Source organism: Podarcis erhardii, assembly GCF_964252035.2.
Source record: "Podarcis erhardii genome assembly, chromosome: 7".
NCBI classification, from domain to species: Eukaryota; Metazoa; Chordata; class Lepidosauria; order Squamata; family Lacertidae; genus Podarcis; species Podarcis erhardii.
This window is the reverse complement of record NC_138511.1, coordinates 68,393,113-68,519,981: the sequence shown is the minus strand read 5'-3', so window position 1 is coordinate 68,519,981 and position 126,869 is coordinate 68,393,113. Positions and strand designations below refer to the sequence as shown.

General features: G+C 45.2%; 3 protein-coding genes across 6 annotated transcripts in view; 1 reads left to right on the top strand and 2 right to left on the bottom strand.

Moving 5' to 3' along the window:
* CD164L2 (CD164 molecule like 2) overlaps positions 1–29,284 on the bottom strand; it is a 33,370-nt gene extending 4,086 nt beyond the window's left edge. The window contains exons 1-6 of one of the 2 annotated variants that reach the window (XM_081869806.1): positions 29,015–29,284; positions 13,923–14,030; positions 9,732–9,809; positions 8,666–8,755; positions 5,076–5,238; positions 7–184 (exon numbers count right to left, since the gene is read on the bottom strand). In XM_081869806.1, coding sequence (XP_081725932.1) covers positions 166–184; positions 5,076–5,238; positions 8,666–8,755; positions 9,732–9,809; positions 13,923–14,030; positions 29,015–29,105 — 549 coding nt within the window. In that variant the 5' untranslated portion in view covers positions 29,106–29,284 and the 3' untranslated portion in view covers positions 7–165. Of the gene's footprint in view, positions 1–6; positions 185–5,075; positions 5,239–8,665; positions 8,756–9,731; positions 9,810–13,922; positions 14,031–29,014 lie in introns of those variants that run through there. The other variant, XM_081869807.1, reaches the window with a different exon arrangement.
* Positions 29,285–55,640: 26,356 nt separating this feature from the next.
* GPR3 (G protein-coupled receptor 3) lies at positions 55,641–59,717 on the top strand. 2 transcript variants are annotated; one of them, XM_081869427.1, is made up of 2 exons: positions 55,641–56,021; positions 57,364–59,717. In XM_081869427.1, exon 2 carries the CDS (start codon positions 57,380–57,382, stop codon positions 58,367–58,369), a length of 990 nt encoding a protein of 329 aa, XP_081725553.1. In that variant the 5' UTR covers positions 55,641–56,021; positions 57,364–57,379; the 3' UTR covers positions 58,370–59,717. The 2 variants fall into 2 exon arrangements, with proteins under 2 accessions (XP_081725553.1, XP_081725554.1); XM_081869428.1 differs by lacking the exon at positions 55,641–56,021 and adding an exon at positions 56,034–56,126.
* Positions 59,718–78,799: 19,082 nt separating this feature from the next.
* WASF2 (WASP family member 2) lies at positions 78,800–126,647 on the bottom strand. Of its 2 annotated transcripts, none has more exons than XM_081872506.1 (9): positions 126,532–126,647; positions 99,968–100,121; positions 95,734–95,868; positions 94,723–94,876; positions 91,739–91,856; positions 90,335–90,465; positions 86,346–86,495; positions 84,613–85,118; positions 78,800–83,731 (listed from the first exon to the last, which is right to left on the bottom strand). In XM_081872506.1, the coding sequence occupies exons 2-9, from the start codon at positions 100,095–100,097 to the stop codon at positions 83,574–83,576; spliced, it is 1,482 nt and encodes a 493-aa protein (XP_081728632.1). In that variant the 5' UTR covers positions 100,098–100,121; positions 126,532–126,647; the 3' UTR covers positions 78,800–83,573. The 2 variants fall into 2 exon arrangements, with proteins under 2 accessions (XP_081728632.1, XP_081728633.1); XM_081872507.1 differs by lacking the exon at positions 126,532–126,647 and adding an exon at positions 125,585–125,703.
* Between the last annotated feature and the right edge of the window lie 222 nt (positions 126,648–126,869).

Sequence of the window (126,869 nt, the reverse complement as noted above, 5' to 3'; positions counted from 1 at the left end):
GATCATTTGATGCTGCTGAATGCATAAAAACAGGCCCATAATAGCCTTTCTTGGCTCTGAGGAAAGAGCCCCACGAAGGGAGTGGGTCTAAGAGAAGGTTGATAGGTTTTCCTGGTTCCAGAGACAGACCATTACTTCCCACTGTTCTTTCACACACAGCTACACCTACTGCTGGTTGTCCTCTCTGACGACAGGCAGGCAGCGTGCAAGGGAGATACAAAAAAAAAGGGGGTGGGGAGATGGCAATTGGGGACATGACGTTAGAGACAATATCAAAGCACAATGCCCCTTTAAACACGCCCAATACACACATTTCTGGTAGAGAGTCACTGATACGCCAAATAAATAGAAGGTTCCCCTTGGGTAGCATTAGTGCTCAGGTTAACGGGGTCTGGAGAGGAATGGACATAATAGAGCTACGGCAAAATTATAAGCTTTAGTTTGGAGCTAAGGACAGGGGTACAGTTAAGAACAGAGAAGCAGCATGGACCAAGTTAAGAGAGAATAAGGTGTTAAGAGATTTGTACTTTATGCTCCAGATTAAGATCAGGGTTACCCCCAGAAGGGCAGAGCTTCTGTTCCCTTTAAAAAACTCTGAATTTTCAGCAAGGGCAGTCCTCCTCATAAATGCACCACTATTTGTTTTTTTTGTCGGGAGGGGAGATGCACCTGCCTTTCAGAGAGTTCTGAAAAATGACAGGAGCAATGGGTTCATCCAAACTACCTTTTGTGCTGTGTTACTAGGCACGGTTCTGGGCTTTACAGCCCCATGTCTGAACGTTTGTTTGCTTGTTTGTTTGTCCCAGTGCTTTCCTTGTAAAAAACTGCATTTCAACACTGAATAGCTCGGTTTTCTGCCAATTGCCATTTGCTCTGATTCAGTGGTAAAACGTGGTTTTTCCTGGGGAAAGCGACAGGAAACCGCCCCCCCCCCCCCCGGACACAAAGCTTTAAAGCGCAGGCCTGTGCCTGGTAAGTATGGGGCAAAAGATAGCCTGAATGAGCCCAATGTTCTGTTGGGAATAGACTCAAGCTAGGGCTAAGCAATTTGTTAAACAAACAGAAATAAGAGAGTGAGAGGGATGCTGCAAACAAAAAACAGCAGCAATCACTGTCTGGTTGACATCCCAGCCACCCCCAATAGCAGCAGCTTTCCCCAGTGCTAGAATGCCAAACAAACCCCTCTCTCAAGGTGCCTGAACAATTAGGATTTAGGGCAGGAATCAGCATGAGCAAACGCACCCACAGTCAAAATTTGGGGATCACGCATGGCTGCAATCATCAAGGAAGTTAAGCCCTCAATAGCAAGGCTTCTGGAGTGATTTTGCCAAACTGGCTTTGGAAGGGAGCCAGCTGCCCAAGGATGTTTTAAAAGCTGGAAAGGAACATTGGCAGGCTTTGGCTCGCACAGCTTTTTTTTATTATTTATTTAAAAAGCTGAAAATACGGTCCAAGGCTTTGGGCAAAGGGATACAACTGTCTTATCTTGCCTCAAATTCTTCCTCCATGGCCCCCAATAATGTGTTCCTAGCTGGCCCACTGTTTAAACTGAGCTTTGATTGAGAAGAGATCCAACAATGGGGCAAAAAGATTTAACTAAGACCCAGCCAAGTTTCCTGAGGGAAGTTTGAGCACCCTTTCCCACACAGAGGTATTTTTCTTTACATATATCCAACTTCAAGGCTGAAGACACTGGCTGTGTACACACCATACATTTAAAGCACACTGCTTCCCACAAAGAATCCTGGGGACTGTTGTTTACCCCTCACTGAGCTGCACTTCCCAGCACCCCTAACAAACTACAGTCCCCAGGATTACTGGGGGGGGGAGTCATGTGCTTTAAGCGTATGGTGTGTGTGCAGTCATAGCTTCCCCCTGAGGCAAAGACCAAAATGGTACCACCACCCTCATTCCGTGTTCAGAAGCCAACTGGACTTTCAACTGAATTTTACTTGAACACTGGTGACTTGTCCAGCTTACTGCAGGACAGCAGGCTAGCTGGGCGTGCAGGCCAGGCTGCGCTGCAGACACAGCTCTGGCCTCTCAACCTGTCATCACCCACTGCCAGCCCCCAAGCACCTGCCACCTGAGGCAGTCACTTCACTCCATAACAGGCCCTGCCCAACTGGCTTCCTAACACACACAACTGAAGCAAAAGATGATGCTCATAGTAATGTGGTTTTAGCAGAAATGATACAAAGGATTAGGTTAAAATTGATTTTTTAATTGGTGAAAGATGAGAATTACAGCATATTAAGATAAATTATTAGGATAAAAACAAAGCTGGAAAGGATTTGCTGAAACATCTAATTGAACTAGAATACAAAAAAGGGAGGTGTCAGGAGGTCAAGGAAATAAGCAAAGGAAAGAAAGTTATGTAAAGGTTGGATCTGTTTTATTTTGTTAATTTTTTTCTGGTTTTTTTTTTGTCTTGTCCTTTTATTTTTTTATCTTTGTAATCTTTAAAATTTGAATAAATACTATTTAAAAACAAAAACAAAAACAAAAGATGATGCTCATGCCATAATCCACACATGACTATGTCAGTGGAGTACCTGTGCAGGAGAAAGCATCATTGTGTGAAGCAGGCTTAAAGACATCTTTTGATCCCACACTCTCCTATGAGAGGTGGGTGGGAGGAAAGAAAGAAAGAAAGAGAATCAAGGGCAGATTGAGAGGAGGAGAACCCAGCTGGTGATTCTCTGAAAGGATCTGTCAGAGACAGAGATGGCAGCAGAAGATACAGATGAGAAACCCAGAAATATTGTCGGGTGCATGCGAGGAGGAGAGTCCCTCACAGAACATTTGAAATTTCCTTTAACACTGACCAAAGGTTACACACAGCAGGGATGTAGAGCTATTTGGCTAGGATTTTGTTCACCACCTGCCGACAAAAGTATAACCCACTTTGAGTAGGGCAAACCACAAGTTATAGCTTTCGCAATTTAGCAAAGTATGCTCAAACTGGCCTCTCGTTATATGGATAAAACATCAGTCCCAAAGTCTGGGGTTGGTTTGCCACAGACAACACTTTCACTCTCTCCCCCTCCAGCTATTTGCCCTCTGAAAGTGCTGCTTACAGTAAACAGCACCAATTTCACAGGGAAATATCAGCTTGTGGGAAGGTGTCACTAGGAAAATGGCACAAGGCCCCATTCTGGTGTGAGGCCTTGATGTGGATTAGGAGAGTTCTAGATTGGAGGGCCATGCTATTACTATACTTATTTCCTTTATTTTTATTGTATAATTAAATTTTCTCTGTGTGTTTTGCTTTTTTGTAGTTGGTTTTTATACCAATTTTTGAAGCCTGCCCTTCCTTCCAAAGGAGCCCAGCTCAAGCATGCTTTTCAAAAATTGTTGTACCTCCACTGGTGGAGGCAGCATGCCTCCGATTACCAGCGGCTGGTAACCACAAGTGGGGAGGGCTCTGTTGCACTCAGGCCCTGTTTGCAGACTTCCTTGAGGCTTCTGGTTGGCCACAGTGAGAACAGAATGCTGGACTAGATGGGCCACTGGTGTAATCCAGCAGAGCTATTCTTATGGTCAGAGAGAAACCGTTCCCTGCTGCAGACAGTTGGCTTCCATAAATTGGAGGACAATGAAAATAGCAACCCAGGGGAATGAGAAAGATAATAAAAACAGGGACCCTAGGTGTGTGAAAGTAGCCACTGATGTCACACGCACATCAGTGTTTTAAGGCATGTTCACACATTACACTAAACACAAGTACAAGCTGTTTCTACACAGGCACATGTGTTTGTGTAAAACAGCTCAGCTCCTGCGTACATAGACTGTACACTCGTCGAATGTTACATGTGAATAACTGTACGAGTGTGCAGCTGACTTATTTGTGTTCACAGGTATGCTGACATTGAATGTAACATGTGAACGCCACTACCTGCTGCCATCTAAGTGGGACATCTAAAGAGAGCTGTAATCACAACACAGCCACAATGAATGTGAGAAAGATTTTTAAATAATAATTAAACTTTCAAAGCTTTGCTTTGTTGCCCTTCTTAAAGATCCAGAGTCCTCATTTAAAGTGAGTCACACTTAAAGACCAGCCCCTTCCTCAGCACAAAGAGTACTGAGCTCAGTGGCATGTTGAACTGCCAGTCCTTGAACACAGTCAGTAGCATGTATGTGAGAATTGCACAGCAGCAACGGAGAGAAAAACTGAGTGCAAGGACACAGGAATAATGCAAAGGTGGGGAAGAGGGGAGGAGGGTTGTCAAGCGTAAGATCCCTCTATTTCTGTGTTTAGAGGGATATAAGAGCTGATCTGCCGTGCTTTATCCCCCTAAAACGCCCAGAAGACAAACTGGAGGGTGAGGTGGAGAAATGAAGACAGCAGGCTTTGCATCCCACTGGATGCTCTCGGTCTTCATGTGTGAATAGTCAGTTCCAGTAACTTTCCCACTAACAACACCCCATTGTCTTTTTTTTATGAATATAGTTTCTTAACTGCCCTGAGCCACATCCACACCATAATTTAAAACACCAGTACACCACTTTTACAGTCATGGTTCCTCCATGTCTCAAAGCATCCTGGGAACGGTCATTTGTTAAAAGTGCTTAGAGGTAGGAGCTCTAATTTCCTAAGTTCTCTAACAAGAGCGGTTAACAGTAAAACCACTCAAAAATTGAGTTCTGTTAGTTCCTAGCAACTCTTAGCACCCTTAATAAACTACACTTCCCAGGATTCTTTGGGGGAAGCCATGACAAAGGAGTATAATAGCACTTTAAATGTACAGTGTTGATGTGACCCTGGTCTAAACTATTATAGCTTGGGCACCAAATGAAAAACAACAAAAGGCCCTGAGGCATCTTAAAGACCATCAAACATATTAGGGCAGGCGCTTTTGTGCGCCAAGCTCATGCCATAATAAAGCTGTCAGTCTTTGAAGATGCCACAGATTAAACAAAGCAATTGCTTTGGAAACTACCCCAAAATGAAGATCAGAATGTTCTTACGCACAGACCATCTCCCTCTCTGCTTCTCAGAGGACAGCACATTTCCCCACCACCACCACCAAACCCCCCCCCCTGCTCCCAGCTGCTTGTAGGGAACTTACAGTGTCTGATAGGTGCTGTCCTTTGCCTTGAGGAATTTCACCACGAAAAATACAACGGCTTGGAGGCTGAGCACCAGGATGATTCCCCCGATGAAGCTGGCAGAGTCAAATCCTGGCGGGTGGAACTCCGGGGAGTCAGTTAGCGGAGGGCTGGCCGTTGTACCTAGGGGGAGACAGAGCAAGGGGGTTGTGAAGGTACTTGGCAAAAAGGGAAAAGGCTGTAGCTCAATGTGGGAAGAGTATATGCTTCGTATGCAGAAGAAAACCCCTGCACAAAAATACTAGAGAGCCACTGCCAATCAGTGAAGACAATGCTGGTTTGACTTGCATGTTCTTAAAAGAGTTTACAACTGAGAGATCATATTCTTTACTTTCCTACCAGTCCATTAACTAACTATTACTGGCCCCTCCAGATTGAGTGGGGGATTTTTTTGGGGGGGGGAGGGGGAAGCGTGTTGTCAGAGCTGCCCCAAGGTCCCAGCTCACAGAGGACCAACGCTAGGCTGTCGTAACGTACAAAAGTCTTTATTGAAGTTCAGTTTCCATTTCAAAGCCGCAGCGTGCAGCCCTACGTCTTAAACCCTAGATTGGCGAAGTCCCGTCTGAGTCTCCTCCCCTCTGACACCAGTTTAAGATCCTAGCCCTGCTCCACCTTTTCCGCTGCTCTCTCCTCCTCTGGGTCCTCCTGCCCGCTGGGGCATTGCCCTTTCTGGACTCTTCCGACACTGAGTCGCTTAGCTCCTCCCCCTGCCTCCGGCGGGCTTTAGGACCCGGTTCCCAATCCTCATTCTCTGCTGTCCCGCGCTCCTGTACATTTGAACTTGCCTCTCGCGCCAACCCCGTGACCTTTCTCCTAACCGTTACACTACTTCTGTCACTGCTTCCCTCTTCCGGGATACTGGCCGGATCTGACCTCCCCTCCGTTGTCCGACTCTCCGATGGAGGCGTGGTCAGTCCTGCCTCGTCTTCTCTCCCTGGTGGGGAATGTACTGGCCCCGACACTTGGGACTCTTCCCCCCCACTCTGCTCTGGTGGGGAAGCTGGTCCTGATTTCCAACTACTGCTCTGGGAGTCCCTGCTGCCCCCTTGCTCCTGGGGCGTTCCCCTTGGGAACCCCCTACCCCTGGCCACTGGCGCCCCCTTCTGTGAATCTTCCAATTCGCTGGAGAGGCTCATGGAATCCCTCGGGCCACTGTCCTCTTCTCCTACGCTCCCCTCGGATTCTTCCCCTTCGCTCTCCATTTCCTCTCTTCCCTGTGCCTCTGCTCCTGAGCCCCTGACACGTGTATTTTGTATTGAATCGCTTATACAATAATATTTAAGCATTTATAGGCTGCACTTTTCATAAAAATGCCACAAGGCTGTATACAATACACAAAATGACAACAAGATTTTGTTTTCATATACAGGTTCCAAAGATGGAGTAACGATTAGTTCCGTCATAAAACCCCCCCAGCTAACAACTTATTCAAAAATTTAGCCACCTCTGAGCAGTCCCACATTTGCTTCTATGTACCAACTACACAGCAGCCCCTCCAACACAGTGAAGATGGACCTGTGTGCACAATGGAGAGCAGTCCCAGAGTAAGATTATCAGTACTGTACTAACTTTAAAGAGAGCTCTTGAGTTTGAACTGACGAAGACCTGTATGGAGGCTTGGCCACAGACCATATAACACCTCTGCTCAGAGATCTGTACTAGTTGTTGATTTGCCAAGCTCAAAGTGTTATTATTACTGCCTGGAGGCAGTTGGAGGATGGATGGTGGCTAATGGATTGAGGCTGAATCCTGACAAGAAAGAAGTACTTTTGGGGGGGGGGCAGGAGGATGGCAGGTATGGGGGACTCCCTGGTCCTGAATGGAGTAACTGTGCTCCTGAAGGACCAGGTGCGCAGCCTGGGAGTCATTTTGGACTCACAGCTGTCCATGGAGGTGCAGGTTAATTCTGTATCCATGGTGGCTGTCTACCAGCTCCTATGCCGGCTGAGAATCTACCTGCCTGCACACTGTCTTGCCAGAGTGGTACATACTCTTGGTTATCTCCAGAATTTCCTGCAGCGTACAGGGGGTACCAAGTCCCCTGCAAGTCTTATGATTATCTGTCGCACAGAAATTCCAACAGCCTCTGCAGCCTATATTTCCTGCTTTTGCCAAAAACTCCCCCTAGCAATGTTAATGGCTCACAGTCAAAAATCCCCTTAAGAAACAGTTCAAGCTTTCCTGATGGTGAAAGAGATTAGGTGGCTGGGGCGGGCAGTGTCTGAAATGGCACCTCCTGGCCAACCTTACCCCTCACTTTACAAGATGTAAGGATCAAAAAGCATCATTTTGTTGCAAGCTTCTTCTTCTTGTCTTCCACCATGCCACGCTAGTCAGCTCATGTACAGGTCCTATTGCAAAGACTTAGCTGCTAGAACTTAAACCTTCGTTCCGTGAACTGTGCATTCACCACCCAGCCAAGTGTTCTCCATCACAAAAGCAGCCACGCAATGCTGCAGCATTGCTACTGAAGGGGTGCACTTTGCAAGGAAACAGAGGACGCAGTTAAACACAGTGTGGGCAAGACTGGTGTGGAAGCCGAAAAACAGGAGCCTTTGCTCACGCAGAGATAAATGAGCACATACAACTTCCCGTCGGGAGCCTGCGCTGGATCAATAATTCACAAGGATTCAGGATAGAGTTACTCACTTTAATTAGCCCAAAGCTCTTCAATTCTTGCTCTTCTTTTCGGCAGGAAGATTCATTCTCCCTGAGAACACATCCATCCATCTCTCCTTCACTTCTTTATTAGCTAGCTTTTCCCTTTCCGTTCCTTTGGCCTGCCTTGTTAAGCTCTCTCATCCAAACCAGCGACGGTGTACAGAAGAGTTGCCAGGCCTCTTGGCAGTAGCAAAGGGATCTGTTTTATTTTATTAAAGCCCCTTAATTTCCACCTGAAATAGTGGTGGGAAGTCTTGCTCTCTTCTAAATTGCTGCTAAAAGCACAGTCATTTTTCAAAGGTGAGGTCTGAATGAGCCTCCGTGTAGGATTGGGAACATGTTGTGGGCTTGTAGGTGGGAAGATTTGGAGCTAAATTCTAAGCAGAATCTGAACTGAATCCTAATAATAATAATAATAATAATAATAATAATAATAATAATAATAGTTTCGCCAGCCACTCTGGGCGGCTTCTAACAAAGTATTAAAATACAATAATTAATCAAATACTAAAACCTTTCCTAAACAGGGCTGCCTTCAGATGTCTTCTAAAAGTCCAAATTGTTGGAGAAGCCCACTTTACCCTGGATACAATCACACTGAGACTCTGGGTTTAGGAAAATAGGAAGGATCCTAGTTCTACTTAGGTAAGGTGGCGATGCAATCAACCATGTTTGCTCTCACGTCTCAAGGTAAGCTTTGGTCCTGTTCCCCGAGTGACAAGTGTTTACCACAACAGAAGGGCTTGCTAAGGAAAACAGCGCCTGGAGCACATATGACCACCAAGAAGCCGCTCTGCATTCCCCACTTGGAGATGCTCTAGCACTAGCTCACCAACATTCAAACCCTCCCCTTCTCCAATGCGCAAAAGATAAGGGGACTCACACTTACCAAGTGTGATGATCTCATGCTCCTTAGTGGCTGGCTTTGGAGGCTCTTTGGTGGTTGGCTGTGGAGGTTGCTTGGTGGTTGTTTCGGATGCTAAGAAAAGAACCATCATTAGCGGGGGGGGGGGGGAGGTCAACCCACACCTCTTTCCTACAAGAAAATTTCCCTACCACACATTGCATTATCCAAGCAGATCATCACATTAGAGAAGCACACTCAGGGTTCTACACAGTCGGTGACAAGAAAAGCCACGCTACATTTATATAAAGTAGAATAATTAGAGCAAACTAATAAAAAAGTAGTCATTCAAATACCTGAAGGGAAGAAGACAAAGATTTGTTATCAACTGCCCCCACAGGACAGACCTAGATCTTAATGGAAACCATCTTGCCTGTGTCAAGATACAAACAGCTCCCAATGTCTGCACTTTCTGGAAACTACCGAACATGGTAGGACAAGCTTTCATAGCTGGATAAATGGATATTTGCCACGAGCAAATATTTTGTATTGTTTCAGTTTTGTTTTAAATGCATCTGCTTTTTGTGATTTAACTATTTATTTATTTATTTATTTATTTATTTAGTGCTGTTTTTATTTAGACAGCTGTAGAACATGAATAAATAGACATAAACAGCTGTTAACATCAATAGCTAGGAATGAACCCTTATGTACCTTATAGCAAGAAATTCCATAAAGATGCCTGATAAGATGTCAGTAAGGGCAGCCTATATTGGATCAGATGGGCAAATGGTTTGAAGAGGACTCCTCCAGCTGGTCATGTGAAAGTGTCCTATATGTCAGAGATAAAGAACCTGTGGCCCTCCAGATCAGGGAGTCTCCCCACTAGCTACTTTTCTGATCCTTCAGGGAGGAAGTGCCACCCCACCCAGAACAGGACGTCTCCCTAGTTCTTTCTTGCTTCTGTATCAAGAGTCAGAAGAGACAAAAATGTTTGAGGAGGTCCTGGTGATCAGGTTCCAGAATGAACAGGCAGAGGCAAAGGTCCTGAGGCAGATGATGAGGCCTAACGGACAGCATGGTGATCAGTGGTTGGGCAGAAAAGCATTACCTTCACACCTGGAAGTGACATTGTAAAAGTGACACTTCTCCTTGGCTGGCTCTCCCTTCACAACACAGCTACCGGAACCTGAGGATAGAGGAGAGAAACCAAGTCACATTGAAAATCCTGCATGTCTCCCCTCGGCCCCAAACACACATTTCCCCCACTGTTTTATACAGGGCTACGCAACCAGAAACAAAGTGAAAGACAAGCCCTATTCTGGGGTTCACATCACGTGACTGGCATCATGTGCCATGTCTGCTGTCTCCTCTCCCACCCCTGAATGTTGGGTGAAGGTCTCGAGAGAGTAGTCACACATAGATCACTAGCCAATGAGAAGTCCTCCAGATGTTGCTGAACTACAACTCCCATCATCCCTGAACACTGGCCATGCTGGCTGGGGCTGATGGGAGTTGCAGTCCAACAACGCTTGGAAGCTGCCATGTTGGCTACCCTCCATGGTCACACCCACACCGTATGGCTTCCTCCAAAGAATCCCAGGAACTGCAGCTTGTTACAAGTCCTGGCCACATAGACCTACAATTCTAAGCACTCTTAACATAACACCAGGACTGTTAAATTGGTCTAAGAATGCTTCAAATGCATGGTGCAGATGGGACCTTAGGCTCCGGGTGCGATTTAGAATCCTGCTTGCGTAGAGCAGGCTCAGGTCATCTGATCTTCCCCCTCCCCAACGTGTGTGGAAGACGGGGCTGATGCAGATGCAAGAGACGGTGAGGGGAGCTAAGTAGGCATCACCCTGCTGCCATCCTCACCACACAATTGTGATGGCAAGAGGGAAGCATTCCTGGAAAGGGATGCTGCAGTCAACAGCAAGCATGATTTAACACAGTAGTGACTGAGTGAGTGAGTGAGTGAGTGAGTAAATACTACTACAACAACAAGAACAACATCTTGCCCAGCTGACTGGATTGCTCCAGCTACTCTGGGCAGCTTTCAACAAATATAAAAGTATAATAAAACATCAAACATTAAAAACTTCCCTATACAGGGATACGGTGGTACCTCGCAAGACGAATGCCTCGAAAGACGAAAAACTCGCAAAACGAAAGAGTTTTTTGAGCTGCTTCGCAAGACGGATTTCCCTATGGGCTTGCTTTGCAAGAAGGAAACGTCTTGCGAATTTGTTTTCTTTGTCTTGCAAGTTTGTTTCCTTTTTCTTAAAACCGTGCATTCACTTCGAGGAGCAACTCATAGCACGTGGTGTGGTAGCCTTTTTTGAAGACTTTGGTGATTTTTGAAGCTTTCCCAAAGTCCATGCTTCACAAGACAAAAAAATCGCAAGACGAAAAAACTCGCGGAACGAATTAATTTCGTCTTGCGAGGCACCACTGTACACAGTTGTATTAACTAGTAGCACCTTAGAGATGAACTAAGTTTGTTATTGGTATGAGTTTTCGTGTGCATGCACACTTCTTCAGATTCACGAAAGCTCATACCGATAACAAACTTAGTTGGTCTCTAAGGTGCTACTGGAAGGAATTTTTTTATTTTGTTTCGACTACAGCAGACCAATACAGCTACCTACCTGTAACTTGTATTAACTATATAGTAAAGAATGTGGAGTAGGGAATTAGCACCAGAGGAAACCTGACAACCCAAACCTTCCCTGAAAGAAGGATCCACTCTAGAGTTTGCTGGGTGGGAGATGGAACTGCTGTCCAAAACCCCTTCACCTGAGATCAGGGGTGGGGAACCTTTGGCCCTCCAGACAGGGCCGAAGGAAGGCTAACCAGCACCCAGTGGGGGGTGCGGGGCAAACAGCCTGGAGGCACATGTGCTTGCGGCGTACGTGTGACACATGCGCGCCGCTGCTACATACTGCGCATGTGCGTGCCCCGTACGTAGCATGCACAGTATATAGCGGTAATGTGCATGCACTGTGGGGCAGTTTGCCGACAGCACTGCTCAAGCGCCATATGGACAGCGGTGGGATCCCTCCACCGCTGTTGCAGTCACAAGTGGAGGATCCTCCACACACGATGGCTGCGTGATTTTGGCAGCTTGCAGGGTGCCTTCTTGCCATCCCCCTTAGAGATGGCACCCAGGGGGCACCGCCCCCGCCCACCATTGGCTATACTTCCTGGGACTGTTTGAGCTACACGGACCAAAGGTCTGACTCAGTATAAGGCAGCTTATACAGTATTGGGAAGCAGCCGTAGCTCAATGGCTGAGCATCTGTTCTGCATGCAGAAGGCCCTGGGATTCCTTCCTTAGCATCTCAGTCTGGGAAAGAACACAGTCTGGGATCCCGGAGAACAGCTGCCAGTCAGTGTGGACAATTTTGAGGTGGATGGACCAATGGTCTGACTGAGCATAAGGCAGGTTCCTACGTTCCTAACCCAATCTCTCCCATCCCAGTTCACATCTTTCACCTTGCCTTTCTTCCACCTGCTGTAGCAAGTAGGGCTCTAGGTAGTCTGCACACCTGATGAAGTGGACAAAAGGGCCAGGTAGCAGCGAGGAAATGGGCAGGACACCACCCCCTGTTCCTTCTCCGTATGAAGATAAGCACTTCGGCAGGAGCTTCCAGGACAACGTTGTGAGATAGGAGTTTGTTTCTGAACCAGCAGAGAGCAGAAGGCTGTATCTTTGTGGCTCCCATCTATCTATCCCCCTGGGGATGGCAGTCATGGCAACGAACGAAGTACACAAACCAACACAGATGCAGAGCTTGAGGTGATTCCACTCAGAGGGGTAGCCACAAACTCCCAGCAAAATGGAAGGAGGGATTTCCAAGTATCAGCCAGGGCATAGACCTTAAAGTAGCAAGGTCCTTTGCTTTTTGCTTTCAAGCAAGACAAGCAGAAGGCAGAAGGCCATGTAAAGGATGCCGGATCAGGCCTAAGGCATCCTGTCCCTACTTGTGACTCCCAGTGACTTTTATTCAGAGGCATATTGCCTCTTGCACATGCAGCAAGTCAGGGACTGAGTGGTCCTTGGAGAAGGTGGCAACTGACGAAGTGCAAGGCATATGCGCCAGAGATTCTGGCACCTTCAGTGAGAAGGGGCTGGTGGCCCCATTGGAGAGCCAGAACCAGCCAGAGAAGACAGTAAAGGGCTGGATGCACCATTTTGTGGCTTCCTCACATCTTGGTAATGTGTAAGGTGGGGTGGCCCTTGCAGACTGCTCAGAGGAACAAAGGGAAGCGGTCAGGCTATTGGTCAGGCTATTTCTCCATCTAGTCCAGTATTGTCTATCCAAGTCTCAGAAGAGGGTCTTTCCCATCATCTGGTTGGTGCCGAATCCTTTTAACAAGAGATGGTAGGGATTGAAGCTTGAGACCTTCTGCATGCAAGGCCTGGTCCTAGGGTATGGTCTGAAGGTCCATAAAGCCACCAGCTAAGCAGGTTTGGGTCTGGTCAGTGCCTGGATGGGTGACTACCTGGAAATTACATTGTCTTGGTTTCAGTGATGCATGAGATGTACATATTTAGGGCTGCCAGACGTCTGGGTTCTCCCAGACACGTCCGGGAATCACTCTGCAAAATGGCGTCCAGGCGGATTTTTGCTGAATTGGCAAAATGTTATGGAAAACCCGGATGTATGGCAAGTTGGGCTAGTTAAAAAAAAATCTTTAAAAATCAAAGAAAAGTCCCAAAATGATTTGGGGGGCACTCAACAACTTCAATTTTCACTTTTGGAGATGTACACAGCATTTCCACTCCATGGATGAAGAGACGTTCAGGTGCTGGAAGAGCTTGACGCACTTCCTGCTCTCCTTGATGACCTCCACCCATCCTCTCTAGCTCTCCCACTGCCTGCCCCTTACTCCCAAACCATTTCTTCTCTTCCATGCTGCCAGTCAGAGTAGACAATACTGAGCTGAAGAAGTAACCACAGCACAATGGCAGAGCACACGCATCATCCACTGAAAAGAAGTGGCAGGTGATGATAAGTCAGAGCAGACAATACTGAGCTAGGTGAGCAAATCATTGGACCTGGCAGCATTATGTAGCACACACACCACAATGGAATTCTTCAACCATCTGGGGGAGAAGAGGGAAGCCATTACAAAAACTCAAAGCACTGGGAGGATAAGGCAGGGAAATGGAATTACTTTAGGCAAATATGTTCCACTTTGCAGAGAACGTGTAGAATCAGGCCATTCTTTGCAAGGCGTATGAACTGAGTTTTTGGCAAGCATCCCCCCCCCCCGCCCACCTGCCGCAGCTCACCTGGCTTCTCCTCAGACTCTCGGCAGTGCATCCACACGCAGTTTGTGATGTTCAGAGTAGCATCTCCTTCAAGGCACTTGTCACATGACTCCAATTCTTTGCATTCTCCTGCAAAACAGCAAAAAAGGAACAGGCTGAGTTTTCAGGCAAGTATGAATCCTGCATTGCCACTTTGGAGCAGGCTGCAAGAGAAAACAAAAAACAGGAAGTGGAGCACTATGTGGTCTGGGGTTGTATAGATACCCAACGGCCTGCTGATTTCTGGAGTCTTTGCCTCCACATTTTGCCTGTGGTCCTGTATGCTACAGCCCCCACCATTAGAAAAACTGTAAAAACACACACACACACAAATATACGCAAGCCTAGATATATCAAATCCTCTGGTATCTGACACTCACTGTGCTATACTGCCTCTGAACATGGAAGTTTTATTTAGCTATCATGGTTTGATTTGATTTCATGTCAGTGGTACCTCTTGTTATGTACTTAATTTGTTCTGGAGGTCCGTTCTTAACCTGAAACCGTTCTTAATCTGAGGTACCACTTTAGCTAATGGGGCCTCCCACTACCGCTGTGCCACCGCTGCACAATTTCTGTTCTCATCCTGTGGTAAAGTTCTTAACCCAAGGTACTACTTCAGGGTTAGCAGAGTCTGTAACCTGAGGTGTTTGTAACCCAAGGTACCATTGTATTCATAAAATGCATATGCCACTTAATGGAAAAAATAATAATAATATCTCTTAACTGAGGCCCAAACCATCAGCCCATCAGGCACTAACTGCTGTTTGGTCAGCAGCCATTCCAGCCAGCCATGGGAAAAACAATCACATAACTTTTTGGAACTTTAGAGCTTGAATTTTTGCTTGCTTTCCCCCTTTAGTATCCGGTCTATCCGACTAGGAGCCCCCAGGCAGGCAGGGACTGCAGTAGTCTGGAAAACATCTGTGCCATGTTTCTAAAATGCTAGGTGCTGTACAAATCACCACCACTGCCATCAGTTTTGTTATCAAGACACTGTGAATTATATTATCATCTATAAATATAGAAATATTTTTAAAGCTGCTTTCTATTACAGCTGTGGCAACATGCTAGAAGAGTACCTAGCTGTCTGGAGGAGATTGCACTGAATGTACCGTACCTAGAAGAGCTGCCTGCATGCACAACACATGCGGAATGAGCTCTCACCAAACTCGCCTGTTTTATGTATCGATGCTGACCTGCCAGTAGCGGAACTGCCAAGAGTCTCTGCATGCTGGAGCACAGATAAGGCTGCAGCGCATGAAAGCTTATTCAACTTTTATTAAACCCATAAATGTTGGATTACATTTCTGCCACTGCACTCCATGCTCAATAAGTCAGCAGGCCTTCGGGAGACGAAGGCTTTCGGTTGAACATGAGAAGATCAGACTTTCCTTACATCAGGAGTAGGGAGCCATTTGCAGACCAAGGGCCCCATTCCCTCCTGGGGCAGCCTCTCAGGGGCCACGTGCAAGTGTTGGGCAGGGCCAAAGGCAAAAGGGGGTGGAGCAATGAATGCACACCCCCCTCTCTACCCTCCCTCCAGGCAAGCAAGGGGTGTTATCAGAGTTCAAGGACACATTCCAGACAAGCAAAAGCACTCAAAGAGGCTGGGAAGCAGGGCCAGTGAGGGGCATGGCCTGGGACAGTTCCAAGGGCCGGACAGAGTGGTGTGTAGGGCCACCCAAAAGCTGGCAACCTCTATTGCAAAAAAGAAGAAAAGGATTCAAAACACTTCAAAGTGTGGAAACTTCCCATCACTGAAAACTAGATGGGTCTCTAATACAATTTGCAAACTTTTGAAAAGTTATCTGCTTCACACAGGCTAAGTCATATAGACCTGCTTTTATTTTATCTATTGCTCTATTACTACACCAATATCCCAACTTTCCTCCAGGGAGATGCCAGTCCCAGGCATAGTTCTCTTTCCCAGCCCCTTGTATCTTAGTGGGTTGTTTTGTTTCGATTATGCATTTTGTGTTTTTATATTGTGATTTTATGTTGTAACTGCCCTGAGACCTTTGAGTATAGGGCAGTATAGAAATTTTAACAACAACAACCCTTGCAGGCTAGACTAGGCTAAGAGAGGGAAGCCAAAAAAGTGCCCTCCAGATATTGATGGACTCCCAGCTCCCATCAGTCTCCGACAGCATAACCAACGGGGAGAGATGATGGGAACTGTTGTCCAACAATGTTTAGAAGACATCATATTGGCCCAGCCCAACATGCTGCCTAATACCGAGTGAGACCATTGGTCCATCTAGCTCAGTATTGGCTAAACTGAGTGGTAGAAGCTCTCCAGGATTTGAGACTGGGGACATTCTCCGCCCTACCTGAGATGCCAGGGGTTCAACCTGGGACTTTCTGCAACACTGCAGATGCTCTACCACTGAGTGGCAGCCCTCATAACTGTCCCAAGATCACTCGGTGAGCTTTGTAGCTAAGAGGGGATTTAAACCCTGATTTGCCAAGTGCAACACTCTTAACTGCTAAACCACACTGTCTCTCTTTTTTGACAGCTGTTTCCTTTAAGTTGACCATGATAAGCAGCAGCAGTGAATTATGGGGCAAAGCAGTTATACAGCCAAGAGCAAACTATTTCTATTACCCTTCCTTAAAAGGGCCCACTTGTAATATTTAAAACAATTTTCAAAATGCTTCCAAGCAAGAAACACACACACACAGCCACAAATGCAGCTTAGCTGCAAGAGGAACTATGATCCCAGCTACCTTCCCTTCCAAGTGTGGCCAAAAGTTGCTGTAGCCTTTGGTGAAACCCAATACGACTTCACATCAAGCATGACCGAATCTAATTAAAGCCCACACAACACTTCTCCATTTCAGCTTAGGGCTGGTGCAATCTGCAGGCTCAGGCTTTTCATGTCTGCTTCCAAACCCTTCTCGGTCTTCCACTCTGTACGCATTTTTAATTATAATCCTAAATTATATTTTTTGACCACCCTTCAACCCAGGTTCTCATTCAAAGAATCCTGCGAAAAGCAACACGTAAACAATGAAATCATTTTTAAGATAACCAACTCATAGTTCGGTTACAAACACTTCATTTATTTCATTTATATCCCACCTTTTCTCCAAAGAGCTCAAGGTGGCATATGTGGTTCTCCCCTTGCTTTCAGAGTTACAGATTTCTTGCTTAACATCTAGCCTCCTAACAATGGTTTCCTTTAGTTAAAACTTGCGACTCCTCTTCTAGAATAGATGGGGGATGATGGGAAAGAACGAATGGTTAAACTCCCCCACCCACATTCCTTCCATCTACCATGACATACATTAATCCTAAATCCTATTACCATGGAATGCCATCTCTTTATGGCAGCCCCCTCCCTCGCCCCACATCCACTTGCTGACACTCAATTTTTTAAAAAGAAAAAAAACAAGCTAGAAAAAAAAACATGAGTCACAGCTTATTAATAGCAAATCCGTAGCTTTGTTTTATGAAATCTACCTAGAGAATTCTTTTCACTTCCCCATCAGAGATTATGCTTCAGCATGCCAATAGAACGAGATTCAAAAGAGGATTTATACTGGCAAGTTTCTCTCCCAGTCATAAAAATATGCCATGATAATTTTGCATACGAAAGAAAGCAAGGTTTGGAACTAGTTTGGGGAAGGCAATAAAAGAGGTCAGTTTCTGAGGATGCTGCATTTTTGTTAGGGCCCTCCAGTTGTTGTTGGATTCTTACTCCCATCATTCCCAACCACCATGCTGACGGGGGCTGATGGGAGTTGGAGTTTGACAACTAGGGCACAAGTCCTTGTTCTATTCAAACCTCAGGTGCCTGAGGGTTTGGTTTTTTTAGCCATATGTTAAAGAGCGTTTTACCAGGACCAGGGAGACCAGGGCCAAAATCCCCACTTAGCCATGAAGCTCACTGGGTGATTTGGGACCAGCCATTGCCTCTCAGCCTAACAGGTTTTAAAAGGGGGCAAGATAAATTCAGGGACGCGGGTGGTGCTGTGGGTTAAGCCACAGAGCCTAGGACTTGCCGATCAGAAGGTCAGTGGTTCGGATCCCCGTGACGGGGTGAGCTCCCGTTGCTCGGTCCCTGCTCCTGCCAACCTAGCAGTTCGAAAGCACGTCAAAGTGCAAGTAGATAAATAGGTACCACTCCAGCGGGAAGGCAAACGGCATTTCCGTGCGCTGCTCTGTTTTGCCAGAAGCGGTTTAGTCATGCTGGCCACATGACCCGGAAGCTGTACGCCGGCTCCCTCGGCCAATAAAGCGAGATGAGCGCCGCAACCCCAGAGTCGGCCACGACTGGACCTAATGCTCAGGGGTCCCTTTAAGATAAATTAAGGCCACTTTAAGGAGATTAAGGCCACTGGTCACCATGGCTGTATGAAGTCTCTACCACCTGAGGCTCCATCTCTCTAAATACCAGTTGCCAGGGAACAACACAGCCTTTGTGTGTTCTCCTCTCCAAGACCCTGCTGCTTTTCTTCTCTGTTTGATGAATAGTTTTGTTGATATGTGGAAATTTACACATCAGCCACACAGCAGTTAGTTAAAAGATATTCTGGGCATAGGGTTAAATATGAGAGAATGTATTGCCTATCCTTGAATGCAACCACATTTTATTTCTTTATTACATTTATATTCCCTCCCCATTTAATCCCCACAACAACCCTACAAGGCGAGGCAGAGACTGGACGACTGGCCCAAGGCCACCCAGTGACAGCTTCGTGACCGAGCGGGGATTTGAGCCCAGATGAGCTCTTGCTCTGAGCTGAAAATGTGGCAGTTCTGTGCGAGCAGGAGGGGTCTGAAGAGGTCTAACTGTGCTGCCCCCAACCCTCCAAATATCCTTTAAAAAATCACACTGGTGAGATGTATCTAAGAAATCTGCCAATCAGCCTGCTCCCACAGGGCTTACTTCCAAGTCGGCACACACAGGACAGGAAAGAATTTGGAACTGGGAGGCAACGGTAAGCAGGTGACACCCACTCACTTGGAGCTGATTTGTCAACAAGCAATGGATAGGTGTCCAAGTCAGCGTGAGTCTTTTCTGCTCATGCGAATATACAAGTTAACCAATTACCTTTCCACGGTGGAAAAGTTCAAAAGCTGACGGGGCCTATTGCCATGGATACGGGATTCTGACTACAGAGCTTTGCCTAGCAGTGAGGGACTGGTACTGTAGCCAATCAGGAAGCGGGACTTTGCTCTCCAGATTTCTGGCAGGTTTCGACAAGTCGAGTTATTTTTATCGTGGCAAAAGGAAAGATGCTCACAAATCAGATGCTTTACTTGACTCCTCTGAATCCTGGCATGCTTTATCGGACAGCAAGAGGCATGGGGGGGGTGGAGTGTGTGTGTGCGTGCGCGCGCGCGTATGTAGAGAGCGCACCGGCTGTTTCAAAATCTCTCTCAATCTGTTTCAGCCACACTACAGATGGGGCCTCAAACAGTAACCCCCAGAATAAGCAAATCACTGCGAGGGAAAGCGTTAACAAAAGTTATTCCCAGTTTCCCATCTGCAGGACCGTGGGCAGTTATGGGCATCCACGAGGCTGCAATTCCATGCAGGCACTTGGAAGCAAACCCCATTCAAATCAGAGTGAGGTAAAACGGGCATCAGAGAGAGCTGCAGGACTTCTTTGCAAGCATGGGGGAAGGGCCATAGCTCAGTGGAAGAACATCTGACTTGCATGCAGAAGGTCCCAAGTTCAATCCCTGGCATCTCCAGGTAGGGATAGGGATGTCCCCTTCCTGAAACTCTGAAGTCACTGCTCAGTAGACAAAACCAAGCTAGACGGACCAATGGTCTCACTTGGTATAAGAGGACAAGGCCCTTGTACCTTTGAAAGGTGTGCAGAAGAATTTTGGTTAGGGCAGCTTCTCATCACCCTGCAGGGCAAACTGCCCACACGCTGAAATTTCCTCTTCTTGCACAGCTGGTAAAAAAGAGAAAACCATGCAAGAACCCCAGCACCTTCCTTGGTCGCCTGGTCTTTGCACCTCTTGCAAAACTTTCAGCAAACGCCACCATTCATCTATAGAGTTGGATGACACCCTGTGCTATCCACAGATTGCCTCCAAGCCATTTTCAGAAAGAGCAAAGACCAAAGGAATGCAAGAGTCTACAGAATGTGCTCCAGTTAAGGTGAGTTGCACCTTCCAATTTCCCATGATGATCACTCTCAAGGTAGCCAAGGTAGTGCCCTCCATCCGTTGTTGGGAACTACAACTCCCATCAGCCACCTGCACCCCCACAACGTGGCTAATAGCAAGAAATGATGGGAGTTTTATTTATTTGGAATGCACCATGTTGACTGCCCTGGATCCTTGCTGTGCCCTGCCCTGAGATCTGCAAACGAAAGGTAGTATACAAATTTAATAAATAATAGTAATAATAATGATGCTGAGACACCTCCAAGATATTCAGGGGTGCCCACTGGGACAGGTAAGCCAGAAGGCACAGAGAACAGCAGCAGGTGGCACCAGAGCCATTGAGAAGTCTTTCTCACACCCTCCTCCCTCCTGAGTTTACAAGGCCAACACAGAGTGCCACCCCCCATGGAATGGTTGTAAGGAAGAAGGCAGGCAGGGAGGCTGGCTGAAGGGAGAATATGTTGATGAAGCAGTGCCTTGTTGACCCTAATGGACTAGCCTCCATTGAAGAGACATTGACTTGCGTCCTACCATCAATGAAAACTCACATCATCACGGCTCCGTTGGGGCAACTGGAATTATCCCACAATTGTTTCCTCCCACTACCAGAAACTCAAAGAGGCATATCACTAACTGTGAGCATTGAAACAGCTCTTAAGGGGCAGGCAGGTCAGCGTTGGCTCCAGTCTTTCAGACATGATGCCTTCAAGGGAGCTACCTCTTCCTCTTTGCTGCTACTGCTGCTGCTGCCACCCACACCTTTGCTCTCCTCTCCCTCTCTGCTTCCAAAGGAGAGGGTGAGGCAAGCAGAACCTGGTACTCCTTTCCTTTGTCCCTGCTGCCACTCCCTCAAATGGAGAGGGAAAGAGGTAACACAGAGAGGTTGCTGCACTCCCAACTCACACCAGCATATAGCCAAGGGTCAGGTAGGCGAGAGATGGAGTCCCAACAACATTTGGATGGATGGTCAAGCATGCTCCATCCCTGCAAGGAGTTCACTTGCAGAATTGCCTTACCCCATGTATGCCGACCGCGATCTGTGAAACTGCTACTCTTACAGGTGCCATACTCCTTCTGCACTTGTGAGAAGTTGATTTTTTAGCATGGCATCACCGACACATTGGGACTCCCTGCCTATTGTCATCAGGCAGGTACGTTTGCTGGCCTCTTTTCAGCACTTGCTTGTGTTTGCTTAGGCAAGCCTATCCAGATATCTAGGGTGGTGACATGTGTTTTAATCTATTTTTGCTTGATTCAAATCGGCTTTGCAATGTCCTTAAATACATGTTTTGATCATCTTGATGTTTTTAATTTATTTTTGCAAACCGCTTGGAGGTTTTATTACAGTCAAGCAGCGTGTAAATGTTGCAAAGTAAATAAATTTTATTAAGGAGAACACGGTTAGGGGGCTTTGGGAGTTAGCAGTGGGTGGTCTGCAAGGAAGGAGCATGGGAGATGCTCAAAGAAGTTGATCCCTGATGCTGATTGACCATACATGCATGCTTGCAGCTGAAAGTTAAAATAGCCCTGTGCTGTGCTAGTCTCTCCTATGCAGCTACTTATAAAACCAAGGAGGGAAAAGGAGACTTGTGAGTCGGCAGTGAGACAAGGGTCTCAGCAGTGTCACAGATCTCCACTCAATTAAATGCCAGTTCACAGCAGAGCCTTGCTTTCTGCATGGAACATTCAGATACCCTGAGAGAACAAGTGACTAGATGCATTATTAAGGGAGAACCAGTTCTGGCAGTTTTAATACCTGCATAGAAGGGGGACATCCAGGGAGTGCAGTTTTTCACCTGAGTTGCGCTTGGGTCATTAGCAACCTGCACTTGCCACAATCTCCTGCAGTTCCCCGCAGGAGCTGGGCTCTTGGCTCAGAAACCCGACTACATTAGTTCAGGCACTGACAACCTCAAGGCTGAATTACCACAATGTGTTCTGTGTGGGGCTGCCCTCGGATCTGGTCTGGAGATGGGAAGAGACTACAGCCGATGTATGACACCTGTGCTAAAAGACCTGCACTGGCTTCCCGTCTTCTACTGAGCAAGGTTCAAGGTTCTTGAAGAAGTGCAAGCCCTGAACAGCTTAGGCTCAGGATACCTTTAGGACTGTCTTGCCCAGTATGTCCCAGGCCAATCACCAATATCATCTGGGGCAGCACTATTAGTGGCTCCCAATGGTGCAGAAGCATGACGCATGTCAACATGAGCCTTCAGGACAGTGGGCCCAAATCTCTGGATCACCGTCCCAGTAGAAACCAGGCAGGCACTCCCCTGGCGAAGTTTCAGATGCTAAAATGGTTTTATTTCAGGAGTGCAGCTCTGATGTTCTCCCCTCCTACAGATGTTTCAATCTATGCTTTATATTTTGTACGTTGTATTTTGTCTTCTTTGTAAGTCATTTTAAGGCACCTGTGAAAAGCAGGTTGCACATTTTAAAAACAAACTGTAACAGTTTGCTGCTTTCTAACCAAGTCAAGCACAGAGGAATGACACATATGTAAGGAAGTAAAGTCGAATAGCAAAAGATCCAGGAGAGGCCACCCTTTTTGCTGTAGTTGTTAAATGACTTGTGCTTACCCTAGCTGCTGAACAGAGACACCCCACTTCTATACAGGTGTTAAAAATGCCAGACAGGTGTGCCATGCAGTATAGTGGGAAAAGGACTGAACTAGGAAACTTGCACCCCAATCTATCCTTGCTTACTAAAGTCAGCCTGATAACTGAATGGAACTCACTGGGGCAAAAGAACACACAGAATTGTAGACTTGGGTTTCCCTGGGTGACCTGGGACAAACCATTTTCTATGGGTCCCCTCTGCAAAACGGGAACAGCAGCACCTTCCTTGAAGGGGCCCTGAAAAGATGGGTGAAAAGGATTGTACAGATCTTAGCACGTTAAAAAGAGCTTTTGGGGGGAAATTAGGGCAAAGGCATTGTCAACTCAAACATCAAGGCATTCCAAAAGGAATATACAGTAGTTTGCTGCCTTATACGGAGTCATCAGACCAGTTGTTCATTTAGTACAGTCCTGTCTACACGTAAATGGCAATGGCTCCCCAGGTTTACAGGGAGGGAGATGGCAGGGATCAAATCTGGGACCTTCTGCATGCAAAGCAGATGCTCTACCACTGAGACGAGGCCCACCCCTTGAAGAATCAGGGAGCCTTTTGTTTTTATGGGGCAATTTTCTTGGGATGAGCCCAAGGGATCTTGGGAGGGGGGCATTTTTAAAACACTTGTACAACACTTGTCGTCCTTTGCTTTAAAGCCTTTTCTGCTTCTTTGAGAGGTCACTTATTTACCGTCTCTCCTTTCCCGTCCCAACCCCAAGGACTCAGATTACACTTACAATGCATCCAACTGTCACTGGCACCCTAACAACAACTTCACAACATTAATTAGGCAACAGCAACTTGGCAAAGGCTCGGTGCCAAGGTTACACCTAGGGCTCAGTGGTACAGATCCATAGTGAGAGAGGACACATATATAAAGTGTTGATTCACTTCCTCAGCCAACAGGCATCCTGGAAAACCTTAAGTAACAGGTTTGCAGAGCACATGTCAACCAGAGAGGCCACTGCATGTTAGGTTGTTCATACAAACAAAGGAACATAGGAGGTTGCCATATACCCAGCCAAACCATTGGCATAGCCAACTTAGTATTGCCTACACTGACTAGAAGCACCTCTCCAGGCTTTCAGATGAAGGACAGTCTTAGCCCTATCTTGAGATGCTAAGGATTGAACTTGGGACCTTCTGCATGCAAAGCAGACTGAAAACCCACCCAGAGTTGGAGAAAAGCAACTGTTTGAGCTCTTTTTTCTCAGGTTACAACATTACTAAAAAGCAATAAATGCCCTAGATTGAACACTGAGAGGGATGAGAGCTAAATAATGCTAACATGCATCTTCAGTGGAGGAAACTCTGAACTCTGAAGAGGGCCTACTTAGTGGTGGCTCCCCGGTTGTGTAACACACTCTGCAAGGAAGTTGGCCTAGAACATACCTTATGGTCTATTTTATCAACAGGCAAAGTTATTTCTATTTCTCAGAGCTTTCTAGATTCAGTCTGCTGCATAAAGATTAACAGAGACAGTACTGGAAAGGTTTCCCTGGGTAGAACATTCCACAGGCAGGGGCCACCACTGAAAAGACCACCTTGTACACCTCCCTCAGGTGCAGCACCCAGAGAAAGGCCTCCGATGAAAACGTTGATTTCTCTCCATTAGTCTGCTTTTGGAAGCAGTTCAAACACGCACAGCTGCATTGCCCTACACAAAGGTAAGAGCAGGCTGTTTCATGCAAATGTGTTCCGCTTATTACCAGGTTAAGTGAGTATAGATGCAAATCAGACATTCATATGTACAAATGAATGCTTGACGTTCCCCGTAACCCTTTCCCTCCAAAGAGGAACATGGCTGGATGGCAGATCTTAGCTGAATTAGGAACACAGGAAATTATCTTATTACTGATTCCTTCTTATTACCTTGTTCAGGACCTACTATGCTGGCTGGCAATGTGCGGCTCCTCCAGGGTTTCAGGCAGGGGTGTGGCATTCCCAGCCCTACCTGGAGATGCTGGGGATTGAACATGGCACCTTCTACAGCCACTCCCTTAAATTACACACCAGTGGCTGGGCTTACATACAGTTTTCTGTGTGGCGGCATGCCTTCACAGAGTGTCCAAGTGCAAAGGTGGATAGGGCTTGTGAACTTTTAATAAGCAGAAGATGACATTTCTGCAAGTGCAACCTGTATGACAAAGCTCAGATTTCCTCTTCTACACAACTACTAAAGGAGCAGAAGGCCTGTCCTGTTTTTCATTCGGACAGCCTACTAATTCCCAAGGCTTGGGCCCACTCAGTATCCCAGGCAGCATCCCAGCCTGCACCTAAATTAGCACTGGGGTGACCAGAAGAATAATGTGCAAATTTAAGAAGCCCTGCATCAACATAAGAAGAGTCAGTTGGCTCAAGCCATTGGCCCACATGGCTCAGCGGCTAACCAGGAGCTTATGGGAAGCCCACAAACAAAACCTGAGCACAGGAGAAATCTCTGCCCCCACTCAGTGGTTTCTAGCAACATCCAGAAGCATTACTAACTTCAACCATGGAGGCAGAACATAGCAAATATGTGTAGTAGCCATGAATAGCCTTGTTGTTGTTGTTGTTTAGTCGTTTAGTCGTGTCCGACTCTTCGTGACCCCATGGACCAGAGCACGCCAGGCACTCCTGTCTTCCACTGCCTCCCGCAGTTTGGTCAGACTCATGTTTGTAGCTTCGAGAACGCTGTCTAACCATCTTGTCCTCTGTCGTCCCCTTCTCCTTCTGCCCTCCATCTTTCCCAACATCAGGGTCTTTTCCAGGGAGTCTTCTCTTCTCATGAGGTGGCCAAAGTATTGGAGCCTCAGCTTCACGATCTGTCCTTCCAGTGAGCACTCAGGGCTGATTTCCTTAAGAATTGATACGTTTGATCTTCTTGCAGTCCATGGGACTCTCAAGAGTCTCCTCCAGCACCACAGTTCAAAAGCATCAATTCTTCGGCAATCAGCCTTCTTTATGGTCCAGCTCTCACTTCCATACATCACTACTGGGAAAACCATGGCTTTTACTATACGGACCTTTGTTGGCAAGGTGATGTCTCTGCTTTTTTGATGTTGAGCTTCATACCATATTTTGCACTCTCCTCTTTCACCCTCATTAAAAGGTTCTTTAATTCCTCCTCACTTTCTGCCATCAAGGTTGTGTCATCTGCATATCTGAGGTTGTTGATATTTCTTCCGGCAATCTTAATTCCGGCTTGGGATTCATCCAGCCCAGCCTTTCGCATGATGAATTCTGCATATAAGTTAAATAAGCAGGGAGACAATATACAGCCTTGTCGTACTCCTTTCCTAATTTTGAACCAATCAGTTGTTCCATATCCAGTTCTAACTGTAGCTTCTTGTCCCACATAGAGATTTCTCAGGAGACAGATGAGGTGATCAGGCACTCCCATTTCTTTAAGAACTTGCCATAGTTTGTTGTAGTCGACACAGTCAAAGGCTTTTGCATAGTCAATGAAGCAGAAGTAGATGTCTTTCTGGAACTCTCTAGCTTTCTCCATAATCCAGCGCATGTTTGCAATTTGTTCTCTGGTTCCTCTGCCCCTTCGAAATCCAGCTTGCACTTCTGGGAGTTCTCGGTCCACATACTGCTTAAGCCTGCCTTGTAGAATTTTAAGCATAAGCTTGCTAGCGTGTGAAAGGAGTGCAATTGTGCGGTAGTTGGAGCATTCTTTGGCACTTCCCTTCTTTGGGATTGGGATGTAGACTGATCTTCTCCAATCCTCTGGCCACTGCTGAGTTTTCCAAATTTGCTGGCATATTGAGTGTAGCACTTTAACAGCATCATCTTTTAAAATTTTAAATAGTTCAGCTGGAATACCATCACTTCCACTGGCCTTGTTATTAGCAGTGCTTTCTAAGGCCCATTTGACTTCACCCTCCAGGATGTCTGGCTCAAGGTTAGCAACCACACTACCTGGGGTATACGAGACATCCATTTCTTTCTGGTATAGTTCCTCTGTGTATTCTTGCCACCTCTTCTTGATTTCTTCTGCTTCTGTTAGGTCCTTTCCACTTTTGTCTTTTATTATGGAAATCTTTGTACGAAATGTTCCTTTCATATCTCCAATTTTCTTGAACAGATCTCTGGTTTTTCCCATTCTATTGTTTTCCTCTATTTCTTTGCATTGCTTGTTTAAGAAGGCCTTCTTGTTTCTCCTTGGGTATAAGGATACGTGGATTGTAGAGGGTTCTTAATTCTAAGACCCTTGGGTATAATAACAGACATAAATCAGACATCAGGAATCACAAGACAGAGAAACCAGTAGGAGAACACTTCAATCTCCCAGGACATTCTATACAAGATCTCAAAGTAGCTGTTTTACTACAAAGGAATTTCAGAAATAGACTGGAAAGAGAAGCTGCTGAATTACAACTTATCACCAAACTCAAAACAATGGAGAAACCTGGTCTGAACAAAGACCTTGGATTCTTATCTCATTATACATGACAAAGCCATTTTTCACCTTTTCACCCCTTGCTTTTTCCTGTAAGACCTATTGCAGTCGTTAAGAGTCGTCAACAGGCTCATCACAGCTATCTGCCAATCACCCATTCCCACCACCCTTCTGAGTAATACCCCTCCCCACCTTCTCACTATATAGAAGGGTCTGGAAACTTCTGTTTCAGTGTATCTGAAGAAGTGTGCATGCACACGAAAGCTCATACCAAGAACTGACTTAGTTGGTCTTTAAGGTGCTACTGGAAGGAATTTGTTTTGTTTCTCCTTGCTATTTTTTGGAAATCTGCATTCAATTTCCTGTATCTTTAACTATCTCCCTCGCATTTTGCTTGCCTTCTCTCCCCCACTATTTGTAAGGCCTTGTTGGACAGCCACTTTGCTTTCTTGCATTTCCTTTTCATTGGGATGGTTTTCATTGCTGCCTCCTGTATAATGTTACGAATAGCCTTATCCCCCATTTATTTGTATAATCCTCTTTTAAAGCCATCTAAGTTGGTGGCCATAATTGCCCCCTGTGGGAACAAACTCCATAGTTTAACTATTCACTTTGTGTAGCATTTTCTTTTATCTGTCCTGTATCTTCCAACATTCAGCTTCATTGGATGTCTACAGATTCACAAGTTATAAAGGGGCGGAGCTTTTCCCTACCTACCTTCTCCACGCCATGTCTAATTTTATACATTCCTATTATGTTGCCTCTTACTTGCCTTTTCTCAAAACTCAAAAACACGCAAACGCTGCAATCTCTCTTCATAGGGGAGTTGCTTGAGCATTTTGGTTGCCCTTTCCTAAACATTTCCCAACTCTACAATATCATTTTTGAGGCGAGAAGTGGCAAGAACTGTACCCAGCATTTGCATTACGCTACCTGCTTATTAATTTTCAATTCTTTCGGGAATGATCTCTAGTGTGGAATTTGCCTGTTTCCACACCTGCCACACAGCAGGTCTATATTTTCATTCCAACATGACAGAAAGGGATATCTATGCTATGAATTATCCAGGACTGTGGATGGGCCATTCCTGTGTGCCAAGCTTCTCTTAAATCAAATGCCAAACATCAATTTGCACACTGGCTATACATGTGGCCTATCAAGCATCAAACTTTGAGAAGAGAAAGCTGGTTCCACTCAGTGCCCTTGCGTCCCTCTCTCTCTCTCTCCCCGAGACACACACATATAGTAGTTGAACCCACCTCACAGGAGGGTTGTGAGGATTAATGATGACAAGGCAGGAATGTTGCTCTGAATTCCTCCGAAGTTCAAGAATACAGCCAAAATGATGGCCTATATGCACAGCATGAACGCCAACATGAGAGTGACTTCTTCTAAAAGCAGAGATGAAAAACTTGTGGCCCTCAAACTGTTGCTGGACTCTTAAGTCCCACTATTCCGGCCGTACTGGGGCTGCTGGGAGTTGGAGTCCAACAAACACGCGTGCAATGGCAATTCAGAAGAGCAGGCGCTGCTCTTTGGTTAAGAAAGGAACCAAGGAGAGAACTTCCTTTCCCGGAGAGGCTCCTCGTGGATCCAAGTAACGCCTTATTACCCACTAAAGAGCCGCAAGTAACGCCGAGTCTCTCCCGCGGAGCGAAGGTCGGGTTGGACCAACCCTGTCCCAGGAAGCAAACTCGCCCGCCCACCGCTAGGTCCTCTAGTGACTGGCTCGGCGGAACCGGCCGTTGGCCCACGATCCAGCCCACCTCGGGGAAAGCGAGTGCTCCAAAACTTCCCGCGCCCACGCCGCCCCCCTTTCCGAGAGCGAGAGAGACCTCCCCCAGTGGAAGAGGGGGTGGGGTGGAATGGAATGGGGCTTAGGAAGGGCGGGGGGGGGAGAGAGAGAGACAGACAGACAAACCCACGCCGGATCTCACCCACCTGCCTGGCTGGGGACACCGCCGTGCGCGCAAATCAGGGCGCAGAGGAGCGCCGCCAGCAGGTGCCAGGCGCGGGCCGCAGCAGGAGGCATGTCTGGGTCCTCTCCGGAGCAAGCAGTAGCGCCAGCAGCGAGCGCCCAGCTCAGAGTGGCGCTTGTTTTTCACTTTGGGAACAATGATCGCCTGTAAAGTGATCAGGGCTCCCGGGGACGCAACCCAGCAGCAGCAGGAGGAGGAGGAGGAGGAGGCGAGTCAGCGAGGAGAGGCGCGCGCGCGCGCGCGCGGGCGGGGACCGGGGGAGGAATTCAAGGGGGTGGGGCAGGCAGGTGCGCCGGCGGGGCTCTAGCAGCTCCGCCCCCGCCGGAGAGGGGCGGGTCCTCGCCTCCCTCGCACGCCGCGGCGCGCGTCCGTTTCTTATGCTGAGGAGCCGCCGTGCGTAAGCGGAACCCAAAGAACCTTCGCCAAAACAAAGAGCTCACCCGCTTAATTTGAGCTGCTGCAATTAAGAAGCAGGCTCCATCCTGGAAGTTTTGTACGGTGATGATGAATAAAAAGGTGTCCGTGCGTGCGTGCGTGCAGTGTGTTTTTCTCCCGCACCCACTCTGCACACGACCACAGGCCTGCCTTGCAGGTTTTGCTACCTGCAGTAATTAGGGGAAATGTCATTATATTTTTTGTCCTGCCTTTTAAACCCAAAGAGTGCTACAGAAAAGCATTCGTGAGATACACACATCGATGCAAAGGTGATAAAAGCAACAATGTAAATAAAATAAGAATAGTGAAAGTTAAAATTACTGTATAAAAATCAGAAAGGATCCAGTGGCTGGCTTCCGGAAGTAATCTTGGCATGTAAGTGGTATATATTAATTAATAACGCTGTGGGTTTTGCATCACCCATCTTCATATTATTATTATATTTATATACTGCTTGATGCCAAAATAGGCTTCTATGCAATTCACAAAGCATAAGAATAAAATTTCACGATACTGAAATATAAAAATCCATACTGGAGATATGCAGTAAAGCAGTATCATAAAACACTGAAATATAGACACCCATAATTAAAGTATGAAATAAATCAATCCAACTGAAACAACACAGCAATTAAAACAAGAGACTGAGTGATCAGGAGAATGACTGTGTCAATAGAGATGCCTTCAAAAGCCAGTACAGATGAGGCTATAACACTGGTGCCACACTGTAAACATATAAATGTTTTTAAAAAGAACCTCCATGTCACCAGAAGCATCAGGTCAGGCCTCCAGAAACAACTGTGTCTTGATCCAGCACATAACACAGCTAATGTTTAAGACAGCTGCATTCCTGTGGGGAGGGGATTCCACACTTGGGGTGCAGCAACTTAAAAGGCCCTGCTGCATGTAGTCGCACCGTGGACTGTAGCTGTAGGTGGAACTATGAGCAGGGTCTCCTCCATAGATCTTACAGCATGGGTCAGCCAGAAGGAACGGATGCAATCCTTCAAGTACTTGGGGCCAAAGCAGTATAGAGCATGGGTAGGCAAACCTAGGGATTTCCATTCCTCCACCTTATTCAGTTTTATTTGGGAGAATGCCATGCGTTGTGTGCAATCACAATAAGTAAACATACAACTGCCTGAAGAAATAAACTCTCTCTTCTAATCATGCATGCTGGCCTATAAGCCTTTCCTGGCAACTTTAACGCACATACCTGCAAAGTGAATGGATAAAATAGCACCAGACAAATGCTTAAATTGGGAAAACCTGTAAGAATGCAAGTTGAGAATAACATTAGCTAAAATCGCCCCCTAGTGGATTACTAGGACAAAGTCAGCAGGCAAGCTAGTACATACAGTACTGGCCTACCTTACAGAGTTCTTGTCTGGTGTGAGAAGTGCTTTGAGCAATTGGGAAAAGAGCCACGGATGAAGTTTTAGCCCAGATCCAACTCACAGGCAAGTAGTCATGCACATCCAATCAGCCTACCCCAACCTGGTAGTTAAAAACAGCTGGAGGGCAAAGGCTGGAGGAGGCACTAACAGGAATGCTGGAGAATGGCCATTGAAGTAGATAAAGTTTCCTTCTGCATGACCATGAGAGGCACACACTGAATTTCTGAATGATCCCTGGGATGCATGAAAGCCGGAGCTGGTGGAATAAACCCTGTTCTTTGAAACTATTCTATTCAGTTGCTGAAAATTCCATGCTATGAAGATTGCTCATAGATGGTTCCTCACACCTGTGCAAACAGCACATATTCAAAACTCAAGGAGTAAGTCCTCTTGGAGGCACTGAGGAGCCATAGGGAATTATTGGCACATATAGTGGAGGGGCCTGTGGGCACATACTTTCTGGACTCCAGGTATGGGGGCGGGAATTAGCAACATTATTGGAAACTTAGTCCAGCCGGATCCAACTCTGTGTCTCGTCTCTATGCCTGGAGAGCTGCTTTGCAAAATTCACTTAAGTACAAATTTCAAAGGACGGCTGTGTTTTGGTCGTCATATTTGGTTGTCGTATTGTTTTGGAAAGTACAGATGAGATAGGTTTGCCATTTAAATAACTGAATGCCCCCCACACCTAGTATTCTCTTGCTGTGGCCTGTTGGATCGTCTCAGCCTGCCTTTGGTTGGCCTGCTATATCCAAAACATTTCGCAGGGGAGCCATAAATCACTCAAGAGACCGTTACTATGGCAACACGACTTCCAGAATTGGGGAAGCACTTTTGAAAATCCAGGCCAAAATAATGCTTGGGAAGAGTGTGTGTGCAAGTGTTGAGTTTTCTGGAGATTTTATTTGTTTTATAGTTCTGGGTTAAGGGGAGCAGGGTTTTAACTCTCCTATTAAAATATTATTTCAACACATAAAGAAATAAATGACAGCAGAGTTGTTTTCCAGTTATCTCCAGAAGTGTGTGATCAGGTGAGCTTAGGTTACCTCAGCGGTGGGAAACGTTTCCCCAGGCCTTCTGGGTAATCTCCCAAGGGGCCCGTGGCAGTGGTGGGCGGGGCCAGAAGCAAAAGTGGGCGGAGAGATGGACGTCAATTCTACATATGCACAGTAGCCTAGTTTCTACCATACACCCCTCTCTTTCCCCCATCCAGACAAGGAAGAGGTATTATCAGAATTCAAAGACCAGTTAAGCAAACACACCAAGAAGAGCAGATGAGGGTATGGCTTGGAAGAGGGGCCTGGAGAGACCTCCGAGAACCATATAAGCTGGGAAAGACCATGGTTCAGTGCCCTGCATACATAAAGTCTGTGGTTCGACCCCCAGCAACCTCCTTATCGGGGAAGAAAGAGAGAGAAGGAAAATCATTAAAAAAAAAAAAAAAATCAAGACCAGGTCTCTCCATAGTTTTCATTTTAGTAATAAGTTGTGACAAGTCTATTTCTGAAATTCTAGACTTGAAAGAGAAGTTGCTGAATTACAACTTATTACTAAACTGAAAACTATGGAGAGACCTGGTCTGAATAGTGATATTGGATTCTTGTCTCATTACATATGTTAAAGCTATTTTTGGTCATCTGCATACTATCCTTTGCTTTTTCCTGTAGGACTAGTTGCAGTCCTTCACAGTCATCAACAGGTTTACGACACCCATTGAGTCAATTACCCATCTCCTTCTACCCTTCTGAGAAAAACTCCACCCCACCCTCCCACTTTACATAAGGATCTGGTGACTTCTGTTTCAATGTATCTGAAGAAGTGTGCATGCACACAAAAGCTTATACCCAGAACAAAATTAGATGGTCTCTAAGGTGCTACTGGGCAATTCCTTAATTTTTTTATTTATTTTGACTGCGTCAGACCAACTCGGCTACCTACCTGAAAGGAAAATCAAGTAGGGGTGGTACAAGAAATATTTCTGTGCTTAACACCCTGGAGAGCCACTGCCAGCCAGTGTAGACCAAGGGTGGGGAATCTTTTTTTGGCTTCACAGACAAGATCCTTATCCAGATCAGCCTGAAGGGCCAAAATTGGCAGCTACCTGTCAAAATCCCTTAGGGAATGAAGCTGAGAAAGATTTCTCTGCTTGTGGCTCTCCTGCCCTGGAGGAGGAAGAGAAGAAAGCCTGTGTTTTAAAAATCCAGGCTTTCTTCTCTTGTTTACACCAGGAGCAGGAGCGGTAGCTGCGGGGGGGGGGGGGCAGGGAGAAAGAGGAGAAAGAATTATTCCCTTTATCTCCCCCTTCCCCTGGTGGTATATAAGCAGACTGGGAGAGAGAAGCAGTTCCATCAAACCACTTCCTTCTCCTTGTGCAAAGTGTGCACCTACCGCACCATCAGCTTCCAATGGGTAGTTGAAAGCACACTTTGTTCCAGGGTAAAGGATCCTTTGGGAGCCCAGCTCCTGGTGGTTCCATTGCAGGCCCTGCTTCACCCTTCATCATCTCACATCTGATATCAAATGGGGAGGCCTGGCAGGCCGAAGGTTTCCAACCCCTGGCATAGACAATACTTAGCTAGTCCGACTTGGCATAAAGCCACTTCCCATGATTCCTGTGGTATGTGGGAACCAGAGAAAGGACTATATCTCAGTGGCAGAGCATCTGATTTGAATGCAGAAAGTCACCGGTTCAATCCCTGGCATCTCCAGCGAGGGCTGGAAAAAACTTCTATCCAAAACTCTGGAGAGATGTTGCCAGTCAGTGTGGATAATACTGAGATAGATGGACCAATAGCCTGACTTGGTACAAGGCAGCTTCTTAGGTTCACATGTCACAGGGTGGATCTGAAGTGGCCATCAAACATGAGTACATATAGGCCCCAACTGCAAAGAGGGAATCCACTGAAGTAACATTTAAGCACATTTAGATACCTGCATTTATTATTTGGTTGTTCTGCAGTAACACCCCTCCTGTAAGGGCAATGGTCGCTCTGGGATAGAGCATCTGCCTTGCATGCAGAACGCCCCAAGCCCAAGCCCCAGCACCTCCAGGCAGGGCCTGCCAGAAACCCTAGAGAGCTCAGTCAGTGTAGACAATATTGAGCGAGATGGACCAATGGTCTGATTCGGTATAAGGCAGCTTCCTATTTTCCCTGGGTTAATAACAGGTTACTTGTGGCACAGCTGGCACTGCCTTGAAGTTGCTCCCTGGGGGCCTTTTTCCAGTGCTGCATTGACAGCTTCTGTTTTGATTGCATGGGTATTTCCATGCATGATCTGACAAATGGGGGGGGGGGGAGGAAAGTGTGCTGGCATGGAAGTGGATGCACCAACTAGGGCAGCCTTTTCCAACTTTGCACCCTCCAGCTGGGGCTGATGGGAGCTGTTGTTCCAAAGCACCAGGCTGGCAAAGGCTGGACGATGCAGGGCTGTTTGTGTTGATTCAGTATCTTTTATCTATTTTGTAGTGTTATTTATTAAACTTGTTTGTAGCTTGTCACCTAACTGGTCTCCAAGAGACTTGCATGGAAGAACATACACATATAGTATATAATATGTGATGTATTTTAAAATCCAAAGGAAAGGGAAAAGAGATAATATAAGTATCAACATGCCATGCAGAAAAAGAGCAGAATTCAATGGAGATCCAGATGGATTGTTACAGGGGCTTAAGGTATTTCACGAAGAAGGCTGCCACATGCAGTTCAGTGGTTCACCACATAGGGGTGCTGCACACCAATCCATCAGCTCCTAATATGGTCCGGCAAATCTCAGGCTCATCACCTGATCAGTCCAAGTTGCCACTCAACTTTTTATTTTTCTGTATTATGATGACATCTACTTCACAGCTTCCCTCCAAGCAGCTTGAGGTGGCATGTATGGCTCTCTCCCAATTTTATCACCACAACAGTCCTGCGAGGTGGGTTAGGCTGAGAGATGGTGGCTGGCCCAAGGTGAGCTTCCTGGCTGAGTGGGGTTTGGAACTCTGGTCTCCCAGGTCCTAGTCCAGCATTCTAACCATTATACCACAATGGCTCTCTACAGAATCTGGCGATTCCTTCCCTTCTACTCAGTCCCCACCCCAGGATAAAATATAGTTGAATGAGTTAACAAGTGTTATCTGGTCCAACCTCCTGCAATTCAGGAATCACAGCTAAAGAATCCAGGACAGAGGAGCATCCAACCTGTATTACAAAAACCTGCAAGGAAGGAGAGTCCACCACCTTCTGAGGATGGGAATCTCCTGAGCAGATTATCATGGCTCACAATGGAAGATTCAGCAACTGAGTCAGGACGCTAGAAATGGGAGGAAGAGCACCTTTGTGGGAATAACCATAATGAACATGTGAAGCAAATGAACTGGAGTAATCACGCTGTAAACATATAAGGTCCAGTGCCGAGGGCCTTCTGGCAGTTCCCTCACTGCGAGAAGCCAAGTTACAGGAAACCAGGCAGAGGGCCTTCTCGGTAGTGGCACCCGCCCTGTGGAACACCCTCCCACCAGATGTCAAAGAGAAGAACAACTATCAGACTTTTAGAAGACATCTGAAGGCAGCCCTCTTTAGGGAAGCTTTTAATGTTTAACAGACCACTGTATTTTAATACTTTGTGGGAAGCCGCCCAGAGTGGCTGGGGAAAACCAGCCAGATGGGCGGGGTATAAATAATATGTTGTTGTTGTTGTTGTTTCTGCTTCAGCTAAGTAAAACCTGCAGGAGAAATTTCCTTTCCAAGTTTAACCTCTGAGCTCCAAATTTATGGAAAACCAGCATGTCCTTTCTTATTTAGACTGGCTACAGGTGTCCTGCTTGAACAAATGCCTATTTGGAAACAGGATTCTCTCTCCCCCCCCCCCGCCCTTCCTCAAAATGGTATGAGACAGCTGCATATTCCCGCATTGCAGGGGGCTGGACTAGATAGTCCACAGGATCCCAACTCAACAATTCTATGATCTCCAGGTAGGGTTGGGCGTGAACCCTGCCCCCAACCCTGCAGTTGCTGCCAGTTAGTGCCAACAGCCCTGAGCTGAAAAGGGCAAGCGGTCTGGCTGAGTATAAGACATTGCTAGCAAAGCTTTTGGGTTTGAATGGGGGAGCTACCTGGCTCCTGGCGACTGCAGCAGCAGCGGAGCTGAGTTGGTAGGCCTAATGAGTGGGCTGTTACTGCTGGGTTAGGAATCGGTGCGAGAGCCAAAACAGCAAGGAGGGATGCTGTGACGGGGTCGCCACACCCTCGCTTGGTGACGTTCATCCCCGGGAAAGGAAAAATCCACTGCTGCAGCGGCAGCAACAACAGCAATGCCACCACAGTGATGCTTCCCCGCTGCCAACTCTGCTCTGACAGCTCATCAGAGGTGGAGAAAGGGAGGCGGTGCGTAGAATCCTAATCAAAGGCGGCAGCTGACTGGGCCCTGGAGAATGAGCCAGGTCTAATTTTGCTTTGCAGTCTGACTCAAGGAGAAGAGGCGGGGGAGGGGGGAGAGCGGGTGGTCTTTGGAAGGCCAGGCATGGGGTGAGCGTGACCTAAGGGGGTTTCCATTCAAGCTAAGCCCCTCTGTGAAGTGTGCTTGGAAACACTAGGGCTCAGCACCGGGAAGACGGGCCGTCGTAAATTATAAAAAGAGTCCCTCTGAGCATGTGCTGATAAACACTGCCACACATCTGGGATGGGGTAGAAGGGATCCATGTGACCGTAAGTCACCAGGGGGAGTCTTTCAGGCACACGAGTGCCTTTTTCTAAGCAAAGCACCACAATTGAGTGGCCAGCACTTTGTCAAGGAAGGGATAGATGAAAGAACAACTCAGTGAAGGTCCTACCCATTGCAGCAATCCTTGCTTCACCCAGCAGGGGGTGCCCTATGGAACAAGGGAAGAGCACCCACACTGTACCCTGAAAACAAACCCAACACACATTTAAAGCTGTAGTTTAGTAAGGGTGCTGGGAACTGTAGCGCTATGCGGGTGGTAAACTAAAGTTCCCAGAGGGTACTTTCGGGAAGCCATGTGGTCTAAATGTGTGGTGTAGGTGTGATGAGAGAGATCCCTTCTCAGATGTTTAAGAAATTCATTAGTAAGTTTTGGGTAAAACCCTTCATGTTTAGAACTGGGCATGCATAGAACTCTACAGGCATATCTGTCTTCAAGGAGCTACAAGATGGCATCTGGTATTTCCAGTTAAAAGACCCCTGGTACCACAGGATGGGAAAGAACTCCTGCCCGGAGAATTGCTGCCGGTCAGAGTAAACTATGCAACCAGGCAACATGGAAAGTTGGACCTGCTTCAAGGGAGTTTCCTATGGCTGCATCCACACTGTGCATTTAAACTATATCTATATGACTTTAACAGCAGTAGCTTCCCCTCAAAGAATAACAAGAACTTGAGTTTACCCCCTCACAGAATTATAATTCCCAGCACTCTTCACGAACTATAACTCCCAGGATTCTTTGGGGGAAGCCATGTGCTTTAAACGTAAGGTGCGGCTGTCACACAAGTTGTTCCTAATGCTGGTTTCATCCGGCGAGGTAGGGGAGGGAATTCCTAAGCACTGCATTCCACACCTTTATCCATTGTTTGGACTGTAGAGCCTGGTCTCAACCTGAATTTTTCTTTACAGTTGTATATAAATTTGGAGTGCTGGGTTTTTTTTTTTTTTTTTTAAGAAATCTGAACAACCTGTGCAATCCAAAGGACTCACCTCTCTTTATCTTTCCTGGCATGGAGGTGAGCAGCTCCACAACTGGTAAGATGCTGCTTTGAAAGTGCACTTCACTTGCTGAGTGCCTACCTGTTTTGCAAGCTGCTAATGGCACAGGAACCCAGGCAGGTGAGGGGGAAAAGCAATGTCCCTAGCATGCGTGATAGATGCTAGAACGATGATCTCTGGGTCTACCAGGTTTGGGGAGAGAGGGGACAATTAAAATGCCTACAGAATGCCTACAGAAGTTGCAGTGTTCAAAGACGACAGTATTGATTCCTTTTTGCTGCAGTTCTGAATGAAACATTTGTGCGTCTGAGGGGATGAATTGTAAGCCTAGCAGTGCAGAACCTTTGGAGACCACAACACCCTCCTGCGCTGTGTAGCTGACACCTCATCCTGCGCCGAGGGATCGCAGCGTAAACACTCTGCAGCTTCTCTGCATAGGTGCCTGGAATATTAATAATCACTTTAATGGGTTTCCTCCTCTCCCCCCCCCCCATCACCCACACACTTTCTTTTTTACTCCTTGTTTTATGAGCTCTGGAAATTACCACGGCTAATGACGACTCCCTCAAGGATGGAAGCCTTTCAAGGCTAATGGCAAGAAGGTTCCTTGAGAAGCAGAGGACCTGTCTCTGGGCACACACACAATTGTGAGCATTCGTGAGCGGCACATGCATCAGCATCTTTTGACCTGGGGGTCACCTGCAAGAATCAAGGACAGCAGGACGGGAGGCAGTGGTGGTGGAGAGGGGCTCCCTCGCTTTTGCTGAAGCTCAGAAAATAACCCACTGTGGAATCTGGTAAGAACTGTTCGATCATGGAACTGTCTCCATCCTTGGAGGTTTTTAAGCAGAGGTTGGGTGGCCACCTGTCATGGATGCTTTAGCTGAGATTCCTGCATTGCAGGGGGTTGGACTAGATGACCCTCAGAGTCCCCTCCAACTATACAATTCTATGCTTCTATGACCTGCTACAGGGATGCGGGTGGCGCTGTGGGTTAAACCACAGAGTCTAGGACTTGCCAGTCAGAAGGTCGGCGGTTCGAATCCCCTTGACGGGGTGAGCTCCCGTTGCTCGGTCCCTGCCCCTGCCAACCTAGCAGTTCAAAAGCACGTCAAGGTGCAAGTAGATAAATAGGTACCACTCTGGCGGGAAGCTAAACGGCATTTCCGTGCGCTGCTCTGGTTCGCCAGAAGTGGCTTAGTCATGCTGGCCACATGACCCAGAAGCTGTATGCCGGATCCCTCGGCCAATAAAGCCAGATGAGCGCCGCAACCCCAGAGTTGGCCACGACTGGACCTAATGGTCAGGGGTCCCTTTACCTATGACCTGCTACAAATACTGAGAAAAGATCCACACTATATAGTATCAGAATTGTAGGGTTGGAATGACCCCGAGGGTCATTAGTCCAACCCGCTGCAATGAAGGAATGACAGCTAATTTTTGGTATAGCCATGTGCTTTAAATGGATATGGATGGGAGCTGTGTGTGGAGGCTCCTGTTCAAGGTGCCAGCCAGCAAGCCGTGCCCTTTCCCTGAGCTTTCCATTCCACCACCCGAGGCAAACAGTATTCTGTGGTTGCCAAGCATGCTCAGTCCTCATTGGGCTGCTTGCACTTCCATAAACCTTTCCCTGAGCCAGCCAACATTTTTCTCTCATGTCTGGATGGTGCTGCTTTGGCTACATGAAGGACCAACACTACGCAAGCTCAATATTGCAAGAGAGACGGTTTTCTCCCCCATAGTACACATATAATAACTGGTCTGAGGACAGAGCTCACGCAGAAGCAAATCTGAACAAGGGGAAAGGTCAGAAGCTCAGTGGCAGAACATCTGCTTGGCATGCAGAAGGTCCCAGACTCAACTCCCAGCATCTGCAGGTGCGACTGGAGCAGAAGTCTTATATACTGGAGAACCTTTGCCACTCAGTGTAAACCAGATGCTGGGGATTTTGGGGTGGGGTGGAGGGCAGGATCCTTCTCTAGCCCCACTCCCACTAGACAACTGACAGGGGGTGGGACAATGTACCTGCCAATCACCTAATGTCATCATGATGTCAGGTGGGTTGTTCAGGGAAGTTTTTAATGTGTGACATTTTGATGTATTTTTAATCTTTGTTGGAAGCTGCCCAGAGTGGCTGGGGAAACCCAGCCAGATGGGCAGGGTACAAATAAATTATTATTAATAATTATTATTATTATTATTATTATTATTATTATTATTATTATTACCCCTTTTACCTGTTGAAACCTGTTTTGCAGCACTTCCCAAGTGCCCAAGTGCTAGCTGGCTGTCAGGGGTTTGGGAGCTGCAGTGTCAAGGGGCTTTGGTGCTCCAATAGCACAAAGCATTTCCATTGAAACCGCTTCTAAAATGGAGCCTTTTCATCCCCATCAACTGATGAGCAGGGGGACCACGCTTTGCTCCAGCAAAGGAACAATCAGGGACTGGGTTTAAACTCCCAACTGCTGCTTTCTAGCTGCACTGGGCTTAGGTGAAATGGCCTTAGAATCACAGAATCACAGAGTTGGGAACATGAGGATCATCTCGTTCAGCCCCCCCTGCAATGCAGGAATCTTTTGCCGAACATGGGGATCGAACCCACAACCCTGAGATTAAGAGTCTCATGCTCAATGACTGAGCTACCCCTCAGGTTGTAGACCAATTGTGGAGGCTGGGTGGGCAGTTTTGACCTTGCATCAAGAAGCAGGTCTTAAGCACCCAAACAGCCTGGTCTGCTCCCACATGCCAAGCTGTTGCTCCAGAGCAAAGATGGGGAGCCTGCAACCTTCCCCATGTTGTTGGACATCATCTCCCATCAGCAAGGCCATTGGCAAGAGATGATGGGGAGCTGTACTCCAACCCAACCTGAAAGGTCACTCAGGTAGACCCTCAGGTGGTGCAATGGGTCGGTGCATCTGTCTGTTAACCAGAAGGCTGTTGGCAGGATTCCTGCATTGCAGGGGGTTGGGCTAGATGACCCTCGGGGTCCCTTCCAACTTACAGTTCTGTGATTCAGGAGGCCACGACTAGAAGCAATGGCTAGAGGCAAGCAGTTTTCACTGGAACTTTATCCTAAAAATACGAGATGTTCCACAGAAGGACCGGCTGCCCTTGGAGGTAGTCTACTCTCCTTCACTGGAGGGATTTAGTCCAAGGCTGGGACACCATCTGCCATGGATGCTGTTTCCTTCAGTGGTTGCCAAGCACCTGAGGCCATTCGTCAGTGAGTGTCATGGACACCACCTTCTCTGGTCAGTTGTCTTCAGTTTGTCACTTAGGGGTTAATACAGTTGTCAGTAAATCCACTGGCCAAGCAGGTGGCAGCAGTGTTGCTTAGCAACCAAAGAGTGGCAAGATCCTCAAAGAGGCAGCATATGCTCTGTTTCGTTTTGCAGCTCAGAGGCAGCTTTCCTCTGGAAGTTTGGTTGAACTTTTCTCAACAAGGCCTTTCCCAAATAGGCAAAGCGCCTCTGCTTCTTTCTCCCCAAGTTATATATGCTGTTGTGTTCCCTTTGTTCAGTGAAGGGCTTTTGTTCAGGATTTTCCCTCTGGTCTCCGCTTGCTTTATTTAAGTGATAATAATAATAATAATAATAATAATAATAATAATAATAATAATATACCCCACCCATCTGGCCGGGCCTCCCCAGCCACTCTGGGCAGCTTCCAACAGGATATTAAAAACACAATAAAACATCAAACTTAAAAGCTTCCCTAAACAGGGCTGCCTTCAGATGTCTTCTAAAAGTCAGATAGTGGTTTAATTCCTTGACGTCTGATAGGAGAGCATTCCACAGGGCGGGCACCACTACAGAGAAGGCCCTCTGCCTGGTTCCCTGTAACCTCACTTCTCACAGTGAGGGAACCGCCAGAAGGCCCTCGGAGCTGGACCTCAGTGTCCGGGCTGAACGAACAGAGTATTTTAGTGCACACAGATACATTCTTCCACCATAGAGCATTCCTAGTTTCCACCTGACTCCCCTCATTATCATAACCCCGGGGCTATCCACTGAAGCTGAATGGTGGAAGACTCAGCACAGACCAAAGAAAGAACTTTTTCAAACAGATTACAGTAAACATGGAACTCGCTGCCACAAGATGCTGTGAGGACCACAAATTGAGATGGCTTTAAAAGAGGAGCAGACCAATCTGGGAAAGATAAGGCTACTAGCCATGACAGTGATGTTCTTCCTCTACTGTCAGAGGCCTTGAGTCTCTTATATATAGCGGTTTCTGGGAATCACAAGTGAGAAGAGTTGCTGTTGCATTCATGCTCTGCTTGCAGGCATCCCAGGTTGGATTTTTTAGCAGGATTCAAAACTTAAATCAAACACATCACTGACAATAATTCCAGGCAGCCCCCTCTGACCCTCTCTCTGTCTCTCACATACGCACGCCAGCCTCTCCACAGCTATTTCCCTCTGTTGCTATGAAACCGCACATAACTCTCCAGGCCGATCAGACCTCGGCAAAGCAGCCTTTCGATAAACCATGCAGGACCCCAAGGTCTCAAGGGCTCACGGAGGTTGACAGACAGACCGGCTCACGCAATCTCCTCCAGAATCAAGTCAGATCAGATCAATGCCAAAACAGGCCACAAGGAAAAGTGGGGGGATTAGCCAAGCAATTAAAAGGGGAAAATGCACAGGTGAAAAACAAAGAGCCCACAGTGAAGGCAGTAGGGCTGAGAGGTTATCAGCCTGTCCATCCTTCTCAGTAGCCCACACAGCAGTTTAATTAAGCACGTAGGATTTATTGGCTGGCTGGCTGGCTGGCTGGCTGGCTGGCTGAGACTTAAAAGCCCAGCTAGATGAATCTCTATCCAAAAGCAGCCAACTTGATGCCTATGGGTACTCTCAAACAGAGCATGATGAAGATGGTGGTCTTCTCCTACTCTGTCCCTGCAATCTGGCATTTAGAGGTATACTGCTTCCATACATGGAGGTTCTATTTTATTATTAGTAGTAGTAGTAAAGGCAAAGGCAAAGGACCCCTGGACGGTTAAGTCCAGCCAAAGGTGACTATGGGGTGTGGCGTTCATCTCGCTTTCAGGCGGAGGGAGCCGGCATTTGTTTACAGACAGCTTTCTGGGTCATGTGGCCAGCAGGATTAAACTGCTTCTGGTGCAACGGGACACTGAGATAGAAACCAGTAGTAGTAGTCATCAAATTAAATTGCAGTTAACAGACCTGTTCCCCTTGAATTATTCCAGGGGTCACATAGGCTCCCTCAAAGTTATGTGGTGAAGAAGAAGAAGAAGAAGAAGAGGAGGAGGAGTTTGGATTTGATATCCCGCTTTATCACTACCCAAAGGAGTCTCAAAGCGGCTAACATTCTCCTTTCCCTTCCTCCCCCACAACAAACACTCTGTGAGGTGAGTGAGACTGAGAGACTTCAGAAAAGTGTGACTGGCCCAAGGTCACCCAGCAGCTGCATGTGGAGGAGCGGAGACGCGAACCCGGTTCACCAGATCACGAGTCTACCGCTCTTAACCACTACACCACACTGGCTCACTACACTGAACATTTTAGCATGAGTTTGTTACTGCAGAGAGGGGCATATTATCTACACCCGAGATGTCAACTGGTTAAATCAGGACTAAGAACCTAAGAAGAACTCTGCTGGATCAGGCCAGTGGCCCATCTAGTCCAGCATCCTGCTCTCACAGTGGCCAACCAGGTGCCTGTGGAGAAGCACACAGGCAGGAATTGAGCCCAAGAGCCCTCTCCTCTCCTGTGGTTCCCAGCAGCTGGCATTCAGAAGCATTACTGCCTCTGACCATGGAGGCAGAGTGTGGTCATCATGGCTAGCAGCTTGTCTGGTGCCTTCCAGATGTTGTTGAACTACGACTCCCATCCTTGGCCCAGTCAGCAAGGCCAACAGTTAGGGAAAATGAGAGTTATAGCCCAGCAATGCATGGTAGGCACGGCATTGACTATTCCATGATTAAATAGTTATTCCTTCTGCCTTTGAGGTTGGGTCACTAGGAATCCCCCATCTAAAATTTCCAGCACCTTCACATTATATTTCAGGGATGGGAAACTTGTGACCCTGCAAATGATGCTGGACTACACTTGCTATTAGCCCATCCGTCCAGCATGGCCAGTGGTCAGGGGTGATGGAAGCTGCAGCCCAGGAGAGGCACAGGTTACTCATACCTGACAAAGACCAACACTGAACACTGCTGCCGAGGTATGATTACTAGGTCACCAGACTATGACTGTAATCAGGACTGTGTCACCAGAACTGGGCTACGGAGAAAAAAAGAGGGTGCTATTAGCAATGATTCAGGGAAAGCCAGGTTTTGCACATGTGGGTGGGGGTGGCACAGTCTCCCCCATGTTCTCGGAGCCAAAAGCTGTTGCAATCCAGCAAGGCCCCTGTGACTGGAAGAAGTTGCTCCTAACAGACTAAGCTGAGGCTCTGCTTGAGTTTCTATGTGGTGGAAGCACGATTCAAACCGGCTTGTGAGACTGAGCAACATACGAAGCTCTATCCAGTGTGCTACCTATAACTTGAGCTTTGGTTTTTGCCATCCTGGGAACTAGCACTTTACTTTGCCTAAATGGAAACTGAACTTTGCCTTGCTTCGCTTGGTCAACATGTCATCTAAGAACCAAGATGCAGGTGCCTCAAAATCATATGGTACTGATTTCCATGGGCTGGATGGTACAACATCTGCAGGAGAAGGTAAAGCATGCTTCCCTGGGAAGCAGAGGAAAATTCCCAGAACAAAGGAAACCAGCATGTCAGGGATTTCATAGGCTGGCTTTCATCCTGACAGGCTAGCATTTTCTCCATAGGAAGGGCTCCCCACCACCCCATGGGGAGAATTCAAAAGCATGGCACATACAGGTGCACCTGCTTGCTGCCTGAAGCAACACAGTCCAAAACAGTCTGTATTGCATGAATGATTCTGCTGCTTACATAAGGAAATTTGCTTGACCACCTTAGGAATCATCCTGGTATCATACAGGGAGCCTACCTTGAAATAAAGCAGGCAATTCTGTAGCAGAAGCAGCTGCCCCCCCCCCAGGAGAAAATTCAGCTCTCACCTTGTATCTTAAATGACACATCTGAGGTTATGGAGGAGGGGAAGAATTCTCACTGACTATTGAAAACATCAACTTCAATGCCTTCCTGCCTTCCTCCCTTCTTCTGAGGGAGGGAAATATGCCCAATTGCATCCAGGAAAGGTTAAGACAGGTAATGAACCAAAAGTACCAGGAATTGACGGTGTCCAAAAGCTATTGTGCTCTCAAGAACATTGGGGGGGGGGAGGAGAAAGAGAAGAGAAGCGAATGTATCTGCAGTGCGCTGAGTCACCAATTCAGCACAGCCTACACATGTTGATTCATAAAATGGCACATCAGCCCCACTGTCATAAGCCCTGAGTGCTTCCCTGAGCATTTAGGCACTCTCTTAGACTTGCCTCTGTGCATGCATTTGTGCTCACATATACAGCCTGTTGCTTTCTCCCCCCAGACATCCACTCACAGGTCATTAGGTCCAAGACAGATTTCCCCAGCAGCACTAACAAGCTGCAAGCAGCCTCTGCTCTGCTCTGCTGCTGGCCAGCGGATGTGTGGAGTAATGTGGGTGGGAAAAACTCATTCATTTGGAGAGAGGTGCAATCAAAATGAGGGAAGCCAAGGCCAGTGCAATGCCTTATGTACACCCACACGATCTTAATCCAGTTCCTGCTGTCAATCCTTCTCCAGCATTGCATTGTGCTGGTTAAGGATGTTTCTGCACAGCTAAAGCAGCATATGCTAAATGTTGCTGCTGATCCCTGGTGTACATTTCACGTGAGATGCACAGCTTGGCACCAGCAACCCTATCTCCCTTCCACATGCAAAGAAGGGAGCCCAGTCTTATTGTGGTGTCAGGGATTCCCGCTGAAGATCAGGGATGGAGAGCCTATGACTTTGCTAGACTACAATTCCCATCATCCCCAACCACAGGCCATGCTGACAGAGGGCTCATTCACATTTCCTCTTGTCCCTCTGCTTTTCTCCAGGGAAAATTACTCTATAGTGCTCAATCGGAGCATATGGCAATTTGGGTTTTCTCTGGATTGACGTTTGCTCCAATTCAGCACTAAAGAGTGGGTTTTCCCTGGGACAGGAGCGAGGCAAGTGGAAAACCACTCAAACCCATGCTCGCTAGGTATGGGATAAGAGCAGGCATAGGCAAGCTCAGCCCTCCAGCTGTTTTGGGACTACAACTCCCATCAACCTTAGCTAACAGGACCAGTGGTCAGGGATGGTGGGAATTGTAGTCCCAAAACATCTGGAGGGCCGAGGTTGCCTATGCCTAGAGGCTGATCAAAGCTGGAATCCAACAACATTTGGAAGGTCACAGGTTCCCCGTCCCTGATTTATAACTATTAAAGGAATGATCCAGTTTACAGTTTTCTTTATTCTATGATATCTGGTGTGATTGATTGATTTCAGTTTATACCCACCTTCTGACACAAAGCACCCAAGGCAATTAATCACAGCAAGGACAGTCAACAATAAAGCAATTTTTAATATCAAGACCAATGTGGTTGGCAGAGTGTTGCGTTTGGATTAGGGAGACCAGGGTTCAAATCCTCTCTCGGACATAAAGCTCTCTGTGTGGCCTTCTGCAAGTCTCTCTCAGACAAGCATCCCACATAATATTAGCAGAGGTTTCCCCATTAAGCTCTGATGTTGTTGAATACAGGGCATCCCTCATGAGAAAGAAAATGGAAAGGAAGAAACATGAACACCTGGAAAGTTTCAGCAATTAGTATCAGCTGCCTGGCTCAAAAAGGGAAGCAACTTAATTACAGGTGCAAGTTGGCATTACTATTTTAAGAAGCAAAACACTTGTTAAGAGATGTAAAGGGAAAAAATAAAGCACCAGATTCTCTTCGCTCAAGAGTCTTTAATTAATCTGGCTTGGTGGTAGGTTGAGAGTTATAGAAACGGGCAACTGTTTCCCGCATAGGAATAGAATGCGTCGTCCTGCAAAGGCTTGAAACAATGGGTAAAGCTCCACTTTTGAAACTGAATATATTATGCAGATGAAGCACATTTACCTGTACTTTTCTGTTTTGCATGAGCAGCACCAGGTTGGTAAAGGCTGATCTACAGCTCACCTTGTCAGTGGCAGCACAAGGGACTTCCGTGGTGCGGCTTGCCTATTTCCAGTTATGACTGTTCCTGGACAAGGCCACAGCAATCCACGCTCTAGTTACTGCCTGTTTGAACAATTGCAGTGGTAGCCAACATGGTGCCCTCCATATGCTGTCAGAGCCTGCTCTCACCAGCCATAGCCAGCATGGCCAATGGTCAGGGACAACAGGAGATGAAGTTCAACAACACTGGCTTCAAAAGAAGATCATGGAGAACAAGAGTATCGACTGCTACTAGCCATAATGACTATGCTCTGCCTCCATGCTTGCAGCATTGGTGCAGAAACACCTGCTGAAGATTTTGCAGTTAACTCCCTGCCCTTTCCCCATAATTTGTGATTTGTGTCAAAGCTCACACACACACATGACAGCCCTAGTGATGGCGGGATGGTCTGAGATGCAGCCGTCACCAAAAGGCTTTGATTCAGCTTCATGCAGATTAATGAGATGGTGTTTGCAGAGCCAGCTCTCTCCACTGGTTCCCTACAAGGCACTGCTGTGCTTGCCTGCTTCGTACATGCTGTGTAGATTCCAGACACTCAGCCAAGTCTGTGCAAAGAGCGTATTGTGACTTGAGCTCAATAGCACCATGACAATGCACAAAGAGGGTCAAGGACACCCTGAACCAGAGCACTCTCTGTTCTTTTATAATGTGTGTGTATGTGTGTGTGAGAGAGAGAGTGAGCGAGGGCGTTCAGCAGCATCACCATACAAATCAGTCTGGAGGAGAGCTGCTCGGCTATCCATTGAGGGTGTCGGACTGACAGTTACATAGCGTTGCCCTGTGTGCCAGCATGAGAGCTAGCGTGACGCAGTTTGTTTGTTTTTAAAATACTATTTATTAAGAATTTAAAGATTACAAAAAGAAAGAAAGAAAATTAAAACAAATCAATCTAATACAATACAAAGACAAAAACAAAAACACTACGTAAAACATTGAATTAACAAAACAAAACAAAAACAATTAAAAACACTTCCAATATTTTCAATCTTAGCTTTCATTCACTTGTTTCATTGACTTCCTCACGCCTCCCTTTTTGTATTCCACTTCAATTAACTGTTTCAGCAATTCCTTTCCATCTTCCTCTGTTTTCTGTCCTGTAATTAATCTTAACATATTCTAACCTTATTTTTTCCCCTTTAATACATTAACAATCTATCTGTACCTAGTTCCTTATAACATTTCTGCCAAAGCCATATAACTTCATTCCACCATTTTTCTAAAGCTCATTAATTTTACAATATTTCTGTAAATAATCTTTAAATTTTTTCCAATCTTCTTCCACCGACTCTTCTCCCTGGTCTCGGATTCTGCCAGTCATTTCCGCCAATTCCATATAGTCCATCAGCTTCATCTGCCATTCTTCCCAGGTGGGTAAATCTTGTGTCTTCCAATACTTTGCGATGAGTATTCTTGCTGCTGTTGTTGCATACATAAAGTAGCGTGACGCAGTTTAGAAAATACCAATGTTGGACTCAGACCAGGAAGATCTGGGTCCAAGTCACCAGTGTGTGTTGGATTACTTCAGCCCCCTTGTCATATCTGGGGCCCAGAGCATGTTAAACATGAGCACATGATTCTGGCCCAGCCTTGTGCCCTCCAGGTGTTTTGGACTCCCATTCCCATAAGCTCCTGCAAGCTGTTCTTTTTCATTATTGAGAGTCAGTGTGATGTCATGGTTAGCTTCCATTGACCTTTTTCCAAAGAAAGCCATGAGACACTCCACAGTCAGTCTTCATTTTATATAATGCATTTATTTTATTCTTTTAAGATTGTAAACCGCCTTGAGTGCCTTGACAGAAAGGTGGCCTATACATCCAGTGAATGAATGAATGATTAATGTGCAAATGTAATTTGAAATGCAGAGGAGTGGGGGGACATGGACACATGACCTTGCTCAATTTTAGGCTGGTGATATGTGCACAGCCTTTATCTGGAGGAATCGATGAGGCAATGCTTTCATTTATTAACCTTCAGAGGCCCCTTACAACCATCCTTCCTTGGTTCCTTCCTTGATTTCTTTTGCTGTATTTCCTTTAATTGTTTTGACCTGGCTTCACCCTGTATCCTCAACTCACCTTGTATCAGAAAAGGCTGTTTTTGCTGTTTTTCTGGCATTGTTGCTCTAAAGAAAATTAAAAGGGGGGGGGGTCAGAAGGGCACAGTGACTGATGAAGTGAATCCCTGCAGCATCACTCACCTTCTTAATTTCCTTTTTGCGAAAAATTGAGAACGGCATCTTCTACGACTTCTGTCCTCCACTCTTTCCCTCTATGGCAACCTTTGCCTGGGATAGCTCAGTAGGCAGAGCATGAGACTCTTCATCTCAGGGTTGTGGGTTCAAGTACCATGTTGTGCAAAATATTCCTGCATTGCAGGGGTTGGACTAGATGACCCTTGTGGTCCCTTCCAACTCTACAGTTATATGAAACAAGAGAACAGAGAAGGCAACAGTGAGGTGGAGGAAGACCAGAGGGGAAGAAGGCTCTTCAGTCAGTGGTAGAATATCCATTTTGCATGCAGAAGGTTCCAGGCTCAATCCCCAGCATCTCCAGGTATAGCTGGGAAGACTCCCATTTGACATCCCAGAAAAGCCACTTCCAGCCAGTGTATACAGTGCACAGCTAGATGGACTAGTGTTCTGACTCACCATAAGGCAGACCCCTATGTTCCTGACGCATTAGCATTTTCTATTATTAATGTATGTGTTCAAAGGCACCTTGGGAGGGCTTTATCCCAAAAGGCAGACTACAAATATTTTAAATAAATAAAAATCCGGTATCATGTTGAGAGCCATTGGCAGATGGCATTCTTTACAATGTGCTCCCAGACTTTAATGGGGTTAAAGAGACAGCATTTCCCAAATTTTGGAAATAAGTGTGGTTCGGCATGCTTCACTCCCAACAAGCCATATTAGAATGTGAAAATATGTGAACTGGTCACTGCTAGCAGGAACAGCGAGGGAAGAACAGGTAAGAGCAGCGTGTATGTTGAAACTCCTAAGCAAAGACAGTTGCCCTCTAAATCTTGCACTCTTCCCTCATCTTTCTCTCTTATGCACTGCCAGTAAAACACTGCAGGGCTAAATCAGCTGCAGGAAAGCTGCCGTAAAGGCTGGTCCAGATTCCCAACTTGATTTCCACTGCCCCACCCTGTAACTTCCTTTCCAAAGCTCTCTTGACTTCACCTCATTTCTAGTTCCCCCTCTCCAAAAAGAGATTCCCTACTCTATTTTCCAAATCACTCAGGCTGTTTTTCAGCTCCAAATTTCAGGGAATAAATTGCCTTGGCACTGTGATTGGTTTGGAGATTAAGGGTAGGGAATCATGGGTGTAGCCAGGATTTTTGTTAGGGGAGCAGGACTTGGTTGGGGGAGGCAGGACTTTTGTTGGGGGGGGCAGAACCAACATGATTAGCCAGTTAAGTATTTCTATTGTTTTACTTGATGGGGGGGGGGTGCCCCCACTTGGCTACACCCAAGTAGAGAATCCTTTTCAGCCAGAGGGTCACATGCCAGTGGTGGGCAGGGTCAAAAAATCAGGCAGAGCAACAAATGTGGATTTTACCTTCATAACAGTAGACTAGCTTTTTCCACACTCCCACACCCCTCCCTATCCTCCATCTGGCAAGCAGGAAGCAGGATCTGATTTCAAGGGCATATTCCAGCCATGTAAAAAGCACCCAAAATGAGTTCTGGGGGCCAGAAAGAGAAGACGAGGAGGCCACATTTATCCTCAGGTCTGTTCTGGAACTTCCAAGTTTCCCCATAACTCAGGGGAAAAAAACCCCAAGGATATCCAAATTCACTCTCCCTAGGAAGCCAAGGGGCTGAATATCCAAGAGATAACGAGAAGCTTCCCCCCCAAAAAAGGAAAAATGTGTTGTGACTGCATAGTATTTAAAGCTGGGGAGAGATGAATATAGGGCAGGAAGAGAAGCCTCCCGCTCTGAAATCTGCCAGCTGAAGCAACGGCTTCATTTTGCTTGATGGTAAGGTGAGCCCTGGAGCTAGCAATGCCTTTCATTCAGAGTTGCTGGGTCAAAGAATGGATATTCAGCACCACAGACAGCTCCCTGCTCTGTAGCCCTCGCAGAGCAACTTGAATCTTCAGCAGTGATCAAGATCCTGGGGCGGTTTGTTGTTAGCCTTGCAAACAGACCCACAGGCGACACCTACAACAGGATCAAGTGACCAACCCCTTGTTTTATTTCAAGGCCAAAAAAAATTAAAAATCCATTATGCATACGGGAGCACTCAAGATCATCATCCCGAAATACTTCAAAGGGTGTTCCTTCCACTGCCTGCCTGCTTTCTCTGGTGGGATCTAATTACACATGTATGGCGTGCAGTGGGCTATTATATAACTGGTGCTGTTTGATATTCTGCTGGCAGAAGCACCAGCTGAAGAAAAGGGAGATATATTGCATTTCATTCGCTTCAGTGGTAGAGTCACTAGTTAAAAATATAAAATAAAAAGATGGAGACAGATGATGCATCATAATCTCAATTAGGATGTTCTATTTTGAAAGATATTCCCCACCTCCACCCCCAGGAAAAGTTCTGAAAAGGAGTTATTTTAAACTGATGATTGTCCACCCCATTCACACTGAAGCACGAGCTTCCACTCTGCTTGAGATGTCTGTAGTGAGAGGAATTGGCACACACCAATGATTTATGTGACGTAGAAAGGAAGTCTATCCTAAGGTCAGATTGACTCTGGTAGTCTGTCCTGGGGTGGGTATCTTAAAAGGTCATGAAAGTAAATTATATGGTTAAGCTAAGAAGTTCCAAATAACAGGTCAATCAATTTCTCAATCTAGCTCAGTATTTTCTAATTCAGGCCTTTCAGATGTTGCTGAACTACAACTCCTACCATCCCTGGCTATTGGCCATGCTTGCTGGGGCTGATGGATATTGTCATTCAGGGATGTCATAGAGAGCCAAACATTCCTCATACCACGTCTACTTGGACTGGCAACAAATCTTCAGGGCTTCAGGCAGAGTTCTTTCCCACTACTGCTACCTGTTCCTTTAAATGGAGATGGGAGGGACTGAACCAGAGACCATTCTGCATGCAAAGCATGTACCACCAAGAAATGGTCCCTCCCAGATCTTTCTGGGCCTCAGACCCCAGAGGCAGCCTTATCACATGGCAAAGTAAGGCAGGTTCAGTGGAATATGCTAAAACTGTCTTGTCCTAGTGAGCAGCCTGGCTGCCGAATTCTGCACCAGCTGAAGTTTCCGAACTGCCTCGGAAGGTTGGCAATTCGAATCCCGGCAATGGGGTGAGCTCCTGTTGTTTGGTCCCAGCTCCTGCCAACCTCGCAGTTCGAAAGCACATCAAAGTGCAAGTAGAAAAATAGGTACCACTCTGGCGGGAAGGTAAACGGCGTTTCCGTGCGCTGCTCTGCTTTCGCCAGAAGCGGCTTAGTCATGCTGGCCACATGACCTGGAAAAACTGTCTGTGGACAAACGTCGGCTCCCTCGGCCTATAGAGTAAGATGAGCATGCAACCCCAGAGTCATTCGCGACTGGACTCAACTGTCAGGGGTCCTTTACCTTTACCTTAGTAATCTAACCCAGGGGTTACCAGAGCATAGAAAACAGAAATTATGCTATCTCTGTCCAAATAAGGGCAGCTGTGTCACCAGCCAAAGCTGATGGAAGACACTCCACACCACTGAGGCCACTTGAGCCTCAAGCTACATATCTGCTCCTTCAGATGGAATGTAACCCCATCAAGAACAGGCAGCTGGCCATCCATGCAGTCTAAGGAATCACCCACTAACAGCGCCTCAGTCTTACCTGAATTGAGCTTCAGATTGTTGTCTCTCATCCAGTCCATTACCAAGGCAAGGCAATGGTATAGCACTTTCACTGCCTCACCTGTAGATGTGAAAGAGAAGTGGAACTGTGTGTCATCAGCATATTGCTGACAGCGCACTCCAAAACTCTGGATAACCCCACTCAGCAGTTTCATATAGATGTTACAGATTATAGGCGATAAAATTGAACCCTGAGGACTCCATGGGGATGAAAGGCACTCCCCAAGCATCACCCTCTGGAGATGACCATCCATGTAGGACCAGAACCACCACAAAGTGGGGCCACCCATCCCCAACTCCAGAAGGATACCATGGTTGCTGGTACGGAAAGCCACTGAGAGGTTGAGGAGAATTAACAGGGACACATTTCCCCTGTCTCTCTCTCCCAAAATGAGTCATCATACATGGTGACCAAAGCAGTTTCTGTGCCAGAACTGGGCCTAAACCCTGATTGAAATGGATCTAGAAAATCAGTTTCCTCCAAGAGCACCTGGATCTGGTTCTGTGACCATCCGCTCAAGAACCTTGCCCAAGAAGGGGAGATGGGCAACTGGCCAGCAGAGTAGGAAGTAGACAGATCTAATCCTTGAGGCATGACCACGAGGAACCCTCTATAAACCCCTCTGAGCTTCCTAAAAGGTTTATGCATGGGGCGAGGGGGGGGGAGTGTTAACATACATGTCAGATTTACATACCTGAGCAAGACTTGTTATTTAAGTTTACCTGGGCAAGCACGCATAAACAAAAAAGTTTTTAGGAGTTGCCAAAAACTGTACAGCAAAGATGCCTGCCTTCTATCAATAGGCTGGGGGTTACATGATGTATGTGCTGCCACACTTGCAAGTGTGAAAGAGCCACTTCTGCCAATCAAAGTGGGCATATATGGGGTAAAGCAATTCTTTAAAGGGAACAGGTCCCAAACTGTTAAGGGCTGTATATAGTAATAGAGAAACCTTGAATTTCACCCAGCAGCAGCCAATTCAGATCACTGAGCACAGGTGTAATATGCTGGCAAGTTTTCACTCCTGTCAGTAATCACATCGCAGCATCCTGAACTGTTTTGGACTCCAACTCCCATCAGCGCCAGCTTGCATGGCTGATGGTCAGGAATTACGAGAGTTGTAGTTCAAAGCATTTGGAGGACACCAGATTAAAGAAGGTTTCGACAGAGCAATGAGTTTTGGATTTCCAACAGGCTTTTCACCATCCCAATTCACTGTCTTTAGTAGCCCAAGAGAGAGAGGCTGAAAATGTAGATTCAAGCACATTTCCCTTTAGCCGCACAATGATGTAATGCAGCTAATGAAGGGGAATACAACTCTGTAGCAAATTACCTGGAGACCAGGATTGACAATCAGGCAGTGATTGCAGCTCTGCAAAACACTGTTATCAGCCAGAGTGCCTTGATTCCAAATTAGTCAAAGCCTTGCTGCTGCTATTTAAAAATGGACCTCCAAATGGATGAACGGTGCTGGAATAAAATGAGTTTGCCCCGTACAATTTAGAGTCTATGAAGACTGATGAATAAGATCCTTACATGACCACAGATATGAAGGGTTTCCCACAGGTAGCTGGTTGGCAGCTGTGAAAACAGGATGAAGAACATCTATGAAGCTCCTCCAGCTCAGTACTGTCTACACTGACAAACATTGGTTCTCCGGGGTTTTACGCAGGGAGCTTCTCCCAGCCCTACCTGGAGATGCTGAAGACGGAACCTGGGACCTTCAGCATGCAAGACAGATGCTCTGCCACTGAGCTGCAGCCCTCTCCTCCAGTGCAGGATTAGATGGGCTGTTGGCCTAATTTAGCAGGCTCCTCTTATGTTCTTGCTTAAGGCTCATTCAGAAAGCCAGATTTAGTCAGAAAACCTTTTAAAATCAACTCAGGCACGATGTCCCACAACAGAGCAGAGGTGGCCTTCCAGAGGTGGTTGGACTACAACTCAACCTAAGAGGCCTTGCTGGCTGGGGGTAATTTAAGATGTGGTTCCAACAGCATCTGGAGAGCCACAATTTCCCTACCTGTGTCACACAGGCTCATGCAAAACTATACCCAAAGACTTCAGACAAGGACCACAGGCAGAAATCCAGCATCTAAGTACAGAGTAAATTGAGGTAAAGCTTTGATCAGTATAACCATCCCATGGAGAGATGTTCATGCTCTCAACTTGAGGGACAACGCTCAGTGTGGCAGATGAATCAAAATGCCCTCGGTGGGAGATAAAAGGATAGAGAATCTCCATGATCTGACTTCCACATTTGCTTGGGTATGAGGTTTAGGGACATATACTGATCTACACCCCGAACAAGGGTGGGAGAAGAGAGGCAGCACCTCCTATTCGCCAAGAGGGAGGCTGCCAAGAGGACAGCAGATCTGGCCTCCAAGGAGTTATTCCACAACTGTTGCTGTCACTGTGGCAGCAGGCAATGCATTTCTTGGAGGCTGGACCGGCTGCCCTGGTGGATTCTGCTGCCTGAGGCGCTTGCCTCACCTTGCCTCATGGGCGAGTCGGACCTGATCCTCGAAATGTTTTGTCCCATTCATGCCTCGTCCTCGTAGAGACCTAACCTGGAGCATCATAAACCAGCCACACCACCAGCTCTTCCCTCCATTGCGTCCTTGGACCAGAGGCAGATTTAGGGCAGCATGACTGGTTCCACAGCACTGGGCACCCAGCCTAGCGGGTGCCACAACTATGACGTAGTGAATTGAACAGAGGACATGCCGAGAGGGTGGGAGGTGCCGAATTCTGAGCCAGCAGAGGGTACTGTTGATATTTGAAAGACTGAAATCCGGCCCTGCTTGGACCACAGTGCTGCTCCCGGTTGGGGAATCCTGGGGCTGGGGAGCCTCTTCCTCCCCCCTCCTCCTCCCTTCACAATTCCTTTTCCGTAGAGGACTTTGGAAGGGCAGGGTGGGCGGAGGGGGGAGGAGGGGGGAGGCACCTGCTGGTTACGCATCAAGAGCCCCAGCGGTGCTGTCTATTATTATTATTGTTATTTTGCATACATTCCCTTTTTTATGAATGGAATTCTCCAGCTTTACTATGCCACACGGCGCGCGCGCGCCCCTATCCTCTGCAGCCAGGTGATTGGCTCCCGCCGCCCATTGACGTCACCCGGGAGAAAGACATGCGAAGTGAGGAGCCGCCCGAGCCCCAAAGCCTGAAGTGTGAGTCACCCTCAAAAAGGGGGCTTGTTCAAGTATAACTCCGCGCTTCTCCTTGCCAGTCTGCCTGCCAGCCAGCCTCGCTGCTCCTCGGATTGCAGCTGCAACGGAGCCTGCAGTCCGCAGCCCTCCTGGTATAGGAGGACCGCGGGCATCTGCATTGAGAGAGGCGGATTCCTTGTCCTGCAGCCACCCAATCGGACGCGCAAGGCAGCGGACCCCCCTCCCCTCCATCCCGATTGAATGTGCAGCCTCCTGTTCTGGAACATCACCCGAGGTAAGTGCCGCCGCCACCATCGCCGCCCTCCTCTTTTCCGCAGTATTTGACACGCTCAGGACAGACCAGCTTCTCTGCATCAAAGCCCCTTTCCCAATGCAAAAGGTGAGACCCCTCCCCCCCCATCCATTTAAAAATTAAGCCTTAGAGCTGCAATCCTCTATGCTTTTACCTGGGAGGAAGCCTCAGTGAACTAAATGAGACTGACTTCTGAGTAGACCTGGACAGGGTTGCAGACATGCCATACATTTAAAGGACACCCCAAAATAGACTCCTGGGAACTGTAGTTTGTTAAGGGTGCTGGGAGTTGTAGCTCTGTAAGGGGGTATGGTGTGCATGCATTCCTAGTCCCCCGGGGAAAAGAGAGGAAGGGGTTTAGAAGCACCCAAACCTCTGTCTCACTTTCTCACCCACATATAGCATTCCCCACCGTAGCCCTGTCTCCAGGAAGCAAACCAGAATGTAGCTCTGCAGTGTGAATTTGGGGGAAATAATTTCTAATAGATAACTGCCTGAATTTTACTAGGCACGACATGGCATGATGACCAAATAGACTCAAGTGTTGGGGGTTAGTACAACAGACAAGCAAAGAAGAAAAGGGAGCAAAACCGGGTCTTTGGCATATGTAATAACAATGTCAGCTCCGTGGCAAAGGCTGAGATGAGCAGGCTGCTGCCAGACCTTACAAATTCACCGGTGATGCTTTTGGTGCCAAAAGACTGTAATCAGCCTAAGAGTTGTGCTGTAAGGCATCATTGCCGTGCTACAGTTTTCCATTATAGAGTCTTGCGTAAACTTTGGGGAAAGTCGGTGATTTGAGAGAGCTCAGTCTGTGTGTGTTTTGGGCAAGGGAGGGGGTGAAGTAAGGAAGGAAGGAAGATTATTGCCAGGTACGCAGTGATGATGTAATCCGGGGAAGCGTACGTTGACCAGAAACAATAGTGGCATTTTGTTTACTATCCTTTATCTTGATGGCTTTATTTGAGAAAAAAGAAAGGAGGGCTGGGGGGGGGGGGGAGAGAACGATGGCAAACAATGACAGGCCCTTGCCAGAAATATCCCATCCAGAGACCATAGATAAGAAGCATGCAGCCATCACGTGCAACAGGGATGCATTTTGATGGGCACTCCTACCACCACCAGCAGACTTCAGCACTGAAAGGCAGCCTGTTTGCCTCTGCCTTGATTCCCAGCACCATAAAGGCTGGAGTTGGTTCTAAAAACCCCCACCCACCTCCATCAACACACACACACACCCTCTGGTCCCCAGACACTTACAAACGCCTGCCGATTTCCATCATGTCTCAGAGGACGCTAAGTAGGTGTTTTTGTGCCACTGCAGGTCATCAGAGGACAGCATGAAAGAGGAGGTGTGCCTCAATGCCACTGAAGACCAGCAGCCCGGCTGGTTCCTGCCCAGCAATGGCAGCAGCAATTCCCTGTATCTCTCTGAAGCTCCTCCTCCTCTTCCCTTGAATCCTTGGGACGTGGTGCTTTGCGTTTCCGGGACCATCATCTCCTGCGAGAATGCCATTGTGGTGGCCATCATTTTCTACACCCCTGCCTTCCGGACTCCGATGTTCCTCCTGATCGGGAGCTTAGCCACCGCAGACCTGCTAGCCGGCTTGGGCCTCATCTTCCACTTTGCCTTTGTTTACTGCATCCAGTCCCAGGTGGTGAATCTCATCACGGTGGGCCTCTTGGTGTGCTCCTTCACCGCCAGCGTGGGCAGCCTCCTGGCCATCACCATAGACCGGTACCTGTCCCTCTACAATGCGCTGACCTACTATTCGGAAAGGACGGTGACCCGGACGTACATCATGCTCATCATCACCTGGGGGGTCTCTATCTGCTTCGGACTGCTGCCCGTCATGGGCTGGAACTGCCTGAAGGACGACTCCACCTGCAGCATCGTCAAACCCCTGACCAAGAACAACCTCATCATCCTCTCCATCTCCTTCTTCATGGTCTTCGCCATGATGTTGCAGCTCTACGTGCAGATCTGCAAGATCGTCTGCAGGCACGCACAGCAGATTGCCCTCCAGAGACACTTCTTGGCCACTTCGCACTACGTCACCACCAGGAAAGGCATCTCCACCTTGGCTGTCATCCTGGGGACTTTTGCTTCCTGTTGGCTCCCCTTTGCCATTTACTGCCTCCTCGGAGATTACACGTACCCAGCTCTCTACACCTATATGACAATACTCCCGGCTACCTACAATTCCATGATCAACCCTGTGATCTATGCCTTCAGGAACCAAGAAATCCAAAAAGTGTTGTGGACTATCTGCTGCGGCTGCATTTCTTCCACCATGCCTTTCCGGTCCAGATCTCCCAGTGACGTCTGAGTCATCCCACTCCTAAGGATCCTGCGCTGCTCAAAGACTAATTCGCAAAAATCCTTTCCCCCTCCTTCATTTCTCCCCTTCCTAATGTCCTTTCCCTTATGTGAGTGAACTTGCCGTTTTATCTTTTTATTTATTTTTCACTTAGGGAAAGAAGAGAGAAATATATATCATTTATTTTTTTAATCCATACATTAAAAAACAAAACACAAACGTGTTTCGGACAGATTGGTGTGTGTGTCTGTGTGTTTGCGCGCGCGCGCGTGTGTGTGTGTCTGTGTGTTAGTTACATGTTCCAAATCTGATGTCAGTTGTTTGTTTGAGATCTTTGTAATGCATTGTTTTCTTAAATGGGAAGAAACCTCAAGACCTTTTGACCTTGCTTTTTGAGTTCCTACAGCCTTAATTACCTCAGATCTTCAGAAAATATTTTTCTACATTTGAACAAATTCCATTGTATCCCCTTCTCCATTTTTTATTTCTCCCACCCCACCCAACTGATGGAAGAAGAGAGAGACCCGAAATTCGCCAGCTTCTAAAATAAATGTACACATTATTTATTTGTATTTTCCAGCTTTTAGAAACAAAATAGATTTCCCCCTGTTCTGTATTTTGCTGCCCTCTGGTGTTCGTTCTGTTTTAATGCACATAAAAATACGAAGGTGGGGGAAAAGGGAGAGAGGAGGATTATTTTGCATGTCTAGCAAAGCCAGTATTAACAAATGGAATGTATAACTATTAGCTATAAACAATGTGAGTTGAAAGAGATTAATATGTTGCTAAGGCTACAATCCTAGACACATTTACCAGGGAGCAAGTCCCACAGAACCCAGTGGGACTTACATCTAAGTAGGCATGCCTAGGATTGTGCTATCATGAACCTCAGAGGTAATACTCTAAAATAAGTGATTTAAGGATCACAGACATTGCACTAGAAACTGTCATGCACAGGGGGGGGGGGGCATTTCTGACTACGGGGAAACAGAACAGCCAACATTGAAACCATGGATCACATAGTCTATAAATCAACCTTTCTCAACCTGGTGCCCTCCGGATGTTGTTGGGCAAAAGCTCCCATTGTCCCAAGCATTGGCCATCTAGGGGTTTTTTGTCGAGTAACATCCAGGAAGGGGCTGGGGCAAGCTGATCTATATACTGTATTTCCTCCCCTGCTCCTCTGAATTTGCACAAATCCTGGCAAGGAAATTAATGTAACAAGGCACTTTTGGAAATCTGATGTTTTTACTACTGTGTTGCAGAGCAGCTTATAGAAAAGGCTCTGTATGAGTTGAGAAGTACTGTACACTTTTGTTTACAGCCATCAGAGAAATAAAGATAATTTTGTGATACATGTGGCTGCCTGCTGCTTTTGGGGGTGGGGTGTGGTTGTTGTTTTGCAGATGGCAGAGCTTGCTCCAGGGCCAGCTGCAGAGACTGAAAGGGCTCCTGTGCCGATGCTGCGCGTTCTCACCCCTAAACCTGTTGCTTCCCCCTGCCTTGCACCCACAAACAGCAGCCTGCTTAGTCATTTCAGGTTGAAAACACCTTGACAGCAAAAACTCATTTTGGATATGAAACTCTGGGAGTTGAGTCACAGCAAATACCAGCAAAGTATTGCCACAACCCTCCTGCACAGAGCTATTCTTGTCACTGAGAATGTAGGTATTACATGCAAAGACAGTGGGGCATGTTGTTAATTTCAGATCTTCATTTTATGGTCTTATGGGCCACGAACAAGGTCCCTTTTAAAAAACAGTCGTGTGTGTTACTTCAAGCTGTGAAGCACACAACTAACATGGCCCTTCTCTTCCCCAAGTAGTATCTGGGGTTGCCAACGTGGTGCCCACGGGCACACATGCACCCCCCAGAGGCCCTCCCCACGCTTCTTCCCACTGAAGACTTCAAACTAACACCCCACTAGAGCTAACAGAACGGGTAGTGGGGTGTGCTTTGTTGTGGTGGGGTGCCCACAACAGTCCCTCTGGCTTGCAAAGACCCCCACAAGATCCAAAAGGTTATGGGACCTCTGCTTCACAACTACTTGTTCACCCCGCTATGATCTTGTTCACCCCTGAGGGGGGAAAGAAATACTTTGAGCATGTGCAGTTTTCATTTAAGACTCTCTCAAATCATAGCATTGTGGTGACGGTAGTTTACTTCGGCCACACAAAACCACCTGGATTATATCCAATGCAGCACTGAGTAACTTGTTCCAGCAATGCAAATATTTGCATGTGTGCAATGGAGCTTCCCCTGCTTCCCCTGCCATGTGCCCCCCCCCCCAAATCTGTTCTGGGGTTTCCCCCAACCTTCCGGCGCAGGTTCGGGGGGGCAGGGGGCATGTGCAGGGGGAAGAGGAGAGTGGGGAAGTTCCATTGCACAAGTGTAAATCCTCGTGCTAGTGGAACGACGGCACCAGACACCTCCCTTTGTCTTAGAAATAAGCATTTTTATTTTTATTTTTTTTATTTTGGGTAGAAAAGGCCAATGTATTTCTAAAAGGAAAAATAAGAAAAGGAGCATCTGTAACCATTTACATAACTACAGAATATTTCATATAAGATGGAGAAAGGGAGCTGGGGTGATCAGCCCCAGCACAGGCCCAAGCTGGATCAAGTGCAGATCATTTGCAGATCATTTGCTGCTCTCCATGCTGACACTTGCTGGGTGGGGGGCCCTAGAGTTTGTGGCTCTGGCCAGACCTAGCTGCACCACTGTGCAAAGGGGAGCATAGGGCTGGGGCACTCTTTGACCGATTGTGTTCACTGGTCCCAAGTGGGAAAACCAGCAGAGCAAAGCCAAATTGCCCACCATTTCCTGGGAACTCCTAGTCACGTTAGTGTGTTGCAGCAAAAACAAGGAAGAGTCTTCCACTGCACCTGAAAGCCTGAACAGATCTACTGGATCATACTCTGATAGACCAGCAATCCACAAATCAACACATCAGAGCCAAGTGCCCCCAACTCACTGGTGAGCTGAACACTTGACCTACCACCACCCTAGAGGTGTTACTTCCACTGCATTTTTTGAGGAGGTAAGAAATTGCAGGAGTCCCATTCTGAACAGTAGGAGAGAATCCTTCTGCTTCTTACTTTCGCCCAACCCCATCCAGATGAGAGAAGGCCCTGCCTCTCTCCCAAGTCACCTGTGCATGCCGGAATGGGGGAAGCAAATTGGTGGTGATCACAAATAATGGTTGGCTAGCCACTGGGCCCATCACCTCCTGGCAAATAGAAGGGGAAGAAATGGAGGCAGTGAGAGATTTTACTTTCTTGGGCTCCGTGATCACTGCAGATGGTGACAGCAGTCACGAAATTAAAAGACGCCTGCTCCTTGGGAGAAAGGCGATGGCAGACCTGAGTGCCAGCCCTGAGTGCTCACTGGAAGACCTGATGGCAGCCCTGAGTGCTCACTGGAAGGACAGATCGTGAAACTGAGGCTCCAGTATTTTGGCCACATCATGAGAAGAGAAGACTCCCTGGAAAAGACCCTGATGATGAGAAAGATGGAGAGCACAAGGAGACAGAGGACGACAGAGGACGAGATGGTTGGACAATGTTCTCGAAGCTACAAACATGAGTCTGACCAAACTCTGAGAGGCAGTCAAAGACTGGTGCCTGGTGTGCTCTGGTCCATGGGGTCACAAAGAGTCGGACACGACTAAACGACTAAACAACAACAAGTAAGCCAAGCTAACACATGTGGACCTTTGGCACAGACTTAACCCTTTGGAGGTCATTGACATCAATGGCACAAGATTTAGCTGTATGATGATTTGGAAATTCATCAGCCTCATGCGATGAGAAGCAGCTCCATCAAAATAACAGCTCCACTGGGCTCTTCCTGCCCCTGAAGTGTTTCCATAGCAGCTGGCCATTATAAGAGCTACTATTTAACTTAAAGCATTTGTGTCCCGTCCCCCCCACCTCTTCCCTCCCCATCCCCTTTTGTGTTGCATCTTTTAGATTAAAATCCTCTCTTGTTTTAATCAAATGTCGGTAAGTTGCTTTGGAAGCCTTTTCAGCTGAAGAGCAGGTTAAACATTCTCAAGAGAAGAAATTTGCAGACAGATATTATCTTACATCTGATGAAGTCGGGCTCTAGTCCACAGTGCTGTAAGACTCTGTTGTCTTTGGACACAAAGAGTTACTTCTAGAGTGACATTTCAGACCGGCTCCTGTGTCAGTATAACATTGCTCTGGCAAGGAGGGGGCGTAAGCTAAAACACTGCAATCTGATTCAATGGAGAGAGATGAAATACATTGACTCTTCCCCTCACCCCCATTCCACTGCAATGGAGCCTAGGATTCTGTCTAGCCTGACACCTAATCACAGCATATATGTGGTCCCAGGAAACCACCTGATTATACTCAGTTACTAATTGTCCTGAGCCCCCAGGCCTACCTGGCAGCCAGACAGTGTGCTAAGGCCAAGTTCAAAATCAGCATCCGCAAAGTCCACAATCCAAGATCCAAAGTTGAAAGGCCGAAGGTCAGGAAATGAGGTCCAGTGTCAATGCAAGTCTGAAGTCAGGATGCAGTGCAGTGTCAAGCCCAAAGTACAGTCCCATGGAGGTCCAGGAATATCCAAGCCGAGGTCCATCAACATGGGCAGTTGAGCAGACACAGCATATCAGCTCTGCTTCCCTTTGCATGCTGATTACAGCATCTGGGCTTGACGAGGCAAGTGACCCTCACCTGTTCTGAGCCAGCTCCATCTGAGGAATCACACCTTTCTTCCCAGAGCTAATAAGCCCCACCTGGGCAGCTAGGGAGCTGGGCTGTGGACCCTTGCCTGCGTCAGCCTCCTGGAGCACCCTGCCCGCTGCTCCCTACGCCTCAGAGCCCGCTGTGTTTGTGGAAACAGGGCCCCTCTGGCTCTGGTGATGGGTCCTGCTGCTCTGATTTCTGTGCACCGACCCCCATCCTCTCGTCCTCCTCTGGCACCCTGTGAGTACTTCCTATACTAACATCTCCTTCCCCACCCCCAGCTTGCCCTGGTGTGTCCCAGTCCTGGCTAAACCCCTGGCTGGGATCTTCCTTCTCTTCCTTTTCCCCATAGTCCTGCCAGTTCGTGGCACTAATCTTGGCATGCAATCTAATATTGCAGAGTCAGCAGCATATTTAAAATATTGAAAATTATTAAAATTAACAACAGCATTTGATTTTGTATCTCATCATGGATATCCAAAACACCCTTAAAATAGGACTGCCATATCACATATTCACATCCGGGAATCAGACTGTTAAAAAGGCATCTGGGAGGATTTTCGCTGAATCGGCAAAATGTCCAGGGAAACCCAGAGGTATGGCAAGTAGGGCAATTTTTAAAGGGGGAAAAATGCTTTAAGAATTGAAAACAAGCCCCAAAACTTAAATATATTTGGGATAAATATTTGGGAATCAACAGATTCTCACTTTTGGGAATATGGCAACCCTACGAAAAAGAAACCAACTAAGAACGCAGGGCATCATCCAAAGGAGGAGGGGGGATTACTGAAAACATTGCCCTTCCTGCAAGGAGAGGGACGAAGCGCTGACCTCATCCTGTAACTATGCTGTGAAAGTTCGGTCCTTCCTGTTCTTTTAAGGCAGCTGCTCCACGCAGAATAGGCTCCAGACCTCCAGATCGGAGCAAACTGTTCAGAGAGAGATTAGAAACCAAACACCTCTGCAGAAGAAACAGTACTTTCCTACGGAAAAGATGGCAATCACATTAATTTCCTGTAGAGGAGGCTTTCTTCATGTAGCCAACTTACTTTTCTTTTTAATTAAAACAGAAGGAGCCTAACAGCATGATATCCCACCCTCCACCCCAAGGAAATGTGGTTTGTCCCTAAGCCTTTTGAAATCAAGGGACTTGGGCCCATCGTGGCTACTAATCACAATGGCTATATTACCTCCAGAACCAGACCTTTGAAGACCAGCTGCTGGGAATCACAGGTGAGGAGGATGCTATTGCCCTGATGTCACATTCTTGGGCTTCCCATAGGCATCTGGTTGGCCAGGGTGAGAACAGGACGCTGGACTAGAATGAGAATGGGAAGAACAGAGTGCCTTGGGCCTGACCTGGTTCACACTTTGCTCACAGTCTGATGCTTTGCAAAGGTCCTTGTCCTAAGAGCGCCAGGCACAGCAATGTTTTCACACAGGTCAAGAGCAACAGTCCTGCCTCTTTCTCAGCAAACCCTCCTCCCTAAATCTCTCAAGACTTCCCAGCTCCCACCCTGATTTTCTCTTTGAAGTATGATGGGTTAATCTGGTTTGTGATATATTTTGTGTTTGTTTCATGAGTATTACTTTTGCACTTGCTCTATGAGCGTAATTTTATTGTGCACCACCAAGATAGTGCCCCTCCCTTAATGTTGGTACCATATGAACATTAATGAATGGGGGGGGGTGTATCTGCATTGCTGATGCTACTCAGCTGTCACCCAGGGGAGTTATCTCACCCTGAGTATGGTGGGAAAGTAGGCAGCTACCTTGGATGGAGGGTTTCTGGTGCTATCAAGGGTACTGGAGAAGGAGGCTGGCAGTCTTCCCAACCCATGCAATGCAAGCCATCTGTAGGGTGGCCATGTGTCCTACTTTACAGAGGACAGTCCTCTTTTTCAGGGTGCCCTCTCTTTGAAGGGCTCTTCTCTAGTCAGCTAGGTGTGTATATATATATATATATATATATATATATATATATATATATATGCAGAAGTAGCTTTACAAATCCAAGTCTGCAGAGTGACTTGGGACTTTGGGGAGTCACTGATCCACCTCAAGTCGCCTTGTAAACAACCACATCTGACTTAGGCATGTGCAACCCTCTCCTAAATCACTTGTCCTTTTCACATTTACTGCTAGTAATCCAGGTGACCCCTATCTTATATTTTATATTGCTCTCCAAACTATACCTGCACTAGTGTAGGGTTGCCATATTTTGAAGAGCAAAAAAGAGGACACATTTGCGCTGATAGATGATAGATAGATAGATAGATAGATAGATAGATAGATAGATAATACACGTTCACATCATAACACTCCACTTTATGTCCCTGGCTTTTTAGAGCCTGGCAACCTCCTCCCCTTCTGCCTCATGGCTTTCAAAATTAACCTTTTTATTACTGCATTTCTGTACATTTTCCAATTCTAATTATACACATTACAGAATAACTCAAAATTTAAATAGAAAGGTAGAGAATTTCTCATTACAAGTCTTCAGACAACCCTGCTAGCAATGTTAATTGCTTACAATAATCTTTCAAATATCGTATAAGTTTACTCCAGTCCTTTTGGAATACTTGATCATGCTGGTTTCAGATTTGCCAACTTCTACTTTTAACTATGAAGCTACCAGCATGAGTTTGACCAAATTGCGGTAGGCAGAGGAACACAGAGGTGCCTGGCGTGCTCTGGTCCATGAGGTCATGAAGAGTCAGACACGACTAAACGACTAAACAACAACAACAACAACTTTTAACTATGGATCGCTATGGCAACTCTACTCATGGAAAAGAAGGCATGCCCTGGAAAAAGAGGACATATGGCAACCCCACAGTAGTGGATTTCCTGCATTGGGCAGGAGGTCATAACAGATGACCTTTGAGGTGCCTTCCAGCACTGAGTCTACAGTACCTTCTCCTCCATGTCAGCTTTCTGGCAGTACTTCTGCCCGCTAATATCAGTGAGGCAGTTCAGGAAGTGGAGAGAGATAGACGGGCATATTTCATTTGCCCACATCTGAAGTGTTTGATACATGATTGGTCGACTTTCCCATATGCACCAATGGAAAGGGGAAGCAACAGAAGCCACCCTAAACTGTTATGACCACGGTCAAGCAGTAAACACAGTTGCAAATGTTAGACCCAGTCAGATCTTCCTTGTATACATAGTCCTCTGATTAAACTGAATCTGGCAACTGCTTGAGTAACATCAGGCCTTTCTCTTCAGTAGCCAAAAAATCCTGATTTGCCAAAAAAGAAAGGCGGAAGGGGGGAGCTTGTGCTGGAAGCAGTGAAGGAGAGCAAATGCAGCCTTGCCTAATTGCTGTGCCACTAGATTGCTCTGGCCCATCTGTGTGGACCCAGCATCTGACAAAGCTCTCTGCTCTAAGCCTTCGGCACGTAGGAGCTGGCCTTTGTTAAGCGTTTGAGCCTCACACACTGCCAGGCAGCAGAAGCTTTGAGTTCACATTTCCTCCTGTGGCAGCCTGTAGTTATTTGCAAACAGGTTGGGGAGTGAGGATGGGGGACGGGAGGCTAGGAACAAAGCCACGCCTGGCTTAAAAGGCCGTTTCTGCTTCTGACCCAGCTGTGGAGTCAACAGTAAAAATGTCAGCCATTTCTAAAAGCTTGGCTTGTAGGCTTTCCACACAAAAACAGCCTGCAGAATCACAACATAGCAAGGGATTGGGGAGGCATGAAGTAACACAGAGAAAAGTTGGGTCACTGAAATGGCAGTCCAACACAGAACATTTCCAGATACCACCACTATATCCAGATGGGATTCAATTACTGTACACACCCACAAATTTGGGTTGTGCATTGTTATAAGAAAAACTGCTCCTTTTCCCTTATGGGGGTACCCAAGAGCCCATATAGAGCCCTTATGTAGGTTCTCTACCGGTAGGAGAAAATAACAGAGGCCAACCAGAGAATATTGAGGAGCAAAGCAGCTAGTAAGCCTGATCTTTATTAACTGTTGCAACAGGGTGCTCACCCTGCCCCTATGCAGGAGGGAGGAGGAACCCAGAACACTGGTGTGCAACCTCTTATACAGTGGTACCTCGGGTTACATATATTTCAAGTTACATACGCTTCAGGTTACAGACTCCGCTAACCCAGAAATAGTGCTTCAGGTTAAGAACTTTGCTTCAGGATGAGAACAGAAATCATGCTCCAGCGGCGTGGCAGCAGTGGGAGGCCCCATTAGCTAAAGTGGTGTTTCAGGTTAAGAACAGTTTCAGGTTAAGAATGGACTTCTGGAACAAATTAAGTACTTAACCTGAGGTACCACTGTATAGACTTTTGAAATTGCCGCTCTGTAGCTCAAGGTCACCCCCCAATACATCATACATACATCACTGAAGGGGCGGTCTACAGCAAAAAACCTGTCTGCCAGGATACCTGATAATAGTCACTTATTGCTTTTACCTGGGCATCCTGGCCATTCTTTTGTGATGGTAAATACCTAAATACAGGTCACAGGCTCACCCTATTCATACACAGATACGCCCTTAAGACAGAATTCGTGAGCAAAGAGACAATGGGAAGGTTTTCCCATTTCCTTCCTCCTTGCAGAGAAACATTTGAGGTCAATTTGGGAGAGTCAAAATGGTTTCAGGAATGTTTTCCTGTATTGTTTCAGCCATGTAGTTTATCTATCTATCTATCTATCTATCTATCTGTTTGTTTGTCTGGTACATTTATGAACATTTATTTTATATCTTAGACCTTACAATTCCCATAACAGCATTTATAGATTACGTACATACCATGCATGCAAAGATGTGTTTCCAGCAAATAATCATGAGAACCGTGGTTGGTTAAGGGTGCTGGGAATTGTAGCTCTGAAAGAGGCAAACTGCAGTTCCCAGGATTCTTGGGAGGGAAGTCGTGTGCTTTAAATGCATGAAGGGTATGTGGCCAGAGCTGGTTGGGAGGTCTTGAGCAACAAACTCACTCCCCACGGAACTAGAATTACTGTGATAAGGTAAGTGCTGGGAGAGTGGGGGACAGCCCCTGCTTTTGACACAAACAACGTAATCTAACCACTCCACAAACAAGTCAGAATGAACGCTCATTAACTAGCCTGCCATGCCTGATCTTCCTGCAAACTAATCAGGAGCAATGCTCAATAAACAGGACATCTTGAAGCCTGCGCAGAAAAACCACCCCGCACTCCTAACGGTTTGCAACATCCACTGCTTTGTCCTCGGCGGATGGCTGAATAGTGCACCCAGCCGACACTACCGAGATGACAGCGGCAGACCTGCACTGCTAACGCTGATTGGCGCTGGCAGCACCACATCTCACCTCCGTCTCAGAGGGGGAATTAAGATGGAGGGGGTGAAAGGAGGAGCATGACGTCAGCGTTGGAGAGGATAGACCGCTTGTCCGAGTTAAGGCGGCAGCATTGTCTCGCAGTTGCTGCTAATGCCACCTTGGAAGGAGAAAATTAAACAGGTCTTGGGAGGCCAGACGCCTGTAAAAGCAGCATCTGGACACACAAATGCATACACTCTCCTCGACTCCAAGAGCCCATGGCAGTTGGAGCTGTGAGGAGCTCCATCCTGAGAAATCACAGCTAGCAGAGAAGAATCATAGCATTTTAGAGTTGGAAGGGACCCTGAGGGTCATCTATTTTTTTTAAAAAATATATTTATTAAAGTTTTAAAGGTTACAAAAAGAAAAAGAGAGAACACCAAGTTAAACAAAAACTAAACAACACATCACAATATAGAAAAAAGAGAATAGAAAAAAGAAAAAATAATTATAAAAAACAGAAAAATAGAAACAATTAGAAAAACACAACGAGCCTTCCCATAACTTATCTTTCATTTGCTTGTTTCCTTGACCTCCTCGCACCTCCCTTTTTTGTATTCTAGTTCGGTTAGCTATTTCAGCAAATCCTTTCCATCTTTCCCAATTTTTATCCTATAATTTATAATATAATGTAACTTTACCTTTCCTCCTTTCATCCATTAACAGTCTATTTTTACTTAGTCCTTTATAATATTTCTGCTAAAGCCACATAACTTCATTCCAGCCTCCTTCTAACATTCCTTAATTTTACAATGTTTCTGTAAATAAGCTTTAAATTTCTTCCAATTTTCTTCCACCGACTCTTCTCCCTGGTCTCGGATTCTGCCAGTCATTTCCGCCAGTTCCATGTAGTCCATCACCTTCATCTGCCATTCTTCCCGGGTGGGTAAATGTTGTGTCTTCCAGTACTTTGCAATAAGAATTCTTGCTGCTGTTGTAGCATACATAAAGAAAGTTCTATCCTTCTTTGGCACCAATTGGCTGACCATGCCCAGGAGAAAGGCCTCTGTTTCTTCAGAAAGGTATATTTAAATACCTTTTTCATTTCATTGTAGATCATCTCCCAGAAAGTCTTAATCCTTGGGCATGTCCACCAAAGGTGAAAGAATGTACCTTCAGTCTCTTTACATTTCCAACATTTATTATCGGGCAAATGATAAATTTTTGCGAGCTTGACTGGTGTCATGTACCACCTGTATATCATTTTCATTATATTCTCTCTTAAGGCATTGCATGCCGTAAACTTCATACCTGTGGTCCATAACTGTTCCCAGTCAGCCATCATAATATTATGTCCAACATATTGTGCCCATTTAATCATGGCTGATTTCACCGTTTCATCCTGAGTGTTCCATTTCAATAGCAAGTTATACATTCTTGACAAGTTCTTACTTTTGGGATCTAACAGTTCTATTTCCAATTTTGATTTTTCCACCTGGAAGCCAATTTTTTTGTCCAGATTATATGCCTCCATTATTTGATAATAATGGAGCCAATCTCACACTCTATTTTTTAGTTTTTCAAAACTCTGTAGTTTTAATCTATCTCCCTCTTGTTCCAAAATTTCCCAATATTTTGGCCATTTGGCCTCCATATTGAGCTTTTTCTAAGCCTTCACTTCCATTGGTGACAACCACCTTGGGTTTTTATTTTCGAGTAAGTCGTTATATCTTATCCAGATGTTAAACAGTGTTTTTCTGACAATATGGTTTTTAAACGCTTTATGTGCTTTGACCTTATCATACCACAAATATGCACGCCACCCAAATACGTTGTTAAAACCTTCTAGATCCAGCACGTCAGTGTTTTCAAGAAGCAACCATTCTCTCAGCCAGCAAAAAGCGGCTGATTCATAATAAAGTTTAAGGTCTGGCAGGGCAAATCCGCCTCTTTCTTTAGCATCAGTTAGTATCTTAAATTTTATTCAAGGTTTCTTGCCCTGCCAGACAAATCTAGAAATATCTCTCTGCCACTTCTTGAAACAATCCATTTTATCCAAGGTCATCTAGTTCAACCCCCCGCAATGCAGGAATAAGCAGCTGCCCCATACGGGGGTCGAGCCTGAAACCTTGGCGTTATCAGAACCAGGCTCTGATCAATTGAGGTTGGGAACAAGTTAATGCTGGCAGGCAATTAGCCTCTCCTTCGGGGTACCTGGACCAGGTAAGCAGGTGCCACGAGGAAGTCAGAGCAGTAGCCAACAGAAAGTGCCTTTGAAACTTCCAGCTTCATGAAAGAAGCTTTTTGTGCTCGTTGTAGATTAGAATAACTGAGGCCTACCCCAGGGGAGGGAGAACCGCAGGTGGTGCTGTGGTCTAAACCACAGAGCCTAGGGCTTGCCGACCAGAAGGTCGGCGGTTCGAATCCCTGCGACGGGGTGAGCTCCCGTTGCTTGGTCCCAGCTCCTGCCCACCTAGCAGTTCGAAAGCATGTCAAGTGCAAGTAGATAAATAGGTACTGCTGTGGTGGGAAGGTAAACGGCATTTCCATGCGCTGCTCTGGTTCGCCAGAAGTGGCTTAGTCATGCTGGCCACATGACCAGGGAGCCAGCTGTATGCAGGCTCCCTTGGCCAGTAAAGGAAGATGAGCACCACAACACCAGAATCGTTCCTGACTGGACCTAACGGTCGGAGTTCCCCAGGGGAGGGAGAACCTCAGGCCTGGAGGTCAAATGCAGCCCTCTAGGCACCTCAGTCTGCCCCCTCTGGCCACTCCCCCTCTTGCTTCTCTGGATGGAGGATAGAGTGTGGTGTGTTTGCGTGTGTCAATATTGGCCTACTTTAGGAAGGTAGAATTTGCATTCTGGCTTCACCCACCACTGGCATGTGGCCCTCAGGCTACCCAGAAGGTTCTACTCGTAATAAATTTTTATTGAAGTTTTTCCATAAAAAAATAATAATAATAAACCAATCCATTTATATATCACATATTTCACCTTGTTTGGACCTCCCTCAACTTCTCTGACAATCTTTCGTAGTTCAAATCCTCTCCTCACATTCCTTCTTTAGATATTGCCATTAAATATTATATTTCTATCCTTGCTTGCCTTTTGGCAATACTCCTTCTATTTTCACAAAGCTTCTTTGAAACACGCTAGCGTTGTGCTATCCTCACATATGTTTTTCAAATACTCTGTAAATTTCCCCCAGTCCTCAATGAATTTCTGGTCTTTTTGGTATCTAATTTTCCCTGTTAATTTGTCTAACTCTGCATAGTCTGTTAGTTTTGACCTCCATTCCTCCAGGCTACCCAGAAGGTTCTTTGGGGGGAAAAACCTTTCCCATCCTTGGCCCAGAGAGGCTCATATGTTGATCACTTTGTTTGCCCCCCTGCCGTGGCGCAGCTAGAGTCTGCTGCCTATCTGACCAGAGGCCCCTGCAGCTCTTGCTTCTGCTCCTCACAATTGCCACCCCCCCTCTCTTTAAGTGTGTGGCGGGGGGGAGGGGCGTACAGTTTGGGCAGGCTTTGAAAACTGCCACTTTGGAAAGACTCTTTAAACTGCTCTCTGTGCGGCTGCTTTGGTATTAAATGGCTATTGCAATGTTTCATTGTTTTTAAATAATTGTGTAAATCACCTTGAGCATTCCCTCATTAGGGAGCCGATCAATTTTTAATAGGGCTAAAAGCATTTGTTGGTTTAATCAGCTGGTTAAATCAATTTAAACCTTTTAGTTCATTCAGTGGCAGGGCTCAGAAATGCTCAGAGCAGCTTCTGCCCAGTGCCAGATAGCAGATTTGGGGTGGCATGGGGGAAGAGTCTTTTTATTTGGGGCTCTGACCCTTCTCTACATGCCCCTAATCAGTGGAGGCCGGTCAATAAGGGCAAGTGGGGAACTGCCTCACCAACTTCAGCCTGCCCATCTATCTGCCCATCTTCTTACAACCAAACAGCAGCTCTGCCTGCCATTGCCTCTGGCGCCACCTATTGTTGGGTCTTCCTGCCTTCCACCCCACCACTCCCAATGGACACCAGCCAGCATTGGTCCCAATTGGTCCCCTCAGCAGCTATTTATAGTGTCTGTTTGTTAAAAAGTGATGCAACACCAAACTATGTTGGCAGATACCAAAGGGTAGCTTTTTAACTGCAGTCCTAGAGACATATCTGGCAATAAGTCTCATTAAACTTAATAAGTCTGATATGCCTACAGTTGTGCTGTGTGTATGCTAAGTACCCTCCAATAAGCCCCAGAACGGGGGGGGGGGGGGAGTCTGTTCCATGGCAGAAAGCCATATTTATGACCAAAAGATCTTCCGGGTATCTTCTGTCCTTTACTGCAATAGGAAAACTCCTTGAGTGTTGGAAAACAGTAGCCACTTGTTCTTTGTGACTTAGTAAGGTGGTCATATTATACCAACCTCCTTCCACAGAAAAGCCTGGATTGAAAGATTGTTCAGTTCAAGGCTGGTTCACAGATTAAAGAACCCTAAGAAGGGAGAGAGAGGAGGCCTTGAAGTTGCCCATCAACTGTTAGTAGCAGTTGTACAGCAGACTGGGCAAGTGCACAGACCAGTCTTTACCACTATGCTATGTATTGTATTTCTGTGTACCGCACAGAATCACAGAACTGGGACCCAAAGGCCCATATATTCCAACCCCCTCCCTGCGATGCAGGAACCACCGCTTCCTATGTTCACATATTCAAGAACACATGCCAATTTGATGCCAACCAGTGCCCTCTTTTGTCCCTTTTCAGCGCAACAAATCTCCTCTGACTTGGCAATACCTGAGCAACTACCCTGCCACCTGCGTCACAACTTACGGTACTTAATTCAAACCAGTCTTCAGTTGGTTGGAAACAGGATGCTTGTCTTGGAATGCCGTTCCGATATTCCTTTTCCACAAGACCTGCCTCTTGCAATCTGTACACCCTGAACCATTGTGGCTCAGCCCCTATTGATTGGATTTGCTTTAGTGATGCATTTGCTTGAATCCTTTGGGTAGCTGCTTTGTGGGCTCACACGGACCAAAAAAGGGTGGGAGGACAAAATATCTCCAGTAAGTCCAATGGAATCAAAAACAATTGACAAGGCTAGGAAAGACAGGTTTCCAACCTCCACCTGACAGGTTGGCAAAGCACAAGGATTTTTCCTTTAGTGCAGGGAGAACCTGAAGCCCAGAAGCCTTTCTCTTTTTGGAACTCTCACTTAGCCACCCCCCTTACTGATCCTGCTTCCTCCCCCTGCCCCTGTGTTTTTGCCTGGCTGGAATGTGTCACTGAACTCTGATGATGCTTCTTGATGGCGGGCAGAGGTGCAGGGATGTAGAAATTAGCCTACTGTACAAAGGTGCGGCCCTCCAAAGGTTGCCAAAAGGAATGCAGCCTTTGGGCTGAAAAAGGTGCCCCACCCCTGCTCCAGCACAGGGATGGAGAACCTAAGCTTGTTACTGCTTGATTACAGCTTCCATCATCCTAATTATTGTCATACTGTCTGAAGCTGATGGGAGTTGCAACCTAGCAGCATCTGAAAGTCCACAACATCCACCATGCCTGTTTTTGTGCATTAAAGAAAAGTTATGAGTCAATGGGCAACCATTAGCCAATCGGTGCAGAGAGGACAGAAAAGCAGAGCAGTGTTGATGTTAACACGCAGACAGCATGTAAGATGGATGGCTTTATGGTGTCCAGTTTGTGGGATTTAAAATGTCAACTAATCATATCTAGTAATCTTAGGATCATCAGACACCCATATAGAGTTTTTGCCCATAAATAAAAGTGTTTTTCAACCATGTCACTGATTTTGTCCATCAGTTAAACAGACAGACATTAATAAACTGAAGCTTGATTTGGACAGTGGAAACCACCAACCAGTCACCCATCAATCCAGGTTAAGAGGAGAATCTGATCTGGCTTTAAAACTTTTTCCCGCCCTGCCAACTGACAAGAGCTACCCTTTTCTAATTTTTCAGAGAAGGGAGGCTGCAAAGCGAGGTTTCCGTGGTTAATGATTTCACACGCCAGCTAGCAGCTCTGCTTGGAAAGTAGCAAACTCCTGAGGGAGAAGCCGCAGCTGTGATATTTCTGCTTGCTGGGATTTGCCCCTGGCAGGAGCAGCCGTCACCACCACCATCTCCAAGTCAACCAATGCAGCTCACTGCTGAGATGAGCTTACTTTCTAGCCTCAAGCATACGCAGAGGGCAGGATTTAGCTAAGCACCCCAGTATCTGACTGCTCCCCACAAAGTATTTCCTGATTACAATCTTCCTCCTTAATTAGAGGGTAGTTAGGTACACAGAAATGGGAGATAGGAATGTTAAGACTCTGGGTTTAATGGTCTTGCACTGCCACCCTCTTTTCATGGCAATTTGTATTACTTTTCTTTCAGAATGTGGAAAGCATTTATTCTTCTTTTTGCAAATAAAAAAGGGGAAATGGAAAAGGGATGGGGGGGGGAGACCAACCCATCCTAATCAGCTCCTATTAACAGCAGTAATCAATCAAAACTAACTGAAATATACATTAACTTAAAAAACCCATGTATTTGAAAATGTTCTTGCACGCCTATACTGTGACGTGCTAACCAACAGAAGTGGATCTTGTGAACCCATATGGTTGCAGAATTGCAAGCTGGGAAAGAAAATACCCACTCTTAACATCTTACACCTTCCCATGTGGAAAAGGGGAGTATCTTCTAACTATCTTGTTTGGACACCTATTTGGACTTGACTAAAGCGCGGGTGGAGCTGTGGGTTAAACCAGAGCCTAGGACTTGCCGATCAGAAGGTCGGCAGTTCTAATCCCCGCAACGGGGTGAGCTCCTGTTGCTCGGTCCCTGTTCCTGCCAACCTAGCACTTCAAAAGCACATCAAAGTGCAAGTAGATAAATAGGTACCGCTATGGTGGGAAGATAAATGGCGTTTCCGTGCACTGTTCTGGTTCACCAGAAGCAGCTTAGTCATGCTGGCCACATGACCTGGAAACTGTACGCTGGCTGCCTAATGGTCAGGGGTCCTTTTACCCTTTACCTTAAATGTGAAATACTAGCATCAGGAGGGGGGGGTCCTCCAAATGAGTGAACCCCTGGATTTTCTGCTGCAAAGTGCTCACTTTGCGACATCACCACCAGATACCATCACCTCAGCAGTTGCCTGATCTCAAGCTCTGAACAAAAATGTGAGGCTTCCTCCTCAGGGTCTCCAGAAGAAAGGAGTTAAGTGGCAGAGGCAAGGGTGGTTCAGCACTGCACAAGTCCTCCCCACCTTACTCTTCCCACAACTTCTAAAGCCAAACCTTTGCCCATTTTCAGCATGGTCTTGTTCTCTCTTTTGGGATGGTGGTGGTTATAAATTATTTACTATCTTTATTCTTATTATTTCCTGCCCTTCCTCCCAAAGGAGCTCAGGGCAGCAAATGTACAGGAGACAAAAAAACTAAAACCAAATTCCAATACAGATGCAGGCTGCAAAAGAGCTTGTTAGAAGCAGGTCTTCAGTAGGTGCCAAAAAGACAATAGAGACAGAGGGGAGGGAATTCCAAAGGGCTGGTGCCACCACACTAGAAGTCCAATTCCTACATTGTGCAGAACAGATTTCTTGATAAGATAGCATCTGCAGGAAGCAGGGATCAATTCAGTGAGTCGATCTTTCAGGTATTCTGATCCCAAGCTTTTAAAGGACTTTAAAACCTTGAATTTAGCCCAGTGGTTTGTCTGTTTTATCTCTGGAATGACTTGTAGGTCCAGGTTCACATAAGAAATCTCACATGGGGCATGTCTCATGTTACAATCACCTGTCATGATTGGCAGGGGCCCAAAAGTGGCCCTTAGGAGCACTGACCTCCCTACTGGGTCTGGCCCTTTGCACTACACCATCCTGGCTTCTTGTACTGAGACTCTTTCCTCAACTCATTTTCAAACCATGGTAGCTTGCTTCTTTCCCCAAATGTTCTCAAAATGTCTTAAGCCCCTTAATTAAGCAGCAAGCCAAGGAGAAGCTTAAAAACTATTTTATAAAGCTTGGAATGACTCAACCGTGTGCATTTTAGAATCAAGGGGCAGGCCAGGGACTGAGATATTTTGGTACACCTATTCATGACTCCTGCCCAAAGTCTTAGGGTTTGAAATGTGAGCACCATAGGGCATCTCCCTGCAAGCTGATATCACCAGAAGCAGCTTGCACATTTAGTAATCAACCTCCCTCTTATTTCTCTCCCCAAATTTGTGTTGACAGAAAACAACAACATTGCAGTGTCCAATCCACTTCCAGTGAGGAAAACAAGCATGGAGGCAGAAATATTCAAGTGGATGCCTGCCCAAACTCTCTCTAGATCTTGAAACCACTGTGAGTCTTGTAATTATTGCTGGTTCTACCAGCCCTAACTAAACCTAAGTTGTTAACTAATGACCACAGATCACATAGGCAGATGCACTTGGCGAGAGGGGGAGCGTTCTGCGATGCTTTAATGCTCATCCTTGCCACCCCAGCGGCGGGAAAGATGCGAGGCAAAGTGGCAGGCTGGAACCCCTCCCTCGGCAAAAGGGAGAGCGCTCCATAAGGCCTTGACGCTTGTCTTCTCTGCTTCAGGGGCTGAGAACACAAGTGGCAACACTGTGTGCTGGAATGTTCCTGGTGAGAGGGGGCATTCTGCCAGGGGTGGAAGTGGCAGAGAGCTGCCTCTTGCACTTTCGCTGCCTAAGGCAGATACTTCACCGTGCCTCATGGGTGGCTCTGCACAAAGGCCATGGCACCCCCAAAGAATATTGGGAGCTGGGCTTTACTCTTTGCAGAGCTGCAGCTTCCACCACACTTAACTACAATTCCCAGCATTCTTTAGGGGAAGCCATGTGCAACCATGTACTCTATACAGCCTGGGTCACTTCCCCGGTGGTCTTAGCAGTATACTGATGAAGAATTCCAGCAAAAGGAAATAGAAGATGGTGTTACAGCAACCTGAAATGAATGGCCAATTTCTTTCTGTGAGCATGGATGCTGAATATTCTAAAAAATATTTGATACAAATGGTGGGGTGCTCTTGTTCAAGATTCCAGGCCTGGCCTTTTGCTGGATAAACCATTTCCCCCTTCTTCTCACTCCCTTCCCCAGTCTGTTTCCCATTCTCCCGGTCTGCATTCCATGGCTACTCAGCACACTCAGTCCACATGAACTGTTTGGGTGGTTTTTCCTGTCTTGGGGGTTTCTTCTCCTAAGGATTTTTGGTATTTCTTCTACAAACAGATGTCTTCTGGGAACGAGCTTTCTGTTTAGTATGATTATTTCCCCCCGTGCTTTTCCACACAAATGCACAATCCAACAGGAAATTTGGCATGCTGAGCAATGCCTGCTTCAGATTACAGAAAGATGTTTGAGCTATGTGGCCTTTAGTTGGTGCAGGCTGAGAAAATCAGAAGCTGCTGGGATGACTCCTCCAGCAGTTGAGAATAAGAAAGGAGATCTTGCCTAGCTAATTATACTCCCTTTAAGTGAGAGTTTTTCCCACTACTGAAACCCTGGTCTCCATCCACCTCTTATTATCCTTGCAGACATTCTCTAAACTTCTAGATATTTGAAATGGCCAATGGCTATATAGATTTAATAGTTTTGCCATTTTTGTGTCACTGTTTTTAATACACTATTTTGTGGGGTGGGGAAGATACAATAAAATCAAGCGAGGCCAGTGCCTAATCATGACAAAATACTTACTGCAGAAGGCCAAGGACACCAAACTGACTGGCAAAACCCACCAACAGAACAAAAACACATCTATAGCATCCTTCTGTACCACTATTTTTTCTTGAACTAATGAATTTGAAACTTTGGGGGAGCTGGTGGAGAGAAAAGCAAGTGAGGATTTATTAGGAACAGTGATAAGGGCAAGGAAGGAACATGAAAAGTTGTATTTTGGATTTGGGAAACCACTACGGACATTCTTCTGTAAATGCAGAATTCTCTGTTTGCATTGCAGAGTCCAGGGCTCTTTCACGAGTCAATCCAGACTTCTTAAAAATCTTTTAGGGAGATGTGTGTGTTACGGGTAACATGCATAACTGAAGTCTGTTTCCAGGTGCCAGTCCCAGATTCAACAGAGTTGCACAAACAACCTGAATATGAGCTGAAGTTTTATGTATCTCCACCTAAAATAAGCTTTGGACCACCCTCAATCTTACAGACACCGACCAGGCTAAGTGGAATTTCTGCTACACATATGGTTGATGTGGGTTGGTTGTTTTTTCTTGCGGATTAGACAAATGTGCAGAAAATAGATAGCCATGATTAAGCCAAAAACAGAGCTTTCGTGACTGAAGGTAGTGCATTCATATTGCAAACAGGGCACAGCTATTACCCGTGAACTTCAAGGTATCTGGCTGGCCACTGTTGGGAGATGAACTGCTGGATGAGACAGTCTTGATCTGATCTGGCAAGACCATTTTTGCTTTGACAGATAGAATTTCCTGGAAACAAATGACAAGGTTAGCTATCTATTTGGGGCATTATGAGCACAGGGAGGCTGAGGAAGGTGACCTCCTTTTTAAGTTTAGTTTGCATAGACACAACAGCAGTTTAAGAGCCTTTTCAATCCTCAGACTGAGCATGAAGGAGAAAGCATCTTACACTTCTCCTACCTCAAACGTATCATCCCCCCCTCCACTTCCAAGTAATATGAACACAACTTTTGATTGGCGAGAAAGAATTTATCATTTCTTTAAAGTTTACATGGTAAAAAGTATTTTTTTAAAATCACATGTACATTACAAAAAGTCCCTCAAGAAAAGAGAGAGAGAGAGAGAAGACTGGAAGAGTTTATAAAAGCAATTATTTAAAAAGTCTGGATTAAGAACTGTAGCCAGAAATAATAATCAGATGTACAAGGAGGGCCAAATTCTGTTTGAAGGTAATGAAGGAAAACAATGTTACTTCCCTCCTCACCTAAGGTGGACAAACGAAAATTTGGCACCTCACCATCGAACCGTTACTGGCCTCAGTGTTGAGCAAGGGTGGGCTCATAATAGCATTTTCTGGTAAGATCAGACAATATTTTCTTAGAGCCACCCAAGAGCAAGTTCACACAACCACTGGATCTATGGCAACAGCCAGTTTCTGGGCATCTAGTAAGTTTTGCATGTACAGCAACAAAAATGGTTGTCTGACCACATGCCTCATTATTCAATAAGCATGTGAAAATATACATGATGATCAATCTGGGAAAACATGGCAGCAGCCATTGTGCCTACCACTCAGAAGCATGTGAACCAACCCTTGGTCTGATAGGAATATTTTGCCCCCAGTAAGAATCAAGCAACTCCAGTCATAACTGCTTTCCCCCCAGATACCAATTTGCATCTAATGATGTTTCTCTACCGTAAAATCCACCAGGTGTACTGGGGGAGAATTAAAGGTGGTTTCTTTCAGCATTCCATCTTTTGTTTAGGCGAGCCCTTAACAATACACATGAAATAATTACTCTTATAAATATATTTGTGTCATACGAAATAAGGCACTTATCAAAGTCATCTATCATCCTAGACAGGAAACAAAAAGAAATTGGTTAGTTTTTTAAAAAAATCATTTAAAATGAATTGTGTTAAAAGCGGCAATACAAAAAAAATATATATAATCAGACCCTTATCCCACCCCACACTTTATAAAGATTTTTTTAAGGTACATACAAAGGAAAATCAAACACAGAACAGCTTGAGAGTCTCTGAAGGCATGAACAGCTTGTCAAAAAGGACACTCTCTCCTTTCCCCAAGCATGTAGTTCAAAAGGAGGCACATTTTAGAGAGCTGAAAGGCTGCTTGTGGCCTCTGGGACATTCAAGGGTCTTTCTCCTTGGATTTGGTCAGCGGTGATGGAGAAGCAAGGAAAGAAGGGGAAATTCATTGGCTGTAGGAGAGGGTTAAGACCGAACACTCTGCATCCCAGGTGGCTGTGGTCGAAAATTGGAGCCAAGGAAGAAGAGTAAGAGCACTTTAAAAGCAAAGGCTAAAAGAGCTTGAAAAAAGGACTGACTCGCAAATGTGCTGTGAAGTAAAAGAGAAGGGGGCAGAGTAACTGGCAAGCTTTCTGCAGAATGCAATGGGGGGTACCGCAGTTCTAGCGGATGTGCTTAAGAGTCCTGTGGCCTAAAAAGGCTCAAGCATAAGGGTTTTCAAGAAATCTGCTCCCCCCTTCACTTAACTGAACAATGGCTGTTCCCTATCACTCTACTTTAGAAGACTGCTAAGTAAAATTTAAGAACCCACAAGGAGGGGTTAAAAACCAATCAACAGAAACCACACAACACCCATGATAGACAAGTGATTCTACAGTCAAAATAGCTTTAAAAAAAGCCAACTGAATGATGGAAACCATCCCGGACACACATCTTGTTTCCATTTTGGTTACCAGCACACACTAGCAGATGTTTCAAGAGAAGACAGTGTGATTTGTTTTAGAAAGCTTGATACCTGTTTCTACAGCAAAACTAAACTGCAAAAATGGGGCAGGCTGTTCAGTATTTTGACAGCACCCAGTATTTTGACGGCTGCAGCCAGAGGTTCACAAGCCTCAATGATACAATCTGGGCAAACAATCTCTTATTTTAAACCATTCATCTTATACTCCCATTGACTTCATGTCATTCTCCAATGCATCATGCTGCCCATTTCAAAGGGCAACAGCAGACACAGATTTAGCAGGGAGCACCTGAGTTACAGGCATGACTTTTTTTTCAGTTGGAACTCAATGGAACTCAGTTCCAGCACCTCTCAGGTGGGCGCCACTGGCATTATAAGAGAACAAGGGAGGTGTTCATGGTGAGTTCCGGCACCTCTTTTTCTAGAAAAATAGCACTGGTTACAGGTAACTTATTTTTCAACTCTTAAAATGAATTGCTCTGTACATATGTTATATCCACATCTGAAGACTGCAGAAAGTTATCATCACCACTATAAAACCGTTAGAAGTCCAAGCACATGCTGAGAAGTTCACATGTTTATTCTGCACAATTAAGGATGGCCACTACTCCTATTTCTGTTCACTCGATTACAAACTTAGGTTCAAGCTGCTAGCCAGTGTGCAACCATCCACTGGGTGGGATGGGGTGGGGTGAACTGCCACCCTAACTACCACTGACCTGATTACAAAATAATGGGAGTAGCAAGTCCATGAATAACCAGTCCATTTTTAGTGATCCTTAATGTGTACACTAGGCTTTGCAGAGAGTATTACTTGTTCTTTAGCTAACAGGACCAGTGGTCAGGGATGATGGGAGTTGTAGTCCCAAAACAGCTGGAGGGCTAACACTGCCTTAGACAGAACACCACACACACAAATGCCATCTCTAAATAGTTCCCTACTGCAAAGCTGCAGGTTCTGTTGCATAGATTTTGAGAGCAAAGACTGGGAAGAACTGCAAGGCACATTATACAACAGACATTACAAGCCAGCTGCTGATCTTGGTGCCTGAACAAGAAACTCAGTGTTCCAAATCACAGCAGACACAGCACCTTCCAGGATGCATGGTCTATGTGAAAGCAGCACCCTGCCTCCCCCCTGCCTTTTTATGATACAAATATCCTGTGTTCTAACACTGAGTGCTAATCCACCAGTGAAGAGCCTATTGTCTCCTTTTTCTCAAGACAATGGAAACATATGCTTAAAGCAGCTCTGCACCAAAAGCAAAAAGCACTAGCCTTCCATCAGGGAATGTCTGAAGGAACCTCATAGTGTAGTTTAGATACAAATTCTCCCCGCTCCCTCGCTGGGACTCTGAGTTCAGTCCGAAACAAATTTGTGCCTGCTTTTAATACTTTGGTCCCTTGGCTAAAACACAACACTAAGCTCTGGCATCAGACACCCTTAAAAAAAAAAAGGACATGTAATAAAGGGTTGGAAGCATGAGACAGAAAGAAACAAGATGACACCTTTCCTTTGGTGTACGAAAGCTGTTACAAGGCATGTCACAGTGTGAAAAAGGAGGAGAGGCATGTGGAAAGGTAAAGAATTTCAAACAGGTTAAAAAAAAGGAGAGCTCCCAATTAGCACCCAGAACAAGCACCCTCATTATGGGAGTGGCTGCCATTATTCCAGTAACCAGGATCCCCAGATAAATTTAAGGACCTTCTGCACACCAGCTCTTGGCCAAGGGAGCTAACTGACCCAGAGAAGCTAATGTATCCAGAGCTCTTGACCCAGAAAAGCTAATGTAAAAAGGCACCTGTCTAAAAAGAGGTAAGGGGATCTAAAGCTGCTGCTATAGACCTTGGAACTAACTGCTGAAGGATTAAAGCAAGCTAGTGAAGCAGACTAGGCGTAGAGAGATGACCAACTTTTTAATCCTCAAAGTCCCCATGTGATGCCTGAAGAGACGGAGAGCTTGGGCCAATGGCTTGAAATTGCTGCTGCTCAGCCTCTAATATAAGATGTTACAGTCTCATAATTTTGAAACGGATGTGCCAACCAATCTGATCCACTTTTGGCCCCCAACAGACCAAGATGTCTGCAATACAAAATCATGCCCAGTGCTTATTGCTTTCTATTTGGGGAACATGGCAGAAAGTTATTGCCCATGCAGCAGGCACTAATTCTATCATTAGTGAAACCAGCTTGGCAATATGGAACTGGGCAAAAAGGATCTATGACCTCTGGGTCACACCTCAGACTGTCAAAACAGGAATTGGGGGAGGGAAGTAACTGTTCTGTATATAGTGCAACTCTCATGAACATTGGGCTTTACATTTTGAATTGAGCATTCTGGAGATTGTTGATGGGATGGGTTGGGAATAGAAATTCAAATCCATTTGCCGATTTGACTGGATAAGGCAAATCACCGGCTGCTTGCAGAGTATTTCCAATGCACACTGTAAAGCTGTAAAGCGGAAGAGCATCGCCTGGAAGTTTTATTGCCCTTCAAGATGCCCATCATTTTAACCAACACATACTGACTGCAACAGGACAGGCAATGATCTTTTGTTTTGTTTTTACGAAATTATCTCCCAACCCCAAGAGAGCAGATTTTTTTGATTAAGACCCTGAGAATATGGAGATCTGGGGTTAGTTTCAGTTTCCTTCTTGCTGGAAGGAGGCACAAATCCCAACAATGGAAAGAGGCTGGTGGTTACTTGGAAGTTGGGCACATTGATCTTTGGTTACTGGACGAGAGAGAAAAATAAGGGGGAAATGGTTTTGGCAATCTCAGAAGTTATAGAAGTTTTCTCTCAAACCCACTCCCCCCACCCCCAAATGGTGGGCTGGTGTTTAATCGGACCAGTCGTCCTCATCAAACTCTGAAGAATCATCCTCAGAATCGCTGTATTCCACTGCGATGCGGCGGGCGAGGATGGTTGCCACATCATTGCCCACAACTTCTCGCTTCTCTTGTTCACGCTCCTCTTCTACTTTACGGAGCTGGAATCCTATCAAGGGAGGAAAGAAAAGGTTAGAGGTGGTCCTTCCAGGGAACAGTGGTCTTTGGTAATGTTGTGGGACTGCCCCATAAGGGCTGCTCAGTGTTGGGGGCGGGGCAGACATGGGAGTAATATGAAATACCTTTATTAGGGCCAACTGAAAACAAACAAGCTATATCTCAAGAGATGATTTTTTAAAAAAACGTTGCTGGTGCAGGACTTAGCAGGGGCCTAATACATGATCATCTGAAGACTGTGGCGCAGAAGACTAATTATGTTAAGAGCAAAGGATCTCAGGTTGAAGTAAAGCATACTGGGAGAAAGCAGCAACAAGCAGTCTTTGAAAAGACAAAAACCAGCAGTTATTTAGACATGCAGTTTTTAAAGTTTCAACTGGTCCTAATATTCCGCTACAGCTATAGTCTGAACCAATTTGGTTCACTGGCAGTGAAGAATTCAAATGAGTAATAAGGAAACGAGAGTAAAAAAGTGTGGCTCTTTCACTGCTTTCTCAGGTTAGGACACGTTATTGGCAGTTACAAACAGGCTAAATTGCAAAAGTTCAAAGAGGATGCCCTCACTGGAGTGAAAAAGGAAGGTTTGTTGCAAGTATTCCCAGTACACATTTGCTAAATGACTAGGGAATTAGCAGCTCCAGTAAGCCCCGCCAAAATACACACACATACATGAAATGTCTAGTCCAGACATTGCAGGACCACAACTCTCATAATCCCTGACCACTAGGCATGCTGGCTGAGGCTGATGGGCGCACTAAGACACCTGGAGGTGTCTCGTTTCATTGGCGAGGTGTCTTCACTGGAGGTGTCTTCATCCATTGGCCTCGTTTCAGGCATTAAAACTTAGGATATGCGAAATGAGAAGAGACTTACCTTGACGGATAGCAGAAAGCAAGTCGCTCCTAGCCTCACTAACAGCAGGCAATGAGGACTTGGCCTTGGATGACCCCGAATCTGGTTGTGGAAGATGGGTTTCTGGCCCATCCATGCCGCCAAAAGACGATGGAGGTGGGCCAGGAGGGGGCGGGGGCGGAGGAGGGGGCGGTGCACCTCCTGTTGGCGGGGGTACCAGGGGTGGAGGCACAGCAGCGTATTCTGCTGCTGGAGGTGGTGGAGGAGGAGGGGCGGCAAAATCAGGGTGAGGTGGGAAGGAGGGTGGAGATGGTGGAGGTGGGATGCCTGCAGTCGGAAAGCCTGACAGTGGAGGCGGTGGAGGAACACCGATCATCGGTGGCGGCGGCGGCGGTGCAGGAGGTGGTGCAAATCCTGGCCTGGCACCCTGTGGCGAGCCAATAGGTGGAGCTGGTGGAGGGTGGCTTGGGCTGACTAGGCTGGGTTTTCTCACCCCTCCGGAACCACTCTGATTTTGTGCTGGATAGCTGTTGAAAGTAGAGATTTGGGAAGGAGACAGGGGAAATAATGTCCCATGAGTTTTGCAAATATCATAAACTGGAAAAGGGTAAGCACTATTTCTCAGGTTTTCCAGATAGTAACTTGCTTCATTTATTAGATCACTCTTGGCTAAGAGATCCAAGAGTTTGGGAGTAATGTTCCAATATTCTGTTTAGCATCCAACGGCTGACTTTGGAAAGTATTCCAACACATGCACACATGTGAAAGTATGTGAGCACAGCTTGCTCAAAAGATTAAAAATTCTTGTTGCCAGGGTGTGTGTGTTTGTTTGTTTGTTTTAAATCCAGCTCCAGGAAATGCTGGTACCTTGGAATCCCATCATTCCACAATAGCATTTTCCAGCTAAGATAGCTACAGGAACCATTCTTAAAGCAACCCTGAAGAGGGAAGGAAACCCATCGGAACTTGATTTAGGAATATGGCACATTAACACAAAATTGCATAGGAATGTCAGGATGTCAGGATGAGTGAGACATCAATTTCATGGTAACGAAAAGAAATACAGTAGTACCTCGTTTTGCAACCGGGATCCATTCCAGAGCCCTGGTCGCTGGCTGAAAAGGACGCTGGACAAGGTGCCGTGTCTGTGCACGTGCACAGAGAGGTTTGCACTTCTACGTATGCATGGGCGGCGAACCCAGAAGTAACCCGTTCTGGTACTTCTGGGTTTGCCACGGATGCTCGGCGAGGCGGACGCTAGACGAGGTACCACTGTATGTGAATTCTCACCTAAACTCCCCGCCTCCTCCACATACCTCCCCTAAGGAGTAGTATACTCTCCCTCTTAGTAAAACACTTCCCCAGTCTGGAGAGTAATTACAGCTGTTCCTCACCAATTGGATTCACCGTGGCTGAGAGTCATGCGCAATCATGGCAAGACACTTGGGTTGCACATAGCAGCCTAACATGGAGGAAATCTGATCTCTCCATGAAGGTTAAATGTGCTGCGCAACACAACCCTAAGCAGTATCTGGCAAGAAACCACGGGGCAGCACCCTTGTTTGTGAGGTGTTTTGAGGATTACTTAAAAAACAATAATGGGCACGTCTCCTCCCAAGCTACCACTACAAGCTTCATGGATGGGGTTTATATGACAGGCTTACTGTGGTCTTACTGGAAGCACTTGTTTTATGGAAAAACAAAACAGCTTGCTTCTTTCATTCCATTGATTGTGGTCCTTCAGTGGTGCTTACCTAAATTCCATTGGTGGTGGTGGAAGACTGTCCTCTGTGTACAAAGGAGGCAATGGTGAATCTGGCTGCGGAGGCGGGGGGTAGTAGTTGGCATCAACACTCTCATTGGAACCAATGCTACCATTCTGATAGACCATATTAGACGGGTATCTAAAAATCAGCAAAAGGACAAGACAGATTACATCAGATAAAAACCCTTCCAAGGCTTCAATGGACCCCAAGTAAATAATACTTCCAGAACATTCAAGTCAGGAAGAAATACAAACAATGCCATCAAGATCAGAACCACTCTGGTACCGAAAACTGTAGCATCTTGCCGGATCATTTGGATTGAAAGTCTAGTAAGAGGCTACCATTTTCAGTACCAGAGTGGTGCTGTGCGCCCATGAAGAGTCAGAGAGCAGCCCCTGTCAAAAGACTTTCAATCCCAATGACACTCCTGCTAATGTGTGCAAGGCAGGGCAGCTGGGGAACATTATGAGATCACACATGAAGCAGCAAGGGTTTATTAATTAAACAAAATTAAAATACAAGTTGTGCCCCCTACTGTTACAACTGCATGTTCTATGAGCTGTGTTTATGCACATTCCCACTGTTAGGTTCTTTTGCTTAGTCAACATTTTATATTCGCCTATTTTGTTTTCATTATGTATTGTTAAAATTTCAATAAAGATTATGGCTTTAAAAAAGGAAACCACCACATATAAATTTGACTCATTAGAATGAGATTTGAATATAATACTGAAATAAAGCTTTTATTTGGAAGAGACAGATCCTGAAGCTGAGCCTCCAATAATTTGGCCACCTCATGAGAAGAGAAGACTCCCTGGAAAAGACCCTGATGCTGGGAAAATTGAGGGCACTAGGAGAAGGGGACGACAGAGGACGAGACGGTTGGACAGTCTTCTCGAAGCTACCAGCATGAGTTTGACCAAACGGCGGGAGGCAGTGGAAGACAGGAGTGCCTGGCGTGCTCTGGTCCATGGGGTCATGAAGAGTCGGACACAACTAAACAACAACAACAGACATTCTGTTGTTGCACCCATAACCTATCTTAAAGGTGCCATTTATCTCAGTTTCTAACACAGGTATAGAGGGGACTCTCCAGCTCCCCAGATTGCTCTCATTGCATCAGACCTTTATAGAGTGAGGTGGGGCTGCATATTCCATACTTTTTCCTGGCAGGAGGAGCTAGAAAGGAATATATGTGCATACATGTATTTGCGATGTATGTTCTGAACATTTGGTAAGTCCTCTCCAAAGGACCACCAATTTTTAGGAGCTCCAACTGTCCCTACCTGCACATTTGAAAGTGATCTAGCCATATATAGATTGGATTCAGTTAGAAATAGTGAAGTGTCCAGTACAGGAACTGCTTTAAGATAAAGCATTGGTGAATAATTTACACAAACAACCTTCTCCTGCCAAAGGTGGGAAGTGCAGTCCTGGGAGCCTGCTCATGATCACACCAACTCAGGCAAATCACAAACACTCATTTGTGTGGCCAGCATTATGTCTGTAGTGCTGCACCCAATTCAGATATAGGCTCCATTTGTTTTTACAAATTTGCTATATGTCTCCAAGCCGACAGGCACTGGCTGTAAGTGATGGACATAAATACACAGTTACTGAAGCTTCACCTGCTTGCCTGAACAATTAAGAAAACCCTTTAAAGTTATCTAATTGACATTTACAATTCACTGCTAGACCACATCAGTGTGGAAAACAGGCGCTAGCAGGCACATGTTGAGGGACTCTGAAAAGTGTGATAGTGTGGGCAGCTCCCTTCTAATAACCTTCAGATCAGGGCCCAGCAGAAGGCACACTGGAAAAGAGGCAAGGCAAGGGCACACCTTTGCCAATCATCCTTCCATTCCAGCACAGCCAAAGGCTTCTCTTTTGCAACAGAAATGCTTGCAGTTTTAGGAGCAGCTTTAGACAAGCTATGTTTTTAATGTTTTTAAAGGGACAGCAAGTAGGAACAAACAAGTATCCACAACCTGAGTGTACACAGCTTTCCAGTCCACTCACTTAAAGGGCAGGAATACGATTATGCAATTCTGTGGAAGCTCAGGCAAGAACTAAAAGCAAAATCCACAAACAAGAAAGTGGTATGGAAGAAAAATGAGGGTTTCTTTTCCTAAAAGGAAGGCTTGGAAAATGCAAAATGGGTGGAAGCTTCATACTACATGGGTCTAAAACAGAAGGCCACATTCTTTTATGGGGAAGTGGCCATTAAACCTGGTCCCTGCCATCTTCTCCCCACCTGCTGTGGCATTCAACCTTGAAATGGACAGTTCCATTAAATCTCTGATTCAACTGAAAGGAGAAAGGCTACTAAACCGTTCCATTTCTGATCCCTCCCTTCTGTTAAGAGTATCAGAAAGAGCCAGAATCATCTTGTGTGCTTATCTCTCCGGGTAGAAAGCTACCGCCTAGAATGCTGCCAAGCTAACCAGCTGGGAATTGTTCTGATTGCCAGAACGCCATGTCCGAAGTGCCACCTCTACAGTCATGAGCTGGGGCCAAACAGGAACACGCAGCTTGTGGCCAAGTTTGGGTGAAGAAAGTACCCTCAATTTGGATTCTGCAGAGAGAATTCTCTTCTTATAAATGGCTGTGTTCCTCATGAAGAATGGCCAGCTTGGAGAGCATGCTCTGACCTTAATTCCAGTAAGTCATACCAGGAGCAGCTACCTCAGTCCCTATTACCACTTGCAATGGCTCCAAGCACCAGTATGCAAGTTCAGCAGCTATTACTTTAAGACAATCCATCAGGCTGTATAGCATGCAGTTACATGCACCCACTATCACGTACTTAACATCTATCTATCTAAGCTGCTCATTTTCCTCTTCGTTTTATCCCATTTCAGAATTATGCAAATCAATAAACATGCAGTATTTGGGAGTGGGAGAGGGTTTTGTGAAAGCAGAATGAGACAGGACTCCTGCAGACAGCTATCAAAATCAAGAAGATCTGAGAAGTGGGGAAATCAGCTTTCAAGCCCTTGAACTTCTGCACCAGAGATACAGAAAACTGACTTGGGCTAGGATCTGAAAAGCTGCTTCAGGCATGCCTATGGGTGGGTCATGCTCAATACGAATCTTGACTTTGCTTTGAGCAACAGACCACCTCTGTGCCACATCACAAGCAGCCAGAGAGCCCCTCCAGTTTCCACGTGGGCTGCCATGTGACCCAGGGCTGCTATTCAAGAAATGGAAACCTCAAGCTCCTTGCATTTTTGTTTTTTGTGTTTTGCATTTCTGCTGTGCTTGCACTGAAGCCAGCCCAAGGATAATCAAATTCTGAAAACACTTTGTTAAAGACTCTCAGCCAATTTTAAGTAACCTCCCCTAAGCACCACATACATGCAAGTTGCAAACTTATGACAAACGTTTCACTCCTGGACTTGTTATAAAACCTTATCACCAAATGGATTATTGGTAGAATGTAAAAGCCACAATAAGTGAGAGCTGGACCATAAAGAAGGCTGATCGCCGAAGAATTGATGATTTGAATTATGGTGCTGGAGGAGACTCTTGAGAGTCCCATGGACTGCAAGAAGATCAAACCTCTCCATTCTTAAGGAAATCAGCTCTGAGTGCTCACTGGAAGGACAGATCGTGAAGCTGAGGCTCCAATACTTTGGCCAGCTCATGAGAAGAGAAGACTCCCTGGGAAAGACCCTGATGTTGGGAAAGATTGAAGGCACAAGGAGAAGGGGACGACAGAGGACGAGATGGTTGGACAGTGTTCTCGAAGCTACCAACATGAGTCTGACCAAACTGCGGGAGGCAGTGGAAGACAGGAGTGCCTGGCGTGCTCTGGTCCATGGGGTCACGAAGAGTCGGACACGACTAAACGACTAAACAACAACAACAAAAGCCACAATAAGAGTAGCATTGAAATGTTAAACCAGAGGAACAGCAGAGCTATGTGGATCATACTCAGATCAACCAAGCAGACCATTTGCTGAATAAGCTCTTACCCTCCTGGTCCAAGTTTTTCCCTCGACTCAACAAACTCCTGTCCCATTTTCATTTTCTCCCATTCTTCCTTCCGGCTTTTGATTTTCCGAGGGTTCACATTTCCTCTATTTGGATTATCCTTCTTTTCTTTCTAGAAAATATATAAAAAGGATTATGAGTTACCACAATAACCTGCAATGATGTTGAACAAAAGACACAAAGATGACCAAGTGCTGCCCCTCACCCTAGACTTCATAGGACATAGGAGAAGCTACTAATATGCCAAACCTTGTGTCCCAGCTCCCAAAAGACTCTACCTGCAACCCAGGTGGAAGAGACCAATAGCGTTCACTTCTTACCTTCAAAAAACTCCTTCTATACTGTATTGTCTGCAACTATGCACGTGCTCCTGCCAACCTAGCAGTTCAAAAGCACATCAGAGTACAAGTAGATAAATAGGTACCACTCCGGCGGGAAGGTAAACAGCGTTTTTGTGTGCTGCTCTGGTTTGCCAGAAGCGGCTTAGTCATGTTGGCCACATGACCTGGAAGCTGTACGCCGGCTCCCTCGGCTAGTAAAGTGAGATGAGCGCTGCAACCCCAGAGTTGTCCGTGACTGGACCTAACGGTCAGGGGTCCCTTCACCTTTACCTTCATGCACATGCCATAAAACTACAATCTGCACAGCCACAATCCCTTTCAAAGCAAAAGAGAAGCATGGCTCCCTTTGCCTCAGAAGAGATCAAGGAGAGGGAGTGTCAAAATTTGGTTCAGAGAAAACACCTTTTAGCATATTGTGTTGGATCCCATTTGCCTTCTCTCCCCGCCCTGCCACTCTGCCATGGAAATTCTGGAAAAATAAGTGGGGCTTCAGTCCTTCCCTTTTATTTTGTCCCCCCCCCCCCCGGGATTGCAGGCCTCAGATCAGGGGGAAAGGGGTTAGTTTTGGAAAAGCTTCATCTGAGCACAATCCCAACACAATTGACACACTGCAGAGGAAAGGGAGGAAAATTTTCCAGAATGCTAAAGACAGCCTTGATGAGTTACAACAAATAAGCCAGATTTTTCTTCAGAGTAAAAAGCTTGCAGTCCAGTCCTATGTATTTGTGTTTACTCTGATGCAAACCTCACTATCTTCAATGAAGAGATGTTAACAACACAATGGAATTTGTGAAGAGCCTCTAAATATTATCTCCACATGTAAATAAATGGCATGACTTGTCGCAGCACAAACACCCAATGATGCAGATTTGATTCCACTTTATCTACTTAAACTGAAATAAAAAGAACCAACCCTGTTGTGTGTTCATGTCCACTTCAAAAAAGGGCTGCCTGCATTCAGACAGTGGCAATATCTTATATCTTGCCTTTCCCTGTTTAAGGGATAAAAAACCCACAAAGAGCAAAAGATACCCTTCATCTTACCCTATGCTTCCGCTTCTCTTTCATGATATCCTTCGTGTCCTGCAGCATTTTCTCCTTCCAAAGATCAAAGAAATATGACGGATCTGTATAGAATTTAAGTGCTTCTTTGCCGTCATCCCTGGGGGGGGGGGGAGAGAGAGGGAGAGAGAGAGAGAGAGAGAGAGAGAGAGAGAGAGAGAGACTGACTCACCACAAGATAGTCAAATGTTTACCTAAAGCCCAACTAAGATGCACCAAATTTCAGATGCAAACGCTGTGGTCCAAGAATGAAAACATCCCCCACCTCTTTTTTAAAAACCGTCTGGGGCAGGTGGAAGAGGATTGAATCTTTCCATCCCATCCTGCACTAGCCAGGGCATTTGCTGTTCCTTCCAGGTGCAGAAGGCAATTTTTCACAGTATTCATCAGGGTTAGAGAACCTGTTGCCCTCTCAGATGTTGTTGGACTATGACTGCCATGTGGGAAAGAGTCTAAACTGGTTGCTTTCTCACAAGTAGTCCAATCAGACACAATGGGCTGCAGCTCAGTAAGTGTGGGGCTGATAAGAGGCTGCAAGTCCTCCAAACTTGGGCTGACAGCTTCTAAGTTTCTAAGAGGAGGGGGAAGTGGAAGAGGCCACACCTGGAAGAAGTATATTAAAACCGGTGTTAAGTACAGTGGTGCCCCGCAAGACGAACGCCTCGCAAGACGAAAAACCCGCTAGACGAAAGGGTTTTCCGTTTTTGGAGGCGCTTCACTAAACGAATTTCTCTATGGGGTTGCTTCGCAAGACGAAAAAATCTTGCGAGTTCCCGCGTTTTTTTCTCGCTTTTTTCTGCCCTTTCCCTAAGCGCTAAGCTGCTTATCAGCTGTTCCGCTGATAAGCCGCTTCTCAGCTGATCGCTAAAAGCCGCTAGACCGCTAATAGCGCTAATCCGCTAAGCTGTCAATGGGCTTGCTTCGCAAGACGAAAAAACCGCTAGACGAAGAGAATCACGGAACGGATTAATTTCGTCTTGCGAGGCACCACTGTATTAGGTGGGTTTCTTTCTCTACTCTTCCCTCCCACCCACCCTATGATGAGCAGAGATTCTCTGCTCTAATAAATAGGCTAAAAAGGAATAATAATAATAATTTATTATTTATACTCCGCCCATCTGGCTGCTCCTGAAAGAAGCAAGACATCTGTTTAAACTGTAGAGTCTGGGGATGGGACACCCCATAGTCCCTGATCATGGAGAGGAAACAGGTTCTCAGTCACTAGCCCACAGCCACACACCTCCACTGCAGTGCAGTCGCATCTCAAAGACAGCTGCCTCCAGCTATCAGTAATTACTTTTTACCTATTCAAAAGATATTTGTTGATGGGGACTGAGTAAATATGTGTATTCTTAACCCTGATCCCATTCCGACTGCACCATGTGTACTATCTTCACAAGATGACATGACATAATTAGATGGCAAGCAAAGAAAAGCTGTCTGGTATCACTGGCACATTCTCCTCTAGGATGTGTATCAGTCTCTGGAGATGCAAAAGGACCAACAGACAATCACACTTTTCAGAAGAACCGTCTGCACCCACTTCAGGCAATAATACGTGCAAATGTATGCACTGCAAATTGCACAAAGGGAGTAAGAAAGGAACAGAAAGATTACACAAAAGAGCTTGCATGAACAAACACCAAAGTTATATGCTAGGCTTGCCACCACAGAAACTTATTTACTGCTATGACTACAAATCTATACCACAAAGCACCAAACCGTTTTTCAAAGCACGTCAATTCTCAAAATTCCCAAAAGGGAAGTTACAAATAACCTCAGTAGCAGGGATAGCTGCATGGAGGCCTCCAGGCCACATAAGACCCCTGCCACCTAGCTCCATAATGTCTACACTGGCTGGCAGTGGTTCTCCGTGCTTTCAGGCCAGAGTCCAGCTCTACCTAGTGATGCCAGGGATTGAACCTGGATCCTTCTGCATGGAAAGTGTGAGCACTACCACTAAATAACAGCCTCTCCCCATAACACATGGGGAAACACATCAGGAAATAATATAGGGAGCTGCTAGGTAAGAACTTGTCCATGCCCAGTGTAGACCTCATGGACAGACATCTCCTCCGTTTGAAAGCAAAAGGCCTCCATTGGCAGGGGCAGCTTCTTATTTCCCACTGGAAGGGGCACTTGCAAAGTAGGGATGTACCATGCAACCCTCCTGACTCTCCACCTTGCACATGCTGTTCCGTCAAATGCTTGATCTGTCAAGGGTGTGCAGAAGGAGCATGAAATTATGCTACTGCTACGGGTGGAGAAATATGGCCCTTGAGCCGTTTGGCTAAAGGAAATCCAGGCTGCAGGCTCATGGCATTAGACATCCCTCCACTGCAGAGAAGGCAATGTTAAGAACCATCTTGCTGAATTGCAGCAAAGACTCACTTAGCTGAGCAGTGACTGGCTAGCTGGCTCTAGAGCCTCATATGCACAGCATATCTCCAGCATACTCAGGCTAGGCAGGCTCTGAACATGGGAGTTTCATTTACGTATCATGGCTACCCACCACAGATGGGCCCTATATTACACAGATTTGTTTACTGCTTTTTAACAGTTTTCTAAGACTAGAAGGCATCACCAGTTACTGTGGGAGTGATGCAGAAGTCAACTGGATGCTGTGTGAAGTAGTGCTTCTTCTTTTTTCAAAACCAGTTCCTAATTTCAACTGAGTGTTCTAGTACTGTAGCAGAAAAAGTTTCCCCATCTCCTTAACATTACAAATCTGTATTGTGTAGTCTGCCCACCACTCTCATCAACTTTTCTCTCAACTAAAAAGGCCAAGACATTTTAGCCTTTGTAAGGAAGGTCCGCTGGCCCCTTGGTGAGTCAGCAGGTTTTCTTATGGGCTAGCTGGACCACGCCACAGTCTGTACAGAAGAAAGCCCTTTAAGAGCAGGTCCATTACCTTCTCAACTGAATGGGCAGCCTCCCCACTTAGCTAGAAGCAGAAGGTGCATTACCTGTAGGATGAGAGGATATTAAGAGGTGGAGGCATATTACAAACGCCATAAGTTTCAAGGACAGGCACAGGGAGAGAGTCTCTGTCAAAGAGCTTTTGGTCCTGAGTTGTGGAGCTTTTGAAGGCTTTCCTGGTGTTAATACCTTGCAGAGACACTAAGAGGAGAGAAATGAAAGAATAAGGAAAATAAAGCCACTTCAAACACAACCTAAGCCAATGTTTGCCCAGTTATAGTTCTCAATACTCTCTGCTGTCACAACATGGGATCCTTCTGCCACATCAATAGAGCTTTCAAGACAGTATCCCCTGAAATTACGCTTTTAAAAAAGAAAAGAAACATACACACAAAAACAGAACATGGGGGGGGGGAGAAACCCCCTTTAATCAAAGAGAAGATCTATATGCATTCAGAAAAACTTCCAAGTAGAATTGGCCTTTGACCAGTTCACCTCCACCCACCCCCATAAAAAACCAAAACCCCTCTTACGTCTAATGACCAGTCAAATAGCAGCCAGGTATTGGAACATATTTATTACAAAAGAGAATTATGGTTATTGACAAAAACTACCACCTTCTAAAAATCTCTGGAGGCCAATAAAGCTCAAAATCCTTACAGATTATATTTTTGCTTCATTAAGCCCTCCAATTTCAGCTTGCTCCAAAATCCCTACAGCTAACTTGCATGGCCTTCAGGAACAACTAAACAGTGCAACTTAAGAGAAGAGGACAGAAGCTCTTTGGAGGGAGCTACAAGGAAAAAAAAGGTGCCTGCTGCTGTATCAGGCTTATGCATGTGTGTCCCTAAACCTGCAGAGCAGGGGAGCAAGAGGTCCTCACTTTTACCATCACTACCAAGTGACACACACATCCATGGGGTGATAAGCAAGTTAGCTGACCACACTCTGACAGTCTGCAGGTGTCAAGTTCATTCCAAGTCCACAAGCATTTCGCAGCTGCTGCTATGGCAATTTAGCGTAGTTGGCCTAAAAGTATATCAATTTTGCACCATTACCTTCCTCCTCCTTGGGATCCAGCTGAGTAACTTTGATCTGAAGGCGGTCAACTCTCTCAACTAGAGAGCTTACACGAAAGGCAAAGGTGTTTGCCTGAGTAAAAAGCTCTCCAAATATGTCTTCAGCAAATTTACCTGTAAAAGAATAGCAGAATCTTATAATTCTAAACACACAGTTTCTTGTTCTCTGTGTGTCATAAAGCAAAGGCTCCTTTTTCATTATAGTTTTGTTATGTACCCCACATGTCAATTGGTAGAGGGGTGCCAGAAATCGTATGTGCATGCATAGGTGTGCTAAGTATTTATACATAAATATTTTAGTCCTCTTATCTCAGGAGGGAATGACTGGAAACAGTCACGTTTTGCTCTCCTAATCAGGACATTTGTAACAAGCAAATCATGTAGGGGAAAAGTCTACAAACCAATCTAGCTAAACATGACCCTTCCACAGCATCATTAAACAAGGAAGGAAGCGAAACAAAAAACTTAAAGACTTCCATAAAGTAATAAAGAAGGAGGGCAGCCATGAATCAGATGATATTGTTGCATTTAGCCTTCATCTTGTGGGTATGTGATCTCTTTAGCTTCTAGGATGGTCTACTGGATAGACACACAATGACAGCTACATTTCATTGTCCTCTAAAAGCTCAAAAAGACTCACTTCATTAAATGCTGCCAAAAGAAACTCCCCATCTCTCGGCTCTCTTTCACAGTAGGCACAGAGTCATTTATTACTTGCAGGTGGCAGCACAAAAAAAGCAAGGTGCTTTCAAGGTTGAAAACAATGCCTCCGAATTTGAGTTGGGAGATGTTAATGTTCCTGCCAGACTAGACACTTACAACAAGTATTCTGAAGGAAGAAACCTGAAGTTAAGCAATTTAAAATTTAAAGATGAATTTCAAAACTACAGAACACTTGAAGTTCCCACTGGTACCCAAGTAGCCTAAACCAGTGTTTGGTGTATTTAAGAAGCCAACAAAGCAAAATAAACCATTCAGTATTCAGTTTAGCTCTGCAGGTCAACTTCTCATGCAAGCACAGTGGATTACGTAAATCTTAAAGTATAACACAAAGGAAATAAGGGAAGGATTTAAAGAAGAGAGATCCTCATCCCCAAGCAGTGTCAAATCTAGTGAGTAGCCCTGAAGGTCCCAGAGGGCTGAAAGGCAGGCTACAAGTACAAAAATTCACCATTTTTGTGAGTACAGCAGAACCTCGGCTTACCGTACCCTCGGGTAACGTAAACTTCAGGTTACGAAAGCAGCAAACCTGGAAGTATTCTTCCGGGTTTCACCGCTCACGCATGTGCAGAAGCACTCTATCACACTGTGTACATGTGCAGAACAGGCACCTCTGGTTGCGGAAACCCCGGGATCCGTTCCGGAGCTCCAGGTCGGATCCCAAGGTTCCCACAACCAGAGGTACCACTGTAAATAGTCTTAAAGGAAAAACACTTTAATACGTTTAGGTGGAAGCAAAGGTAGCAAGACAGGTGATGCTGCCTTGAAAGCACTAGCAGCTAGTGGAATCTTATAAGTCAGCTGCTAGAAACTCTGGGAAAGCAATTCAGTTTCAGCATCGCCACCAATCAAACCTCAGCTACTAATAACTACAAAATGTATACAGATTCCAGACTTTGGAGATATACCAGCCTCAAAACCCACCCATAAAAGCTGTGGGCACAACAAAATAAATTAGAATATTTGCTTTCCTTGGTATTGCTAGCAGTGGGTTCTCGTTGTCAGCAAGACCACATAAGATGTTTAAACAATATTCACTGTTAGTTAGACCTGGATGAAGAGCAGGAGTTCCCCTAAACAGCTTTGTGGAATAATTGCTTTTATGGTATGTTCCCTCACACGAAAAGGGGTGCCTGCACTGCAACTAGACTTCTGTCAAGGAAATCGGTTTCTGTGTATATATGAAGATACAGCAGCCTTACATAAAGTCAAAATAAATTCTAGCCCTGTGCTATGTACTCTGATTAGCAGCAGCAATTTAATGCTTCAGGCAAATATCTCCCACCACCCAACACCTGATCACTTGACATTGAGATGCCAGTGACTGAACCTGGGACTTTCTAAATGCTATGTGTTCAACCACAGAGCTATGTTCTGCCCATACCTGCTTGAAGGGACATTTATTCCCACTCTCATGGAACTGAACCAGTCCATTTATTGTGTTGGATAGCCACACTTACATTTCAAGCTGTTTTACCATGAAAAGAGAGAAGAGTGCATTGATACTGTATTATGCATTTGCACATTAAGTTATCAGTGCAACTCATAAACAGTCTGAGTCTATGCATGTACATCTAAAAAAAAAAACAAGTAAAGCTGCACTGATATATACTCTTTATCAAATAGTATTATCGGATGGCTCTTTTGAAACCCTGTACTGTGGGAACTGTGCTTTATTCTGGTTCAGTCCTGGCCATTCCATTGATTTTAGCACACATACCCTTGATAAATGGCAACACCTGCTAATGAATTTGACACACATTTTATTTTCTCATGGTGCTTGTGCACCCAAGGGAACTGGCCTATCCCTGGGGAGGCAGAGATGGGATTTCTGAGTCTGCCGACTTCCTAGGCCATCCCTTTTATGGATGCAGCCTGCAACTTACTCACATTTAACTTGTGTGCATTCAGCTTCACATGCTTGGCAAAACAATTAAAAGATATTTTAAGATGGCTATCTCCTCTTAGTCTCCTCTTTTCCAAGCTAAACTGTTCCTCATAAGGCTTGGCTTCCAGACCATTTAGCACCTTAATCACCCTCCTCCTCATGCATTCCAGCATCCTTCTTATTAATCCCACCTGCCATTGCACCTAATGTGTTTTGTCTATACATGATTTTGGCTTTGGACACAAGCCCTGGAATGTAACCCCTGCGTACATTGAGGGCTTGCTGTATTGTTTTCCAACCATGGTATGCTGGCCCAGTTGAAACAGATGCACTACGTTTTGCAACTCCACAAGGAACCACATAAAAGAAAGTGGTATGCAGCCCACAAACCTACCTCCTTGAACAGTCTCTCTTATGCTGGAAAGGAAAAAAGCAGCAGCCCAGATAGAGGTAGGCTCAGATGACACCTAACAAGAGGAGGATTCTAGCTCATCCGCATACATATTGTATTAGCTCTTGCTTCTACAAAGATATGGATACTTAAAGGCTGATTTTATGGATGTTTACTCATATGTGATCCATTTTGTTCAATTAAGTAATCAAGTAAGTGATCTTGCTTAGTATCCTTGCATGTACATGGAGAAAACCAAACAAAAGACCTATATCTTCTCAGTGCAAAAGACCTATATCTTCATGACCAAAAAGCTTTTGATTTTGCTCTTTGCTTGTAAAAAGCTCTAAAAGTTGCAAATCAGTTGTTTTAATTGCCCAATTGCAACCAGGTACGCTTGTTCAGGAAATATGTGCATTAAAAAACAACTTTATTTAAATCAATTCACACAGCTATTCAACCTTAACCCTACATAGCTTTAAACAGGCACTCTCTAACAAGTATCCACCTCACAGAGTATATGAGGACCCCTTTGCAAGCATTTTGGAAAGTAAAAAGTCTAGAGAAACAGAATTAATGCAACTCCAATCCCATCATGATGTAACAAAGACCCAAGTGGCCGATTTCTCTCTTTTTAAATCTCTGCCCATGTAGTAATCCTGCCCTTTTACAAAGCCAGCTAAATAAAAGCCAAAACGTATTCATCATAAACAGCATGAAGAAACCAAATAGAGTGGCAGTTCACAGTCTCCATGAGGGAATTTCAGTATACAATGTGGTACATGCATAATCTTCAAATCAGTAAGTAGCTGCATCTGCATCATGACAGGAATCTGATAAAAAGGAATACTAGCACGCTAAATGCTGAAAACAAATGAGAGGGGGGGACACTTGATAATGTGCTCAACATATTGAAGGTTCTTAGCCCAGCGTTTCTGTATGGAGGCTGCCTGTCTTGTATTCCTTCCAGCTGTGCTTCAGCTGCAGTCATCCCTTGCTCATCCCTCTCCAACACAGACTGGCTGAGTAGAGGAGGGAGAAATTCAAGGAGGAGAGAGAAGGTTCAAGGAGGTTTCAGAGGAAGATCTTTTAGCACTACCCATGGAAGACAGATGGGGGAGAAATAGGAACACAAGAAGAGAGAGAAGGCAGCTGAATCAAGAGCCTAGCAGCTCCTGAGGGCAGCAGGCAGGCAGGCTGGCCATGGTACTCACTCAGGCTGCCCAGCTGTCGAATGACATTTGCCAGGGTGATGTTGGTCACGCATTCCAGCTCATTCTGAACACTAGGCAATGTCTGACGGCACAGGTGCCTTGGCTCGATGTTCCTTGTTACTAATGGCATGGTGGACCAGCTTCAGGCGGCGTTCTGAAAAGAGAAAAAAAATCCCGCAAACAGGAAAAGGATTACTCAGCCACAGATGCTGGCATCACCAGCAGCACAACATTCGTTTCCCTGCTCAGAAATGAGCTTTATCTAAATCACTGCTTTCATCTCCCCTCCTACACACACACACACACACACCTGCCAGAACTAGGCTTTTAAAATAAAAAACCCTGCAGTTTTAAGGCTTGCTACAGAGAAGCTGGGGCCAGCCACTGTATGATGCTTCCCATTCTGGGCTGCTGTGATCTGTCCCACAAACCATGTGCTCAAATCTATCTAGCCGACTTCTTTCAAATACTGCTAAACATTTAGCCAAAACTATTAAAGGTTAACAGGAGGGGTGTGGAGAACAAACACCAACCGAAGTCCAGTTGGGAAAGGGTTAAACATTTTCCATCACACCAGACAAGTTGGGCTCTCAGGACAAAACAGGAAGCACTTTTAACTGACCAGGAAGCTTGCTAACAAATGCTTCTGAGTCTGAGGTCTGCATCACACACACACACCAAGTCCCTTGTGTTGGAAGGTTCTCTCACTAAAGCAGCTATGGTTTTAGAGATACATGCAGACTAGTAGTTTTACAAAGGCATACGGCAGCTGATAGCTTGACAAACGAAGACTGCAGGTCTAGGAATTAAAGTATAAGCTTTGAAAGGGTTTGACAGGGAATCGTGCTGATCTGCTCTCCCAAAAGTTAAACTATCAAAGAATCTGCAGTTATGCTAACCTGACACTTGAATAAAGCACCCCCCCCCATTTTACAGCATTCCAGTATAAAAATATCAAATACACACATCCCAATAAGAATATTCTGATCATCACTATCTCCTTTCCACTTAATTACAAAAAAACACAATCCTGTTTCTAGCAAATATAAAGTCCATTTGTAGTGCCTATATGCCTAAGTCATTCATCCTCAAGAGAGTATTTCTCTGAGAAATTTAAGCTCTAGTGGAGAACAAAAACAAGCATTAAAAAGATATCCAACTAGTGAAAATAGAGTACACTGAAATTCATTTGCTCATTTCTTTGAAGGAAAAGGGTGGACCCGTTCCTAGGTCAGATGGTGAACAGCTCCGCCGGAGGAGACAGCTGTCTTATGACAAAGACTCTGATCTGCTGTGGATGGAATGGAAAAAATAAAAGCAGGAAGCTGACAGCTTGGGGAACATGACTTCCTGTCACCAACAGCAACAAACCGAGAATCATTTTTAAAAGTCAGCTGTTTGTGCTTGACTTTGAACCACCCTTTTATAGTCTCTGTGGCAGCTGGCAGCTTATCTCTGAGGTCCAGGAGTCATTCCTGGATGCTTTTCTATCAGTGCGTTAAGGGACTGAAGCCGATATTAGCTTTTGCTAATTACCTCCCAAGTCAAAAATCTGAATTTCCAAATCTGACCTGCCACTGCAGAGGAGTTCAAGATCTGGAGGGCACAGAACAGCATCCAAGGTTTTATATGTAACATGAGGTTACAAAAATCTCAAGAAATTAACAGTGTGAGCCAAGAAGCGCCAGCGAAACTTGACAGGAATACAGTCACCTTTTAATGGGTCTTCCTGTGCTTGGATACTGTAGAGGTCAGCCAGCTTGCTGTATACATAATCATAACAAATGATAAAAAGGACAGACTTCTATTTTTCATAGCCAGAAAGGTTGGTATACTTTGTATATGACTGAAGTCTTTCGTCCATTTTTGTGTGCAGCATAGCTCTTTAACCTATTTCGGAGGTGGAAAACTGAGGCTAAAGAAAATTTGCTCAAAGTCAACCATTGTCTTGGCTAAACCTGAATCTGACTAACTCTTCATAAGGGCAGCATCAGACTTTTTATTACTACAATTAGAATAGCTTTCTATTCCTGTTGAAAGGCGGAACTACACAAAATGTTGCAAATAGCATCCCTAGAGAATCACTTGCCAATCTTCATGTTGTGAGTTTTCCCTCACATCATTGGCTGCAGTATTGGGGGTGGGTGGGAGGACAATACACAATGTCATACAATGGAGTGATTCCAAACGCTGCAGTAGACAGCATAACTTGCAGAGGTCCAAAGGAAAAGTCTGGAAGACCACATGTGATTAGCTATGTAAAGTACAAAGGCACTCCCAGAGCAACAGATTTCTTCATGTCAGTTCTGCCAAGGACAACTACAGAATACTGCATACTAACAGTTTAAAGTCACTCAAATGCACTGTGACCACAATGTTAACGTTCCAAATACAGTGGTGCCTCGCAAGACGAAAAGAATCCGTTCCACGAGTCTCTTCGTCTAGCAGTTTTTTCGTCTTGCGAAGCAAGCCCATTGACGGATTAGCGGATTAGCGCTATTAGCGGCTTTTAGCGGCTTATCGGATAAGCAGATAAGCGGCTTAGCGGCTTAGAAAAAGGGGGGGAGGGGAAAAAACCTGCAGGAACGGGTTTTCCGTCTTGCAAGGCATTCATCTTGCGGGGCACCACTGTACAAGGAAAATTCACCGACACCAAATTATCACTGAATTCAGGACTGCAGTAGAAAAGCAAAGATACAACATGCCAACTTCCACATAACAAACATTAGAAATGAACACACACATGTGGAAACAGACTTCTACACAAGGTATTTAATGTTCTGTGCTGCTAAAGAGGGCCTTTCCTACTAGAAATGAAAATTCACACCATACTTAGGATCTGAAAAGGTCACCTCAATTGCTGTTGTTATCATATATATTTAATGCATCATCAACTAAAATTTAATCAAGTGACAGGCCTAATTAAAAAATACCTGTTCCACCTTAAGGGATACCCTTTTTGTTCTACATTTTTATTGTGATTTGGAATCTGCTGTGATAACATTTGATTATTGTTTGACTGGTGTTTATTAAGGTTTTAAAATCTCATATACTGATTTAAGCAGTTTAATGGTGATGCAATTCATAAACACCACATGCAAATGCGCCACCTGAAAGATTACACTGGTCTACAACAAATTTGCTGTCTGTGTTTTTTCAGTTGATTTAGGATGAATCTGATGTGCTGAATCCAAAAATCACATTGGTTTTGCTCAATCAGGTCAAGTTTTTAAGCTATGGCCACATGTCATTTTTTAACGTTTTTGTTCACAGGTACGCTTGTATGGAGCATTTTAGAAGAAGTTGGTGGGGGTAAAATGCCATGTCGAATAATTGTTTTTTAAAAAATAATTTTTTATTAACCGGCCAATCAAATCAAATTAAATCACATCACATAAATTCCGAATTACAAAGCCGAATTTTAATTTTTTGTTTAAAAAAATAATTGTTTTGAATTGTCGAATAATTGTTTTGATTGGAAATGATTATTTTAATGACAAGAAGTATTCAGGTCCGATAGTTCTGGGTGATTATGTCGAAAAGGGATCAGTTTGAAGTCATAAAACCTCGAAATCTTCCATAAATTGGTGCGGCAAAGCATAAAGTTGGGTGATCAAAACTAAGGTAATCCTGATCTTCGATCAGCACGTCATCCTGTAGCTCATTGTGTTGAAAGTTCAGTGCCTATCTTCGGATAACTTCCTGACATTAGTGACGAAGATGCCTCCAGCGTTGAAGGACATGAAGAAGAAGAAGTGGTTCTTGAAGATGATGCTCCACATCCATTTTTCCAAAAGGAGTTGAATGATCTAGTTCGCAACCTCAGCTTGTCAAAGGACTCTGCCGAACTGTTGGCATCCAGATTGAAGGAAGAAAACCTCCTCTCTGACAGTGCTTGCATCAGCTTCTTCTGCAACAGGCATCAAGAGTATCTCCGTTTTTTCTCAGAAGAAAAGGACTTGGTGTACTGTGCAGATATTGCGCAGCTTCTGCTCAAGCTTGGAGTGCCACAGTACGAACCCAAAGATTGGAGGCTGTTCATTGACAGCAGCAAGCGATCACTGAAATGTGTTCTGCTACACAATGGCAACCAGTTTGCCTCTATACCCCTGGCTCACTCGAGTACACTGAAGGAGAACTATGAAGCAGAGAAGTATGTGCTGGAGAAAATTGGTTATGATCAGCATAAGTAGTTTATTTGTGTTGACCTGAAGATGGTGAACTTTTTGTTGGGACAACAGTCTGGCTTCACCAAGTACCCATGTTTTCTGTGCATGTGGGATAGTAGGGACCGTGCTCAGCATTACATGTAGAAGGACTGGCCTGTGCGGGAGGAATTGGTGCCTTGCAAAAAAAGGAACGTCATCAATGACCCTCTGGTGGACAGAGACAGAATACTCTTCCCACCACTGCACATCAAGCTCAGTTTAATCAAGCAGTTCACCAAGGCTTTGGACAAGGATGGTGACTGCTTCACTTACTTGTGCCAGGCTTTTCCAGGATTGACCATGGAGAAGTTGAAAGCTGGCATCTTTGACGGTCCTCAGATCCGTCAGCTCATCAGAGATCCAGAGTTCAGAAACTCAATGAACGAAGTGGAACTGGAAGCGTGGAAGGCATTTGTTCTGATAGTGAAGAACTTTCTTGGCAACAATAAGGCCAGAAACTACGCAGAACTTGTCAACAACATACTGACTGCTTTCAGAAACCTGGGCTGCAACATGAGCGTCGAGATGCACTACATATTTTCACATATGGACCGGTTTCCTGAGAAACTGGGTTCAATGAGTGATGAGCAGGGGGAGAGATGCCATCAGGACATGAAAGAGATGGAGACCAGGTATCAGGGTCGCTGGGACGCAGTCATGATGGCTGACTACTGTTGGACTCTGAAGAGAGACCTCCCTGCCACTGAGCATTCCAGGAGTTCCAAGAAACAGAAGTTCAAGCCCTGAAGTTTGAAAAATGGTGAAGCAACATGCAATTTACGTGTACTTACCTTTATCAATGCCCACCATTCAGTTTGCAGTAAACCTGACCTGATGGAGAGAAATGGATGCTATTTCCTGACTTAGCAGTGCAAAAATACCCTAAATCAGTTGTAGAAATCTAGACAACATTCAAAAAGTAAAAAATTGTTGCCCAGTGTTATTAAAGCATTAAAACCACATATTCTAAAGTCCATGAGTTTTCCAATAGTACTCTTTGCTCATAATCGTAACACAAAGCCTCAAAAACCCCCAAAACCCATCTTCTGGAAGGACTCATGTCCTCATAAAGCCCCCAGCCTTTTGTAACATTTTAATACACAGCTGTTAGGCCTGTAAATTAGGTCAGAATAGCAGTTCTAGAGGAAGGGGTGCTTTCTTTCCTGCCCATTTTCCATCCTAAATTGCCCCACTGGGGAAAAATATGGGCATGGTACAAGCCCATATATCTTATCAAATTTAACAGCAGATGAGGTAGGGAGGGGATATGGAGTAGGATAGCTTTCAGAAGACCCCTTACCCCAGAATCTGTGCCAGACTAATGAACACACACTCACACTGGGATATCTAGTCACTCCTGCAACATAGTTGGTAGAGCATGAGACTCTTAATCTCAGGGTCATGTATTTGAGCCCCACATTGGGCAAAGCAGGGGGCTAGACTCTATGACCTTCACAGTCCGTTTCAATTCTGTGATTCTTTGAAATACACGCTGCACCATCACAGGAAGTAGAAATGGAACACTCAAGAATCAGCCTAAGAATCAAGTTTGGCATATCAGAAATACATAAGCAAGAACGTGAGAAGGAAGACAAATGTAAAAAGGAAAAAGGGAAGGAGTGGGTTGTAATGGATTTAAAAATTAAAAATAAAAGAAAGGAAGAGGAAATAAAAGTGCAAGCACAAGCAACAGAGCAAAAAAAGGGGGCAGGGAGACGGATCATCCACCAGACATACAGAAACAGAACTAAAGAGAAGAAATCTTTGCTTCACAAGTTTTGCTCTCTGAAAGTTTACCTCAGGTTTGTTCTGTGGAAATTGTAGAAGACAATGTAAAAGCACTCCAAGATTAGTCACTTGCTTCCATACCTAGGAGGCACACTGAAAAGGCCTGACTTCCATGGCAATAGTAAAGAAAAGAGCCACCTGGACTGTTGAGTGTCTGTGGGCACCCTCCCAACATATGACTTTGTAACCTCAAAATATGAGGGTGGAGGAACTCTGCCTGTGTTATGTATCTTGACCAGAGATCCGACAATAGCAGCCTTCCTGACCTGTGGCAATCATAATGCTGACATAATCCTGTGGGGTTGTGGTTATTTTAAGCTTCAGAAAACAGAAATGGCTGAGCTGTGGTCCAAAAGGTCCACATACAAGACTTCCTGGGTATTTCTAGCACTGAAGAGCAGCTATGTCAGAGACAGAAGTCTCCCACTTGCATAAAGTGCACTAGCAACCACATGCTAAGCACAGCTAAATATATATTTATTAACCTTTTTTCATACACAGGACAGTGCCCCAAAGCAACCTAGAATATAGAAAACATTAAACCCCATATAAAAACAATAATAATGCATATGCAAACATTAACATTTTAATAAAACATTGTTACCAAAGGGTGTGTGGCAGGAGAGAATAGCAATTGTGGTGGGAAGATTCAAGGACAATATTGTATTTTGAGAATGATTCTTTTTCTTATGTAGCTGCATTGTTTTTTTACTTTCTGGCTATCCCATGACCATATTATAAAGGAGGCATAGGCAAACCTGGCCCTCCAGATGTTTTGGGACTACAACTCCCATCATCCCTAGCTAACAGGACCAGTGGTCAGGGATTATGAGAATTGTAGTCTCAAAACATCTGGCGGGCCAAGTTTGCCTATGCTTGTTATAAAGTTTTACAGAATCACAGAACTGCAGAGTTGGAAGGTACTCTAAGGGTCATCTACTCCAATTCCCAGCAATGCAGAAATATTTTGCCCAACGTGGAGCTGTAGTTGTGTTCTATGTTACAAAACAAGCACTGCTAGGAGGTGCTTCTTTTTGTTTTCCACTGCATTTCTATCAATTAAAAAAATTATTCTGAAAGTGTGACCCACAGAAAAAAGTTAGAGAACCACTGCCCTAAACAAAGCAGACCAACACAGTCGCAGTGCCAAAGATCACAAATGCCCTTCCATAAAAAATACCGCATGGCAGCAATCTTTTGGCACCAAAGTGTGTGTGGGGGGGTGTGTGCGTTATTTTTTGTTCAAAAGCTATCTGTGAACACAGAAAGGAAGGAAGCCAACATATGCCCCACCCTCTCCAACACAACCGTAAGAACCACTTCAAGTAAGCCAGAGGAAATTGGGAGCCTGCTTTAGCACTGATACTTAAAGGTGAGAGTGAAGACAGAAAAGGGTGGGGAGGAACCACACATGGACTTTACCAATTTCACTTCTTCTTTACTGTGAGAGATTACCTTTTACTAAACCATCTGTGTGAAAGAAACATCTTTAAGCTAGCCACAATGACTGTCTGCTAGCAGCAAGCCATCCCCCTAAAGATCTGGCATCTTTAGGAACTCAGCACTTTGTAATAACTCAGATACCTGACCCTGAACCCAAGGCCAGCGTTCCTGGAGCATTTCTACAGACTTGACCTCCCCCCACTTACATAGGGGGTTACATTCCAGGGCCCTACGCACATGAATGAAGATCGTGTAAAGTAGGGAGCACCTCCTAAACACCTTTTAAATGCTCTGCCCCCCCTTTTTTTTTGCCATACCAAAAATTCTGTATCCCAAAATATCCACAACTAGAATTGAAGCTCTAGAGCCGGCAGGAGGCTGGAGAACACATCAGAGAGCAGCTCCTGCTGCACTACCTCTCATACCAGCTGTTAGACAGGTAGGTTGAGCAGTGTAAACAAAGCCTCACTGCTCCTTCGCTTTCTTCAGGGCTTCCTCCACCCTCACTGATGTCCTCTTCTGGCTCCGGGGGGGGGGGTGTCTCCTCATGAGCCACAAGGACTCGCCAGCTCTCTCGTGCCATTTCCTGATTTGAATTGAATTCTTTCATTATTTCCTGGCTCCACGCATACACGCGGTCACACGCAAGCCGATCACGTGTAAGTGGGATGCCTGTAGTTGCAAATTATCCCCCCCCCCAACACACACACCCTACAAACCCAAACAGCAAAGCCAAGCAGAACCTCAGGGATAGCTTTTGAGAATGCCCACTGGTGGATTAGACACACCAGAAGGTTTGGAAGCAAGGGAGAAAGAGGATCAGCAAATCTGAAATTCTCATCAGGAGCTAGAAGTCCTGTTTCATTCTGCCAACACAAGCCAACACAAGCCAACTGTTCCTTCCAATATCTAAAAAGACAACTAGCTTTAAGCGTCTCTCAGCAGCAGCAGTTCCTCCTTGAAAAAGCTAGAAAGTCTGGCTTTGTGAAACTCCAAAAGGCCAGGGAAAAAATAATAAAAACAACGCTGGAAATACATGCAGAGACCAAAAAATAAAAAGGATGTTCAGCAAAAAGTTCTGCTGAGGGCCCAGAGCAATATTCACAAGAAAGGATGCTGTAAATCCAGAGCACTAGAATTACAGGGCAACCTAAGGGAGGTGCCTCAGCAATCGGAACGAGAGTGATAATTATGAAGCAACTACCACGTGATGCCACATGCTATTGCTTTCCGCCTGTAATGAGTGCTTATTCTCTCCCTGTAATGAGCACTTATTCTTTCGCAAATATCATGGGTTCATCTGTCATTGATGGCTATAGCTGCCCTGCTATTGCCAGCAGCCAAATAATAATTGGTAGGAAAGGGCAGCTATAGTGATTTGAACAGGATCCTCTTCTCCCAACAACCCTAAGAGGCCTGGATATTCACCACAAATAAAAAGACCAAAACTCTGACCTCTCACATTTCCTAATCAAAAGGAAGTTAGCTTGTGTGTGGTCCTCACTATACCCTCGTAACAGGTTTTATTTCTTTCCTCATGAGGAACCCAGAGCAGAGTAAATAGTCTCACAGCTCAATGGGCTTAAATACAGCACTAAGAAAATCCTAGGCTATTCCTCATCCTGGTACCCACAAATTGAAAATATTAATCTGTTTAAGAGATTCACAAAAATGCTTGCCTGAACAAAAATTGGTCAGTTTACGTGTGTGTGTGCTAATCACTGCAAACTAATACACAAATGAAAATATCTAGGCAAAGGTTTAATTCCTCAAATACTAAGTTACCAATTAAAATTGGATAACTGCAGTAACCAATGTTCATCCAACTGACAAGATTTCTAGTACCTGTAGGGTAAAATGTCCAAAGACACGAAGAAAGCCTTTGGAACAACAGTTGGAAAAACTTCACTGCTGAAAACTTTGTCTGGAGAGACCATCACAGACTGCAGCAAGCAGATGAAGTGATGGGCAGAGCACTACTGATAACTGTACTCATGGGAAAACATGGCCTTCGACACAGCAATTGACAGCATCCAGACTCTGCTTGTCTTGGAAGAGCTGGCTGTCCCTCCCTCTCTCAAGGAGCTGAAGATCTTCATCCAGAACAGCTCTTCTTTATTTAAACTGTCCGTTTCCAACATTGTCTTGCAACAGAAAAAAAAAAGTGTGGGGCTAAGATCAGTGAGCTCAACTATCTAACTTTATACTTTATGTAAATTCTGAGGGAGCCTTTGGGAGTGAGGAGAGTAACTGGACAACAAATGCATTGAAATGTAAATGATTAAGCAACCCATTTCTGCATGCAAATCATCTTCACTATGCAAAGTTGCACTTTTTGTTGTAGCCTCTTTAAACTTGCTTTAACAATTATTTTTTGGCACCATCAATCACAACAGTGCTAGGAAACATGGATCAGGTCAACATTTGGCACATTGGTAGACTCCATCAGGTAGCTCCTATATCCCAACTTTCAAGTTATTAGTTCAACAGGTGCCATTTTTATAAACTGTATAATTTTGAGGCTTACAATGTACTAAAGGCACACTCCCATGCCCCTTTAATATGGTATGACTCCTCGATGTTCATTCTTGCAGCTTCTTCTACAATAAACAATACAACCCCTGCTACAGAGAGCTACAACCATGGAAGCGGGTTTCAGCTATTCAAGCATCCAAGGCATTATGAACCTTCAGTATTAGAACTGTATGCAATAAATGATAGACAAGGGAAATGATAAGGGGCAAAAGCTTTCCTACATTGTATAAATGGTTATATAATTTATAGTGAGTGAGTAGCGTGGAATAGATTAAAACTAATATTTCCTTCCAATGGAAAGAATCCTATCACAGTAAGTTGGGTATCACAGGAATTTAAGTCAACAAGCTAATGACTGACTTGGTCAAGGGTTGATTAACTGTTACTTTATGTGTTATGTTTGGATATCAGCAAGTTTCAAAAAAGCATGCACATTTAAATGAAGAATGACAGAATGGTTATTCATTCTCAGATTCATGTTTTGCAAAGCCACAATGCCAGTTTGACTCCAGGAACGTGTTCTGGGAAGGGGCACTCATCCCACCATTCTGACATTTTAGTACACACATTTCTGTGGATGGTAAATATTAACTCAAGCCCATAAATTAACAGAGCTGCTCTAAGAGCAGGTATCTTTCGGACATAAAAGGTGCAGTGTGCACATGTGCAGCATGTTTCAACTGTCACTAATAAACAGGCAGTGAGGAGAGCATGCCTTCAGCACCTTCTGCATCTCAAAAGTGCTTTTTATGTTCTTTAACCAGCTTTTTAAAAATGAGTCTATCTGTTTTCTGGTCGTGTTTCACAAATACAGCATGCCCCATTCTAACCGAAGCAAATGTCTTACTAATGAGAAAATCAAACTATACCAATTAACTTATTTCTAATTTGCAATAATAAAGACCAATAAAGATCACCACTATCACCAGCCAGTGAGTTCATTATAGGCAGGAGAGGGAGACAACCAAACAGAGAAGTTGGTGATTTGGCAATATAAACTGTAGGATTCTTCTTAACCCTACACCACCTCTAAGCCTGTAAGTCACTTGCCCAAAGCTAGTAACAATACTGTGTGAGTAGCAAATTAGTCTTGCTCTTGTGGGTCACATAGGCACATACACTTTCTGCAAATAGGTGAAACAATGCAGTTGGGGGCTGTTTACATGCGTGATCTATGACTCCTTTGGTTGTGCAGTGATTGTGACCGGATTCTGAGGTGCAACCTCAAATAGGAAACCTAGTTTACCCTCTAGGTTATTGGTGAGAGACTTTGATTCAATTCTACAGACTGAAGCCACTTTGTATGGCCTAATGCTAGTCCAACTAGTTGGCAAATATATTACAGAAGAGAAAGAAACTACTCCAATGACATGGGTGAGGGCAGCTACAAACAACTGGTGTACCATAGGTGGCACATCCTTAAAACCCTCCTATGCTTTTCAGTATCCTAGCATCAGTTGCAAAGAGATTAAGAAAACTTGTAAATCATCACTTGCCTGTGGCAAATAAACACCTTGAGGTGACCAGACAAGAAAGCATTTGTAAACTGCTTAGTTTCTTCTTCCATGCCCAAAGACATTCCACAAATTATTAGCATACACACGTCTCTCTATGTGTGTTTGTGTGTGCGTAGACTAGGGCTGGGTGATACGTATACTAGTTAAACATCATAATTTATTGATATATTACAATGTCTGAAATATGGGTGGAACTATGTAGAGGTGAACAGTAGGCTGGGCGTTACCTGTTTTTTCATCACCAGTTAAACATTGTGATATACCAATATATCATGATGTCTGAAATAAGGATGGAGCTATGTAGAGGCATTGGTTGGCGTCATGGTTTTTCCTACACTGTGATTTTTCCATAGCACACACAAGTACACATCACGATTTGCACTATATTACCAGGTCAAAAATTATGAAACCAGTATCACGATACGGCCTTCAAACTCGTTTGGGACAATATATCAATATATCGCCCAGCTCTAGTGTAGACAGAACCTTTATGCACCTATTTACAAAAGGGGTTACTCCAGTATCAAAGTACATCTAAGGATAGTTCACTCTCATTTGCTCATGGCTGGCATACTGCATTCTTCACCTGGGAAATACCCTGCTTCTTCTCCTCTCTTAAAATTTACATGTGCTAGAGCCAGACTACAAAAGAGAGGGTTGCTTCCCTACCGAAAAAGCAGAAAATTTATCTTCCCTTTACAGACATTTCCTTCCTCTCACATTGTATCTAGCTAGGAATGGTTATCTGTTGGCATTCTCCAGGATGTGTGCCCAAAATTGTATCATACAAGAAAGTCCCTAGAAGCAGTCAGCTCTCTTTCCCTTAATGCTTTCCCTTAATGCAGATTCTAAATTATGCACTGCTCTTTCAATAGCAATTCTAAATTACAGGAATAAAGCAGTCTTTTCCACAGCAGCTCAGCAGCTCTTTCAGTTTCAACTTATGGCTTGTTAATTATATCCCAGTACTGAATGCCCCCACCCTTCCGTTTGTTGCACTTAGGGAATACTGGAAAGATAAGTCTTTTCTTAATTATTAAATGTAAATAGCTCATTAAATATAATCCAATTACTTTAATTGTACGAAAAGGAAGTCATTACAATATGTACACGCATTCTTGCCTGAATAGATTTAATATCTTAAATTAATCATGGCTGCATTCATATTATTAAGTCAACCTTTGACATTACAAAATTTATGGCAGTCAATTTTATCTTCTTAAAATGTTTTTACAGATAATTTTTTGGAAATGAAATCAACTTTTTTTAAAAAACAAAACTGTCTCAAGCATTTCAAATAAGAATACAGGCGGCAAAGATTTTGCATGTGTCCAACTGACGTGTAATCCTGAAGAAGGTAGAAAGGGGATGAAACTGGAGGAAGGCATGGGGCAGACTTATGCACACTCCGTTAACATACGTGGGTTCCAGGAATGCCTGTATACAAATGGTACCAAGACAGAAAAGGAGTTGAGCTCTGAACACATTATATATTTTGTTAGCAATCTATACTTCAAACTCATGTTTTCCTTCCTCAGGATAAAATTCAGTTTAAGAAACAGAAGTTACGGGAATCAGGATAAAACTTCACAAAATACCCAGGTTAAAAATCTTGGGGCGCCTTCCAGTCTCATCAGTGACTATGCTACGCTAAAGTGGGTTTGCAATCTGAGCTCCTGTCCTCATTAACATCTTAGGCTTCTTCTTCAGTCTTAGTTGCACAAATACAGACGTGCTTACTAGTGGCTAAATACAGTCGTTGCATCTGAGGAAAAGATTATTTTAAACAAACAAACAAATGCAAACAAAAAACTAGGAACTGAAGAACCTAAGCAGCTTCTTGGTAGTCCAGATGTTATTTCTGGTGTTACCAAGCAACTGGATAGTTCACTAAACCCAGGAGTAACAAAAAGGCAAGAGCTAAAATATACTGACTACCACCAGTTCTTAAAGCATTCTGTTAGTCAACTAGAAACCACCAAGCCAGGATTGAGGAGGTAGAGCACTTGATGCTAAAAGAGACCACCAATAAAGTAAAAATATCAGAAGCCTGATGGAATACAGAAAGTCAGTGGAACATTTATTCCCGGCTAAAAGCTGCATAGGAAGAAAAGGGTAGGATGTACTGGAAGTGATATGGTGTTCTTTATGTCAGAGAGGACATAAAGTCCAATTACAACTACAAAAGAGAGCTAGTTCAAAGTACTGCAGTAATAAGCAACTACAAGTACCCTCAGATCCATTAGTTTATGGAATTCACGGGCAAGATGGGTAGAGATGGACAGTAGCCAATAGGTCATTAAAAGGGGATTTGACAAATTCATGGAATATAGACATGATTTGATTTAGAAAATTTATTTATTTTGTATTTTTTAAAAAATCACAAAAGCAATGTACAGAAAAATCAAATACAATAGAACAGAATTTCAAAACTGTATTTGACTGCTTGTATTTGATTATATGTTGTTCTTATATTCAACTAATAAAATATTTAAAAAGGGGGAAAAATAGAACAGAATTTCAGAACACTGTACAAATTAGAGGTCCAGTACCAAACAAAGAATACAAAAAGTGTACAAAACAGAGATAAACTATAATACAAACAAGAAACCTCAAAATCAATGTACAATATAAAAATCAAATACACTATGACCATATTGAACCTCCAAAATAAGAGGCAATATACGTTTCTATACCATTTGCTGGGAACAACAGTTAATAACAACAACAATAACAACAACAACAACAACAACAACAACAACAACAATTTTTTATTTATACCCCACCCTCCCCAGCCAAGGCCGGGCTCAGAGCAGCTTACGAGCAATAATAAAAACAAGATGAATGATTACAACTTAAAAAATAAAATAAAATACAACATTAAAATAATGGAACATTAAAATATTAAAATGTAGCCTCATCGCAGGAGGAGAAGGAAAAGAAAAAAAGAAAGAGAGGGAGGGAGGGAATCAAATTGGCTCCAAGCCAAAGGCCAGGCAGAACAACTCTGTCTTACAGGCCCTGCGGAAAGAAATCAGATCCTGCAGGGCCCTGGTCTCATGAGGCAGAGCGTTCCACCAGGCTGGAGCCAGAGTTGAAAAGGCCCTGGCTCTGGTTGAAGCCAATCTAACTTCCTTAGGGCCTGGGACCACTAGGGTGCTGTTATTTATGGACCTTGAGGCTCTCCGTGGGGCATACCAGGAGAGGCGGTCCCGTAGGTAAGAGGGTCCTAGGCCGTGAAGGGCTTTAAATGTCAAAAACAGCACCTTAAATCTGACCCTGTACTCCACCAGGAGCCAGTGCAGCTTGAAAAGCACTGGGTGAATATGCTCCCATGGCAGAGACCCCGTGAGGAGCCTCGCTGCAGCATTCTGTACCCGCTGGAGTTTCTGGGACAGCTTCAAGGGCAGCCCCGCGTAGAGCGAATTACAGTAGTCAAGCCTGGAGATGACCGTCGCATGGATCACTGTGGCCAGGTCGGGGCGGGAAAGGTAAGGGACCAACTGCTTGATGCAGCGAAGGTGGAAAAATGTCGCCTTGGCTGTTGCTGTAACTTGCGCCTCCATGGAAAGGGAGGCGTCAAGGATTACAACCAAACTCTTACCGGAAAGCAATGGCACTAATTGGGCCCCCGCAAGAGAAGGGAGTTGGTCCCTCATCCCCATGCCATCCCGACCTAGCCATAGGACCTCTGTCTTCGAAGGATTTAGTTTCAATCGGCTCCCACGAAACCATCCAGCCACAGCTTCCAAGCATCTGGTCAGTGTGTTCGGGGCAGAGTCGGTGTGGCCATCCATCAGCAGATAGAGCTGAGTGTCATCAGCATATTGGTGACAGCCCAGCCCAAAGCTCTGGATAATCTGGGCAAGGGGGCACATAAAGATGTTAAAAAGCATCGGGGAGAGAATTGCGCCCTGCGGCACTCCACACACCAAGGAGTGGCGCGGCGACATTTCCCTCCCTAGTGCCACCCTCTGTCCCCAACCAGAGATAAAAGAGCACAACCAGTTACGGGCTATGCCCTGTATCCCCACATCTGCGAGGCGGTGGTCCAGAAGATCATGAGAAGACTGTTGCTGATTCCACGACTGTAGGCTTCCCCAAAACAACTGATTAGTCACAGTGGAAAAGAGAATGCAGGACTAAATAGAGCTTTTCTCCAATTCCACAATACACATTTCTTGTCAGAGATAGTAAGAAGCTATTGATCAGTGATATGATAGATAGATAGATAGATAGATAGATAGATAGACAGACAGACAGATGAGAGAGAGAGATGCCACCTAGTAGAACAGCCTCCCATCAGATGTCAAGGAAATAAACAACTTTCACACTTTCAGAAGACATCTGAAGGCAGCCTATATAGGCATGTTTTTAATGTTTGATGTTCTACTGTGTTTGGTAGAACAAGAGTGGCTGGAGCAACCCAGTCAGATGGGTGACATATAAAAACAAATTACTATGATTATTATAGAAGGATAAGACAAATTTGTGCAGAAGACTATCAATGATTACTAGACATGACGGCTACGCTCTGCCTCCACAGTCAGAAGCAGTATGCTTCTAAATACCAGTTGCTGGAAATTGCAGGACGGGAGAGTGCTCCTGTACTCAAGTCCTGCTTGCAGGTTCCCCATGGGTATCTGGTTGGCCACAGTGAGAACAGGATGCTGGACTGGATGGTTTTATCCAGCAGACTCCTCTTATGTCCTTTGAAGAAATGATGTGGGTAATGACAAAGGCGGCTCTTAACAAAATTTGTATTTATACACCAAATTAAAAGTCTGGAACTACGGGGGGAAAGCATCTGGCTCCAGCTACATCCCCAATATCTCCCATTTGTAATTAATCCAAAGTAGCAATTTCAAGAGCCAATGCAAATATTTTGGGTTCACTTAAACCCTCCAGGATGATAAAGTGTTAGCTAATAAGTAAATTTCCCTAGGTACCAGTATTTCCAGCTCTCAGTTCTTGCAATTTCCACAACTTAAAAATACTTGAGAGATTTAACTTTTTGAGAAATCAATCAGATAAATGCTACTACATTTTTATGCCACTTAGGTTCTTACTACTGGGTGGGGTGGGGTGGGAAATAGAAACAAGAGACATTAAGTTATGGGAACAGGGAGTGGGGGTGGTGGAAACCAGAGAAAGAAACTTGAGGCTCTGGCCTGGAAAACCTCTCCATGCCTCAAAGATAAAGCACTTTTTAAACTGATGGCATCATAAATCTGATGAACTTAAGTGATGCACATTGGTAAGATTTGGTCAGTGTTGGTGAAGGTTTGAAAAGGAAAAGTAGTTTAAGTATATCTGGTGAACTTGCCATAGGCCTGAACTATGAGAACAAGGTACCATACCACACCCATAGATAGAAAATCACTGGATTTAATCAATGAGACCAAAAGTTATTATCCTAAAGGTTATAAGTTATATACCCTTAGCAACTGCAAATCTCAGCTTGCTGCTCAGTGAAAATAAGTATCCATCTGCCCAATGCTGCTTTGCGAATATCTGGGACTATTTGTTGATAAGCAATATAGCAGCAATATAGCAGCACAGACCCAGGAGATTACAAGAGGCCTGTAGATCACTTTCTTGATTGTTACATTTTCTGTCATCTATTGAAGGCAGATTGCCACAAATGACGTATATGTCAATATATTCAAAAACAGCTTATGTAACCCACTAATTTAAGATCTTAGTCTGGAAATACACATTCCTTGTCCCCAGTGCTATATTAGTTGCTTTATTTTATTTGTTTCAGAAATAATGTAAAATAGAGGTGGTTTTAAACACACACACACACACACACACACACCACTAGGGTCATCACCAATGTAAACCTGAGATTCTATGTCCTTTTATTGTGAAGGCTTTATAATATCTGCCTTGCTCAGGAATGAGGGCTAACTGAAGCCTCTTACGTAAAGCAAAGTTTCACAGAAATGCCCTTGATGCTGTTCTGGTTTCTCAGAGGTTTTTTTTAAAATGCTGCTTTGTAAAATAGGTAGGTCAAGGGCATTTCTCTGGGGAAACAGACAGCTTTTGCACTCTCAGAGGCACAGTTAAGCCTTTGTGCAAGTTGCCTTCAGAAGATTTCTCCAATGAACCAGACCCAAGAAGCTGCTAGAATTAGCAGAACAGGATTCAGATGTTTTACTGCTGGAAGTCACTGGCTAGGTTAGTCAGAGAGAGTGGGTCAAATCCTCGGGGCTGTGAGTCACCTTTATTCTTTTTACCTTTAAATGCTCCTCACAGAATACAGAATGTAGCAGAGGAATTGACATTCTGAGACATTCAGTCTCTCAAGACTTTTCTCAAAGAATGATTCTAGTCCTCATGATTGGGGAGAAGATATCTCTGAAAAGAATCAGACAGTTTCAACTCATAACCACCTTTAATTCACTGGCACAAAATGTTAGGATGGCCTCTAGCATTTATGTTATTTAAAAGGGATTACACAAATTCATGAAGGCTAGGTCTAATTATGGTTTTCACTATGGCTTAAGAATGGAAATTGTGTGACAAGAGACAGTGTACCTCTTACTATCAAAGGCAAGAGAAAAATAAGAAATGGCTACCTTCACCATACGCCTACTTGTGAGTTTCACATGGCTTACAACAGGCCTTTATTTGAGTTACAGTGCTAAACTAAATGGGCTGTGGGACTAATTCCACCAGCAAACTCGTATATCATAGGTGTGTAGCTATATATGCAACCAGCTGTTGCATATACAAGCAGATGTGTGCAAAAGGGGAACTATCTCTTCTGCTCTTACACCACTTTAAGAGGTCTTTTTGGTTGAACCTTGAGAGTACAGTGGTACCTTGGGTTACATACGCTTCAGGTTACAGACTCTGCTAACCCAGAAATCCCTCTAATGGACTCTTTTAACCCAATACCTCGGGTTAAGAACTTTGCTTCAGGATGGGAACAGAAATGGTGCTCCGGCAGTGCGAGGCCCCATTAACTAAAGTGGTGCTTCAGGTTAAGAACAGTTTCAGGTTAAGAACAGACCTCCGGAACAAATTAAGTACTTAACCTGAGGTACCACTGTACCACAATTACACCAGCACTCATTCCCAATTAGGCTCTACTGCTTGCATTCTGCGCATGTTGCAGCCGTAGCAACATGCCCCACATGGAATGTTTTTCGCCCATGGATGCAATTTGGATTATCTCACTGTAAAGCTGCTTGAAGGCCAAAGGACAGTATCACGTTTCCCCCTGCAAAACTATATGCAGAGAATCAAAGACAATGAATGCAAGTGGGAACAACAGCCTCAGAAGCAAAACCATCTTAACTGCACTTACTATCCTTAAGTTAAATTCCATTTTAAGTAGTTTCACTTTGAGCAAGCCTGAAACTAAAAAATGAAATACACCTAATGGTTACTACCAAGCTGAAAAACAAGTATGAGAGTGTCTATTAATCCTGGATAGATATTTAATACTGGTTCAGCATTTTCTTGTATACCAGACATCCTATACTTACTTCAGGGAATGTGGAACTTTGATGCAAAGCGAGGCTAAATGAACAATAGTCCCATCTCCCCTTTTGCCTATGTCTCAAGAGAAAACTCAACTTTGTCTTCTATGAGTCATCTGTTTGGAGACATTTATTTCTATCGTAGTAGATATGAGGCTAAAATAAACTGCACACAGACTTTATTCAGGCCCATAAAAAAAAAGATAAACAGATGATCAGAATCCGAAAGTTTGGTAATGTAGGGAGAATTAAGAACATAAAAATAAAACCTGAGTAGGAACATTGAATGCCAGGAGAAAACTGGATCCTTGTTGTACAGCTGTACCCCTGCTTTTCCTTAATAGCCTTATCATCTGTGAAAGCTGCAGTGTCTAAGGAATAAGTAAGTAAAAACCTATCCTGGTGACTAGGACATACAAAAAAGCAGACAACCTCCAATGGCAAATTCCTACTATCATTTTTTCAGACCTACTGTTGGAAGTGCAGTTATCCCTCTAATGGACTCTTTTAACCCAATAGCACTGTGCTAAAAAAATGGGGGGGGTGCATTCTTTAAAATGTATCAAACTATGTAAGTGCCAGTTCAGCATTTTAAATGTGCAGGTGGGGAAGAGAGATGTAAGAGCAGGAGTCCACAATTTCAATCACCATAGACAAGTGTCCCATTACCCTTTGGCAAATGTGAGAGGGGACCTAACCTCAGCTCCAGGTTGGAGCCAAGGAGAGAATAATCCCCAACCACTATGCTTCAACTGCGAGATTCATACCCGCTACGCCCACTTTCAAATTGAGAAGAAGGCTGCAGCACTATCAGCAAACTATAATTTCTAAGATTTGGGGGAACCACAACAGTTAGGCAGATATAAAAACCTCTATGTGATTGTAACATAAGCATGTTGTGTGCTTTTCCAAGACTGTAGCAATGCAGGAGACTTGATATTCATGCCACATCACAGTTTTACATTTTAAAGCTGCTTTTTAAAGCTATAATGTGTATGACAAATGCTGTATTAACTGGAATACCAATCCATTAGGCACTACTCAACTTTTCCTGTTTGGTTAAGCACTGAGTAGGCACCATGAGATTTAGCAGCATATACTTTGTATACAAGCAAAAACAAAATATAAGAAGCCTTGAAAACACAAGAAAGAGAAAACATCTACTGGGGATTCGCAAATCTGATATATAAATACAAATACAAATAAAGCAATGCACTAACAGCCAGTGTCTGCCTCCTGATGGGGTAACTTAGTTCACACATCACCATAAGTTATGGTTAAACGGGTTACCTTGCATGAACAGAGTAATAGTACATGCTTGCCTAGTTGCTTCTGCTTCGCTCTTCTCCTGGGGCAAGCAGAAGTAACAAGCCATGAAGTCTGACATCCAAACCAGGACGTAACAACACGCCAGCCAAGAACAAACCATGATCATGGTTTGTTACACAGGCATAAAACACAATGCTGGTGTTTGGACATTAATGACAAGCCAAAAGTCTTGGCTTGTTGCTCTTGTTTGCACTAGAGATGGAACACAGGGGGTGTGGTGGAGCAGCAGGCATTGGTACACTGCTCATTTAAAATAAGTTATCAACCATGACTTATAGTGAGAAATAGATACCGCTCCGGCGGGAAGGTAAACGGCATTTCTGTGCACTGCTTTGGTTTTGCCAGAAGTGGCTTAGTCATGCTGGCCCCATGACCCGGGAAAACTCTCTGCAGACAAACGTCGGCTCCCTTGGCCACTAAAGCAAGATGAGCACTGCAACCCCAGAGTTTTCTGCAACTGGACTTAACTGCCAGGGGTCCTTTACCTTTACCCTTAAGAGCCATAGTCAGTCCCCTCTTAAACTGCGCTTACAGCTTCTTTTCATGTTGCAGCATGATTTCCTGAAAAGGGAACAAGTATTTATCCCAAGGATAGGCAGGTTCAGTTTTCTTAATGTTAGTTGGCTCACTTCATTTATCTACTTGCACTTTGATGTGTTTTCGAACTACTAGGTTGGCAGGAGCTGGGACCGAGCAACGGGAACTCGCCCCGTCACGGGGATTCGAACCGCCAACCTTCCGATCAGCAAGTCCTAGACTCAGTGGTTTAGACCACAGTGCCACCCGCATCCTCTTAGGAAGGCTTATTTCAAAGGTATTTAATTTTAAACTAAATCTAAAAGGCTGTGCTAAAAGGTAAATTGGAATTTCTCATTACAGAACAATATAGACACCCAACTCTAGATTTGGAAAGCTTCTCCACTCCTTTACACTTAAGTAATCATGGCCACACCCAATAACCCGAGCAGTGTTCCTCCCTACTCCTTTCTACTGGGGATTCCAAGATAAACAATGTGTGTGACACCATAGTAGATTGAGATTAGTCAAGTGTGATGAATAAATCAGTTGTTCCACCTGTTTAAAAACACTTGTATGCCATCCTTTATTGAAAGGATTTCAGGGTAGTGTATAACGTATGCCTATCAGAATGCAATGCAACATGACATTGACCTAAAAGTGGCATGACACTCTAATATATATCCTCTCAGAAGTTAAGACTCACTGAGTTCAACAGAACTTACAGGTATGTGTGCATAAGACTGCAGCCTCAGTTTTGAAAAGTTGCACAAGAAGTATACCACGAATTCAAGCGATGAATCTACTTTGCACCAAGACCTTCTGGCAGACTAATAATTGCAGAAAGCAATCAGAACTTAAATATAACAAACACTTTATATATGGCTTGAAATAGAATTTCTAATAAAACTAGTATGAGACCATTTGGTCTGTAGATGACTCATTTCCACAGATATGCTATGCAGACACTGGCCAGCTGTTCCCCAGTTCTTTTCCTTCTTTAAGAGGGAACCATGACAAATCCTATTTTCCTGTTTGTGGAAGGTATGTTTGTGGGTAAATGGGATTTATTTTTGAATGGCTCAGTCATGTATTCCAAATGGGTAGCAACGCATAAACTTCTATTTTATTTATTAGCTTTGATTTGTGTGTGTTTGTTTAAACTGTACAGTGGAACCTCAGCTTGCGAACGTGGTCAGTGCGGGAGGCACATTCACAACCGGCAGCACCGCATCTGTGCATTGCGGGTCGTGACTTGGCGCTTCTGCGCATGTGCAAAGCGTGATTTTGGCAATTCTGCACATGCGCCGAAACCCGGAAGTAACCCGTTCTGGTACTTCCGGGTTCGGCACAGTGCGCAACCCGCAAACACATAACCTGAAGCGTCTGTAACCCGAGGTACCACTGTATTTTTGTTATAGGATTGTTGTGGTTTTATGTTGCACAGTCATTGGGAAATTTATATTGAACGATTCTATAAAAGGCTCTCGTTAAGAAATAAAATAACACAAATAGAAAAAAGGCAAAGGATATTAATGCTATGTAAACAAAGAATCTTGGGGTAACTTAAAAACAAGGACAGTTCTGGTGCAATGCTGCTAGTGATATTTACAGTAAAGTACTAGGGCAATTAAGGAGTTCAGACATTTCTAAAATTCTAAAATTGATGGCAAAAGGAAGCAATCTTATGCTATGCACTGTTCTACTAACATACGGTACATAGGCAAACATTAGCTGAGCATTCAATATATCTCCATATTTTTATATAGAAAAGCACCCAAAATGCAGCTCCCTGTGAAGGGCAATTAATAAGTAGCAGACAATTGTTTCACAGCCAATACTGCACACCAGTGAAAACTGATACGCATTTTAAAAGGTTACTATGCAAGTAAATTCCAGAACAATTCCACCCATAATAGATTTTACAAGTAAGGGCAACTGGCTGCATGTGCCAACAAAAAGGGTGAGATTTTCACAAGCAAAGCAAGTTTCACGGAGACAAATTCCATCAACATACATACAGAAAATGATACCACATAAACAAAAATGCTAATAAACTTTGTTGGTTTGTTCAGGAGCAAGCCGATCATAATATCCACCAGGTTTCCTTGAGAAATAAGGCCTGTTTTGTTTCTTAAAGAGATCTTCAGGTGGCCTTAAAGGAACAAATTCTTTCATCATATAAAGGAAACATCCCTGCATTCCAGAACTGGCACCCCTACTGTAGGGTGCCATTGCCAGCGTAATGGCCAAAGCATGGAACTCGGATCAGGAGAAACAGGTTCAAATCCTCATTCAGTCGCACTGCTCACTGTACAACCTTGGGCCTGTCACAAATTCCTCAGCCTATCCTACGTCAGAGGGTTGCTGTGTGAATGAAATGGAGGAAACTGTATGTGTACTGCTCTGACCTCCTTGGCGAAAGTTGAGGACAACAAGAGAGACCGCAGGCACACAACTTGCTTCCCTTTCAAAAGTCTAAACTTGTAGATGCAGATGCATAGAGTCTCATTACTTGCTACTGAGTACCACAATTGCCCCAATGCTGGTGGCAACGTTACAAAATCCAGTCTTGTACCTGGACAACTCCAACCGAGTGCAGGTGCACTTTTCAGTGTATCCCTGGATTTCACAATCCAAAAGCCTCCCAAAGCAAATATTCCTCTATCTCTGCCCAGCCACTGCCTTTATAATAGAGCATAAATCTGAAATTAAAATAAGGAGCATGGATACCATTCTTATTACAGGATGACCACCTTTCTCAAAAGTATCATTGTCTATGTCACACTGACACTTTAAGGTCACAAATACATAGATCACTACCCCAAGACCTCCAGCCATGCCTACGGCATTTGTCATACACTTTATATATTTAAAAACCAGGACTTCTTAATCCTAGGGCCCAATTTAGGCTCCTCTCCCACATAAACCACAAAGACTCCCTAATCTACCATGCTCCTACCAAGAGTCCTACAATTGAAATGACAAAATCCACAGCTGGGCAATACCTTGATTGGGACTAACCAAAAGTCTTTAAAAAAGGATTTGCCCAACTTGAGCTTTTGCATTTGCCCCCACCCCCACCCCACCTTACAGACCAACACAGCTATCTTTGCTTTTAATGACTAAGACAGTCTCCATTTCTTTGCAGACTTGCTTCATACTTTGTCTCCTGCACTAACACCCTCACATTCAATATGGTCAGAAGCCTGTCTCACCTGCATTCAAAGTCCTCTTCATTCCTCCTGGATTCCCTTTCCTGTTCTTATTGTCTTTACCTAGCTGTGCCACCTACAGTATATCAGTTGTCCTACCTTCCACCATCATAAACACAAAAACACCCTGCCCTTCTTCCAGTCCCAGAGTACCCACATCCTTCCTATCACATAACACATTTAACTGTAACACCTCACGGTTTACCCCATCACTTGCAACTGATGAACCCCTAAGGAAGAAATTATAGGAAATCCAATCCCAAAACAAGCTTACCAGATAAGTGGAAAGAGATGGAGAAGGACATGCATTGCTTTAGGAGAAACCCAAGAACCTGCCATAAGCCAAAAGGGCTATGTTGCAGAGCACACAAATGGGTACATTCATACCTATGCTCTCAAGAGAGCAATAATTTTCTGCAGCTGCAGAACTTTCCCCTTTTGTATTGTTTGCACTGCCAACTCAGTATGCCCCAAGTGCAGTTGAAAAGCAACTTTACATTTTAATATAACAGCATTTCCTATACTAGGTGTGTAGGCATCCTTCAGCCCTGCAGATGTTGAACTGTAACTCCCATCATACCCAGGAAACATGAACAATGGCCAAGGATGATGGGGAGATGTAGTTCAGCAACCTTTGGCAGGACAAAAGTTTCCTGCATCTGCCCTGTATGGGTGGTAGTGTAATAATAATAATAATAATAATAATAATTATTATTATTATTAAATAATAATAATTATCCCTACCCTGCCCATCTGGCTGGGTTTCCACAGCCACTCTGGGCGGCTTTCAACAGAACATTAAAAACAGAATAAAACTTCAAACATTAAAAACTTCCGTAAACAGGGCTGCCTTCAGATGTCTTCTAAAAGTCGGATAGTTGTTTATTTATTTGACATCTGATGGGAGGGCACTCCACAGGGCGGGTGCCACTACTGAGAAGGCCCTGTGCCTGGTTCCCTGTAACCTCACTGCAGTGAGGGAACCTCCAGAAGGTCCTTGGTGCTGGATCTCAGTGTCCGGGGTAAACAATGGGGGTAGAGACACTCCTTCAGGTATACTGGGCCAAGGCCGTGGATGTACATTACAGAAGCAAAATGCTTTACAGTACTATGTTACATTGGGCAGGTGACAATAAATTCAGGCTGCAATCCAAAAAACATTGATCAGGAATGTACTGGGCACAACTATTATTGTTATATTGTGATTTATTTCATTTTTTCCCACCCTTCCTTCAAGAAGCTCAGGATATATGATTTCTCTCTCCCTTTTTACTTAGGCAACATTCCTAGTATCAGGTAGGTTAAGCTAAGAGGCAGCAACAGGAACAGGATTACTCAGCGAGCATCCTGACTGAATGAGGATTTGGACCTCAGTCGCATTTTGACACTCTAATCCAGACTTTCTCAACCTTGGGTCCCCAGATATCATTGGACTACAACTCCTATCATTCCTAGCTAGGAGGCCCAGTGGTCAGGAATGATGGAAGTTATAGTCCAACAACATCTGGAGACCCATGGTTGAAAAAGGCTGCTCTAACCACTACATCACATTGGTTCTTACAATGGAACTTACTTTTGCTTAAGGACATACAGGATTGCCCTCTCAAAAAACGATCTCTTGCTTCAGCAGCTAAGTACTTTGCTTGATACTATCTGTACCTCCAACTCCTCCACCTAGAAAGCAGTGCGAGACTGCGTGGTAGAAAGAGTGCTTTATCAAGAATTTATCAAGATAGCAAGCTATTGCAAGCTACTGCGTGCGTGCATGTGTGAATACCATCTTAGACCAACACAATCAAGACCAACGTTTCTCATTTTCGAAAGGAACCCTCTCACCCCACCCCACCGGTGGGTGATGCAGCCCTTATTAAAAGCAGAACCCAACTAAACTTTCAAACATTTCCTTATTTCCTCCTCCCTCTTAATTCTGTGATTCGTAACCCACTCTGGGAACCCCCTAACTCTCCTTCTTTCTTTTGGCCGAAGGGATGAATAAAAACCACTTCGACCAGTAGAAGTTACACCAGTGGCTCGTAGTGAAGGGCAAAACAACTTCTCCTACGAAAAGATGGGTCTGCCGAGGAAGGGCGTTGACGAAGAAGGTAGAGGGGACGAGACACACACCCGAGGGGGGGGGAGGAGGTAGCCATCCCAGCCCGCTTCCTGCACCAGGGGCTGAGGACCCTGCGGCCCTCTATGAAGTTGAACTACAACTCCCATCAGCCCCAGCAAGCGCAGCCGAGGCTAAGGGATGCTGGGAGTTGTAGTCCGGCAGCACCTGGAGGCCCGCGGACCCCCCACCCACCTTTGCCCAACACCTTCCTGTTCAGAAAGCCCCAAGGCCCCGCCCGCGCCACGACCCTCCGCCGCTCCTCGGTCTCTCCCGCGTCAGCCTCTTCCCACACGGCGAAGGCAAAAAAACTGCCCCATCCCATAATAACCGCTCCTGCCCATGCCCTCCTCCGGACACCCGGAAAAGGGCAGCGCCTCGCCCTCCCGCCGCCACGGAGCGAGGCTTACCCGCCCACGGCCGCCTTCTCCGCGCCTCCCTCCGAACTCCTCAGCACCGAAGCGGCCTGTCCCGGCCGGCCGCCATTCCACAGCTTGTCCTCTCCCCCGCCCCGCCCCAGCCTGCGCTGACTGAAGGTGGCCCCGCCTGCTCCGCCGCCGGTCCGCGCCACCATTGGCCGGCCGGTGTCTTCTCGCCCCAGTGCCATTGGCCGGGCCTTGCTGTCAGTCACTTGGTAACCTTCCGCGATTTGCGTACCCACCCAGATTTCTTAAATGACCACACCCAAACCGAGCCTCCTCTTTGATTTTTTTTTTAATAAGGGAACAACGCGGGGCGTACCATAATG

Bases quoted from the DNA above. Each gene is read 5' to 3' on its own strand.
- GPR3 (XM_081869427.1), top strand. From the start codon at position 57,380: ATGAAAGAGGAGGTGTGCCTCAATGCCACTGAAGACCAGCAGCCCGGC.
- WASF2 (XM_081872506.1), bottom strand. From the start codon at position 100,097: ATGCCATTAGTAACAAGGAACATCGAGCCAAGGCACCTGTGCCGTCAG. The intron at 90,466-91,738 runs GTAAGATGAAGG...TATATTTTCTAG, and splicing joins AAGAGAAGCGGAAGCATAGG to AAAGAAAAGAAGGATAATCC. The intron at 85,119-86,345 runs GTAAGCACCACT...TACTTTCAACAG, and splicing joins CCACCACCAATGGAATTTAG to CTATCCAGCACAAAATCAGA.